The sequence below is a fragment of the Fonsecaea nubica genome (genome assembly GCF_001646965.1).
Source record: "Fonsecaea nubica strain CBS 269.64 chromosome Unknown Scaff54, whole genome shotgun sequence".
Classification (NCBI taxonomy): domain Eukaryota; kingdom Fungi; phylum Ascomycota; class Eurotiomycetes; order Chaetothyriales; family Herpotrichiellaceae; genus Fonsecaea; species Fonsecaea nubica.
The window spans coordinates 1-131,817 of record NW_019173727.1 but is presented as its reverse complement, the minus strand read 5'-3'; the positions used below and the strand labels follow the sequence as shown (position 1 = coordinate 131,817).

Sequence of the window (131,817 nt, the reverse complement as noted above, 5' to 3'; positions counted from 1 at the left end):
TCCTCCTTTTTCCAGTTTCGCGTCTTCATGCAAAGCCAAAAATCGTCCCAATGGTTGGAGCATGAGCGGAAGGAACCATAGCGATAGACGTTGACAAACTGGCCTCCAAAGCTCTGGCAGAACATGGCATAGTCGAAGGCAGATCTGCACGAGAGCTCGGTTGGATAGAGGGAATTGGGAGAGATGTCCGTTTGACTCGGTGCTTGGGGTGACGGAGATGCCAACGGTTTGGATTTCGTTCTCTGAGCTTGTTCTGCATCTGCTTGCGCTTGGATCTCCCTCAAGAACTCCATCAATTCCTGCTCACTTTGCTCATCTCGGGTGAGGGTGCGCTTGACAGGGTCTGGAACTGGAACAGCAGAGACAGGCTTGAGCTCGTCCTGTGTCTCAGGGCTGGACAAAGCACCCTCTCTGCCAGCATCACTGCTTGATGTGGGCTTCTGCCGCCACCACCAGCTCATCCTGACTCGATTGATTCCCGTGGAAAGGAACCAGGTTGGAGACAATCGCGTTGGAGCAGCAAGAAAATTAATGGATAGTACAAGCCACGGACTGGCCAAACAGCCACAGATCAGCCACAAATTTATTCTACCGACGTCATGGCCCCATCCACAACGATGATGCTGGCTGGTCACGCTTGTCAAGCTGCGCCGATGTAATAAGAGAAACTCAAGGTTCTTTGTAGGTGAGGCGTTGTGTATAGATAAGAAAAGGAGACCATGTTTCAAGCTATGCTATCTTATCATGGCAAGATGAGCAGATAGACCACAACCCTCGCTAAATGGTGCTCTGACCATCGGCAGCATGATTCTATCAAGGACTGCTCGAAACTCCTTCGGGCGACCGACAGGGCTGCTCGCGGAGCTCTCGAGAAAAAGGCAGCCGTACGCATGCAAGAATCCTTCTTCGACGCCCAGAGTCTCTCTTACGTCGTCGCGGAAGAGGTGGACTTCTACTGAAGCCGGCGACAATGAATCAGGCCACATACTAACCCAGAAAAATGAGGGAATCTTGTTCTTTGACAGTGAGCGCCGCTACCAGTCTATTACCTTGCCTGCGCAATCTACTGACCTTGACAGATGTTTTTCCTCTAAAGCTTCAATGGCTCAATCGTATCCCCTATCTAAATCCCGACAAGTTCCTTGCGACATCCCTCAGCAAAGTCAATCAACCCAATCTCGCTCTGGCCGATCCCTCCAGCATCATCAAGCGAGCCCTGCCTGAGAACCTCCCCCTCCATGTCAAAACGATTCTACCAAGACTGCGCGAGGGCGGCGCATTTGTCAAGTTCTCTCATGAAGAAGGAATATCTGCCACCGAGCTGGAAAGCACGCTGAAACAATACCTTGAGGAAAAGCCCATTACACCATGGTTCAATCCTTTTCGGAGGGTGCGCGCCTTTCTGGTGCAAGGCAAGCCGTGGATCGAAGATCTGTATCGCGTACCTACTCCCAGAATAAAGGTCGAATTCTTGCCTACTGCTCCTGAGAATGCTGCGGCCGAATTGACCCAAGAGACACTCTATTCGTTGTTCCGGCGATATGGAAAGCTCACCGAGATCATACCGCAACCTTCCGACTCCAAAGTTGTGCCAAAGTATGCCTATATCGACTACACACGAGTCCGATTCGCAACCATGGCCAAGAATTGTATGCATGGTTACATCGTCCCGGCCCAAGATGGCGGAGGAAAGACTGGAACGCTCCTCAAACTGAGTTATGAATCCAAGCGCAAAAGCTATTGGATATGGGACTGGATGACGAACCACCCCAGGATTGTTATTCCTTTCATAGTCGCTCTACTGACAGCGGCGTCTGTCGCCGTGTTCGACCCCATCCGGACATTCTTCATCAGGATGCATATCAGCCACGGTCTGCATCTGGAAGATTATCGTATCTTCAAGTGGGTCAGAAGCCAACTCTTGCGAGGCTACGACATCATCAGATTCCGGAACCAGAATCGTGACGAGGACAACCTAAAGATTGTCTGGGAAGACCGCCAGGACGTCATCAATCAGTTGAAAACGTGGTTGATCGAGACTGCAGACACATTTATAGTGGTGCAAGGACCGCGCGGGGCAGGCAAGAAGGAATTGGTCCTCGACCAGGCACTGAAAGATCGACCACATAAGCTGGTGATTGATTGCAAGAAGATCCAGGAAGCACGCGGAGACAGCAACACCATTGCCGCCGCCGCCGCCGAAGTGGGCTACCGCCCTGTGTTTTCTTGGATGAACAGTATCAGCAGCATGGTCGATCTTGCAGCGACAGCCACCATTGGCACGAAAGCAGGATTCTCCGAGACGCTGGACAACCAACTGGCCAAGATTTGGGGCAACACGACGACAGCGTTGAAGCAGATTGCATTGGCGCCACGCAAAAAGGACGACAAAGATGCGCAGATGGCAGACGACGAGTGGCTCGAAGCTCATCCAGAGTATCGACCAGTGGTGGTGATTGACAATTTCTTGCACAAAAGCAATGAGGGTTCTGCGAGTATGGTCTATGATAAACTGGGAGAGTGGGCAGCTCTTTTGACGACGCAGAACATTGCCCATGTCATCTTCCTGACTACGGACGTGTCTTTCTCCAAGTCCCTCAGTAAAGCCCTACCGGACAGGGTATTCCGGCAAATCACGCTGAGTGATTGCACGCCCGAAGTGGCAAAGAAGTTCGTAATCAAGCACTTGGACGCTGACATTGCGGAAGGCGGCGAACCGGGCGAGGGTAAGATCAGTCCATCACAGCTGAGAAGTGATCTTGATGAGCTGGACGGAGTGATCCAAGTTCTCGGCGGTCGATTGACCGACCTTGAGTTCCTGGCGCGGAGGATCAAGACAGGCGAAACACCAGGAAGTACGTGACTGAACTCTCTCCCGTCATCGATCATTACTGACAAATTGAAAACAGAAGCAGTTCGCCAGATCATTGAGCAATCGGCGTCGGAGATCCTCAAAATGTATCTTCTGGACGTCGACGTTTCGAGCCGCAAGTGGACGCCTCAACAAGCATGGTTGTTGATCAAAGAGCTTGCGGCAAACGAAACTCTCAGATACAATGAGCTTCTCCTCAATGATCTCTTCAAAGATGGCGAGACCGTGCTGCAGGCCCTCGAGCAGGCAGAATTGATCACGATTACATCCAAGAACGGACGGCCATACAGCATCAAGCCTGGGAAACCGGTGTACCAATCTGCATTCGAGTATCTGACCGAGGATGACGTGCTGAGGGCGAGACTGGATTTGGCAATTATGTCTCAATTGATCAGCCTGGAGAACAAGAACGTGGAGAAATACGAGGCGGAGCTGAAGACACTAGCAGAGATGCCTGGCACGCCCAGCGAGTTGAAGCCCCGGATCAAATGGTGCCTGGGGAAAGCGATGGCGAGCCAGGAGAAGATTATGAAGTACGAGGCGCAGAGTGGGAGGTTGAAGAAGGTGCTTGCTGAGCAGTTTTGATGTTGTGCGTCCCAGTCGCACACGAGATATCGACGACTCTCCTCAATTCGTGATTTTTCAATAGCTTTGTCGAGCGAGCAATATACACATGTATTGTACTGTAGCAGCGAATGCACCGAGTCTGTCGTCAGTTATGCTGGTTGTGAAAGTGGCCCCTAACACGTTGCTCGAGATTACTAAGCTCGATCCTTGGAAATGCCGGTCGCTGATTCGACAATGGCCCCAATTGGTCCAGGATGTTTCTGGCCCCCTTTATCAGCACCTTGTTTCCCCTTATTCGCCCATTGTCGTTGGTCAGAAACGTTGCACGCGGATTCTCAGGCATCCAACACTCTCGCTTGGCCTATAACGTACCCTCGTATGCTTACCTCCAACACGAGGCTTTGCACGACCAACTCGAGAATGCACAAACACAGCTGCGCCAGGCGAGGGATAGAGTACGATACACACGCACAGTGTTAAACTTGCTTGTTGTCGCTCGCTCCTTTCTGACCACCTCGAGCTTGGGGTCTCGTGGTTTTCGGTCTCAAAAAAGGAAGAGGCATACCAGCACCGAGTGCGTCAATCGACATTCGAGAAACTTGTTGTGTGTCCAAAACTACAGACGAAACATTGCGGCGCGTGCAACATTCGTGCTACATTTGATTCTGGGATCTGGAGAAAAAGGGATAGATCTTCATACAATCATCCAACCTCTCTCAACAACATCACCAGGCTTGTCGTTGTCGCCGGTCATCTTTGGATTACAAGAAACCCACGGCAAACACGCTGACCGCTTCCCGCGAAGATGAGCGGCTCTGCACAAGTTCGAAGCTCCTCCTTTCTCCAACATATCTTGTCGACAGGTATCCAACATCCCTTTCAGAGCCTCGTCGCCATCTTCTTCGTCGTCTGTGTCGTCACCCGCGTCATCTCAGGTCTCCAGTACCGCTCTACGGTTCTAAAACAAGCTACAGCCGGGTCGAACGGCCCTCGAACCGTGCCTGTCCTGCCATACTGGATTCCATGGGTCGGCCACGCGTTTTCGTTTATTGCGGGCGGATCGGACTTCCTGGGCCGGGCGGCTCGTTCGCTGGGACCCAATGGGTCCATCTACGCCCTGAAGATGGCCAACACCAAGCACAACGTCGTCACGGTGCCCAGCCTGGCCAAGCAGATCTTGATGGACAGGACCAGCCCCATCACGATGAATGACTTTGTGTTACACACGATGAAGAACTTCTGGGACGACCGCGGCACTATCAAGGCCATCGAACCGAGCCACCTCTGGGGAAATATCCATGGTGTCCTGTCGGGCATGCTGCGCGAGAGTTTCGTCAGCGTGGCCATCAGCGGCACGGTCGACATGGTCGCGGAGAGGACGTGGAACCTGGTCTCCGGGCTACAGAGTCCCGTGGATCAAAGCATCTGGGAGCGCTTTGGTGGGGTGCAAATCATCTCAAACGGCGAGGGCGACAAGCCTCTCGTGGCCGAGGCGAGTCTATTTCCTCTCCTGCGGTATTTCGTGGGCGACATTGCCTCCACAGTCCTGTTCGGTAAGGATTTTATGGAGAACTACCCCAACATCATGCCTGACCTGTGGGAGATGGACATGCAATTCAACCTCTTCATGGCCGGCGCTCCTTCCTGGCTACCTGGCTTGAGCGGCCCGGCGCAGGCGAGGGAACGCATCGTCGACGCCATCCAGGAACACCACGAGGCGCTCTTTAAGTACCTCGACGGCCAGGATCCCGGAAGCCGGTGGCCCGACATGTCAGATGTCTCGTCGGTCATTGTTGATCGAGCCAAAGCGTTTCGAGAGGGTGGCTCTGCGCCGCGAGGCTACGCCACGGGCAACGGGGCCATTCTGTGGGCCATGAACATCAACGCCAACCCCATCATCTTCTGGACGATATGGTACATCTTTTCCAACCCCTCTCTAGTTGAGGAACTCCGGGCCGAGGTGGCCCCTTACGTGCGCTTCCGCCGGCCGGCCGCCACGGGACTCCCGATCCAAGAGCCTCCCAAATTGGAGATTGACATCGCCGCGCTGTGGAGCAAGTGCCCGCTCCTCAAGGGATGCTTTTTCGAGGCGATGCGCCTCGAGGTGCCGAGCATGTCGTACAAGATGGTCGAGGAGGACTTTGTGGTGTTTGAGAACGACGAGGACGCGCGGCTGCTGGGCAAGAAGGAGCCGCAGAGCTGGCTGCTCCGCAAGGGCGAGTACCTCTGCCTGCCGCACGGCGTGCACCAGAGCGACGACAAGTACTTTCGCGACCCGGAGCGGTTCGATCCCCGACGGTTCTGGGCCAAGGACAAAGACCACGAAGGGGTGGCAGGCGGGGGCGACGGCGACGTCCGCGTCGAATACGGCACGATGAAGGTCTGGGGCGGCGGCAAGCAGATGTGCAAGGGCAAGACATTTGCCGAGCGTGAAGTCGTCCTCTTCGTCGCCGCGCTGGTCATGCAGTGGGACATGGTCCCCGTCAGTGACGGCGGGAGGTGGGTGCACCCGGGACGCAAGATTGGGGCTGGGGCGGTGAATCCGACCAGGGATGTGCGTGTTCGGCTGACCAGGCGAGAGGGGTGGTGATGAACAGGGGAAGAGGGTTGTCGAGAGACTATCCCGTATTCGTGAGTACCTCCCTGGCTACCTAGTTAGTAAGTAGGAGTTCAGGAAGAAACCGTCCCGTAGATCGAAAAGCAGTGCTTCTTCTTCTTCTTCTTCTTCTTCTTCTTCTTCTTCTGGTATGTGGGAGTCATGTCTGGCTGGCAATAAAACTAGCTACTATGGCTCATCTCCTCGCATTCTCTACCGTCCTCTTGCGTTGCCCAGACCGCAGTGTGAGGTATCTCAGAACGCAATAATTATTACCCTTTGTTGTCAAGTCAGGCACCCAGGCAGCCAACTTCTATTCATGGCCGGTCACCCTGGCAGCTGATACCACATGCAATGTATATACCTCGTACATATGTGTGACTTACTGGGTTTGCACCGCCTGAGAAAGCAATGCTATTGTTTGGACATAGAACGTGGCATTCATTGTCTTGCCTTGCCTTGCGAGCCTTCAGCTTCAGCATCAGCTTCAGCACCAGCCTGTCCATCGACTCCTTGATTGGCCCATTATCCAATCCGGAGGTAATGTGCTTGTGCTTGAACGGTTTCCGCTTTCGGCATTCCGCATTCAGCAGTCAGCCTCTCCTCCGCCTTTCTGCCTTTCTGCCTTTCTGGGGAATGTTTGTTCCGTCTTGACATGGCATTAAATAGTACGATATAGTGGGGTATGGTAGGGTATGCATCCCGTATTGAATCCCAGCTGCACTAATTTAGATAGACACTGACTATTCGAGCGAGCGAGGTCGAACACATTCCGCATTTGGCGTTGGGCGTTGGACATTCCGTATTGGGCACTTGTTATTTTGGGCCAGGCTTCTTCAATTAGAGAGCCAATCATGACAACAGTAATGATATGTATCACCGAGCACGAGCTACATAGGCCACATAGGTTACATGTTCAGCCGTGGCTTGCGCTTCGTCCCTCGCGTCAACTTGACGCTCTCGAAAAAAAAAGAAAAAGAAAAAGAAAGTAATGCCATGGAATGCAAGATAGGGCAGGACGGGACAGCCACCACCATCACAGGGTCAAGGCAGACCACAGACAGCACACAGAGAGAGATACAGTTGACTAAGAGGAATAGAAATGACTGCCTGATCGAGATGTTTCCATGGCTGTTTCCTATGTATGGCCCGAAAACACCTTCCGTTCAGGCCTGATCTGCTCTGCTCTGGTCGACCTCGTATAGTAGAGAGTGAGAGTAAGCACCACCGCCCGCCCTCTCTCCTTTTGCGGGGAGGTGGTGTCGGGAGTACCTGTGTAGAAACACATGCTCGTTTTGGAAGACACATGATGTCTACCCGTTCTCATTCTCGTTCTCGTTCGTGTAGCTGGGCGTGTCATGTCATGTCATGTCATCTCAGGCGTGCGCGGGTGGGTGGGTGGTGAGGCTAAACGAGACATGAGAAACGAGGTCAAATGAGCTATATTATCCAGTTGACGCCCTGCAGGACATGAGACCGCGATGCTGGCTGGCTGCACCTAAACAGACAGACAGACAGGTTGGATACCAGAACCCCGGAGAGGGAGAAGAAGAAAAAAAGATATTTAGGAGACGGCCGGGTCAGAACCTGCGCATTGCATATTGCGTATTCTTCACCCCGACTGCTGATTGTGAAAGGCGCAACAAGACTTGTCCGGCCTGGAACACGGTCCATACCTTTTCGTCCCTTGAAAACAACAACCCCCAGCTCATCCGCATAGAAAATGCGTTTCACCAACTTCCTCCTCGCGGGCCTTGCTCTCATTCTCCCTGTCGCGCTGGCCACTCCGGTCCCCGCCACCGGGCAAGAAATTAGTGCTCATCCACTCAGTGATGAGCAGCTTGTCAAGGTTCGTCCACAGTTCTGTCCTCCCACACTCTTATTCGTGTCAGGAGCTCTTCCTTGGTTGTGCACGGGCAGAGCGACAAGATATCATGAGTTTTCAATATCCAACGCTCTGGTCTTGAAGCCAGCTAACCGACTTTCTCGGGTTGACATAGCGAGGGAATTCCGGGACTTGCGTCAACCAACGTTGCGTGGTGAATCTGAAGACTGGCAAAACTTGCATCACAGCCTACTGCACCCTCGCCGGCAAGGAGGGATTGCAGTGCATCTGTATACCATTGACTGACTAGGTACGAGGCAATGGTATGGGAACCCGAAATTGCCTGTGACCGAGAGGTGGATTTTGTGACTGGTCGTTTGTGATGGGGGAATTGTTGAAGAAGTATCACTTGACATGACCACTTTGCTCAGAGTATTCCTGGGGTCTGTATTCGCAGTCGTTGATGCATGAGAGGGTGTCTTTGGGGTTTCCTGGAGCGCGATCCAGGCCCGTCCGTGTATTTTATTCCCTTTGTCTGGTTGTTCATGCTCCTCTGTACCGAATTGGTCTTGTTGGTTTGAGTGTTCCAAGATATTCAGGCGAGGATTGTTCCGAAAGATGGACCTCGCTCCTGGATGACCGCTCACGTCTCTTTCTGCTCCCCATTCCTCACTGGCGTTTCAGACTTCTCACCACCTTCATCAAGCTCAGGCCCCTGCGTGTTCGCGGCCTCCTCTTTCGCCTCTTCTTCTACCTCCCCACTACCGCTGCCACCCGCTCCAATACTTTCGTCACCGACACCTTTTTCCAGTCCTTCGCAGTGCCTTAACATCCAGTCAGCACACTCCTTTGCGCCGTCCTTTGAACTCATCTCCGCTTCCACCACGGCGTCTCGCCCGGCCTCGTTGACAATCGTAGGATCTGCGCCAGCCTTGACCAACGCCTGGACCACATCCAAGTGTCCGTTCATCGCGGCCCAATGTAACGGCGTGTTGCCAGATATGTTCCGGTGATTCACGAGCAAAGGTGCAGACTTGTCCGCCGTCGTCGCCGAAGGTGAGGTGCCCAGAGACTCAGACGGTGCGAGCAGGGACAGGAGGTGCGTGATGATCTCAAGATTGCCGTTGGCCGCGGGGTAGTGAAGCAGCGAGGACCGCGAACCGAGACCGTCGGCGTCGATATCAATGGACGAGGCGAGCAGGACCGAGGGCGGGCATTTGTGTGTGCCACATAGCGAAGTGACCAGCGACATCAAGCTTGCCAAATCGCCTGTGCGTGTGAAGTAGATGAGGTCGTCAAGTTCATCGGGCGTGGGTGTGGGGAGGGTTGTGGAGGGCATTGTTTCGCAGGTGTTCTTGGAAGTTCTCTATTCAAGAAGAAGGTGTTGAACTCGCCTTGAGCTGCGTTAAATCAATTGATTGATATTGCACGAGAATGATAGCAAAATACCCCAAAGGGGGAAAAAGCGTTGATCGGCAAGGAAGACTGGGTTATCATCGAGATTGAGATTGAAAGACGGAAGGCTGCGTGTTAGGGAGAATAAAAAAATTAGTGGCCCACACCGCAAAAGGCCAATTGTTGTGGGCGGTAGAAGAGTGACGTCAACGGGTCAGTAAGGGTTCACAAGGAAACCTTATTGGCATCTCCTTCTTACAAGGGACGCAAGGCTGTGAAAGGTCGCAACACTTGGTTCACACACACCTGTTAGAGACAGAACACGACGTGATATGGACATTGACAGGAAAAGGAGCAAATATGAGTTCTTTGGAATTGTGGTTTCTTTGCATGATTGTCTAGACTGGTTCAATCTACGGATACTCTTCTCAATGTCTCACCCACGGAGGGCTGCTCATCTGGATTTGTTTCTTCATGGCCACAGATGCTGTTGTACTCGTCAGAGCCATTCACCTAGACAAGACATATCCATCTCAAGAGACGGATTGGCATTGTGGACCACACATAGATGTGAATAGTCGAGCGACCAGTTACTCTGAACAGTCAACCTCGTCTGCTGTTCTGCACCAATGCATGAGTGGTGCGGTCAATGCAGTCGACAAGTTGTTTCTTTTTTTGGTGTGTTTGAATTTGGTGTCTGCAGCTCGTTTGTTTTCGCTCGGTTGTGATTGCATGTTGGACTTGAAAGCCGTTCATCCTCCAACTCGTGGCTTTGTCCAGGGGGGCGACCAAGACTCATGTCGCTTTGTGCAATTCTTTTTCTTTCGCCAAGGTAATATCGTACATGGCAGGTTGAGCGAGTTTGTCACCGACCGCTTGCACCAGGTGTCCGTGAGGCCAGCAAAAATTCCGCTGCTTTACGTTGAGAGTGGTTTCGCCAAGGTTGGGATCACTGCTACAAGAAGAAGCGGGATCATTTGAGGGCTCAACCACCTTGCACATCTGGCAAGCGGACTGCGATATCTCCGGACTGTGTGATGTAGCGCACCCATGGCAGGGATGGATATTGCAGCTGTGTAGCGTTAGAGGCCGTCACTGACAGTAAAGGGAGGGACACAAACCTTTGGCTCGATGATCTTCAAGTATCGCACCTGGATACCACTGGTGGTGAAGTAAGGAATCTCGAACTTGACGTTGATGGGTCTCTTGGCCTTTCCTTCGCCTGTAATGCCACCCATACTGCCGCCGAATCCACCTGTCATGCCGCCACCACGCTCATCGTCTCCCTTGACACTAGGAAGGCCTAGCTCCGCTCGCATGAGGAACTCCTTACCACCACCAAACTGCTTGATCTTCCAGACGATTGCAGACTTCTCCGGCGCGTAGTGCACAGATCCAATGTTGGTGCGGAATCTTGGAGTGTCAGCATCATCAGGAACAGGAATGCTGATCTCAACGTTGTTGGCAGTCGATCGTCGCTTGAATTGAGCCTTCGCCTTCAACATGTATTCGATTCTGGAACCAGAATGGGATTCGACAACACACTCGACCCAGATCAATGGCTTGACCGCGGTATTGAGGCGATAGCTCATCAGCTCGAACTCTCCGTCCGGTGGGATGAAGCTGATGGTACGGTCGTTCTCAAAGCGGGACAATCTAACGCACTGGTGAAACTTGACATCTTCCATTTCGACAGCTTTGCCTCGAGTGGATCTCCCAGTGGTTTCAAACATGACCTTATCATTCAAACCAAGGCGGAGTTCAGGCATGCCAGAGAGGTAGCACTTCATCTTGATTGCACCCAGAATCTCAGATCGCAGGACGTTGCCAGTGGATGACACCAAGAGGTTGAGAGATTCAATCACGTCGAGGAAGACCTCATTCTTGCGATATCTGATGCCTTCACTTCTCCAAGACACCGCATTGGTGACGGCGATGGGAGGGCGCGCCTGCACCTCGAGCTTGTGAGACTCTTGGGTGATGTACTCCTGAAGGATCTTGGACTCGGTGGTTTGAGGGTATCCAAAGTCCATCATTTCATCAAGCAGCTCATAGATGATGACGAAATTGTCTCGGATCGACTCCTCTTCCAACTCTTTGAAGTACTCAGTAAAGACCTCGACGATCTTGTGGAGGAACAACAGAATCTCTGCAGCATTGGTGTTGCGCTTGGTGAGAGCGAGGAGGTAGAGATTGTTGTGGCGGATGTAGAGGTACTGGAGTGTGGTTAGCTGAGATCACATTCATTGAGAAGACCGGCGACGAACATTGATGCCCTCGTCAGAGAAGCATGGAGGGACTGCAGAAGACTCCTCTTCGGCCTCGGAAAGAAGGATTGGGAATTTCTCCACGGCAGACATGGGAATATCACCACGATAGTTGCGAGCAAGAAGAGTCTAGGATGCGTCAGTATCATGTGTCATGTTATCCAGGCTCGCGCGTTCATGTCGCTCACCTTGCCCTTCAAGTCGAGGAAGAACACCGCAGACGCCATGGTGCCTGGAGACTCCGAAGAGAGAGGGGTAGAGTAGGAGAAGCGACCAGATTGCAATGGGATGATGAAGAGGTTAGGTTGACGATTGAGAGAAGTAGTGCATCACGCGAAAGAGAATGGGGTGGAGGGGAAGGTGAGAGGGTGAGAGTGGAACGTGAAATAAATATTTATGGGGATATTGAATTCGTTTACGTTTACGTTTACAAGTCCAACTCCGCATTGTACCAGACCCGCACGTGTCGCAGCCTCGCGAAATATTGAAACCAGTGCAGCCTCGTGCAGCCTTGTTCAGCCTTGTGCCCACCTGAGCGTGGCATTCCTCCCAAGAATCACATCCTGCAACAAGACGTCTCACCCAGTGCCCTGACTCTCTATAAATCTCTGATTCACGAGGATACCCAGCGCTTTGGAATAATGGGAAGGTCTTGGCCTCGACCGCAGCATTACTCTGTGCATCTTTTCACCCCATCTCCCTGCTACATCGACAGCGACTCTAGCGAAGACGAAAGTATCTCACATTGGCGGAGTTCGCTGGCTAATCTCAAGCTTGTCAGGTCGTCCAAATGCTATCTCGGCAGCTCCTGAGATCCCTGAACCGTCCTGCCCTGCGGCGAGTACATACACTACAGAGAAATCGAATCGAGGAAGAGACATTGAAACACTATTCGGAATCGACCTACTATCCTGTCCACTTGAACGAGATCTTCAATGATCGCTATCAAGCAGTCGCGGAGTTAGGGTTCGGAGGCTATTCTACCGTGTAGGTGTCCCGAGATCTGCAGTAAGATACTCGATCTCTTCTCACGAAATTATGTTAAATGACAAAAGGGACAATTCTTTCAAGCTTTTGAAAATAGGGGTTCGCATTCGAGGTGAAGACCGAGAGTTTCTGGTCCAGAAGCATCTGAAGCAACAGAAATCATCGCATGATGGACGTTATTGTGTTAGAAGAACTTCCGACTCGTTTTACATTCAGGCCAGGCAGGGCAGGCACTGTTGTCATGTATATCCGCCTCTTCGACGAAGTCTTCTCGACCATGTCAATCTTCAGCAAGACAAACGGTTTCCTGATGCTGCCGTGTCTTTCATCGCAAGATTCTTGTTGATGGGCCTTGATTACCTGCATAGCTCTGGCGTGACACATACAGGTCAATATGATACAAACCCCATTTGACTTCACTGTCTGACAACCTCCAGACATGAAGCTCGACAACATTCTTCAAACCCTCCCGGATGACGAGGAAAGGATCCTGAAGAATTGCGTACGTGCGGAGAAGCTCAAACCCGGGCCGCGCCGAGTCTCAGGCGACAATAGGATCATCTATACGTCGCAAACCTTGGAGTATGGGAACGAGTTGACGTTCCCAATACTCTGTGACTTTGGAATGGCTGTTTTGGATTCTGGCAACCACAGTGGAATCGCACAGCCAGTCCCAGACAGAGCCCCAGAGGTGGTTTTGAGAAAGGAGTGGAATTCTAGCATCGATATGTGGAATCTTGGTGTTCTGGGTTGCCCTCATCCATCAATTAGAAATGGCTGACCGCTGACAGCAGGATAGGTATGGGAGCTACTATTTGGCGAGAGGCTATTTGGCGATCAAAGTGAACGGGACTGTCTCGCAATGATGGTCTCAACTCTGGGACCTCCTCCTCTGGAACTGCTCGATTCGAGTCCTGTTCGAGGTGAATACTTTGACGAAGCAAGTGAGTAGTCCCGATTCTTGGTTCTTGCAGATTTTCGAAGCTGATCGAGACGGAAATCCTCAGCGGCTCAATGGACGGGAACGGCAGTCTCTCCTTTGGAGCTGGAAGAGCGACTCGAAGGCATAGATGCAGGGCTCTTTGTCGATTTCATGAAGTGTATGATTCGTTGGAATTCTGAAGAGAGGAAACTCCTGCCGAAATGCTGCAGCGCCCTTGGCTTTGCCCTTCTTGACGAGTTGGAAACTTTATGGATCAAGAATTGGTATTCAAGAGTTTTCACAAGTCTTCCGCCGCCAAGCCAAGCCGGTCCACCCAAACAGCCTTGCCTTAATTAAAAATGTTCTGGCCCAATTGTCCTCTTTTTTCTCTTTTTCCATATCCAACGCGCCCGAAAGACAGTGCAATGCAGCATCTTTGCCTGAGACTGTGAACATTCTGTTCGCAGTCTCGTGGTTCTACTCAGTTGCCGACCTTTGCGATTTAGAGACGCGGAGACCGATCGAAGTTTTTTTTTTAACTTTGTGGACGGTGCCATAAGAGCTGGCTGAGCATGAATATTTTATTTCGACGGTTGCTTAGGCGGTGTCAGAGGCCCCAGACATTTTTTCTTCTATCTCCTGTACATACCCCGCGATGGCGGTATATTGCCAATAGCTATTAATACACATGTGCGAGTAATAGATACCCCAACGTTGCGGCTACGGCTGCGCCAGCTCTGCCTTTGGTTTCCAATTTAATTTCAGCCCAAGAGGCACCAGCACCTTCTCCTTTGCTATTTGGTTCGCCACGGCACCGCCTTGTTCCAGGGCTAGAGCGCCGATGATTGCGAGGATCGCTTGTGAGTAGACCAGTTCCGAGCCAGATGCTTGAAGACGTTCGGGCTGTGACGCGGTTAGTGAGGGTGTACGACCAGAGGATTCGGTCAGAGTAACATACATCCCTAGGATGCCACCGTACCACTTCCGGTAGACCGTATTGCTCTGCCAACGTCGAGAGTTGCTTGTGACTTGTAAACCAATGATGAGCCCCCCCCAGGAGGCACTCTACGGACTCGGTTGCAGGGTGTCGAAAAGGTTGCCGTCCATAAGGATCCTGCTCCTGGCTCTTTGGGTAGCGTGAAGCATCCGCGACGCTTATCAGTCCTAGCGAACACTGGAGCTCGAGTATACGCTTGCCTATAACCACCCGTCAGTATTGCACTACGTAGATCGGCAGGGAAAGGAGTATTCCTGTACCGAAAAATGCAAGCCGGTCATTGAACCCTCTCCGTCCAGCATCGAAACTCTTGTTTGTGACAGCTAGCCATTTGGTCTCTTCTGACAGCATTTTGTCCCCATCTCTTCCCAAAAACTTGACGTAGAAATCATCCAGCTTCCGCTGATCTTTGTTGATCTTGAGAGGCGTTTGTATCCGCGGTGGGCGTACGCGCACAGGGGCTTTCAGTGCAGGAGGAGTTTGGGACCAACGCGGAGGCTTCTCTGCGTCGACTTCCATTTCGGAGAATTGAGGAGCTGCGGTAGAAACATGGCGCGAGTGTCGGGGGCTTTTGCAGAATGCTTGTCGAAAGCGAAGATGGTCGCAGGATGGGCCTTGTTTGGAGGTTCGGAGGAGGTCACCGACGATGCGGCCAGACGTAGAGGTTCTTGAAGACATGGAGAATACCGGTGCCTCAAAAGCGTAAGTAATGAGGTGCAAAAATCATGTTACACTGGCAGCACGCGCATTTCATTTCATTGAATCGGAGGTTGCGGTGATATTTGCTGTCGAAAATCCAGTTCAACTGCGGTATGAATAGTCACCCGTAGCAGCGGAGCAGATACCGTCAAAGCGCAGTTTACAAAGTTTACCACAAAATGAGCGTTTGATAACCCTTTTCTTTGCTCAATTTGTGTACTGAGTACATGGATTATGGTTTCAGTCAATGATTCTCCGCTCAGTACGTCCTCTTCTTCGGTGGCACAGTCTGGCATTCCTGCTCATCGAGTGTGGAAAAAATCACATCTCGATAGCCAATGGCAATGGCATGGCCAACGTCCTTCTGCCAACTCAGAGAATGGCGCATGAAGTTCTGGTCATCTCTTTCCGGGAAATCCTCTCGAGCGTGAGAGCCGCGCGACTCCTTTCTCTCAAGAGCACTTCTGGCAGTCTGTGCAGCACATGTCAAAAGGTTCCGCAGCTCCAATGTCTCCACGAGATCGGAATTCCAGATCAGACTTTTGTCTTTGACGCAGACGTCTGTATTGAAGTCGGTTTCCACTTGTTGCAGGTGTTCCAGGCCTGTCTTCAAACTCTCTTCTGTTCGAAAGACCGCTATGTCGTTCTGCATATTCTTCTGCATCTCAGCGCGGAGCTCAGAGGTCAACTTCTTTCCATCTGCATTTCGTAGGTGTTCCAGGTCCACGAATCCCTCCACTCCCATTTGCGGTGAGATGCTGCCCCCATGCCTGAAGACTGGCATGCCTTTCTCGTTATGTTCAGCGATGTGGCCGGCAGCAGCTCGGCCAAAGACGACAATGTCTAACAAGCTGTTTGCTCCCAGACGGTTAGCGCCGTGCACCGAGACGCATGCGACCTCTCCGGCCGCGTATAGACCGTTGACCGGGGTCTCTTCTCCGGTGCTTGGATTCACCTCTAGAACCTGGCCTTTCCAGTTGGTAGGTATGCCCCCCATACAGTAGTGTCTTCAACCGGTCAGTTTGCGTTTCTCGAGCAATTAAGGGAAGACTTACACGGTTGGTAGAACGGGGATCGGCTGTTTCGTAACGTCTACACCCGAGAAAATACTGGCAGTCTCTGCAATTCCCGGCAACCTCTCCATAAGGATGTCTTTCGGCAGATGTGACAGTTGGAGGAAGATGTGATCCTTGTCTGGACCACAACCCCGGCCCTCTCTGATCTCCATGTTCATACTCCGGCTGACGACATCACGACTTGCAAGGTCTTTAGCTGTTGGCGCATAACGCTCCATGAAACGCTCTCCCTCGCCGTTTAGCAGGTATCCGCCTTCGCCTCTAGCGCCCTCTGAAATCAGGACTCCAGCGCCATAAATGCCGCTGGGGTGGAACTGTACAAATTCCATATCCTGAAGGGGAAGACCTGCTCTTGCAGCCATTGCTAAGCCGTCTCCGGTTGAGGTATGTGCCGACGTTGCACTAAAGTAACAGCGGCCATAGCCTCCCGTGGCGAGAATCGTGTTCCTGGCAAAGATGCGATGAAAGGTGCCTGTTTCCATGTCGAGTGCCGTCAGGCCAATACAGTCCTTGCCGTCCATAATCAGGTCCAATGCAAACCACTCGATATGAAATTGACAGTTATGCTTGAGGGCCTGGCCGTATAAGGTATGCAGCATAGAATGGCCAGTTCTATCAGCCACACACGCGGTCCGATGGGCTTGTCCTCCGGTGCCGAAATTCAGACTCTGTCCTCCCAAGGGTCTTTGGTAGATCGTGCCTTGATCGGTACGACTGAAAGGCATTCCGTACTCCTCGAGTTCTCTTACGGCTCTGGGGGCCTCGCGGCACATATAATGGATCGCATCTTGGTCACCCAGCCAATCTGACCCTTTGACCTGGACTGGGTTACTCTGGAAGTCCATTTCGAGGACAGTGACTCGAATATGGTTCGTGCATCACTGGGTAGGGGCCTGGGTGGTCAACTTACTGTATCGTACATGTGCTGGAGTCGATCAACAGAATCAATCAGCATCTGTCTTGGGAACATTGACACAAAGGCACTCTCGCCGTGCTTGTGACTTACCCATCTCCAGTCATCCTCGTGCATACTTTGCAAGCGTTAGTTGGGTGATATTCGACCGATCTGAAGAATGTCACTTACTTGGCCAGCGCGGCATTTATCCCCCCTTGGGCGGCCACAGTATGAGATCGAGTTGGGAACAGTTTGGTCACCACAGCCGTATCAAGTCCGCTCTCGACAAGACCTACAGCAGCTCGAAGTCCCGCACCCTATTTTCCCCTCAATCTCTCATCAGTAGTCAGGTCAAAGAGAAGACAATCCAGCACCCCAGAAGTTGGGGCTCAGAGGCAACGGCAACAGTCCGCGCAAAAAAATTAGAACGACGCCTAGAAGCGACTTCAGAACACTTACTCCTGCACCAACTACCACGGCGTCATATTGGTGATCGATTACTTCGAATTTGTTGTTCATGGCCTTCAGCGATGAGGTGGTCGCCCTCCGGCGCTGGTGGAGGTTGCGTATGTGAACTCGAGACATCCATTGCGGCGGCTGTCTTTCAGGAGGCTGATGGACCCTCAAAAGGGTTCGAGGTGAGAGAGATGGGCTTGAAGCCTGACGCCACGCTCTCGAAATACACTGCATATCATCTATAAGACGACTACCCCGTCTATATCACCCAAAACCGCAGATGCAAGCAGAACAGAGACTCCAGACAGGAACAAACGAGAAGGCAACGTCGAATCTCCGAGACAATCTCGAAACCAGGGTTCGAGAGCGGTGGAGGCAGCCACTTTGCTAATTTGGGGAACTCCGAGATCGCTGCCTCGTCTCGGAGTCTTGCTATTATTAATACCTGCCTCTCCCTTTGGTGCTCCTCGTTCACCCGAAAGACAGCAGCGCTTTGCAAAGTCTGGGGGAGTCTTCGCGGAGGTAGATGTCCCTAGGGAGCCTCACCACTTGCAGGGAGCGCCGATACCGACTCTTCCCTTGGTGCCATTGGGCATTTTCCCTTTCCACGGGCTATTCTCCCCGGACCTCGCTCGTCAAAAGACTCTTCGCCTACAGGTGTCAATACCATCAGTCGTGACCGAGTCATAGCCATGATATGCGGAGTCTAGCATCGAAGCAGAGGCAAACATGAATTGATGGCCGGTTGTGCCGCTTATTTGTGTCTTCCAACAGACCCAAGGCAGCTCATTCACCCGAAGCTTCGACCTCTTGGGGTAGGTTTTGGTGGGTATTCGGCTATCCAGTTAAGCCAGGGTCAAGATTAAGCCTCTGATGGGCTGTGATGGCTCTAGCTTCGTGGGCTTCCGTCTTTTCCGGGCTCTGTTCATTTGGCCATTGATTTTGCTACTCTTACCCGGACTTTTCCCCTCACTCACCTTACGATCAGCGATCTTCTGCTTGTCTGGTCTCTGTTGGGCAGTGATCTAACGACACGGAGGGAGGTTCCTCGTCGTGCTGTGGCTCTTCCTCTTCGTCTATCTTGTCTTTGCCACGCAACCTGCCACCAACCAATACCCTTGTTGCTCAGGGGTACAGCACATCTGCATTGTCAGCCTGGAGCGCCACCAGTGTCTCTTACTTCTAGATATGCCAGCATTCCAGCAGCTCAAGCTTTTCGCATTGGCTTCCAGGGCTAAGCTACCCACTTCGGCTACTCCAGAGTCTTGATGCTCCTCCCTTGAAGAACCTGCGACCTCTCTTCATTGGCACACTCAAGGGTTCTCACGCAGTCCCGCCAAGGTAATGTGTGCCGGCCAGAGATATTTCGGCTGGGCTTTCATTCCCCCATCTCTCGATCACCGATACCCACTTTTGATTTCAACGTCGCATTCCTTGCTAAAAGCAACTAGGAATGAGCCGGCCATGTCCGACTACGAGGTATGATGTCCGCGGGGTAAAACTTTTCCTCTTGTTGCTGTTTCCACATGTGATCGTGCGACCCCTCGCGCGAGTTGCGGAGCGATAAGACAATTCCCCGTCGCCCTCGCTGAACATGTACTTATTACGGTAGGAGAGCCCGACCTGCCCAGAAATTGAAATCCTTCTCCTTCTCCTCAGCCTCGAAGTATACACTTGACGACGCAACACCAAGCTCGTGTCGACCAAAGGTGGTGTTTGCTACTGGCCAAAGGTATAGTTCTGACTTCTTTTCATTATACTGTCGCTGTGCAGATCAGAGGATTTCTAGAGCAGGAATCTGGTGGTGTGACATTCTAGCATTCTGAAAGGATCCCTCGCTCATACCTATTCTTCTACCATCACAACAGCTCTCGTCACCATGCGCAGCTCAGCTCTTCTCCTCGCCTCCGTGGCATGCTCCACTGCGGCCGCCGAGACCGTCCTCGGTGTCTACCTCTTCTCCAGACATGGAGATAGGACTGCAAAGGCGACACCACCAACTGTTCTCACAGACCTTGGCTATGAGGTATGTTGTCGAACCACCGGGCTCTTCTTATCAGCTGCTCTTTTAAGATGGGAGTCGCAATTTGACTAACGGGAATAAATAACAGGAAGTCTTCACCTCGGGCACCTACTATCGCAACCGCTACGTCGCCAGTGATGGCAGCCGTCGGATCTTCGGCCTCCAGCCCGACACGGTCAAGCTGTCTCAGATCACCGCATCAGCGCCTCTCGACAATGTCCTCATGCCATCCGCCATGGGTTTCCTCCAAGGCCTCTACCCACCGGTCGGCGCGACGTTGGGCAGCCAGACACTTCGCAATGGCACTGTCGTGCAGACACCTTTGAACGGCTACCAACTGATTCCCGTGCAGACGGTTGCCAACGGCGCCGGAAGTGAAGACGCTGCCTGGCTGCAAGGGGCGACAAATTGTGCCAAGTGAGTTCCTTTGTCATTTTTTTTCCGGACTAGCATTGCCTGTCCCTTCCTCCGGACAGGGCAGGCTGCTTGACACACTTTAGTGAGAAAGCTCCGAAGTGGAAGCGAACAAGAAAGATCATATACTAATGTGTTTATGTGTCGTGTTTCTATGATCTAGTGCCCAGATCAGCTCCAACAACTACTTCTTGAGCGACGAATACCAGTCCACCCTGAACCGCACAAAGGGCTTCTACGCGGACATGCAACCTTTCGTGAACCGGACCTACACCGAATCCCAGACCAGCTTCAAGAACGCATACACCATCTTCGACCTGCTGAACGTGGCCAGCATCCACAACGCCAGCGTCGCGCTCCCCGACGATGCCGACTTCTTCCAACTCCGCACCCTGGCCGACCAACACGAATGGGGCCTCGCGTACAACGAGAGCGAACCCATCCGTGCCGTTACCGGCTCGATCATAGCCGCTCAGGTGGTCGAGGCCCTCAACGGCACCATCGCGGGCAAGGGCAAGAACGTGTTCAACATCCAGTTCGGCGCCTACGCCGGGATGCTCTCGTACTTTGGCCTCGCCAACCTCACGGCCACCAGCCCGCTCTTCTACGGCGTTCCCGACTACGCGTCCAGCCTCGTGTGGGAGCTCGTGACGAACGCCACGGTGGGGAGCGGCGCCGCCTTCCCTTCGGCCGACGACATCAGCGTCCGCTTCTACTTCCACAACGGCACCACCTCGAATATCAGCGAGCCGGTCGAATTCCCCTTGTTCGGCACCAACCGCTCCCCGATCCCGTGGTCCGAGTTCGTCGAGTTCTCGAACAAATTCGCCATCGGCTCGCAGGCCCAGTGGTGCAGCGCCTGCGGCAACTCCACCGGCGTGTGCAGCCCCAGCGCGCTGGGCGACGACAATTCCACGGCCGTCGGATCCTCCAGCTCCAGCTCGTCTGAGCATCACGGCGGCGGTGGCATCAGCAAGGCCGTGGCCGGCGTCATCGGCGCCATGGTCACCCTGGGGGTCATCCTCGGTGCCGAACTCTTGATCATGTTGGTCGGCGGCCTCAGACTCGTCAGCAAGCGCAGGCTCGCCCGGACGGCGAGCAACGGATCCAGCGGCGTGGCGAGTGCGGATGCCCATGTCAAGGCTTGAGCAGGAAGCAGCAAGCAAGCAAGCTGCGGGATGACAGCCTCTTTCCGTACCCTTTGGATCGCCTCCTAGGTGCCACCGCACGGGGACAACCCTGTAACAGAGACCAGAGAAGGAGAGGAGCTTCGCTATTTTGAGAGTTATGAGTCCGGAAATTAAATTCACATACCTGTACAGAGCCTAATAGGAGAATGGGAGAGGGGATACGAGGGACTTGTACTGGTACGCTCGCACGACTAGCCCTTTGTCTCGTTGACATATCCGTCGAAAGATGCTGCTGTAGATAATAAACACAAGCAACATGAAACCCCTTTTTCTCTCTCTCTTCCTCTTTCCTTGTCATTGGTGTTCCTCGCGCCCCGAGTCCAACTGTAACTGGTGAGGGGCATGGGCAGGCTCAACTGGATGAAAGAATCTCCGATCTCCGCGGAGTACCTGGGCACCTGGGCTGGCACAAGCTGGACGGCAGGGGTGGCTGAGTGGCTGGGCACGTGATAATATGGCATAGAAACAGTCAATCAGCCAGTGGCTCCTACGATCTTCCGTATACAAAACATTTTTACTTGACTTGACTTGATGACCAGCCCGCGAGGACGCGGATGCGGACGCACTTCTCGGGCCGCCCTAGGAAAAGTCACTGTGCGACGTTTTTTTTTTTTTATACAAGGAATTTCTCAAGAACTCTCTCTCTAGAAAAGGGAACAAGACATTCTCTCAATATGTACCGGTCAGGTCAGCCGCTGCGTCCACGGGTTTTCGTCGTCCCTGACTTCCTGACACAAGAGGCCCTGTACGGTAAAGTCGGCCCTGCTGTGAGTCTTGGGGCGGGGTATCTTGTCATTCTTACGTCCAGGCGGGGCCGGAGACGACTTCTTGGGTGTGGTTGGTGAGTGCTGCGGCGGTGGACCATCGTCCATGTCACGCCTGACACAGTCGACCAAGGCGGCCGTCTCCTCCAGACTGGTGGCCGTGGGCGAGTCGTGCTCGGTCTGCAGCAAGAACTGCACGGCGGCCACAAAGGTAACGTCGGTGGGAGGAAGGGGTTTCTGATCTCCCGCCGCGTCCGCGTCCGCGTCGGATGTCAACCTCAAGCGCTGGAGAATGTACGCTGCGTCTCTGGGGGAGGAGTTGCGGAGCAGGTAGATGACGCGCTGGTAGCGAATCAGCCGCGCAGTCAGCGCCTGTATCTCCTCGTTTGATCCGCGATGTTGTCGACGGTCGTGGGCCTGGTCGTATCTGCAGCCCGACGACCGTCTGGTGCACCGCTGGCAGGGCTGCTTGCCGTCGCACTTTGCCCTCGCCCGCTTGCATCCATCGCAGGCGACGGTGACGTTGGTGCGAGCCCGTTTGTCGATTTTCGGGGATTTCATCATGCCCAAGAACGAGGCGGTCGTCAAACTCTGCAGCCGGGGTAGGAGGGGTCGCGGGACACCGTTGGAAGCATCGGGATCGAGGAGGTGTTGCGGAGGCTCTGCTTGACGACCTACAGCGGTCGACATCATAGTAGTCGTGGGCGGTCCTGCGGGCGACACTGACATCTTGACAAACATCTGAGGTCTACGGTCGAGGGAATGAAAAAAAAAAAGAGATACACCCGGGCATATTCTGGGAGGAGGGTTTCTCTGGATACCAAAGTGCCAAGGGGCCGCGCGAGGGTCACCGATGAAGCGCATTTGCCTCTGTAATAGATTTACGGACAGACCCATATTTTCCCCCTTTGCCGGATACTAGATCTAGCGGTCTCTCCGTCTTTCTGTCTGTCTTTCTTTCTGTCTGCTCCGAGGCACAAATATCAGATGAACTCCGTTCATTACTCGCCAATTACGAGGTCCTCGTTCATACTCACTAGTACCCAATCCAGATTAACTCCCCTCCCACTATCCTTATAGTGATATCTCCGTCAGCACCTCCTAAGATGATCCATCCAATCATTTTCCCCCGAATCGTACTTCCGGTCATTGACTCGAACCTATCTCGTCACCATTCAATTTCAAAAGCTTACTTTCGTTTTTAGCGGCTCTTCTTCCAACGGGCACCGAGTCTCTTACCCACAACTTGTTCATCCCCGGAGTTATTTTCCGACGTGGTCGTTGGATGTCGTACGCATCACTGTGATCGACGGACGTGATGAAATGCACGAGGTAATGTTGACGAGACTTGCCAAAACCGAAGATGATCCTGCCAGCCTGCCTATCTTGGGGGACGCACGGACAACGGACAACGGACAACGGACAACGGACAACGGGGTCGCAGGCATCTCTAGGTAGCCAAATTTGTTCGGACTGTATTTCCGGGGTTGTATGTATGCTCTCTGCCCTCTACATACGGACATACGGGTATGGGCAGAGCATCCTGCTAGGTAGGTGCCCCACTGGACCTCCACAGTCGGCCAGTCAGTCAGTCAGTCAGTCAGGTGCATGAATGGATAAACCCTTTTGTTATCTATTGTTCAGGTCCCCGGAAACAGGAGTCGGATCCATAATCCGGGACACCAGGGGGTACGGACCATGTATGGCGCGCTGGGGCAGGTAAGCAAGCATGCCAGCAGGCGGGGCAAGGAAGAAAGAAAGAAAGGATGGTGTGACTCCCAGGAGAAATAACAACATGGCAGACAAGAGGCCAAGCACACTATACCATACCATACCTTGTCGAGCCTGGGGGCGAGATAGAGAGACAGAGAGGGAGAGACTCTCGAATGGTCGGCGTGTTGTCAGAGCATGAGAGCGGGTTGCACATGCATGCCCATCAATCTTTGCTGCCTCGCTGGGCAGGCAGTACTTGTACCGAGTACACACGGCATTTACGGCATTATCCTCGCATTGATCATCGATCAGGAATCCACGACAACGACGAGAGGGTTTATAAGACGTGCCATGGACCGAGAACCTCCCAGAATCTGATGTCGCAGCTCCTGCGGCGTTGATATTGGGACATATCTTCCTCCTCCTGCTCACCCTAGGCGCTCGCAGAAAGCATTCCCACCCTGTCAATGCTCGGGGAGAGAAATCGATTTCATCGCCATGCTAAGTCACATTTCACCATGAGTGAGTGTACCGTGTTACCTCATCCACCCGCTGTGCTGTGCTGTGCTGTGCTGTGCTGTGCTGTTACATACCATATCACTTGTTCTTTTCTCGTTCTATCTGGTCGTCACCATCTCTGGACGCTGTAGTCTGGACAGAAGACGTCCCTGGAACTGAGACGGGGCCTGGAACTGGAATTGGGGAAGTGGGTATTAGTAGGGATTCACAGACCGTGGAAGAGTGAAGATGGACGGCACGATCTCGAGTCCGAGTCTGAGTTTGGACGTGTCGAGACGAACATGAAGGAGCAGCGGAAGAAGGACAAGGGAAAGAGAAGCACACTGTCAAATCTAACGCTATCGACCTGTCGGTGGGAGGTTTTCACATTCAACGCCCCTGATGCATGTATGTATGACCATGGGAGAAAAAGGACACCTCGAACAAGGAGGGGACCCTTGCACTAGAGCCTATACCGAGCCTGTACCGAGTATATCCACCCATGGGCTACGTGGCCAATTCAGGAACATCTAAGAGAACCATGACCCTGCGAGGTACTACACCGCTCGTATGAAGACAGGATCTACCTCGTCACATACAGACCACAGATATAGAGAGAACTGCAATATAGAGTGAGATATCAGTTTGTAAATGCCCAAGCTGCTTCTGTTCATGAACACCACATGGGACCGCTAGATGTAATGCGTCTTCTTCTGGTCCGTCATGGCCACCTCCCCCATCTTTCCAACGGTGTAAGTCGGAAATAACACCCAGACAAAGACAGCTTGCCGTCTAGTCTCCTCCATTCTCATCCAAAACGGTTGATCTGGCTGGTTACCCGCGAGACTGGTTTCATGTGCTTCCACGTGGCGACCTTGATGTAATTCCAGTAGCGCCTCTCTCAGCTTGCTATCTGGAAGAACACTCCGTCGACCCATGCCGGTCTTGGCCCCTGGAACTTCATGTGGCTCCACTAGATGCGCCTGGTCGCTCTTTGTCCGCACCGCTTCCTCGAGAAGATAACGCAAACGAAAAACAAGTGCCAGAGGACACGTATCTTCTTCCAAAGAAATTGAGTCGAAAAGAGTCCAAAGAACAAGACTGGTGCATCAAAGGCCAAAGGCTTAGCGCTGATTTTTTTATTGTGCAATTTCGAAGACGCCCAAACCCGTGTGTCCTGTGTGTCCTGATTACCCGTGTGCATGTGAACCCAAATCACGTCGAAAATGCCACTCCAAGTACATTACGACACAGACAGAAAGAGGCAGGCGTCTGAGACGTATGTGGCAGTCTGCTAGTCTCCATTACCGAAAATAACTGGTTCCTGGACGGTATCTGTAGCTTTTGGTACCGTCCGCCCGCGTGTATATCAATGCATCGGCGAATAACTCCGCCTCTTCATCGTCGTCATCCCCATCGCCACTGACATCCGGTTCGATAATATCGCTACCACTCGGAGGGGGTGGTGGTGGACAATGGGCAGGAGGCATCCCAGGTCGAGCCCCATCTTTCAAGGATGTCTCTTGGATAGAGGATCCGGGGCTGAATGTCCTCTTCATTGCTGTAGGTGCTGGCATATTGTATCTGAGACCCGGTGAATCGGGTTTGGACGTGCTCGCACCGGGAAATCTCAGCGGCGGCAGAGTAAGACTTCTCTCGGTGTCTGGGGTCATGGGTCTTGGAACCGACGACTGGTTGGGCACAGCAGAGGAAGGCTGCGAGGGTCGGGGGATCGGCATAGTGAGCAAGGGCTTGGGCCGATTGTCGAATGATGGCCTTCGTGCAGGAGCGGGATTGTATACAGGAGGTGGAGGCATCGATGTGGTAGGTGAAGGTAGTACAGCACTGGGTGCCGCTATCGACGAGTGGTTGGAAGCCAACAGTCGCGCCCGCATTGCAGCGTCCTGGCGAGCCCAGAGGGCTTCGGCGGGATCGCGATTTTGTAACTCATTCTCGTGCTGAGTGCCAATGCTATTGCGACTGACTGATCTGGAGTGGTCGAGGTTGCGATAGGTGGGTTGGGGGGTGCCCTGGTAGGAGCTCGGAGCGTCATCGCCTTCGCCTCCAGACTTCTGCCGTCGTTTTCTTTGCCGGACGTCTCTCCGAATCCTAACTCTGCAGCCTTGGTCGGCGACCATCATACTTAGAGCCGTGCTCTGATTGAGTCCTGGGAATTTCTTGGCGCTGTAGACCTGGAATGGAGTGGACAGGACTTCCATCCGATTGAAGACGCCTTCGTGACGGACAGGCGCCGTCAAATTATCCCCGTCTCTCTCGGTGCGGTTAAACGGCTTTCCGATATCGGCATCCTGGTCGTGTTTCACCCCCTCGAACAGCGAGAACCTCAGCCGATACCAGCCTTCATGTCTGACGGATAGATCTGGAAAGATGAAGTAGGCGGCTCGTTTCGGCTTTTCCAGATAAGCGGCACTGGCTATTGTGACCCCGGCCAATACGGGAATAGCGGGCGGGACGTGCATTTTACCCCCTGCTATCGGCCGAGCAACTTCCAAACTGGCATAGAGCATGAAGGTGGCATCGTACTGCATCGTGGTGTCGACATCATTGATAAACACCTTCAGTTCGACAACCGGAGGTGGGTCTACTGGTCTCCGGTCATTTGATGCTTTCGTACGTTAGTAGAGATTCTCAAAGGCGGTGCGGTTAACATACATCTGGGTCCAGATCCACATGCTCGAGCTTTTTCTGGCTGTTGCACGACTTCTAGCGAGTATTTGATGCACCTCCTGTCGATGGTGAACCTACTGACGGAGCTCCTCGTCTCGTTAGGAGGTTGCTGCATGTTGTATGATATACCACAAATATTGTAGGTTCGAATGGGTAGCCCGTCAAGATAGAGGACCGAGATGCCCGGTACAAACAGGCCCGGTATGAAAGGACGTGGTTTTTGGGGTAGGATTTGTCGTAGATTGTTGATATCAAACTCGTGGCCCAGGCAGTCTTTGAGCGCTGGGAGGCCTTGATCCGAGTCACGGGTAGTCGTCGACGTATCAACTGGCGACAGTTTCTCCGGCAGTTTCTGGGCACTATCCATGTTGGCGGTGTCAGCGGCATCTCTATCAATGGGAGAAGACATGCTGTATTGGAGACAGGATGAATTCTAAGAAGCAGGATACGAAATACATGTAGACAATACGGAGCGATTCCAACGTCCTGGAGGTTGGGCAATCCATAGAGAGGTATCCTGGAGCCCAGCCCCGCCAAATGGCCAGCGCGAATCCAACCGTCGTCCTCGAGTCTCTCCTTCCTTCTGGTAGCTCGAGACGCATACGGTTGACGCAGAAGGCTGGCAGCGCCAAACGGGCAAGAACACAAAAGAAACACCACTGGGAAAGTGAAAAGTACTGACCAGAATCCAAAGCTCCACCACAATTTAATCAGACCAAAACCTATCACCCGAGTCGTTTCTTCCTTGCTGGTTGTGCAATGGCTGGACCACGACGAGGTCCGGGTCTAGTGGTTGTCGAGATCAACCAAGAGGCCAAGCGGACAATATTTCCGGATCGCATGCGCTCAAAGTCTGGATCCCGACGAATATAGACAACCAGAAGCTTAAGTTCCCTGTTATTTCCTGCGCCGTTGAATCGAAAACGTATTCCGGTTTCTTCACCCAGTGGAAAGGTAGAGGGATGACCGTGTCAGCGTGGACCGTGCCTTGCTGAATGTCCCAACAATGGTCGATCGCAGGATTCGGGTTTGGTGGAGGGAGAGCGGATGCGAGTTTTGCTTCGACACCAAATGCGACTGAGGGATGCAAGGTTTTTGAGGAGCCAGACAACTGGGACTCTTCTCGCTCACTGATTGAGCCGGACTGTCACGACCAATGTTGGGAGCAGGCAACAAAATATCTTTTCCCTTCTAGACCCTCCAATGCCCGGAGACGGACAAAATCTAACGAGAAGAGTTCGAAGGCAGAAGAGATGGAATGCTAGGATCGGAGGAGGGTGGGTTTGGTAACGTTCCCCTGCCGACGAGGCGAGCGACAGCGAGGGTAGGAATGAAGCAGAAGAGCTGCGAGAAGAGTGGGAAAGACTGAGAAGAAGAGGTGCAGATGGGGATGCAACGACGTCGCAGCCGGGGAGCCAGGAAGAACAGCGCCAGCGAAAATATGGAAAAGCGGCACCGACAAGCACCCAGACGCCAGGACCATGCGCCGGCAGCAGCACCAGCATGGTAGGCGAAGCAGCCTAGCGGGCCAGCGGGCCAGCGCTGCCCTCCTGTCTCTGGTCAGTGGTCAATGGTCATTTAGCCCTGGTGGGCCCTTGTCGGTGCCCTGGGATGGTGCTTTTGGCTTTGGGCCTAGCCTGCGAGGAGGCTTTCCCCATGGCTGCGCTCCACTCCTCGTACGCCTAACAGGGTCAGAATCATGGGCCTCCCACTAACTGCCCAGCGGCCCAGTGCTTGCCCCCCCAAGGCCATTCCATTCGGGACTTTGGGGCGGGCCCGATGCCCACTGCGATGCCCACTACGAAGCCTGCTGTTGCTCCTGCTCCTACCAGCTATTGTTATGAATCCTTCCCCGTCGGAGGCCTCCCCTTGTTCCTCTGCTTACTGTTGTCAACCCGGTTGTACTACCAGCAATAAGGCACGGACTTCCACGAGCATGTGCACTGCAGAAAGAGATTCTTTACGAGTACATCCTAGCGAATGCCATTGGCAGACTCCCCGACTCTCAGGGGATGGATGGGTGGACATCTGCTGCTGGCTATCTTATGCCTAGTGTTAGACGATCCTGCTCGTACTCGCTAGCCTGGACTCTTGGTGTGTGGGCTAAATTGCGCACGTTCCCTCGCCCTTCTTCCAGGTGCATGGCCGCCATGAACACTTTGGGGAAAACCGCTCTGCGCTTCACACCCCCTGGTGCATTTCGGTCGGTTATCCCCCCCGCTGTTGTGGGCCTCACCAGTGGGACAAAGATGGTTGATTGGAGAGGTAGGGCAGATCCTGCGCTGAAAAAGCAAGAGGCTTCAGAGTTCAATGTTGGAGCTTCAGCCGCTAGCAACAACTGCCACTGCCAGCCTACCGCTTCGAGGCATTGCATCACTGCCAAAGTAAAAAAGACCCATGTTGTGGTTGTGGTTGTGTGAGGTTGCTTCGCCACCACTGATTGATATACAAGCAGGTGGCATGTACGAGGTACTCGACAATACACTGTTTGTTCACTACAATTACTGACTGTGTTGATAGACAACCAGGACCTTTCCGGCAGCATGACAAGTTTACTCGTCAACCTAGTCTCATCTCGGACAGCTGAAGAATCCGGTCGGTCCACGAGCAACATGGTTCCAAATGGCAGGGGGTGGACTGATGCACAGGCCATGGGCTCGTGTTGGTCCTCGTGCTGGTTAATAGGAGAAGGATGCTCACACGGCTCTAGACTTTGGGCGTGGTTTTGGACAACTTTGATCTCATGATGAATCCTGGTAAAATTGCAACCCAGATTCGTGCGAGGCCGGGTTGTTGATCCCCAGCATGCATATCTTGCTTTGTGCGACCAGATACCCCGTTGATGCCGTAGCACACGTGTTACCCTTACAAGGGGAGGCTTTTGTGCCACCTGAATCTGTCACAGATTCTGCATTACGGACTCAAAAGTCATACAAACACTGCCTGCACCCACCCATTTTGTCTTTCTTGGGCTCTCTGCCTAGAGCCGGCCGAAGCGGTCGCGACTCTGTGCAATAATGAATAATAATGTAGAGGAAATATTAAGGAAGCAGCTGACATATGGGATCATGCATACAGATGACGAGAGGATGTGCATACCTCAGTTACTAGGATCTTTGACAGGTTTCAGCAAGTCCTTTTCAACGTGGTTGACAGGGAGTCCCAAGGACATGGCCATGGGAACGGCGATAGATTGCAGGGACAAACAAACTGGTTACCCGAGGGAGACGGCGAGTATAGAGCAGCCTAGTGAACCAGAAAGAATGGGGAATGAAGCCCACCAGAGGCACTCTCAATGGACAAGAGACACGCCCAGGAATGCCAATCATGGCCAGAGTCTCCGGGCGGTCCAACCCCCCCGGGCGCACGCCTGAACCCGAAACTTGGGCGGCCTCCAAAGCATCGAGTTTCGGACATTGGGCTGGTACTCTACCTAGGAAGAGGGAGGTGGGAAGACGATCAACGACCCTTGGAACGGCAACGACCGGGGAGACGCGGGATCATGACCCTTTCTGTCTTGGTGCCCACAGTGGCTCTCATCCTTCGCCGCAACACCAGCCCGAAAGCCTGGAGACAGAGCTGGGCATGCCCGCACCAAGTGCCAGGTGCCAGTAGTGGCCAGGCTACCAGCGTCCTGGCTCCACCGTTGCTCCGGGGCAGATGCCACCGAGAGACCTGGACTTCGGAACGGCAACCAGCAAGGCGCATTTTAGGCTTAGGCCTCCCCCTTCCTGCCCTTCCTTCCCCAAATCGAGTCTGGTCCTCAAAAACAAAATAACAAGTGGTCAGAGGCTGGAACTTGCCAGGGTGCTTGACTTTTGGTCCTTTAGGTCTCCTTCATGCATCAAAGCGAAGCCCTAGTCTGTCAAAGAAAGGCAACGGTTGGTGATTGTCTTTGTTAGCTGTGCATAAGTGCTTCTTGATCATTACTCGTATGGCACTACTACGAGTCCCCCATCCATACTCTTTACCAGCACCATGATTATCGAAAAGCCCATGCGCCGCGACGCTCTCTTCCAGGCCCCTGAAGCCAATTCCCACACAACCAAGGACACGGGGTCGATAAAATTATTGCGTGCCAAACAGAAGCCTCAGTTGCCTCGCTTACAGAAGTGGTCGCAGATGCAACTCGAACTCGGACTCGCTATCGCGTCTCACTATCGTCTATACCTACCTCGTACCCAAGTGCCATCCCAGAGGTAACGATTTAGAAGAGGTGGGAAGTATTATTACATACATACCGAGTACCTCGTACAAATATCGAAATGTTGGGGAATTGCGGAATTGTGGAAACACACACTTTTCTTCTCTCGTTGGCTTGACATTGCCTTTTGACTGCTCAATCACGGCTCCCGGATAAGACTTTGATTTCCACCTCCCAAAAAAACCTTTTCATTCTCTGTCCCACACCTTCTATCCATCAGAGCCACCAGAGCTGCTCAGTCCGCAGATCATCAGTGAGCTTGACACAAAATTCGGAGCCATTGTAAAAATGGTCTCCTTTCCAATTCCTAAAGCCGAGCAGCGGCACAGGAGATCAACTACGGACCTACGGCTAAGCGATTCGAATGACTGTCCCCCGCTCACTTCTGGTACCTGCATCAGAGGGACGACTTCTCATTTGAAGCACTTTGGCGGTTAATCTTTCCCGACGGACTCTCCGGGGCTTCAGAATTCGTCAGGCACCCGTCCGCATGAGCATCAGCATCCATTCGAATGTCTACGGACACGTCCAACCAGGTCGACAAAGTAAGTTCCCGCTGTTTCCCACGCTTTTGACAGGGCTTCGACCTCCCACTTCGCCGTTACACCCGAGTTGCCCGTCTAGGCCAGTCCAAGGAGTGCCAACCTTGGCCTGAACTGCAATGAGTGGTGCAGAATTTCTCCGCAGACTCAATAGTCTGGACTGACTCTGGACGAATCATAGCCCACGAACATGCTTCTGGAATGACTTTTCAGATTCTGGAATCGGCAGTGACTTGCTGGCCTGAGGGTGTGGGAAGCGTCAGACTCGGTCTCAACCTGCCTATCCCATGGCGCGACAATACTTGATGATTGGTTCATCAACTTGGCCCTCCTTCTCTGGGTCAGGCTGGCTTTAGGTCAGAAGACAATATACTGGACAGTGGCTGACTGGACAAGAGGTGGCGGTCGTCCATGCGTCCTTGTGATGCTTGCTGATCGCAATGTGAGGGTGTCCTGCAACACACAACAGTATTCTCGATGCTGATTAGTGGAAAGTGATCGTGTCTTTGCAGGAGTCACTCTCCACACCGGCAGCATGATGTCTCAACACCAGCATAATTTCATATTCAGCCCGATTTGCCAAATTCGACTGCTGAAAGATCAAGCATGTTGAGGTCATTCGTCGGCCCCGTTGATTCACTGATCCTCGAGCTCCAATTCATTCCGACAACCTTCCCGAAGAACAGGGGGTTCCACGATTCAGAGACTCGCAGCCGCTGCCATGTCATAATCAGCATCCGAATTTGACATATGGCTGGCTGCGTTGCGGAGCGGATACAACCTCACTGCAACCCAGTATGTGTTGCCCTCCGCCCACGGTCCCGGTCTGTGTCACTCAATGAACTTTGAGTCCTCCCACGCTATCAAAAATTGCCTTTTGCGAAATCTGACACGGTGGAGAGAGGGTCTAGAATTCGCTTTGTACATTTGACCAGACCTCAAAGCGATTGTCGTAACCGTCGTTGACGCTCAGACTCCGTGCTGACACATGCGTTGTCGAAGGTCGGTTCTAATATGTCAGTGTTTTGAGCCACCTCCTGTCCCCCAAAGATCCCTGAAATTAACGAGAGCACAGCTGGTCTTCACGTAAACGGGCGACCACACTATACCTTATGCCCAAAGAGGCATATTTCCCCTGAACGGGTTCAAACGTGTCCAAGATTCCAGTCCTGTCTTGGCCTGGGGGCAGCGTCTCCTTGATATGTCTAAGGTGCAGATCAGACAGCGCGTTTTGCAGGTTATGTTGGTTCTGAGCATCAGGTCATTCGGTGGTGTCATGCCGTAAGGCAGCAAAACATTGTGACTGACTCGAACATTGCATTTGACGAAATAGCAAAGTCTTCTAGATATCTTATATGGAGTACTACCACACCGTCCTACACATCAAACTCCTCTGGCAGGTGTCAAGACACCGAAGGGATCAATCAACACTCGCCACCGTGGCGTTCTCAATGCTCTAGTCCAATACCGAAATTCTATTGAAACGATACTTCTACAGTATCCTCCTTCGATACCGCCGTTGGCTCGTGAAGCAAGCATTCTTTTCCTTCAGTGATGGCAGTCTGTCGGCGCGCTACACACATCGCCCGCCATCAACTTCCAAGTTAACACCAGTGATAAATTCAGCCTCGTCGCTAGCGAGATAGCAGCAAGCGTTTGCCACGTCTTTTGGCGTACTTCCTCGTCCGAGCGGAATGGTCGAGACGAAGCCCTTTCTGTTCTCTTCGGTGTCGGGCTTCCCAATAAAAAGATGTGTTCTTAAGGAGGTTCAAAAGTGTCAGCAGTGAGAACAAGGCAACTCCTGTGGTACGCAGAAGTATGAACAAACAACGGAGAGACCCACAACCCGGTACTGCCCACGACAGGGCAAACGGAATTAAAGCGAATCTGTTTGGGCCCATATTCCACCGCCATGGTCTTGGTCGCGTTGCTCACGGCGGCTTTGGAGGCGTTGTACCAAGTCAAGCCGGGGCGCGGCCTGATGCCCGCCGTCGAGGCGATCTGGATAAAACAGCCCGGTCGATTCTGCTCGATGAAATACGGGAGCAGCACGCTGCTCGACAGGTAAATGCTCTTGACGTTGACATTGAAGCACAGATCGAACTCGTCGTCCGTGACGGTCTCTGTCGGCTTGTTCTTGTAAGTGGTGCCGGCGTTGTTGACGATTATGTCCAGACCCCCGTAAGCGTCGACGGCTTTTTTCTGTAGTGCCTCCCAGTCGGCGCGCTTGGTGACGTCGGCAACCAAGAATTCGCAGCCCAGATCTTGCGCGACCTTGGTGCCGTTCTGCTCAGACAGATCACAGATGAGCACCTTTGCGCCCTCTTGGATGAACTTGGTCGCGATACCGGCACCAAAACCCGACCCTCCACCGGTCACTATGGCCACTTTACCTTCCAGACGTCCTACCATCTTGTTACCTGTATTTTGTGGAATCTGTATATAGGAACAGAAAAGAAGATTTTTCGAAATGGGCTTGGAAAAAAAATAAGGGAGGCAACTACTTTGAAGAGAGGGGGGACAAGAAACAGAACAACCTACAGAAGCAAAATTCATATATATACCGAGTACTCGGTACTTTGTGTATGGCCCCCTCGGTGTGTTCCCGGGGAGCACCGCGACGCAGCCTCGTCCCCTCGTCCCCCTCAGTGGGGAGGACGGTGGCACGGTCCGGTCGGTTTCTCCATGTCGATGGACTGACTCATCTTGTGCCTTGTCCATTGGTAGGAGGTAGACAAGTACGAGGTAATACAGTCCTTGTGTATGTGAGAGAAAGAAGGAGATAGAAGAAAGCGGTACTCGTCTGAATCAAGTAGCATCGGAAGCACCAATTGCACCAAGTACTACTGTGACGGGGGGGTTGCTTTCTCATGGCTCATGGCTCTCCCCCGCCTAGCCACTCGCTAGGTATTGTCCGAAATCATTGGTGGGCGAAGTCGAAATGAAACCCCTCGTCGGGAAACACATCCGATGGATTTGGGAGTGGTTTTGTTTTGTGAGGGACCGACCATAACGACCGACCGTCCGTGCGTGGGTGAGTGAGTGTGCCGTCAAGGTATGTAACATATACATGGCCAGGTACTCCCTCTCATCAGCCACGCCTGTGGCCAATATCGGAGGATTAGAGAAGAAAAAGCAAGAACAATGACCGGTTCAAGTGGTGTGGTTGATATGATCGCATCCTTGCCAACAGTGACATCAGTGTCCCAAATAGATAGGTTACCTACGACAGAGTGATGCATGAATATCAATGTCGCCTCTCCCTCGAAGCAGTTTGTGCCTCTCGTCAGTTTGGAACCCTCGGGAGAATCAATCTACTACTAGAAAAAAAAAAGACCAGACCACACCAGACCACACCAGATCATCACATATCTCTAAGAGTAGCGAGCGAGGTGTCGGGTATCGCACACCATGAGTCAAAGCCAAGTCGTCGGTCCCAGTATATCTGGACTGGCCTCATGGGCGCTCCAATTCAGCCCGACCGCGTGGTTCAAGTCGTGGCTCTTGTATTTGGGGATCCAAACGCATGTGCGAGGGACGATTGAGCCGGAGATGAAGCCACTACACAACGTCTGCGAGTACCTGCACGCGCTGCACATCTACACGGACGAGGCTCGACGAGGGGAGGTGAGGACCGTTTCGGCCCATCACTTTTGCTCCCACACCAGTAAAGGTCAGTTACAGCGCCCTTCTCCCCTCCTTCTCTCGATAGATCCAACCATGGCAATTCTCTGACCGCACTCACTGATATCCCTCTCTTCGACAGATCTTCGACAGTGCCTCATCTACGACTCGTGCAAACCCGGAGCGAGACTCATTGGCGTCGAGTTCATGATCCCCAAAGCCCGCTACGAGGCGCTCGACCGGCAAGAACAACGGTACTGGCACTCGCACGAGTTCGAGGTCAAGTCCGGCATGCTCGTCCTCCCGTACCCGGAGTCCCACAGGCGCCGGAAGGACAAGTGGGACGCCCTCGAGACCAAGGCCATGGAGGAGGTCGTCACGCTCTACGGCAAACTGTACCACTTCTGGCAGGTCGACAGGGGCGACGAACTGCCACTGGGTCCGCCGACGCTGATGGGCTCGTTGACCGAGGCGAGACAGCTCGACGTGGACGCGGCCATGAGGGAGAGGAACGAGGACTTGGGCATCGATCAGCCGGGGAAGCGTAAATTGAGAGAGGACATCGAGTTGCCTGGCGTTTCAGAGAATGCGGACAGTTGGTGGAAAGAGGCTCAGCGGGACAAAGTCGGTATCTACGCTGCGTGACGTTGACTGCATCCTCTCTGTTTACAGTACTTTGTGTGGTATTCGAGGTTGGAACATGAATAATGGGTTTTCTAACTGTGACTTTGTTGTTTGAAATGACGTATCCCGTGTCTTCGCCCCTCGTCCAAATTTCACCTCCTCCTGTTCGTTGCCGCTCAGCGCCAATATTATCAAACCACCAAATACCTCGTATCTTTGTCGTGACTCACTTACTATAGGAGTTCTTGTGTGATCTTTTGACTTATCTGGGTTCTCTGCAGGCAGAAACCCCCAAGCAATCCAAGTGTGGTCGAACATTCGCTTTTCCCACACATAAAATCGTTCCACGTTGTTTCACCTCCCCGCACTGAACCTGATCACCCTCTCGTCGAGTCATTCTGAGACTATTCTTTGATTCTGCGTGTCAGCCTAGTGTCTACCTCGTACTCTCAGCATCATGTTCAAGAAGAAGCCCCAGATCAAGAACCTCTCGCCCCTCAGATCCTCCGATCGCCGCAAACTCGCAGACCAAATCATTGCCGACTACAAAGTCCATGTGCCTACTCTGGAAGAGATCGATCCCGACGCGGCGACCGCAGAGAACACTACCCCGGCCTCCTCGATCCATCATCCTACTCCAGCACTCACCTCCGTCCGGACAAGCCTTGTTCCCGAGACATGCCTCTCCGCCCGCTTCACAACCCACGCCGGGGCCAATGCAACGTTAGTCTCGGGAACAGTGTATGTTGGTTCACATCCCGGCCAAGAGGAAAGAATCTTATGGATCCAATATGGAAAAGATGCGAGGCTGTACCCAACCGTGTACACATTGTGGCATAACCCAGGGATCGTGCCCTTGCTCCATACCCAAGATTTCGTCGTCGAGAAACTGCGCACAGGAGCCGATCTGATGACGCCGGGACTTGTTGGTGGACCACCGTGGCCAGACGCTGCAAAACCGGGGTCCGTTGTTGCGGTTGCAGGCTTGAAGAAGCCGACTGTGCCTCTGTGGGTAGGCATATGTAAAATCGACATATCGAGTTTGGGGAGGGTACAGGGAACAAAGGGCGCCGCGGTCGAGGGCGTCCACTGGGAAGGGGACGAGATCTGGAACTGGAGCCAGTTTGGGAGTGGAGGTCGAGCCAGTCCAGAGACAATAGACGGATGGATCTTTCCAGATGGTGACATACAGGATGGAGTCGAAAGGTTGGATCTAGGAGAAAGCGACGAGGATGATGACGTGCAAGAAGAGGGCGGTGTCACCCTCGATGCGTCGAAAGGAGAAGCTGACAACGGGAATCGTGATACCAATGGACCCGGCGAGCTCCAGGACAATGAAGCAGAGGCGGATGCAGAGGCAGACCGGGAACCATCAACCGCCGAAGTCGACGAAGCATTTGTACAAGCCTTTCTGTATGCCCTCTATGACGCTAAAAAGGGCGGCGACCCTCCACACCACGGGCTCGACTTTCCCATACAACCATCTTTTCTGATATCCAACATGGTACAACCACATCTCCGCTATCAGAACCAGCATTACACCATCAAGAAGACGTCTTGGAAGAACACCAAAAAGTTTATCAAATACCTCGAAAAGCAGGTGCTCGTCAAATCCAAAGATCGCAATGGCGGAGAGACGGTGATCCTGGACGTCGATTTCAACGACCACAGAGTCGTCGGCTTTCAGCCGTACAAACTACCCAAGCCCAAAATCCAGACGGTAGCGGGCAGCTCGGACACCGCACAGTCTTCGGCCAGCGGAGGCGATACCTCCCTTGGGCAGAAGCTCACACTCCAGACCGTCTATCGAGCATCCAGTAAGCTGGTGCCAGATCTGATCCCCTCCAAGACGACATATTACACGTCGTCGCAGATCTCTTCGTTCCTCAAAAAGTACATTGAGAATGAACCCAAGCTGAGCGAAAAGACCTCGTCTGCGCGCTTCATCAAACTCGACCCTTTTATCGCGAACAACATCCTCAGCTCGAACCCCAGCGCCGCCGACACCCGCGCGCTGGCCGCAGGGGAGATCGCGCGCGACGCTCTCCTCAAACGCATCCTCGAAGACACCCACCTCTGCATCCCGCACTGGCTCCTGCTGCGCAACACACAGACCTACGACGCCGACTCGCCCGATCCGGGACTGTCGAAGCCCAGACCGGGCCCGCCGCCCCAAGTCAGCATCGTGATCGAGAAACGCTCGGGGACCAAGGTCGTGACCAAGATCTCGGGCCTCGAGGTCTTTGGCATCAACCCGCACATCCTGGGGCCGGAGCTGCAGAAGAAATGCGCCGGTTCCGCCAGCGTCGGCCAGCTCGTCGGCGGCAAGCCGGGCGTCATGGAGATTCTCGTCCAGGGCGACCAGAGGGACGTGGTCGAGAAGGAAATGGCCCGCAGAGGCGTGGATCGGCGCTGGCTCAGCGTCGAGGACAAGACCAAGAAGAAGAAGAAATAAACAAATGCCGAGACTCTTTTGACTCTTTGAATATTTTCCCCCCCCCCAACCGAAGAAAACTCCCTTGTGAATGTAATGCGTCTCTGCGCCTCTTCATCAGGTTACTCACCCGCCCATTCATCTAGAGTCCAAGGATCCACAGGGGGGAGGAAGAAGGAGAAGAGGAAGAGCAAGAAAAACCGGTCCCATAATACCTATCGAGGCGTGGATAGATAGCCAAATGGTTCACAGAGGCTTCTGAGGAGCTCGGAAATCGTCTGGTAGGACATGCTAGTCTTGAGCTATACACGAAAAGGGCATGACCTGGTTAGGACCGGCGTCGACCGTTTCTTCTGGATATTGATATGATGTTGCGGGAACAGCTTCTTTGCAACCATATATGTCAGTGTCAACTTTTGCAGAGGGAGCTGATCAAGGAGCCTTGACGACCTCAAACACACAATGACCAAAGGCACAAACGTCTTGAACATCAGAAAATGATATTAATGTATTCAACCTAATCAACGCCTATCCCATGGGAACCTCCCCAAAGTTCCGTAAACCCCAAACAACACCAACACTGAACACCAGTTCGCCACGTCGTGTAAGTATAGACAAAGGTGTTCTAAACCACCGTAATGGAATACCTCAAAAGGTTTCCCGTGAGAGAAAGCCAAACACTGCAGGTTGGCAAAAAGTTTGCAAATCACAAAATGGCGGCCGCGGGAATTGTACTGCACACTGGCCGGGGTCGAAGAATAGGTCATCACAAAGGAACATCATATTCGTAGCAGAAGGGACCATCCGTGGTGCTGATGAGATCTCGCACCGCAATTGGCGCTTCCTGGAAGTATCCCCAGCTAGGCAGGATAGTGTCGAGCGTAACATTGTCACTCGGTGGAAGATTGACAGCTGTTTCAGTACCAAAGAGGGTATCTGCGATGTCAGGATGGCGGAGCTGCCACGATGTGTATAGATTGTCCAAGAAGGCGTGGAGAGCCCACCAAATGGGATCCATCACCGAGACGTAGATCGACGAGCCAGGAGATCCCACGACGAAATGAGCACCAGAATGTAATCCCAGTGTGCCGCCGCCAATAACGCCATTGATTTGAGTGTCAAAGGACTCCATATCTTCGGCTTCCAAGCACAGTTCGAGGGCAGTGGTGTTTGTATAGGTCTGAGCGGCATAACTGTTGAGATCCCGGGTGAGGCAGCTCTGGTTCAACTGGAAAGCTGTGTCTGGCAGTGGAAGACCCTGGATAATGTAGCTGGTGGGGATGACCTGCATGGTCGTCTGCCAGTCGACAAAAGGACCAGACGTGACACAACCTCCTCCTGATCCATGAGGAAGCGAAAGGGAGGGCGAAAGCACTACGGGGCCACTGTCGACGTATGCACCGTCACCAGACATAGAGTAGTCGGATCCGTCAAAGACTGCGCTGCCATGAAGATTGTCCGCAGTCGCCGGCCAGTTCCAGTAGGGGAATGCACCGACGTAGCCACACTGGTGTTTCAGGTCTTCCTCAAACAGATGGAGGAAATAGCGATGCCAGGTCAGGAAGAAGCCAGATAGATGGACCTCTCTTGTCCGGTTGACGTGAATAACGGCATAGTCCATGTAACGGTTGGTAGCGGCAGGGTAGAGGGTTTGATCGAGTTGCGAAGGCTTGCTCGCCAGGCATTTGATGGCGTCGGTATAGGCTTTGCGTTCTTGAGGAGCCATCGAGTCGAAATCCTTGCGGACCTTGATTCTATCTGGGGTACAACCGGCATTGGGGCGTTTGCCAGGAATGCCGTATCGTCCCCTTCCTGGTCCCCCCCATTCCGGTCCTCGTCCTGGTCCGCCTCTGACTGGCGGCATGGCCATGGTGAGTGAAGATAGTGCCACTAGGGCAACAGTTATGGATGAGAAGAACATGTTGGGCTTGTTGTGGATAATTGGGGGGTTTGGATCAACGAGTGTCTATGGTGGTGGGATGGAATGAAAGATGGTTGGAAGTGAAAACGAGTGGTATCCGTGACTCTGCAGAGCAATTGACTGCAAAACCAGCAGGTCTGGTACGGAAGATGGGAAGGTACCACGGAGGGAGAAGTAAAAGATGAAAGAACGGTGGCAGATGTCCCAGCTCACCAGGTGGGAGGCAACGCCTTCCTTTTCATCTCAAAGGCTGTAATGGATCGACATCCATACCAAGACCTCCGTGATTCCGTGATTCCGGAAGGAACAATCATGTGTGTGGGTGGACCACTGAATACGTTGACGAAGAAGTCGAAATGTCCGATGGTCAGTCAATATTGGAGGTTGTAGAGGTGGATACGATGTTGAGATACAGCATCAGCATCAGCCATGGCCAAGGCATGTCCATGTCCTGCGACGCGGCAAGATGACTTCTTGACTTCTTTGAATGACGAGTGATAGCTGTATCGACAGTGGCTGGCGTAAGGCGACGATGATAACCGGAAAAGGGGTTGTTGTGGTCTTGGTGTTGTTGTCCCTTTTTCTGCGGATTTCCATATTTAGTAAAAAGCTTCATTTTCTTTTTTTCCCCGAGTCGAGGCGTCATACATTTCACTTTCAAACATCGGAAGGCAACGCCATCCGCATGTCGATCGCCGTCTTCCCATAACCTTAGTTTGATTAATATTTTCCCTCTGCATTTGTCCGACCACGGCCTCGCTCTAGAGGGGTGGAGGAGCCAAGAGGCCCCCCGAGCAGGATCCAGAATACATCTACTTTATAAAGGGTATTGGTGCATGCTCTTTCAGCAGTATCCATCTTACGTCGGACTTGTTGCCGCAAGCATCCCCACAAACGCCCATGATGATGTCTTTGATTTTGATGCCTTCTACGAGTACTTTCGAGTCTGAAGTCGAAGCCGCAGTAGAGGTTCTCGGCGCCTAATGGCCGATGGCTGGGAGAACGCGTCAACATCGACGTCCTCACTCAGCCGCTTCGGGATAAATCCGTGTCCAGACTACCTGTCCGTACAGGGGATCCATGATCGTGGCGAAATGAGTCTGTTCGTTGGTCGTTGGATATGCCGACACCCATTGAATCACCTCGTCTGTGGTAATTGCCACCTCTCTTTCTGCTTGGCTGGAATTCTTGCCCTTTTTCTTGGACGTTCTTTTTGCTTTTCGCAGACATGCTCTCCATCTTGAGGAGATTGCGTCAAGTCTGTCCTTGCTTTCTTCAATGATTTCTTCCATTCCAGCCCTCACAGCAAAAGACTTGGCCGGGACTTGAGATGCCAAAGGAGTTGCCTCCTTTGATAACCCAATCTCTTCTTCGTCATTGTTAGTAACGCCGATGAAGGCGTTGGATTGTCGGATCACACCGCTGGCATAATCCTTCTCAATGACCATGGCCGACACGCCATCACAAAGGAGCAGGTAAGCCGCAGTGGTATGTCGCGGGACGAGCTCCTCCGAGATTTCTTGCAAAGTCTTGCACTGGTCACCTTCTGCCTCCTCTGATATGATGTATCCTCTCAGTATGCTCGATATCGATGGGCGGCAACCCGTGAGAACTAGCAGATGATGCAGGTAGAATCTCGCATGGTCGCGTCTGCGTACAGCGTTGTGTACACCACGGAAATTGAGAGATAGACTCAAGTCTTGACGCACGCCGGTCAATATCCCCGTAAAGCCGACGTATGTAACGCTTCGAGCGATGATCTGCCCAGGTGTCGCCGATCTACTTCGAACAAATTCCAGTTGAACGATGATCGACCGGAGCGGATCCATTGACCAGTCTAGGGTGCGGAAATGAAGCATCCGCCTGTGTCCTGTGGGCCGATTCGCGTCCACGACATTGACCGCTCCAGAGGTACACCCCATGAGACAATCCAAAATCACATTGAAGCTGACAAGCAGGTGCATAGGGAGCCCGCTTACCTTTGCTATCCCACGGAGCTCAGCAGTTTCGACGGGAGTGTTCAGGCCTCGGAGGAGTAATCGAGCCAGTAGCCCTACCGGGCCATGGTAGAATGTGGAGAGGCCGATATCAGTGAGCAGGCTGTTGAATAAAGTCGTGAGGCTTCGAAGTTGGCTCTGGTAAGCCTTTGCTAAGGCCTGGTAGCGCTCCTCTGGCTCGAGGGAGAGATCGATAGTGTAGATAGGGGGAACCAAGTTCTTGTCCTCGCTCTTGGAAGTCATGGCGATCTCTGGGCATTCGATCTTCTGCGTCGAAAACGATGTTTACAACGGACTAGCAGACAGAGATCAAGCCAGGTGCCACACCTTTATTTTATGAAGTTTCGTCGTAAGGCTGGTAAGGCTGGCAGTGGTCAGGCTGACAAGGCTGCCTGCGCTATTGAGACGCAGGCAGCCGTCGCCGCCAACCTGTGATAGGTTGATTGACTCGGGAGATGTGATTTGGCACGAGAGAGATATAATTGTGTATTATCTGGCAAGATCTTAGAGAATGGACCTGTCGAGTTACCAGAAGAGTCCGATTCTCTCCCCAACTTCCCAACACCGTCTGATTGCTCTCGTCCTGTGGTACTACACAAGATTAAATGACGTTGATCGCCCAAGTGCAACTCATTGGTTCGATGAGCGTGTCCTTAGCGTGTCAAGCCGTTCAGAGGCGCGTCTTGTCGCGTCTGGCACATTGAACTTTGTTCTTGGTGTCCCGTTAACCTCCAATATAATTTGGATGGCTTTTCGATGTGCTGATGATGGACAACTTGTGGTGGCTTGTCGATGAAGAAGACAATGGAAGAGGCGGATCCATTCAGGGTGAGCTACAGAGAAAGAGAGAAAAATGCAGGCTACGGGCGAGCTGCGCACCATCACCTTGTCAACATGTCGGTTGTCACTGGACAGAGAGTGCACCAGAAGAGAGAGGGTGAAGAGTCCTGATGCAGACATATTCAGCTGGTGACCCTCAATGGGATGAGAATTGCACAAATGGGTAGGGGTGTCTCGGTGTCAACGACTACAGCCAGACAAGACAACTTGAGCTGCAGCTATTGATGAGAGAATACAATTGTGTTCGATGAAGTGAAGGAAGACATATTGATCTGCTGCTTCACACAATCTTCAAATCGACCGTTGTGCGCATTGCGCATTACCCATTGCCCATTGCCAGATCCGCCTGCCAGTTCTTCATCACCACCTCCTCCCCCTTCGTCCTTCTCAACCCCAGATTGCTAGACGCAGTCAACGCAGTCTTCGCATCCTTCCATATCGTTCCAGATCCTTGCATTCATCACCACCCTTCCATCATCTCCTTTGTCATCATGTGTTTTTCATGTGGAGGCTGGCCATGGGCTCACAATGTCCAGCTTGCCGCTGAACCCGTCAAGCAAGAGTACATTTTCCTCGACGAGAACCATGGTTTCTATCCCGATAACCGGCAGGTGCGTTACAAAGTGAATTCAAAGTGAAAGTTTCTGCTCAATCCGCGACGTTGGAATTTTTCTCTTTCATCCTTCGCGCATCTTTCCTGAACTCATTTATCAGACAATCGGCAACTGACGTTCTTCTCATTTGCTTGTCTTCCTCTTCGCTTCATGCTCGCACCAGACGCCGCAGACAAACCATGCCCCATTTCTACACATACCAAACTCCCAACCCCTCCGCTGTCAACACACAAGGGTCGACTGGCTACTGGGAGAACCCGGCAGATTGGCCCAGAACCTATCTCTACGTCTCTAACCAAGAAGGTTTACAGGGGATTCATCCACCGGCGCCCGTGTATCAGTCCAATCAACCAGCTCAGCCAGCCATGTATTATTTCCAAGTAAGCCCCTCAGTCTTTGTGCCTGAAATCAGCCTGACCTCACTGACACCTCTTCCTAGGGGAGCTCGAGTGCCCCGGCGGGTTACTACGTGAATGGCCTCTACTACGGCATGAGCCCTCCGTCTGCAACAACTGGTTGGCCTTACACCTCCTCTGCCTACACTTGCTACACCTTGCCTGCCACTTCTACACCAAGCACCCCGTTCTATCCGTACACCTACTCACCATACCATACAGCCCCGAATCCGATTCAATTCCCCGTCACTTCGCCATGGTCTCAGCCTCCGGGTCCGGCACAGGCCGCGGCTGCAGTAGCTGCCAATGCTGCCCTTGCTGCAATGCCAAACGCACCAGCTTACTTCGTCGGCGCCACAGCAGCAGAGATTCAAGCCCAGAACGCCATTTTGCTTGCCAATTTGCAAGCTAGCCAGCAGCAACCCAGCCAACTGGCACCGTACAAACCTGGTGCAAGTCCACAATTCTGGTGCAAGGAACTTGATGGAAGCTGGACCTTGAGGGAGTACAACGACGCGTTGAAGGGTGATTTTCCGGTGGGCCATTGGGAGAAGCATGTGACCAGTGGCTATTACTATTATGTTCGTCACACTGGTTGAACCTCTAGGGAAGGTCGACAACCAACACCAGGATAGCCACACACAGCATGGATTGGCAGGATACCAAACACAGAGCTACGCCGGCATCATTGGATGAAAGCCAGACGGTAATGGTTGTCATCTTTCGTGACGCCGGATTCAACTCAAAAAGCCGTTGGGAGTGTGCATCAGGGACATGATAAGTGGCCAAAATGCCACTGTGAGCAAGGAAAGGGAGCTGGACAGTGTAGGAGAGCTAACGTCAACCAACTATGGCTTGGAGAATCCCACATCAAGTGATAGGTGGAAGCCTGAGAGAACACAGACAGTAGAGCAGTCGGAGTTTTGATTCATCACGATAGCCCTATTCCTTTCGACTCAATGAGAGATACTACAGAGTGACTTTGAGGAAATGACCTCGTTTCCGCGCGCCTATTCACTGCTTGACTCTTCTGAGGGCACTCTCCATCCATAGCTTGGTGTACAACTTGTGCGCGTAGAGCATGTAACCCTGCATGGGGCCCCGATTCTCCCACTTATTCGGGGTTCCTTGGCCGTCTTTCGTTTCGGCCGTGGTCTCCGACGCGGACGCCCAACTCCCCTCCCCGACGTAGAAGATGCTCTTGAGGCGAAACTCGGCGATGCCCTGGTCGACGTCGACGGTGGCGCACATCTCGAACAGGCCGTCCGAGGGCCGCGGCCCGTCCGGGTTGTGCAGCGGCGAGTCGCCGCACCGGATGAGGATGCGCGTCGGCGTCTTGTCCAGCACGACGAAGTGGTCGGTGATTTCGGTGCCCGGGTCGTAGGTCGAGGTGAGGAGCTGCGCGGGCGTCCACAGCTGGTGCGCCGTCGTCGTGACGTTGCGGTATTTGCGCTGTAAGTACAGGCGTTGGATCGTGTAGCCTTTCAAGTATTGGTCAGTCGTTCAAGTCATGCCATGGAAACATAAATGGACAAGTGAGGCAGATGGTGGGTTTGTGTTCAGTTCCCGTGGCCTCGTTCCATCACCCAACCCCCTTGTGGAGAAGAGTAGTCCAAAAATGCAAGAGGGCACATCAACACAGAGAACCCAACTCATCTCTCAAACCGAATCGAATCGAGACGAGTCAACCCGCCCACATCAACACCGCTAAAAAAGATAGGAAAGAAAGCAACAACGGGAGAAAAACATACCCGGCCCGCCCCAAACGCCTCGACAAAACTCCTCGACGAGCTTCGTCCCGCCCCTGCGCGCGTCCTCGACCAACTCGGGCTTAATCTTCTGCAGCCCGATGCGCCGCACGCACTCGTCGTACGTGGCCTCGTGGTTCTGCGGGTTGAACCTGCGGAACCAGGCGCTCTGGAACAGCGGCTCCGTCGCCGGGTTGAACTGCGTCACGGGCGTGAAGCGGCAGTGCTTGGTCCACACGGCGAAGGCGCACACGCCGGCGAAGGTGCTGATGCCGGCCGCTTGGAGGGACTTGGAGAGGAGGGAGGGGCCCATTCTTTCTTTCTTGTCGCTTTTCTCTCTCTCTCTTGTACCTTTTCGTTTCGTTTGTTGACTTCTCTTGCGAGAGGGACTCGGGGTTGCGGAATACCCTGGTTGGGTCGTGTGACTCTGTCTATCTATTTATCTCTCTCCCACTCACTCACTCGAAAGACGAAGGAGGGCGATGTGACGGAGAAAGCGATAGAGGCCGCTGTGCTCGGTTGTTGTCCAATGCTTAATCAAATGCTCTGGTCGTGTTTCCACAAAATTGTACTCTTTTCCTCCGTCCGTATTGATTGTCGATTGTACCCGATCTGCCGTGATTGGTCGTTGGTCGTGTCTCTTCTGAACAGCTCCAAGCTTTCTAACAGCCAAAACTTCTAGCGATGCTGCTTCGACGAGGATATATCCGGCGGCTGGTTTCAGGAAGTGTCTGAATGATTAGCTTCCTGGGTTTTTCTGCTATTGTCTCCCGATTCAAACCAGCTATTGAGATGGCTGGATGGAGAGATAGTAGTTGTTGTCGGAGTTGACCCGTTGGAGATGGACATGATTCGGGGAAAAATCTCCGCTTTTCAATTGCCGAGTTTAGACGAAGAAGCGGAACCGTCTACGAACCTCGCACGCTCGTTATCCAGGCACTTCTTACAGGTAGATCGTGATATCATGCGATACGATACCGCGATGTACTCGTGTCTACATGCCTAGGTAAGTGTGTATGTCGACACCGAGTACAGATCAGAGCGTGCAGAGCATACGGCGTACCGCCCAAGTACCTGGTATTCGTTCATCCATGACGACTATTCAGATAGATGCCCAGCGCCCAGTATCAATACATCAATACAGCAGCAACGACAAGGGGAACTTCTCCAGCCTTCCCAACTTCTCGCGTTGATATTGCTTCACTTTTAATCATCTTCTTCCACCAAAGGCCTTCAGTGTCGCAATTGCATCCCTCACAAGTCCAGCTTCTTGACCAAAATCATCTCTTGCGCTTCCGCGCTCCCTTGTCCTCGTCTTCCACCCCGCCTCTCCTATCCTCCTTCTTGGCCTTCTTCTCCATCTCATCCCAGTCCTCTCCTTCGTCAGACAACCCACTCTCCGCCTCTCCTTCATCATCACTTGCGCTCGCGTCGTCGTCAAACTCGCTATCCTCTTCACTTTCCGATTCACTGGCCGCCAATTCGGAATCGCTCATCTCAAAGGCGCTTTCTTCCTCGGACTCATCCTCGTCTTCGGCGTCGGACTCCGTAGCCAAGAAGCTCCAGCCACCGTCTTTGAAGAAAGCATGTGGGTCAGTGGTCACCGTCTTCATGATCGTGCTCCAGTTCAGGTTAAGTGGGCCTTCAGTATATGCAATATCCACGCTGTCCAACCATTCCTTGACTCTATCAAGCGACTCGACTGGAATCGTGTTGATGTGCGTCGGAGGGCGATGAAAGTCCTTGTAGACAAAGACAAGATCGAAGTTTTTGAGTCCGAACTGCCCGATGAATTAGCACTGGCCCAAATCTTCAGAACACGGATCCAACTTACCTGTATTCTCTCCAGATGAGCAACCTCGATCTCATCCAGCGTAATCACAGTGAACGGTGGCTCCGTCAATTGAACCAACGCATCGGTTGTTGGTGCCATTAGCACATTGCTGCGATTCGGAACACCATTGAAACTGAGCTCGCGGAATGGAATGTCGACCGTGACATTATAGTCTCTGGCTTGATCCGAGATCTTTTCCGCGAAACTCTTGAACAGGCGATCGAGCTCGGCTCGGCGTCTTCGCTCTTCTTGCTCCTGTTCGAACTCCTCCTCATCGCCATACCGATGCTTCCGCTTTCGGTTGCCCGTCTCGTCAAATGCCATATCAGTGGCTTCGCGGTAAAACTGGACATCTCTCGTCTTGCGTTTACCGATGATGATGGGGTTTTTGAGATGCACGTGGATAAGCACAATCAGTTCACCCACACAAGGCTGGAAGAACAAGTGCTTGACGTTGGAGAAGACCACGTCGACATGTTCTTGACGCAAGGGGGATTGGTACCGCAAACCGTTCTGGTGGATTTCAACCTCACCAGGAACTCGCTTGCCATCTTGCGCAGGTCGAAGGTAGACATCTGTCAGCTTGATCGGCCGACGATTGCGGATTTCAATCAACTTGTCCTGCTCCACAACATCTTCCATTTCCTTCTTTTCTTGCTCTCGACGAACAGCCGACCTCCGCAGTTCTGTGATTTGAGCAGAAATTTCCGAGAGGCGGTCTTGATCCTTGGACCGTATAGTCAAAGATCTGACAAAGTGGGCTTGAGGGTCCTCGAAAGGTTGGTCGTCTTTACGCCCAACACCTTGTCCAGGAGACAAGAAATTGAACCGCAGATGCGTGTACTCGCCTTCGTCGGATTTGCTGACGTTCTTGATCGAGTTGATATGGAACGGCACTGGTCGCCCCATAATGGGAATAATGACAGTCGAAGCCTTGAGGTCCACGCAGACGATCAAGTCCTTTGCTCGTGGTGGAAGTTGACCTTCGCGCTTGTACGACTCGAACTTCTTGAACTTCTTTTCGTTCTCACCGTTCATGTCGCCCGTTGCCTCAGCATATTTTTCTAGACCTTCGCGCTGTTTCTTGGCCGCCAATTCCTTCTGATGCTCTCTTCGTCGAGCCTCTTCCTCTTCTTTGGCATTGTCCTGCCGATTGGCGCCTCGCAGACGGGTGGCCTTGATATTTGATGTGACAATGGCACTCACACCGGGCTTCTTCGCCTTCTCCTGCTTTGGCTTGGTCTCTTCCTCGTCATCCTTAAAGTAGAACTCGATTGAATCCAGTTCGGTGTGTGCCTCCTTGGTGAAAACAACTGGCTCTCCTCTGGTTACACGGACGGTATCCGTCAGCACAAGAGTGTAGTTAGTGCCCTTCTTGTCTTGAGGTTTGTCATTGGTGAGATCCGACAGGCTGGTGGTGACGCTGAAAGTCATGCCGTCCTTGAGTGGTCTGGTGTTTTTACCGTTCAGGACAAATTTCGGATCCCTAACCTCAATACCGATGGCCGATCCAACGTCTTTCCCAAAGCTCTTCTCGAGTTCAGGTTTGCGAGCCTTGACGACGCCTAGGGCCTTGTTGTAGACATCTTTGGGCAGTGCCCCCTCTTTGATTTCTTTCAGTGCTGCATCGTGCGCAGCAAGTAAAAGCTTGTAGTTGGACGTCTGCGACTTGCTCGGGTCGATCAAGTAAGTACGCGCGAGCAACGAACAGTAGGTCTTGTACCGGAAACCTACCCCGGCAATGATGCAACCGGAGTGAAGGTTGTCGTTGGTCGGCTGCGCGTTCAGTCGAAGATCATACTGCCCGCCACTCTGAACGATAGGGCCGTACGCCCAGTCGAGCTGCTGGTTGTCAAAATCGCTGGGCAGCTTGGAGATTTTGTTGAAGAACTTGTTGTCGTCGATCTTCTTCGACATGTTGTCACAAAGCTGTTGATGGGTAATCTCCTTCTCTTCATCAAGCACAGCGGACATTGCATCAACCCAGTAGTCTGAGATCATGCCACTGGCTGCCCGAGCCGCGGTCCGCATATTCCTCAGCTCGTTCTCGTCCTTGACAGCAAACGCCATCGAGAAGGCGCCAGAGATGTCCACCTCCTCGACTTCTTTGGATAGATCGCCATACATTTTGACCCATTCATCGACGAAAGGCCCATGCGCTTCGGACTTTGGGATAGTCCCGACCTTCTTTCCGGCATTCTTGATGATTTCGATGCATTTCTCAAACGCTTGGGTTCGGGTCTCGGGTTGTTTCATGTGGACCGTCAGGATCTCGACGGGTATCTTCCCATTCTTAAGGGATTGAAGGTGCTTAGCTGAGAAGAGCGAGTTAGAGTCCTGGAAGTACACTGTCTCCTTGGATGCCAAACTTACCCTTTTTCTCTGTCGTAACCACATAAAAAGTGGCAGTGGTCAAGATTAACAGCGTCGCAGGGAACTCATAACCCAGGAGCCAGAACTGTAGCATATCACAAATCCGTCAGTCGGCCACTCGAGTTCATAGCAACCAGCGGGGTAGCGCAACGGCATAGCCGGGGCTGATGGGACTGCTCACATGAACTGCGTTGTTCTTAGCATATATAGTGTCCTCGGCAGCCTTCCCAGTCAAGACGATGATGCTGTCCGCGCCGCCAAAAACTTCATTTCCCGATCTCTTGTCTGCTTTCCAGGCGTTGTAAAGGGTTTGGAGACGTTCGAAGAAAGTGTCGGAGTTGATGAGAATGTCGCTCATCTTGTGCTGCCTGCCTCAACGGAGGCGATGGTCGTATTGTGAAAGGGATTCTCAATCACGATGTGATGTAATGGGCGCGCGATTCTTTAGGAAGAGGACAAGACCCAGAAATCAGGCAGACAAGAATGACGCCGTGGTCGAGGGAGATGATGAAGAGAGAGTGAAGAGGTTAAGGGCGAAATGTTGGAAACGGACGTCGTGGTCCTACCCTCGCCGAGTCAAAAGGATCAGAGATTCAAGTCAGGCCAAAATCCATGATTGAGGGCGACATTTCCCCAAAACGCCGCGCTAAACTTGCCCAACTCGCGCGCCGCAACGCGAAGCCGATTCTACCAAACGCGTCACCAGTAATATCACCTCCCCATGATATATTCGTAACCAGTTGATATACCAGAGTGCCTCAAGCTAATTTGGCAAGTGAATGTTACAAAATTCTGAGTTGATTTCCCAAGCCTCTGACTCGCACTACACTGTATTACTTTCATCACATTCCTGCTTTAAAGGCCCTGCCTTGAGGGAGGATACCTTCTCATTTGCGACAGTGCTTTCTTGATACCGGAGATATCGCCTTGGAACTTTACTGTACATATTCTATTGTCGATAGGCATAGTAAGGGTTGCGTTATAGAGGATATTACTGGTTGAAGAAGAGGCAAAGACGAGAGAGATTCAGTGATAAAACTACATCTATATCTACACCAGCCTTGGACGATCAGGCTGCTGATACTAATCTGAACCCGTGTGGCTGTATCAACCCTCTACACTCTGCGAATGAACCCAGAACGCCAGAGCTGAATGCATCACCTGTAAAAAGCCTTGGACTGGACTTCATACAAGAAGGATATCATACTTTCCTTTGCTCGATATCCTGACTTCATCACCCAAGCCCTCCTGGCCATATTTCCTCCTTACCAATTCGAAGATGATCAATCCCGCACTCGTACTCGGAACCTGTCTGATAGTGAACCACCAGAAGCCTTTGAACAGCCATCGCCTCATTCCCCGTTCAGTCACTGCTTGCAGGCGAGCCTGTTTCCAAGTCTCTTGATAGGCGTGATAGTATGCCTTCAACATTCGTCCACGCTTTGCCAGTGGAACGTTGTCATTGGTAATTTTCATTGCCTTTTGGTCGAGCTCTTCTAGCCGCTCGTAGTGAAGAGTCTGGATTGTCGAAAGAGGGTAAAGAACGACCTGTTGAGCGATCGACGCAGTAATCCCCGCCAGCATGAGAAAAGCCGGTTCAAGTGCGTAATGTGGCCGAACCAGCAATGCCTCAGGGTCGCTCTTCGACTCTAATCGCTCGTCTACCGTCGCCTGGATTGGCTTCTTCTCCCTCATCCCAAGCTCTTCTCCGTTCCAACCTTCTGCGAGCTTGTGGCCGTAGTACCACTGCACATATCCATGGTAACCCTGCGCCTTGACCCATTCAAAGGCACAAAAGAACACACCACTCCCAAAGCTATCCTTCAAGAAGCTCAGCCCAAAACCCGCAAATATTCCTCTGGCTCCGATCTCTCTTAATTTCCCTTTCCCATATTCCCACATGGTCTTATCCTCGTATCTTGGCCCGCGCCGTTCGAATCGCACTTGAAGGGCATCCAAGGGAGCTGCCAGCACGCTTTGGATGGTGCCCGCTGCAAATCCCGCAAGAAAAGTACTCTGCGGCGACGGAGGCGGATATACCGTTTTCCTGGCATGTGCCGAGGGCTCGTGCAACAGGCCCAAAATCTGCAGGTAACTCGTATACAATGCTGCCCCAACAGCCACATTCGCGAACAAGGGCAGGGCCAATTGCTCAGGCACAAAGCGCCAACCGTAGTGTTTGATCGCCGTCGCCAGCAGACCTGGTGTGGTGGACCGCCATGACCAACGACCATTCTGTATATCTGGGTTGATGCTTTTGGCGTACGCGAGGTAATCCACTCTTGTTCGAAAGAAAGCTTTCACCGGGGCACGGAAATAGAATGCCACTGCCTGCGCCGTGAAGGCTCGAACCCCGGCGGCGGAGGCACCAGTTGCGGCATTGCTTTTTGTGTCTTTGTACACTGGAGGGGAGTCGGGTGGAATCACAGGCAAAACGCCTTCGAAGCTGGTCGGGTCGTCATCGAGTGAGTCCATGCTTCTCCGTCTCGCTCCGAAGTGAGGTGGCCATTATTGACAGCGACTCATTGGCTTCGACCGGGGACGGAGGAGGGTGTGGAAGGGTTCAGGGGTGCGAAGAGCCGTTGAATTCTGCCAACGTTGAAACGGGCGCAGACAAAATGTACCACCGAGACACGGCCCAAGAGCAAGAACTCGGGTGGAACGTTTCCGCACAAGGCTGTTGACTTCGACGTCATACAAGATACTATACAAAATACCTCCCTACTTGTACATGTACACCTCTTATTGTACACTGCTCACAAGGGAGCAGATAGATAGGGACTTCTCTTCTACCAAGTCTTACGCAGGCACAACATAGCACCCCTAACGTATACTCAATATGCATCTCAGGCAAGTTCAAATCGGCTCTTTTCATCGCTCATGTGGTATCTTCTAAAAATATCAAAACAGCAACACATGCTGACCGCCAGCTATCCCATTGTATATTCAACCCCTCCAGCCAAGAATAGCTGAAATCATATCCGGTCGTAACGTCTTATCGGCTGCGACATTAGATGCACAGCCATTATCATAGATCGATCCTTGTCTTCCAATCAACCTTTTCCTTCTCCGCCCATTCCTGGAGAAAAGACACGCCGAATCTGGCTGCCTCAAAAGCGGTAGTGTTTGCATCCATTGGCAGGTAGAAGTCTTCAGGAATCTTCGATGGCGTCAATTTCTCTTGCAGTCTCGCACTCGGGTCCTTGGCCCGCTTCGACCAAGTAATGGGATACTCGCGTTTCAGCAGGTCGAGCGAGAGTTGTCGGGATCCATCCAGCCATGCCGTCTGCAGTTCACGGGCGTTCTGGATCAACTCATCCCTGAACTCAACGTATCGTTTCTTGTATTTTTCCCCGTCCTCATTCGTCTTGGTGTTACCATCACTACCAGGCGTGGGAGCAGAATTGCAGTAGTCGTCAGGTAGAGGATCCCGCGCCAGTCTGTCCATGTCATATTTGTGTACAAGTTGCCGACATACGGCCCCAAGTTGCACGACCAGTCCGTGAAGGTGTGGAAACTTCCTCGATGCACGGAACACGAAGATGTGGTACAAAATGATTGACCTCCAGCCCGGGTCGACACTTGGACGGGCATGGGACAGCGCGGATATGTTGATCATGAAGCACAATAGCGCTTCAATCAGTGTCAGTACCGCTTTCGCAGACTGAGAGGCCTTCGCATCATTATCGGGAGGTGGTAGAAGAGCCGATCCTTCATGCTTGAGAGTACGGCCCAATGCAAAGAACTTGTAGTTGATGCTGGTCCACTGTTGCCGCTCCTCCCCTCGAGAAGATGCAGAGCCCGTTGGTGGCTGTGGAGATGGCTTGGGCATGGCTTGCGGTGTCGAAACCCTCACTTTGTCCCCGGTAGGAGTCGGGGCGTCGACCCCCTCCGACGACTCGACACGTCTCATCAGAGTAGGTTTGAGATCCTTCTTCGGCGTGGAAAATGTTGATTTCGACTGAGATGACGCCGATGTCTTACCAGCCGAGGGGCCTGGTGTGACCGGCCGGGTCTCCCTATCGACGGCCTTGATCTTCTTGAGAGATGGTGCAGGACTACTGTCTTCGGCCTTCCTCTTCTTTTCCATCTTGATTTCATCGATGACCGGCGCTCTCGACTTAGTTTCAGTAGTAGGTTGAGTTTCTGGGGTGACCTGCTTCGATATCTCCTTCATTGCAGGTATGTCAGAGCTATTGTGAGAACCTGGCGCATCTTGCTTTAGGAGGTCTTTCTTCGGCCGTGACGCGAATTTGAGAAGCGCTTCGACCCTCTTCCTGTTCTTTTTGCCGTACTTCAGAATGATTGTATGCCTTTGTCGAGGGCCAGGACTGGCTCGAACGCCATTGTGCAGGGGTGTTCCACCTCTAATGCCACCCTTCGCCAGAATCTTCGCTCCAAGAGCCCCTTTGGCAGCATTAGGAGTCCCCGGGGCGCTGCTCCGGGCCGAATGCTGGCTATCTGAGCGCACCCTACTCCCAGCTGGGGCCAGTCCACTTCGATCGCCTGGAGGTTCGTTGTCGAGGTCTGCGCCGGCGAGGATCAAGCGGACGGGTTCTGATCGCTTGCTCGCGCCACTGACAGGGCTTCCAAGTGACGTGGTATTCGGGGGTGTTGACAAAGCCTTTGTAAGTGATGGAGGGAGGACAGGCGACAAAAGTTGTGGTAGGCCGATCTCCTTCTCGGGTGAAGGTAGGGTAGGAGAGAGCAACCGGGGCATTTTCATGGTGGAAGACTGTGATTCGATTTTCGACGTCTTTATGCCGACTTTGGGGTCCTCAGCACCTGGAGAGAGCTTCCTTCGCTTGGCAGGATTCGGGGAGTTTGTCTTCTGCATCTTGGAAGGTACTTTGGGGGAATTATTGCCATCCATTCGTGAGACGTGCAGCTGATGATCTTTGACTCCGTTGCGCCCCTCGCCACGCAAATGTTTTTCTTGCTCCTTGTCCGGCAAAGGTTGCGTAGTGTGCGTTTCCTTTTCTACGCCTAAGACTGGGATGGCAGAAGTCGCGGATTTCTTTGGGTCTTGAGACTCTATAGCACTCTGAGGTGGACTTCTGGCCTTTGTCTTATAGTCCTTCAGGCTGATCTTCTTGCGATTGACTGTGTCTGCTGGGGTATGGCGACCACTCGCTGGCAAAGCCTTGGGAGAAAGTTCTTCTTCAACAACGGGATTCCCGTGGTCGTCTGCCCACCCGCCCTCGACTTTCAACAAAGCCTCGTGTTCACCCGAATGCGGAAGGAAGCTGAGATATTGGAGCTGTTCTTCTTTACGGTCGAACGGGGTGCCCTCGTACCACGTATTGACGAAGCGCGAGCTGTGACGGTAGGGCACGTCGGAGGGAACAGAAAGTAGGTAGGGATGTGGAGGGAGAATGGTGTCGGTGAGGTACTTGAAACGCTCATCCAATTGAGCAAGGATATGTGAAGGGACCTGCTTGCCTCTAGGCAACAAGTCTGTCGATTCCGGAGGTCTCTTGGCCGTGCCTTGGGACATTTTGTCGCAAAAGGCAAGGAGCAACGGTTATCTTTCCATCACAGTTTGTGATGAGTTCGTCAAGGTGACCAGCTCTGACGAACAAAAGCTGGACACATCGACGGCTCATAAAACTGTAGCATCACATATCCGAAATTGAGTAGCGACCAGGTCTCTTGGTTTGTATCGCGGGCACGGCGCCTGTTTGCGGTGATTTAACTTTCATAGAATGAAATCGGAGGGGAGCTGACCGATCTGGCGGAGGGACGCGAATGAGGGCAGCGAGGGCTGAGTTGGCGCAACCTGGATTTAATCTGCGCGGGTTGGTGTTTTCGGCGGGTCAAGTGGTCAACACTTATTGCGACGGAGGGCTGTTCAGGACGTATTCGAACAAGGGAGCAGGCGGGAAGAAAAGTAGGATGAGAAGGCTGAGCGATGGTCGCAGTTGGCCAGTTCGATTTCGCAAGCGCAGGTTGGGCGAATGCGAACCAGTGAATAATCACTGAATCGGGAATGTGAGGATAGAGGGGCACAACACGGTAAGTGAGTGTTGGAATGTCTCTGCGAAAGGAGCAGCAGGACTGTGATCTCTTGAAGTGCCAAATGCTGCGACAGTTTGGTTGTCTATATTCGTGGTGGACAATTTCCTTGAGAAACGGTCATGTAGCAGTTGGGTCAGAGGCACGAGTTGATGGAGGTGGTCAATGGGGGGAATGATTGACGCCAAAAGGCCGTAAGGCATCATGGACAATGGACGGCGCGAGGCGAAGTCGGGGAGCCAGAACAAAGCCTTGGTTGATCCTGCCGGTTCTGGTTTTGGCTCGTAGGCTCACCTGGGCGTGCGCCACAGCGACCACCAGCGGCCACACAGGGCAGATCGGGGCATCCCGTACTTGCTAGGCTTGCTCCTTTCTTGCCTCATCCACGCGACCCTGTCAGGTCCTATTGACGCAGCCTGATGACCCTCTCCCTGCATCCGCTTGGGGTTTTGTTCATGCGTAATGTATCTCATCTTAGTCATCCTCCTCCATTCCGACTTCACACAGTTTCCGCTTATAACAATGGCACGACGTACAATGCCGCTGGCCGGGAAATTATTAATGCAGCATTCATTTCCAGCGCGATCCAGTGGACCAAGTACATAACCAGTACATGTCCATAACAGCTCGATATGATTTCTCCCAGCCTTCAGTGCAGAGTTCCAGACCCAAGCAGACGGCTTTTGAACACCCCAGATGCAGTGGCGTACAACCCCATTTCGTTCATCCGCGACAGTGGTGGCGCGTTGCAGTTCTATATCTATACAGCCAATAAGTGTAAGTCGAGAAAATATAACACTTGAAATCCATCGATTGTGACTTCAGTCCTCGTCTTGGCCGATCTTCCCGTATTGTCCGCGGCCACCGTTGTCTTGTCGTGTCCTGGACACCATTCGACCAATCCAACCGCCCAACCCTTCTTGGTTGCTCTGGCTTCGACCTCGTGGCCGTCCGTTTGCGTCTAGTTGGATATCGGGGGGGTCTATGTCAAGACCAGGAATTGCAGCATCTGCGGAAAAGACACCTGGTTGCGGACCACCGTGTCTGATGTCGATAGAGGATGGGGATCCCACGCCCATCAGAGAACCGCGTTCTGCTTGGGTCGAGGGAGTTGGCATGGCCGTTGTGGCATCCCCAAACAATGCGTTCATGTCTTCAAGGCGAACATTGGCCGTTTCAGGGTACACAAAATAGACTGCGTTTGTGGTTAGTAACTACAACATACCTACCAGGACAGATAGACTCACCGAGAACGAAACTGAGTGCGCAGAAGAAGGCGTGGACGAGATATAACCTCCACTTGATTGATTTCTGCAGGATAGGTGTAAGTTCGCCCACCAGAAAGTTGAATGCCCAGTTGCTGGCCGTACTCAAGCTGGCGCCTTTTGCCCGGATGCTGAGTGGCAGGATTTCAGGAGGATATAGCCACGGTATAGGGCCCCAACTGGCTCCAAATGCTGCGTTGTAAATCATGACAAATACCACTACCAGTGTTGGGGTCCACCGTATGTCGATGAAGATGAAGTAGGAGATGAGCGACAACGAGATGATCATAGCCACCGCTCCAGACAAGAGGATAGGCCGCCGGCCCCATTTATCAACCAGATACCATGGTGGAATCGTTGATCCTAGGTAGGTGAACGCGTTGATGCCAGTCATGAGGATGGCGTCTCGTCCCACCCAGCCTGCCGACTCAAAGACTAGAGGGGCGTAGTATGAGATGACATTGATCCCGTTCAGTTGCGCAAACGCCTGGGCCGACATCGCAATAAAAACACGCTTATAGTAGCGCTTAAACATGTCCGAGTATGATCGTTCTCCTTCTTGACGTTGCAACAGAACGTTCATTTTGATTTCGCGATATTCTTGTCGAGCCTTTGCATTATGAATGTCGCCTTTGCCATAGAGATTGGCGATGACAATGATCCCCTCCTCGTCGTGGTCGTTGTCCAGTAGCCATCTGCAAATATAGAGGTTAGCGTCAAACATGATGCCTCTTGTGCGGATTTACGTACCTAGGGGATTCGCAGATAATCAGGCTACCGAATCCGAGAAGTGCCCCCATGACGCATTGCATCAATAAAGGTATCCTCCATGAGAGGTCGCTCTGGATAAAGCTGCAGAAGTAGTCGACCCAAACACTTGCCGCGTAACCCGTAATATTACCCGTGAACTCTATACAGGCCAACTTGCCTCTATTGTGTGGAGGACTGATCTCGGATTGATAAACAGGTACAATGGTCGAGAGTGCACCAACGCCGAAGCCCGCGATCAGTCTCCCTACCATCATCATGGGCATACCATTTGCGAAGGTTTGGAGCATTCCGCCGACAAAGAAAATCATGGACCCATAAAGAATTGTCCTCCGACGACCAACGATGTCGCCAATGCGTCCAACGCACAAAGATGATATAAGAGCACCAACCTCGAGAATGGCCACCATAGTGCCAACCTCGGCTGGGCCAGGCTGATTGAATGCGTCTCTGAAAAAGGGACCACTTATCCCGGTCAGCAATTGTGGTTGGGACGCTCCGAATAGACGTACGTGATAATGCCAGACATAACGCCTTGGTCGTAGCCAAAAAGAAAGACACCCAGTGATACGAAAACGCTTGTGAAGTACCTGCATTCAGCTGTCAGCCACCTGTAGACGCTCCTGAGAAACGGGCTCGGCCATACAATAACGGCTTTCCCACGAGGCCCTTTGCTCGGGCGGTCTGGGTATCTGTGGGAGCCATGATGAGAGCTAATATTCTTTCTGCCTTGGAGATCTGCCTCGGTGGAGGCTCCGGGATGAAGATAGCCTCTTTATCTATACCGAGAGGGGGGTGATCCCGCTCAAGGTGATCTTGTTCTCGAAATCCGACTCTCTTCTTCCGTCCTCCACCGTGACCACGACCCGAGTCTCTGAGCCTCTGGCCTTGCCGGGTCAGAGGATCTAGTTCGATCTGATAGGGGTCCTCGCTGTTGGTAAGCTGCTCTGCGAGATCTCCAGTGTCACTCCAAAGGGAGAAATCGTCCGAGTCAGACCCCGAGTACGATGGTCGCCGAATGCTTTCGTCTTTTTCGTTCCCTGTGGAAGTTCGCAATGTGGACGAGGGGTCTTCCAGGTCTGCTTTGGAGCGAGACGAATGCGATCGGTGGTGGAGGAAAGATTCGGTAGATGGGCGAGGAGAAGGAATGGTGTCGGCGGGAAAAGGGCAGTCTGAACGACTTGCCCCAACCTTTCAAAGGGGATATTGGTGGAGCTTGAGATACCTCGTGTCCAACTGAGAAAGACCTCGAGGTTTTTCGGTATGTGGGTCAGGTGCGCAGTCGAGAGACGGGTATGAATCGAGGTGTCGGGCTCAACGATCAGACGGCAAGCCGACAGACTCGGTCACTGGTCAACTAATGGCGATGATGACAGTGGCATTGAACCGGAGAACCGATCACGAGAAAAGCGGATCAGGAAAAACTGTCCCATGTGAGGGCAGCCGACGGCGGGGATGACCTAAATGGACTTTGTCAAATGATGCAGTAGCTTTGGGAAAAGATAGCGAAGGGAAAAGCTCAAGTTGGCGGCCTACAAATTGGAGTAGTTGGGTGTGAGTGAGAAGGGTGGATGACGGATAATACCAGATTTGATCTGGCGACGTAGTTGGCAAGCCAATATTGGACCAAGATTGACAAGCGAGGTATTACCACCGAGGAGGACCGCAGGAGAGAGGAGCATAAAGGGGGAGGCTGATTTCTGGGGAAGCCACAAGCCTCGAGGCAGTCCGATAGGCACCAGCTAGGGGTGCCACTACTCCAGGAGAAACCCCCAGTGCCGCCCGAGCCGCGTTGCGTCTTAACCACAACCACCTACGTACTCCCTCCGCTGAGCCGGGAACCAACGTCGTTGACGCCAAGCCGCCGCGACCGCAGAGTTTTCAAACTTCCTCAGAACCACACATCAGCCACAATGGATAATCACGAGTTGGACGAGAGCTGTATGATCAGGCCGTGAACATGGAGCCCTGACGATTGTTTCGTGATTGATCGATTCTACCTTTTGCTTTCGGCTGGCCTCGGATGACCGTCTGATCCTTCTCTCAACCAACCTGCATACAAGACTCGACATCTTTCTTCTATTGCGTGGGATCATCGTATCCTTTTACATTTATCGGGCCTTAACGGTGGTATTGCGATCCTCCTTGTGACAGTGATCATGCTACATATTAGGATCGTCTAGCCTCTGAGTGTCACTTGTCAACCATGGATCATTCACAAGTCTGTGTCATCCCTGGAGCGTCAGCCTTTTCCGAATTTCGACGTCAGGCTCTGGCCGCCAACGTGGGAGCCCGTGATGTTCAAGGACAGTACATGCACTATGTGGAACTTGTGGAATCACTTGATTCTGAGAGCCATGCTCTACTGGAAAAATTGTTGACTCATGGCAACTATGTAGAAGCCCAAGAAAAGGAAGACGAACCGTCAACTGTTCTCTATGTCCTACCTCGACCAGGCACTATCTCTCCATGGAGTTCAAAGGCCACCAATATCGCTCATGTTTGTGGACTTCAAAAAGTAGTTCGTCGAATCGAACGAGGTGTCAAGATTACGGTATACCTTGAAAATGGACAGTCTCTGGGCCGATCAAGCCTTGACTTCCTGCATGACCGGATGACAGAGACCATTTCAGAAAATGAGCCAGATCTCAATCTCTTGTTCATGCACCATCAACCTGGCCTGTTGGGTACATACGACCTATACAGTGGGGGACGAAGTCCCTCAGAAATGCTTCAAGATTTGAATCGCAAGCTAGGCCTTGCTCTTGACGCTTCAGAAATCCAGTATCTCGTCGAAGCCTACTCGAAACACGGGCCCGTCCCGAGAAAGCCTACAGACGTTGAGCTCTTCATGTTTGCTCAGGTGAACTCGGAGCACTGCAGACACAAGATTTTCAATGCAAGCTGGACCATTGATGGAAAACCCAAGACTAACACGCTGTTTGGCATGATCAGAAATACGCACAAACACACTCCGGAAGGCACCATCAGTGCATACAGCGACAATGCAGCTGTGCTCAAAGGCAGCAATGGGAGTCAATGGGCCCCTGACGACCTCAACGGCCAATGGAAAGCGACGAAAGAGCCCGTGCAGTTCCTCATCAAGGTCGAGACTCATAACCATCCTACCGCTGTCTCTCCCTTTCCGGGAGCGGCAACTGGCTCAGGGGGCGAGATCCGGGATGAAGGAGCAACAGGAAGAGGAGCAAAACCCAAAGCGGGTCTCGCGGGATTCTGTGTGTCTGATCTGCTGATACCGGATCACCGCCAGCCGTGGGAACTCGACTATGGCAGACCCAGTCATATCGCTAGCAGTCTCGACATAATGCTCGAAGCACCCATTGGAAGTGCTGCCTTCAACAATGAATTCGGTCGACCATGCACTGCTGGATATTTTAGGACGTTGCTGGTGGAAATGAGAACGGGCAAAGACTCCACAGAAATCAGAGGCTATCATAAGCCCATCATGATTGCAGGAGGCGTCGGGACTGTTCGACCTCAGCATGCTCTCAAGGACCCCGACATTGTCAAAGACGGAGCATTCCTGATTGTCATGGGCGGGCCAGCCATGCTCATCGGCCTGGGAGGAGGGGCCGCATCGAGTGTCAGCTCTGGAGAAGGGTCTGCCGAGCTGGATTTTGCTAGTGTTCAGCGAGGCAACCCCGAAATGCAACGACGGGCGCAAGAAGTCATCAATGCATGTACTGCGCTCGGTTCACACAACCCTATACTCTTCATTCACGATGTCGGTGCCGGAGGTCTGTCCAATGCGTTACCAGAACTCGCCAAAGATTCTGGTCTCGGTGCAGAATTTGAGCTTCGAGACATTGACTGTGCAGACAAGAGTATGAGCCCTCTCCAGATATGGTGCAATGAAGCCCAAGAACGGTATGTTCTTGCGGTAGCACAGGAGGGTATGAACAAATTCAGGGCCATTGCGAAACGAGAACGGTGTGGGATCTCTGTTGTGGGAAGAGCCACGAGGCGGCAAGTGTTGAAGCTCACAGACCGCGATCACCCCGCAGATGGCGATGGCCAACAAGATCCTATCGACCTCCCAATGGAGGTTCTTTTCGGAAAACCGCCCAAGATGACCCGTGATGCCAATTCACGCAAAGCCGACTTACCAGGCTTTGATACCAGCTTGAGCCTGTATGTCCCGCAGGCGTCAATGAACGGTTTGCTCCAGGAGGCAATTGATCGAGTGCTCCAAATGCCAGCTGTCGGATCTAAATCCTTCTTGATTACGATAGGAGACAGAACAGTTGGTGGGCTCATAGCCAGGGATCAAATGGTCGGCCCCTGGCAGGTTCCTGTGGCAGACGTGTCTGTTACAGCAACATCACTTACCGTCGGTATTAAGAGTGGAGAGGCAATGGCAATGGGCGAGAAACCAACCATTGCACTAATCTCACCAGCAGCATCTGCACGTATGGCAGTGGCTGAATCACTGATGAACTTGACTGCTGCAGATCTACCCGATCGCCTTCATCAGGTCAAGCTGTCCGCCAACTGGATGTCCGCGTCCACTCATCCGGGCGAAGGTGCAGGGATTTATGAAGCTGTGGAGGCCTTGGGCATGGATTTGTGCCCCAAACTCGGCGTCTCAATTCCGGTTGGGAAAGATTCCATGTCCATGAAGATGAAATGGACAGATTCTCAAACCAAGGAGGCAAAGGAAGTCACAAGTCCCTTATCGGTTGTTATATCTGCCTTCGCCCCCGTTCTGGACATCAGGAAGACGTGGACCCCGCAGCTAAAAAGATACAACGAAGTGGGCGAAACGACTCTGTTTTTCGTGGATCTGGGTCTCGCACATCGCGCATTGGGAGGGTCCGCTCTCACACAATCTTTCAAACAAATTGGCGATGAAGCGCCCGACATTCGCTCCGTCTCCTTGTTCAAAGACTTTTTCGACGCAACGCAACAACTGCATGAACAAGGGTTTGTGCTGGCATATCACGACCGTTCCGACGGCGGCCTCTTCGTGACACTGGCAGAAATGTCATTTACTGGTCGCTGCGGTATAGAAATCATGATCAACGACATATGTCCCACACCGAACACACCGGATGTAATATCTACGTTATTCAACGAAGAATTGGGGGCGGTGTTCCAGGTCCGTAAATCTGACGAGAATCACTTCAAGGCCTGTTTCGCAACGTGTGGTCCTCCTCCCGGCCTTATCCACAAGATCGGTCGTGTTTCCACAAAGTCTTCCTCTCAGAATATGGCGATCTATCACGGTGGGAAACTGATCTACCGTGCAACTCGTGGAGAGTTGCAACAAAAATGGTCAAACACATCGTATTGGCTTCAACGACTTCGGGACAATCCTTCATGTGCGGACTCGGAATACAAGGCGATCCTCGATGATGCTGAACCAGGATTAAGCTATAATCTTAGCTTCGACCCCAAGGAGAATATCAACACCTACAAAGCGTCGTTACTCAATTACGTGCGTCCCACCGCTCGACCACGAGTTGCCATTTTGCGAGATCAGGGCACCAACGGCCACGCGGAAATGGCATTCGCTTTCGAAGCCGCCGGCTTTACTGCGATAGACGTCCACATGTCCGACATTCTGGACCCCAAACCACACCAGTCACACCTTGGTATCGACCATGATCTCTCTTCCTTCGTGGGTCTTGCTCTCTGCGGCGGTTTCAGCTTTGGCGACTGCCTCGGTGCAGGCCAGGGTTGGGCAAAATCCATCCTCTTCCACCCCACAACACGCCAGAAATTCCAGACCTTCTTCGAAAGGAAGGACACATTCGCGCTGGGCGTCTGCAACGGATGTCAGGTCCTCTCCAAACTCAAAGAGCTGATTCCCGGCGCAGACAAATGGCCTTCCTTTGAGCGGAACGAATCCGAACAGTACGAGGCCCGAGTCTGCATGGTCAAAGTGTCGGACCCCCCAGCGGAATCCGGCATGGCTCCCAGCGTCTTCTTCCACGGCATGAGCGGGTCTTCATTCCCCATCGCCGTCGCACACGGTGAAGGGCGCGCGTCGTTCACCACCGATCTCCCACCGCCGCACACGGGCAACAAGACCTGGGACGCCTCTCTCGCTCACGACTTCGCGTACGCCAACCTCGCACCCATCCAGTACGTCGACAACAAATCCCTGCAGCCCACGACGGCGTACCCGGCCAACCCGAACGGGAGTCCCGCGGGCATTGCTGGCGTGCGGAGCCAGGATGGACGTGTCCTGGCGCTGATGCCTCATCCCGAACGTACTATCTTGGCCGGCGTGGGCAGCTACATCCCCGACCACGCGGTCAAGGGAGAGAAGGACGCGTGGGGCGACTGGGGCGAGTACGGGCCGTGGTTGAGATTGTTCCAGAGTGCGAGGAGATGGGTTGGATAGATAGGAGGCCTTTGACACGGGGTCCTTGACCGCTTTGAACGCAGATAGGCATGGCGTTGAAGAGGCAAAGAAAGAAGGAAGGGCATTGTTGTAACCAAGAATACCCGACACCAGGAGATCAGGGCTCGCTTTCGAGAGACGCACGATACACTACCAGCACTGTTCGATTCCAGGATTGAGGGTCGTATCTGAATTTCACGCTTCATTCCTTGTTGTACATTGACGTTGCCGTGCTCATGGGAAAAGGGGTAATTGACTGAGATAAATGCACCTCTCTGCTATGCATGGCTCAATTGAAGCCTGAAATTCCGCCGCTTGTGAAACAATAGACATCCTCAGATACATAGATAGATACATAAATTGAGACTTTTACATGCTCGCGTTTCAAAGCAAGACTGTTCCGAGACAGCTAGAGTGAGGGCTGCAGCATGTCAATCTCGAGTTTTCAAATTTTTATTCCTTTCTTGCAAACTACATCAACTCTACTAACGAGCCCCTTTGTCGTCCGCATTAGAATTCGTGCATTAATAGCGAGTACCATCTAATTACACAATGCAAAAAGAAAAAGGAGAAACGGTGGTCCTACCCTTCTGGCATCCACCAAGTCTTGAACAGGAAAATCCCGAGACCCCTTCTCTCCGTCATCAACGAGGCAGCAAACGGCAAACTTTTGTACACTGTCCTCTGCCAGGTTTCCAGCAGATCCCCTCGATCTGCTCGGCTCCGAGTCGTCCCTGGCATACCCCCCAACCAGACTCGAGTCATGCTTGACGTCAATATGTAATAGGCGGCACCCCTTTGCCGCCAGGTTCAGTTGTCCAGTAAGACAAAAACCAGCTGTTGGCTGATTTCCTGCAACTCAATTGAATTTCTTCGTTGTCTTCTCTCGGACACTGCTCCCGCATTAGACAATGAAGGTCTATCCTTCGGAAAGGATTGTACGCTTCGACTGTCTAAGCCTTTCGCGATCGGGTGGTTGGACCATTCGATCGGCCGGTGGTAATGGCACCATTGCTCTTCTTCTCATCTCCAAGCGCCGATGGAACCTTGTGTGGGTCAGGAAGGGGAAGATCCCTCATAGCGATCAAAGCTTCTCTGCCAGTGTTCCTTCTCGGTCGTCCTTGAATGGCTTGCTTTCGGTAGGTTGCGAAGTAGAATGAGATGAAGAGCAACAAGTAAGAGCTCAGAATGACAAGGCCGGCGATGGCTGCAAATTCCTCGCCTGCGCAGGTGCCTGCATTCGGCAGCCAGGAGAAGTAGGAGTTGGCGAAGTAGGTGTACGACGCGAAGTAAACAAAACCAAGATCAATGACGAACTGGATGATTTGCATGATGGTGATGTACTTCTTCCACCAGATTCTGATACCGCGAGCTGATTGGAAATAGTACCTAGAAAATTGTCAGCCGCGTACACAATTTTGCGCGCAAATTTCCCTGACCAGTACATGACCACGTGCACCATCAAGTTCAGCGTAATAGGGACCCATGAGACCGCAGTATGCCCAATAAGCTGAGTGTAGCAGAGAAGCGCAGTTGCACCGTGGTGATAGGTGTGGAGGAAGGTCAGAGGCTTCTTCTTGAGGACCAAAAACAACGTGTCAATGAGTTCGAGATATTTGGTGAGGTAGTTCAACTGCGTAAATTAGAAAGTGTCGCCAGCTTAATAGTCAGACATGCAGACTCACATAGTAGAGCACAACCAATTCTTGCGTCCAACCTCCATTGTAGCTGCAAATGGCGTGGAAGACACCACCCCGCACAAGGGTAGGGAGCAGCTGTTCAACGAACAGCACCAACAGACAACCGCTGATGATGGTGAGATAGAGGTTATGGACCATAAAAGCACCGTTGAGCGTGAATGGCTGGCGGTGCTTCATCAATTCTCTTCCGCCAAAAATAATAACATAGTACGAGATCAAGGCGACCACAGTCTCCGGCAATGTCGACATGGGTGTCTTGCCGGATTCAAACTTGAAGTCCATCGGCGAATAACCAAGGACTGCGGAATAGGCCTTTTCGAAGATAGGCCATAGCTCGATGCCGAAGGGGCGATCGAGCGTAGGAAGGGGAATAGACTTGAGAATATCGTCCGACATATTGAAAGAATTCGTCAATTTCGCAGTCGCAGGTGAAGGACGGACCGAGAGGGCGTAAACGCGAGCGCCGAATCGAAAGGGAAGGAGTGACTGAAAAACAATCAACTAGAGAGGGTGTGAAGGAGAAGAAAAGGACAAAAAGCAGAGGCGAACGCGAAGAGATGAAGTAGTGGTCAATCGGAAGGAGGTGGAAGGGAGTGAGATATATTTTTTCAAGCCGGCAGCGCGGACAGTGGCGGCGGTTGCAATGGGAAAATTGCAGGACGAAGAAGAGGGATGAGTGAAAATGGAAATGTCCCAACAGAGAGTGCCCAATGGTGCCAATGGGTGCCAGAAGGAAGCCAACTATGGGATAATCAAAAAAATCAGGGGAAACTCGTTTGTTGAGATGCGCGCAGCCTCTGTCGTAATAGCCAAGGCCCGCTGCAGCCGCACCTTCCCATTGGTTGTGTACCTGGTTTCAATTTCCGCCGAGGGAGAAACTTTTGCGATTGTCGCGCGTCTGCCGTGTTGAAAACGGGAGCCGCAGAAAAGACCTGATTGGAGGAAAAATTGATACCGTGTCCCTTTACCCGTCTATGCGCCAAACTCGAGAGAGAGAAGAAGTAAAGGGTTGAGCACGGGAGAGAGTGGATGCTATGTACTTAATATCATTGCCAGCTACCATAAGTATCAATTGAGGCAACTGGCGAATATAGATGGTCCTTTTGGGACTGGTAGAGGCCTCACAACCAATCAGATACCTGTGATTTACAATACAGCCCTTGTCAGTCACATTACAGCTCAAATACCACCCACAAATACGTGTCCGACTTGGCTGACGTTCGTCATTTCAACCACTCAGGAGCTCTCCGATTATCCTGCCTGGGCAAGCAAATCTCAGGTGACCGAAGAACCTCAATCGACATCCGCCCAGACTTTGAACACAACATCTGGTCCACCTTCTCTCACTCTACCACTCTACGCAACCGCCCTGTGCTCTACTTTGCCCACTGCACAATGGCTTCTCTCGCCATGTTTCGTCTCACAGCTCGTCCCGCCACTTCCGCCTTCCTCAGACCCTGCACCCGGTCGTTCAAGAGAGCTCCAGCTGTCACTCAATCGTTTTCCGCAAGGTCCCCATTCAGCTCTTCGGCCATCCAAAGAAGTGCCGGCCACGAAGACGAAACGTTCGAGGAATTCTCTGCGAGGTACGGTCCCGATGGAGCTTGGTCTGGGGTATACTGGTCGTCGAAGCACTATTTGGCGCTGCTGCAAAACACATTGGCTGTAAGAGCTTGGCTGACGAGTTCTGTTACAGATATGAGAAGGAATTCGATGCTGTGCAGGATGTCTTTGAGCTTCAGGTAAGAATGGCAAGCCCCAATTATATTGTCTGGTCTAATCTAGATAAACAGCGAAACCTCAACAATGCCTTTGCCTACGATCTCGTCCCTTCTCCCGGGGTTGTGACAGCTGCTTTGAAAGCTGCCAGACGTGTCAACGATTTCCCTACAGCTGTGAGAATATTTGAAGGTCCGTTGCGGAGAATTTCTTTCAGGAAGGCAGTCGGGTCTAATATTCGCAATAACAGGCATCAAAGCAAAGGTCGAGAACATTCAACAATATCAGGAATACCTAGAGGAGCTGAAACCTCTGCGCGAAGAGCTCGGGATTAACCTGAAAGAAGACCTCTATCCCGAAAACAGTGACAGCCCATACCACAACCCATAGGCGATGTTGTGAAAGATGGAGAGAAAAGAGGAAGAGCTGGTCATAAAGCTTGTGCATTGGTGGTTGGGAAAATGGAATAGGAGAGTCGCAGGGTGTGTTTCGGACCAGAGGAAGCCAGAATGAGGGGACTCGCACATGTATCCCTTCATTAGCTTCGCGCGCAACATCTTCAGAGACTACCTACGATGTAGTAAAACTTGTACAGTTTCAAAGACGATCACGTCCGGGTTGAGTGAGAGACTCATTACGTCTTTTTCGGTTTTACTTTTCTCCTCAAGTTTGAAATTGGTTTCCACAACAGAAGAGGAGGTTGTCCGAGTGTTTTCTACGCCGATGGACCGTCACCGTCATTGAGCAAGGGGCCTCGTTTCCTTTGGTTGAAGCTACTAACGACAGCATCTAGAGCCATTTCCGTCGTTTTGAGATGCCCTTGCTCCCCAATTTGAGGAGAATTCGACAACAAAACTTCCACTGACACCCGCCGCCAGCTTCCAGACCAGTTGCTCTGCCCCCACCCCCCCTTCGATCACCAAGGAGGCCACAACGACGCTGACGGATAATCCCTCTAAATCCTCCACGTTGACGACTTGTCCAGCTCAACGCGGACTCTGGCCAATACGGAGGAAAGAAAACTGTAAGTCCACGGTGGCGACGGTCTCCAAAATGGTGATATCTATCAGGATCTATTCGGCGACGCACACCCATGCCACCATGCGGCTGAGGTGCAAGGTTCAAGGTTGAGGGTCGAAGGGTGGAACCTGGAACCCGATAAGATTGAACGTCCTCTTTACAAGGACTCGTGGATACTATGTATTTCAAAACGCGCACCACACGGGCTTTGAGAATGGCGATCCGTCGTCTGTCTATCTATCTGTTCGAGCCTTTGCTTCATGGACCACTACGGGGAGGATCTTGTTCTCACACAATACCCGGGCCTTGATCCCCCCCCCCCCCCCTGAAGCTTCTGTCACGACATTAGACAATATGGTTTATTCTTCGGGTTTCTCACCTTTTGATTCGTGAATGTCGGCTGATCACCGGGAGGTTGGAAGATGTTTGAAGCCCATGAAGCGACTCTCGACCCCTTAAAGTAGTGGTCTGGCCACGGGGTTGCTAACAACCAAGGCCAACGATTTTCGAAAATTCTTCTTCATCAGCCATAGTGGCAGCTTGTTTTGCCAGTGCATCAGCTGTGGTGTTCCATTCTCTTGGAATTTTCCAGAAGAGAACCTGTAATCCTAAGTCGCTAACGCGCCGTAGTTCTGTCAGGTACAACTCCCAAAGATCTCGGTTCTTGACTGGTTCACGCCCCGATGTCCTCCACCCGTTAGTCTGCCAAGTATGAATTCTATGCGTAGCGCAGTCAACCACGTATGAAGAGTCGGTCGCAATGACAAGTCTTTGGATGCCCTCGCCAACCCAGGCACGAAACTGGAGAATTCCAATAGTGGCTCGTAGCTCGGCACGATTGCTTGTTTGCGGCTCACGCGTCCCTTGTGGGCCATTGAGATCTAGTCTGAACGACGTATACCCGGCGGGAGAGTTCGTGGTAGTAGGGTGGAAGACGAACGCACAGCCAGCCCTTGCTTGGTCGGTGCCATTCCCAAGGCAAGCGCCGTCAGCAAAAATAAGGCACTCGCGGTTATTTGTGCGGCGAAGCCAACGGAGCCACGGTATGGTAGCAGCGAACGGATACCCCGTTGTGAAGAGGGAGTCGGGGGTCTCAAGCTCATTTGGAGGATGAAACCGTGTGCCGTTGGAATCTATTTCAATAGGGGCAAATCGATAATCAAAGGACTGAGAACCTAGTGTCATTTTGTTTCCGAACAGATACCGATACCGCTAGAACGCATGGCCAACCGTGAGTGACCCGGCCTACGGAAATCTGAGGGACACGGCGACGTTGTCGAAGCGTCACGGAGCAGATGAAGAATAGCAGGTATGAGACCTCTTATCGGCCGTTGAAAGTGATAGCGGCGTGCAGACTAGGACCATTCCCGAAGCGGCTAGCCCACCTTGCCGCCTGAACCACAGGTTGAGCAACAATTTTACGTACACGGTACTGAGTACGAGGTACGTACCTCGTTTATCAGTATGGGCAGGCACGGCTGGCGAGTACTGTAGGCTACTTGTACAAGCGACAATGAGGCATGTATGCTTATTCTCATTATTGGGATCGCAACATTTGCAAGGCCCCCGTGAATATCATAGTTCTTGCGGACCTTGTTGTCATGACTGTTCAGATCAATCACTGTTTAAAACCTAGTGTTTTGGGGGTTTCAGCCTCATTGAATCCCTCAAGTGGCACACCACAGTCACGTCTCAAGCGTGACCGGTGACGATGACTTGCCTTTACCCTCCCCATCTTCACCTGTTCCCTCCTGAGAACTCTTGAATGCTCCGTGGTCAAGTTCATTCTTACAAATGACCATCTCTCAAACCACGTATCTAAACTGCTTATCGTCACCAAACTCACCGGGCTCCTCGAGGTGCACAGTCTCCCTATCGCGGCCGTACTTCTTGTCCCGCTTCCGGTTGGCTTGGTACAGCAGTCCCATCTGCATCACGCTTGTGACTACCACGATCAGGCACGCACCACACGAGATCCACATGCCCTTGCGGTAATAAGGGGCGTCGCTCTTGGGGAAGATGTTTGTGCCCAACACGGGACCACACTGACCACCCGTCGCCAGGATAGCTAACGCTACAGCGCGCTTACTGTCCGTGGCGTGGGTGTTGCCAACCCATGTCAACGTCATTGCCACCGAGACAAAGATGAGGACGGCCAGGAAAAGGCCGAAATACCTCGGTGCCACCCCGGAGGTAGTGCCCAGAATGATGTACCCGACCGCAGCAATCAATGCAGGGATGGCGACGAAAATGCCACGCATGTTCAGGCGGTCAGAGATGAAGGCTGTGCCGCAGATTGCGAGGAAGCAGAATACATATGGTGGAGCCGAGAGGCCGTTGGATTGGATGGTGGAGAAGGCACCCATTTCGCTGATGATGGTTGGGACGAAGAGCGGTAGAGAGGCGAAGCAGACATTGCAGCCGAAGTACATCAGAGGGGGAAGGTAGGCTGTGAGTAAGTATGTCAGTCTTGTCCCTTTTTCTTCCTGAAATCATGGTCTGCAAAATGAAGGAACGTGTTTTGTTTTAATCGAGCAACACCATGAGACCGGGCCGGGGGGGGGGGGTCATGTCTCTTGTGTAGCTTCCCAGAGAGTTGAGGGATGAACATGTGGAGGGACATCAAATACTCTTAGTGGGCAACAGAAACCTCACGAAAGGAGAAAACTCACATCGATAATCCATCAATCCGCCCAATACCTGTTTCCACTGCAGACCTTTCTTCCCTGTCCTGTCTCCAGGCTGTCTCAAGGATAAATCTATTGCAATCGCCTTGTCTCTCTCCGACAGGAACTTGCAGTGGGCGGGCGAGTCTGGAAGCCAGAACCACGCCACGATGGCCAGCAGACATGTAGGAGCACCCTCAACAATGAACAGGATGCGCCAGGGCCCGATGGATGCCTTGGCTTGAGAAATGCCGTACGCGAGTGCACTTCCGTAGGCGTTGGCGGCGGCAGAGCCACTCAAGAAGATTCCGGTTCGCAGACCGAGCTTTTCGCGCGGGTAGAAAAACGAGAGATACAACGGGACGCCAGGGCCATAGGCAGCTTCAAAGATGGCGAGAATGACTCGACAAACCATCACACCAGCCCAGGATGAACACGCTGCTTGCATAGTGGAAACCACTCCCCACCCGAAAACGACGAAGGCGACCCAGGCATGAGGTGGAAAGGCTTTCCAGCCCATTTGCGTCCATTGTGAGAGGATATCTGTGTAATAGCATGTTAGTCAATGGCTTCAAGCGGTGGACCTGATCCGCAGGGTCGTCGTTGTGGTTGCCCAAACACAAGAAGAAGAAGAAGCGGGAAAACTCACAGCTGATGTAAAATGCAGTTCCCAACCAGTCATACCGCTTTCCACTGAGATCAATGTCGTCCTCCATTCCAGAAATTCTGGCATTGCCCAGATTGGAGCGGTCCAGGACGGACAGGGAGTACAGGACAAAAATCAGTGGCATCAGATGCCAGTCCAGCTTGCGGATGACAGCATCTTCCTCTTCCTTGGTATAGCGAGGGGCGGCAGAAGGGTCATAGTGGGCATTGATGTCGTTGTGCTTCTCAGAGGAGATCTCTTCAGCGGTGGTGACGGTGGGCTTCTCATCGCTAGTTGATGTTTTGGAGGAGGCTGAGTGTACAGCGTCCGGAGGGGTGACACCTGCGATAGGCTTCTCGGTGATCTCTTTGGAATCCATGCTTGCAAGGCTGGGACGGAGCCCTAAAGGTATTATTGCACAGCAGTTCAAATACTCAGCAGGGAGATCGGAGAGGAAGAGGAGCTGGGAAGTAAAATCCAGCGGGCTCACATCTGGGGAACCCTGCCCTTTTTATTGGGATGTCTCGACGCTACCCTGACCCAGGCGCATGGTAGTTGATCTGCCAGATGAGCTGGGTCCCTGGATGCATTACGGCAGTGATCAACGGTGTGAGCGAGCACGAGCTTTTCGCACTCGTGGCAGCTGATGTTCCCCGCAAAAAACGAGGTCGCAGTGGAATTTTGGACATGATCGCTTCCGTCGTCACGAGTAGGAGCCGGTATGGAGCACCGTTGTACACCGTTCGGAGCAGCTGTGAGAGTTATCGGTGGCCAGGGACAGGGATAGACGTGGTCTGTGACAAGGTGCATGATGGCCACAAATGTGACTGCCGAACCGGACCTTGAGCGGTGATCAGTGCATCTTTGACGGAATAGCGGGACTTCCGTCGGCAGATACAACCACCACGCCGCAAGTATTGGAGAAGGCGAGGGTCTGTGAAGCCCTCTTTGATATCATACACCGTATTCTTTCTGGTCCTCGACGCCACCCTGGGGAAGAGAGGGAGAGATTAGTGAGGAGGAAGAAGGTGTGGATGCTAGGGATTGGGGAGACTCTTCCCCACGGAGTCTTCCCGTACATGGCCGCACCGACATTGACTGTATTGGGTGCTTCGTGGCGTTCTAGGCACTGCCAAGCTCGCCTCGGCGTTCAAGTAAGCACCCCCAATCGCCCTTGGTGGCACCTAGAGAAACGCCCGAGTCGGACGCCCCCCCTCCAAGCTTCAACGCCACGGTTCTTAACTATTCCTATCGCAATGCTTATCTCCGCCACAATAACTTCAAGGCCACCACCGCCGGTGCGGAGGTTAGGGTCCTCCGTCCGCACGTTTATGCACAGCTCTCAAGGACAGGAACAATGTGACAAGCGAAGGATCTCACCATGCATGCAAAAATGGTTGGGGAATCTAGACCAGCTAATACGTTCTTCCAGGGTACAGTACATGTTGCAGATCACCAGACCTAATATGCCTAGTACAAAAAGTGAAACCCAGGCCTCGGCACGTCTACGGCAAGGTGTCCCATATACAAATAGGTATGGAATGCCCCAGTTATCTGGTTGCGTGATCCAAAATGACCCGACCTCTCATTCACCCCATACCAACATATTTGAACCATAGCGGTCGACAGTCTTCTCGTTGCAGCCAAGGTTCCCCGCCGTAAAACTGGCCGGGTGTGCACCCACTGCACTTAGGTGAGTTGGGGCAATTGTAGAATGGGATATGGTTGTATCCGATATCCTTGAACCTGTTGTCTGTCAGTCTCCATTTCAGGTCTCGTCTCGTGGAAGTTGGATCTGCCTCACCAGTGGATCTTGCTGGCGTCCTCAAAAAGGCCCAGTGCAATGCTGTGGACAGGTGCATCGCCCCATCTTTCATAAAAGAACCCACCCGTCCGGTCCAGGTGAGTAAAATAGTCTTCGTAGATTTGACTCCTCCAGAACGACAGGTCGGCGATTTCGAAATTGGACCAGAAGTGGCAGGTGCTGTATCCATGTGCCTTGATGTTGTTTTCTGGTCGGCGAGTATTGTCCACCAGCCATGCCATGGCGTTGTTCTTGTGGAGGTACTCTGGGTGGGCTGCCAGAAATTTGATGGTCTCTGGCCATAAGGATGGGATAGATTCCGGCGAGTCAAACAGATTGATATTAAACCCATAGGTCTTATTATGGTCTTGCATATAGCGGAAGACATCGTAGTCGACCTGGCAGAAGAACTTGACTTTTGGCTCCACGCGCCAATAGTATTGGGTATGTTCGAGGGCTGGATGGCGGTAGAACATGCCGCTGTTCCATCGACACATCTTGTGATATGAGATCATCCCCGCGTACTGGACGTCGTTCTCTTTCAGAATCTCGGCCGACTCTTCATATAGTTCCTGGCTGACCCAGGAAGGCATTTCCCAGTGCTCTTTCGGAATGACATGGTAGGCACACTTGGCCTTTGTGACAGCCTGTGTGGCTTCTTTGAATTCTTCGGTAAAAGGGACATCGTTGAAGAATGTCCACGGATAGTTGAACTTGGAGTTCCAGGTCTCTTCGAGCTGCCTCATGGTCGGGAGAAGTTCATTGAGTTCTTCATTGCGGACGAGAGATAGGAGTGTGGCATTGATGCGCGCTGAGTTGAGGCTGTCGGGGGTATAGTCGTGTTCGGTGTGTCGCCAGAGTGGTTCGGGAGGCTCGCCGATTGCTGAGATGGATGTTAGCGTCGTCGCATTGATTCCAAGAGAGAATACACACGCTCTAGCAGAGGATCCTGCTCCCAGTTCTCGATCTTGTCGCCATTGCCAACCACGGTACCGGGCGGTTGAATAGTTTGGACTGGGCGCAGGTACTGATAAATGACGAAGAAGACCAGAACCACGGACAGCGCCCCTAGGAACCGCACGGGCTTTGCGACGGCCATGTTGAACAAAGGCTGTTAGCCATCAGCCATGATACAGAACTCGTCTATGTACCGGACAAGCTGGAAAATGGCAGATAACAATCCTAAAGGGGAAAAAAAAAGAAACAAATGTGATGGATGGGATGGATTGGATCGAATCTTTGAGTTGGTCTGTTTGCGCGGCCAGGGTGGATCCACATCTAGGCGAGGCTTTTTACCCCGGCCTTGCCGCAGGCACAATGTCATTATTGAATTCAGGCGCGGCGAGACGGCAGGGAAAAAGATCCCCGCCAACGGCCAGAAAATTTCCCATTTCCAAAGTGCTACAGTCGAGACAGAACACCAGCATAACTTTTCCTTTGCCCAACAGCGCACCATGGAGATCCTTCGTGAGCCACCGAAGGCCTCATCATTCGTGCCTCTCATAGAGCATCAGTCTGCGACGCCCGCTTCTTTCTACAATGGGCCGCCCGTCCTACACTACTACAGCGACCGCAGCAAACTGATCGTCCTAGAACACGAAGCCCGCTCCGTCCCAGCATTCGCGCCTCTGCTGCAACACCTAGGCTCCCAAGAGCAACCTCAGCAAACAGGAGCCAATGGCGCCGAGCCAAATGGGGATTCTGAAGCGAGGGGAAAGAAAAAAGTCGTCGAGAATGTGGATGTTTGGGTGACTTCAGAGTGAGTTGGACAATTGAGATCCTTGTACAACATCAAATTGACGTTGACAGTAAACTTTTCCTCTACTCCAACGATGCAAATGCAGGCCTCTCCATCCCATACCCCTCTATTTCCCTCCACGCAATCCAATCTCTGCCGCAACCCTCGCCCAGCGAACAGCAAGGTCTCTACATGCAGGTAGTTTCGTTCCCCTCGTCAGAGATGGCTGCGCAAGACGAAGACGCAGAGCCCGACTCTGTATCTGTCACGGTGATCCCGACCGCCTCTGCTCCACCACAAGTCGCCTCAACAGGCTCAGGAACGGCCGCGGATGGTCTTGAGGGAGAAGACAAGCCTGAACAGACGCCTGTTGTGGCCATGTTCAACGCCCTCTCCACTTGCTCTAATCTGCATCCTGACCCTGTGGAAGACGAGGAAGAGGGTGATGAAGGTGGAAGCCGTTTGTTTCGCGCGGGGCTGGCTTTCCCAGGCAGTACAGACGGCGGACTGCCACCAGCGATGCCGGGAAGCGGGGGGTGGATCACGGCAGAGAACATGCACGAATACTTCGACGAAGAGGGCAACTGGATTGGCGGTGACGATCAAGAGGAGGCAGACGAGGAACGCGGTGACCAAGACGGACCAGGCGCCGACGAACCTTTGGGCCCTGGAGCTGGCACTGTTCGGCCGAGGCAAGATACCGAGCAAGGCAATGGTGATGCATCCGGCACAACAGATGCAGAAGAAACGAAGTGGCGAAGAACATCATGAACCCCATTCCCGGCTGTGGCCGCTAAGGGGAATGAGGGACGGACAATGAGCAAGAATTCGTATGGACACGAAAGCGGTTGTAAGAATAAGAGCAAGAAAGGGAAAAAAGTAATATGAAGAGCAGTCCTGGATAGCAGAGCCGATGAAATACCCCTGGGGCTCCTGTGGGTGCTGGACGGTTCAAATTCGACCAATCTAGGATCAGATGCTCATTCAAAAGCCGAAACTTCTGCTGACAGGAAAGACGCCTTCCAACGAGTCGGCCAACAGTTCAAAATTCTCGCCCACTTCCCATCCCTGCTGTACGTGTTCGTATTTGTGTCCCTGCGCTGAAGTCGACGTCGAACTCCTAGCCACAGCTCTCAAGCCCGCGATCAAGAACTTGGCTTGTTTCTTGAACGTGTCTCTCACCTTGATGATCTCTTGGATGAGAGAAGTGTCTTGTTCAAGGACGAACGTCGAGTAACCCTCTCCCATGCTAGCATCGTCGTCCTCTGAAGAGGAATACTCCTCGTCATGTCTTTTTCCTCGACGTCTTCTCTGACTGCGTGCAGAGATAAAGCTGCTCGCTTCAAAATCCCCATGCACGTCTCCGGAAGCCGGTCGCACCTCAGCATTGGTTAACGGCGAGGTCACAAGATCTATGAATCGTATGCATAGGTCGAGGATTATAACAAGGGCGTCACGTAGAGGTTTGATTCGTTTGCTACTCAAGCATGCATGTTCCAACGCGGTGATATAGTGGGCATGTATCGCGATCATATCGTCAAGACTCCTGGTCGAAGAGCAATACAGGCGTTGGCGCATAGTCATGGTAAATGGCTGGACTGTGCAGCTTGTAAGATGGCTATAGAGGGTGGTGGTAAAATGAGACAGTTGCCAGCACACCAGTCGCGCAAGCCTGTGTTCGCTGATGTCCTCAAAGGGTAAAGGCATGTGTTGAACGTGAAAGTACGCTCGACTCTCAAGCAAGGATTTGGCGCGTCGGACTTGATTCAAGATCAGAGCCACACGTTGATAGGAGACTGTGGAAGTCTGGGGGATGATATTAGCAATTGGCCAGCTGACGTGATATGAAACGGACACAGCAGCTAGGATCTTGACAGAGCGGCGTCGATTTTCCATGCTTCGAGAAGAGGTATATTGAGCCTGGATTGTGATTGCATCGACGTCGACACATTCAGAGGACTGAAATGCTTCCGCCAGGAGATCTGAGAGAAGAAAGCGGTCGTTCCACATTTCTAAGCAACGATCTATCTGGTCGAACATCTTGCTTTCGATGCTATCAAGGAGGACACCGTCTTTCGCAAGATAGAGACAGTCAAGTGCGTCGAGAAACCTGGTTAGGCCACAGCTGGTCTCTAGGCTGTTCCTGAGGGCGGTTGTGAAAGTGTCGAGTAGGGCACTGAGATGACGCCCGAGGATCATTTCGAACGTTGCCGAAAAGGGCAATGGTGATCTTGTTACTAGATGTGCTGTCTCCATTGCCGCAGCCGCGATTCCGAAAGGACCGTTGCCGTTGTTTGGGGCGGCTCGTCCAAGATGGTCTAGGAAGGCAGCAGTTTTGCCGATTGTGAAGATCTTTTCAGCAAACTTCTGCAGGAATATTGGGATCAACCGGTCTTCCGTAGCAGCCAGGGTGAACCAATCGTGCCACAAGGTGCTCGACATTCGCGGTTTCCTCTTGTTCTCGGAGACAAAGAATGGGTCTGTGGACTCGATCTTGCCGGTGAGCAGCCATAAATCGATAGGTTTCGAGTAGAGCGCGAGGGAAGACAGGAAAAGATGGAGGTAGGTCTCCACTTCGACAGCGTTCGAGCAGCTGTGTGCTGTGTCCAAATGACTATAGATGGTGTTGAGCGCGGCTATCTGGTCATTCGAAGTGAAATAAGGCACGATGGTGCTCACAGCCTTCAACGGTTGACTTGTCTCCTCGGCTTTCTGTAACGTCTGAAGCAGGGTGATCACACCTGATGGCGAAGATTGGTGTAGGATGGCACCTTGTTGCTTGGATATGGCAAATTCGAAAGTGGTCATGATCCTGCTGATTGCGCTCTGGATAAATTGCATGACGACCGAATCCTGCGGTATGCGCAGCCATTGGCGAACAAAATCAATCTTGGAGCCGAGCCGAGCTGCCTCCTCCAGCAAGGACCTCGAAGTTGTCCTTCCCAGATGACCCAAACAGTATCGTGCATTGGGCCGAACACCGTGATCGGTAATTGTGAAAATGGAGGTCGGGATTCCTGTGAGCATAAAAAGAACTTCCCGCACAGCTTGGGTCTCTGTCACTGTCACAACAGGTCCAGATCTGCGCCAAAATTGTGCAGCTTCTAATTTCGCTGGCTCTTCACCCACAGACGTTTCCAACACTCTCTCGCCAATCTTGTAGTCTGTGGGCTCGTGCTTGGACTTGACTGATGAAGCTGGTGAGCTCGGAAGGGGAGCTTCATCCTCATCAGAGCTGGAATCAGAATACTTCGGGACCCTCCATATCTCATCCCGGCGATCGATCGGATCTTCCGGGTCAATCTCCTCCCACGTCAATGGGAGAGGGATCTCTGAACGAGACCTCAACTTCTCAAGGTTGTCGACCCGACTATGGTGGACAGGGTCGTGAGAAAGATGGAGCAGAAAATCTAGAACATCGGGCAACCACTTTTTGTCATTGTGGTCTTTCTTCAGCTCCTCACGTCGTGCGAAAAGCTCTGCAGCCACATCATCGAGGTTGTAGACTTGGAGCTTTTCTTCTAATCCGGTAAGCTTCTCATCGACTGCAAATTGATTCGTCCGGCCATAGTTGTGGTGCTTGATGGTGCGGATGAAATTGTCTTTGTATATGTGCACATCGTTTGTTGAGGATGGTAGAGGGAAGGAGAACAAAAGCTCTTCCATGCAGGTGTTTATGGTGGTCGTAGAAGCCATGTTCGCTCCTTTGGTGTATGCAGATGGGTTAGCATCATATGCTTGACATCAACAAGACAGAATTGTGGGCTGGCAATGAGGATCGAGGAGTGTTTAAAGAGGGACACGGTAAGAAGTCAACGAAGCGCGTCTTGGGCGGTCGTTTCGTGGATTGTATATGCGGCAAAACTTCGGGCCGCACGTCGCAGTTTGGAGACGCAGCTGCTAATACGTTGCGATTCCAATTGAACTTACACCATTGCATGCTCAGAGACAAAGACTGCTCAAATAACTGAGCACACCATGAAAGGGACCCGTGGGGTCTATGCTGGTCAGCAGATTGAGGCCTTCCTGGACAACTTCTTCTTCTGCCCATCTTGCACAACCTGGCGGACAACCAGGCCTTCACGATGGACAGCTCCCTCAGCCAGCGCCGGGAGCAGAAACAGCAGGCGTCGGCTTGCTTCAACATCCACCACCACCACCCTGGTCTCTACTACTGCCGTGAACGCGACAAAGCCCGTCCCCGCGCGGTATAAACCTCTCTACGAGTCCCTCCTCAATGTACGAAAAAAAGCATCCGCCCAGATCAACCTCAGTCGACTACAGCTTGCCCTTCAAGGACTCGAGTCCGAAACTCCAGTGACCAGGGTGGCTATTTTGGGACTGAACGTACAAGATACCGCAAGCAAGGTGGTCCGATTACTGCTTGCGGACGCATTGGAAGACGAAGCGAGCTGGGAGAGGGAGTTGATCAAAAGCGCCAATAACCCAGACTTCAGTCGAGGTGTGTTGATACGTTATGGGCGAGTACCGAATCCAAGTCTTCCTCGGCCGAAGACGAGCATTCCAGTACTGCACGTCCCATCGAACGTACTCGAGAGAAACAATATGGAGATACTGTTGTCAAGCATCAGTGGACCCCGCAATGGTGAGCTGTTGCAAGGAGCGCAAACAGTAACCTCAGATGCATTCCTGTCACCTTCGATTGGAACTCCCACCGCCGCGACTGGAAGACAGACGACTATCAGCCAACCAGTACATAGCTCTCTGCTGGTTACGAAAGACCTGGATGGGCTCATGTTGGCGGCAGAGTTATTGGCGTCGACCAATTTCACGGCTCGAGAAGACCGGGAATCTGTGAGTTTGGTAGTTGACCTGAAAGGATTCCAAGCAAAAAGCCAATCCCAGGTCTTGGTCGTGGACGCAGCAAAAGCAGAGGATGGCCTGGCAGCAATCCGAAGATCTGTAGGGGAAGCTACAGAATACGAACACAAATGGGTCGACTCAGGCATGCCCACATTGTCCAATTGGCTTTCACTGACTTCAGCTGCAAGATCCGACAGACCCATTCCGGCACCTGTGAAGGCCTTGATTTCTTCTCTACTGACAACTGCCATGACCAACTTGCAAGTTCAAGCTTCATTAGAAGCTCAATCGAACGCAGCTCGGCGATTGAGCCCAGCAACAAAAGCCAACCTCGAGGAAGCCATCGAGGGATTTTCTCGTAACGCCCACCAGGAGCTCCAATCTGGGCTCGCATCAGCTTGGAGTTCCCACAACTGGCGCAAGTTGGCTTGGTACAAGCTGTTCTGGCGTGTGGATGATGTTGGTCTGATCATCACTGACCTTGTCTCAAATGCCTGGCTTCCTCGCACTGAGCGCGCAGTCTATGAACTATCTGGTAGGCTGTCTCAGGCAGGTATCTCGCCAACAGACGCCTTGCCTCCACTGCCACAGGAAGGAAATTCGACAATGGAGGCGGACCAAAATAAACAGACGGAGCCCAACCCCGTCCTGCAGGCGCAAGCCAGCATTGCGACTGACCCTCCTATGCGGACAGTCCTGATAAATCCCAGGGGAACCGCTGAAGTCGAGATGGTCCCTGCCCCCCAACCTATCCCTTTGTCTTCGTCGATCTCCAGTACCCGTTCTGAGCAAATGCAACGGGCAATTGCGGATCTCACCAGCACCGCTCAACAGATTGTGCTCAAAACCCTTTCAATCACAGGTCTGACCGGCGGGCTCTCGGCTCTGACCTACCTTTCCATCACACCTGGCAGCATGTACGAAGCTGGTACGATAGCAGCGCTGGGTACTGCTTACGCATTGTGGCGTATGCAAGGAGACTGGTTCAAGGCTACAAAGGCATTGGAGCATAACTTGTACGACGAAGGCAGGACTGTTATTCAGAGGATTGTGGGCAGGATGGAGGAGCTGGTTGATGCTGCCAGTCGAGTCGTGGAGGATGAGGTCGAACTGCAGAGTCGGAAAGAGGTTGAAGATGCTGTGACAAGAGCCAAGGAAGAATTAGATCGACTTGAAAAATGATCGGTCAAGTTGCAACTGGCGATACTGTTGCACTAAGTTTGATAAGTAATCGAAAGCTCATGTATCACCAAGTTAGGTTATCTCGATCGCACCATCCGGGACACCTCGTCGGCTTCTTAACCGTCGTGCCCAGAACTGCATCATGGGTAAAGCCTCGTCTCGATTTCTAGGCAGCGAATCGTCTGCCTTCTTCCACTGATTATAAGTGACAAACTCATAGGTGGACTTGATGCGGTTTAGTGGGCTGGAGCCAACCGATGCAAGTGGTGATTTGGAACCTGAAAGGATTAAAACCGGTGTTTTGTTCTGAGACTTGCTGCCTGTGAGAGGTGCAGATAGCGGCAGAGCTCCCCCAACTGATATAACCCCTCCCAATGAGGGTAGAGAGGATAGCGATGGGTGTAGAGGGACCGTTAGACCGACTGAACCTCCCTGTCCAAAGCCAAAGAGGTGGATGTGATCCGGTCGGTACTTGAACTTGTTGATCAGGACTTTCGAAATCACTTCTTCAGCCACTAGATCCACGGACTTGGTCAAAGTTGAGTCCGGATCAAGTTCACCCGTAGCGGTGTCGATGTGAAGGTCCTCAGACCACTGATCCCCAGGTCCCAGGGGGAATGGTAATGGAAAAGGTGGGTTGAGCGTGATGGCCAAAGCGTCAGGGAGTTGCAGCGCACGAGAGAAGGACGAGAAGTTGGCTGAGGTGTCACCTAAGCCTGGAAGGAAGATGACCACATTCGTTGGCTTGTTGTCTGGTGGAAGATGGAGGATCGGTTTGAGAACGTTTGGCAAGTCGCTGGCGGTTGGAACGGCCCCCAGATGCTGGTGAGGCATTGTGGCGCAGGGATCGAGGGATGGTTTGGACAGAAACAAGGTTTCTTGCGATGTATACACGTGTTTTTGCTGATCCTCCAACCCTTCTATTTGTGCTGGAATAGGGGTAGGTCTGGTACTGGACAAATTGACCGGTACGTTTTGCGGTTGATCCAGCTTGCTAGGAACCGTCGAGCATGACGTTCTGCGTCTGGGCGCATGCTGGGTTGAAGGTTGTCAGGGTCCGAGACAAGCTTTGGCGTTAGACTTGGCTCCAGCAGTCAAGCAATGCTCGCGAGCTCTTTTTTGTGCTTGGCGCTCGGCTCCCAGGTTTCCCTGGCCCTGAATCGGGTTTACGCCCCTCAGTGAAAACTTGAAGCAGCCCGCATCCTTCCGCGATCCAAGGGAGCTGAGATGGCTGACATGCGAAACCCGTCACTGCACAGAGCGCGCCTAATAGTAACATATTTGACCCGAGAACATTAGTGAAAGAATTGCCTGGTGAAGTGAACAAGGCCCTGAAAATGGCGGGAACAAGCGAGCTGAACAGATGTGGGGTGGCGGACCTGCATTGGCTCCAGCATCACTGATGCATGGCTCGGATCAGTGATGGAACGGTGAAGAGAGACACTGTGATGCACAGCCACTGTTGGCCAGCTGAAATCTTGTTTCGGGAACCCAGCACCGGCTCGAGCAGTGTTTGCAGGGGACATTAGGAGGGGCTTTGAGCTGCTGAGCAAAGCTCACATGTTGACGCAATGCTCGTAGAAGGTGAAACAGAAGAAACATCAAGCTAAATGGCTGGCCGCTGCTGTGACCGAGGTGGGGTCATATCTACGCAATCCCAATGGCGAACTACCAGCGAGAGGGATGCATCGAGGGGCAAGTGCGTGTTCTGATTTCACTCAAGCCCCTGGGGCGGTGACAAGACAACCGCCTCTGAAAACCTATATATCTCCCCTCCTGTCCTCCGCTTCTTCTTTGATTGTTGACATACTCAAGACTCTCAAGCTTATCCGACCTTTTTCATTCGACTGTTAAACCACAAGCAACTCTATCAGAATCAGCACTTCGAATCAAGATGTTTGGTTGGGGTAAGTAGACCTGACCGTCTCTTCATTGCCCCTCCATCCCATGCTGACCGGACTTATTCTAGACGAAAGCCGTGACGCTCATCAGCAAGTCTGTAAGTAATCTCGAACGCCTGCACCAGTAGCGATGGGTCAGTGTTACCTACATGAGTCTAACAAGAAGTCAGACAACGGGGACGAAAGACATGAGGGCAAATTCTCTCATGAACTCATTGGTGGCGCAGCCGCCTTTGAGGGCATGAAGCTCTACGAGGACCGCCAACGCAGAGAAGGTATGAGAGTCTTTCAACACTCGCAACATAAGTGCATCGCTGACACCTTTTAGGCAAGACGGTCAACCACGGCTTTGCCAAAGAACTCCTTGCCGGCTTCGTTGGAGCCGAAGTCGACAAACTCGCTGAGACGAAGGGCTTGGACGAATATGACAAGATCAGAGCAAGAGAACATGCTAAGAAGAGTGCCGAGCACATGTATGACAAGCACTATGGGGACATGGATCAATATGACCCCAATCAACGTGACCAGCCAAACTTCAACTACTGAAGCCGTCAAGACATATGACGGGATCCTGTCACGGGGACACGCGAGAATATAGCCCAAGCTCTCCGAATATAGTGACAGATGGTTGAAATGGTTGACCATTCAATGAAAGAGAATAAAATGATCCCATATCAAGACCTGGTCTGGTTCCGAGCAGAATGGGTATCCAATTTGGTTTTGTTGCGTAACTCATCAAGAAGACCACTCTAGGTCCTTGCGTGCTCATAGTTCGTCATCCTCGCTCGCTGTTTCCTCGTCATTGTCGTTGTCATCGTTGCCGTCACCACTGTCGCTCTGTTCTGCAGCCTGGGTGGTTTGAGCCAGAGCCTGAGCCTTAGTCTGCCCGTTACCTTGCGTCATGCTTTGTCCTTGGTCATGGTCTGGACCCATTGCTCGAGTTCTTGGTTGATCCGAATATGTTGCCGGGGCATCCAAGTTGTCCTCATCGGTATCCTCGTCACTCTCTGAGGGTGTTGGGGTCGAATCACTAGAAGTTGGTGATCCGGCTTCTTTCTCGATATTAGTGGCAGGTTCCGCGCCTGTGGTCTCGAAGCCATCACTCTCATCATCGTCGTCCACGACGTCCTCAGCTGGTCTCTTACGACGTCGAGTTGCACCGACTGCTTCGTCCCCAATGACAGCTTGCAGCTCCTTCAATTTTTTCTTGTCCGTCTTTGCAGTGGACAGGATCCGTTGCATATTCCTGATTTTGAGCTTCTTTTCGTTGAGGAGCAGTGCAAATTTAGATAGCATCTGCTGTTCGTGCTCAGCTTTGGCTTCGACCAATTCGTCAATTTGTCTCTGGAGGCTTGCCACCACCTCATCTTTTGTCTTGACCTGCGCTTTCAGACTTGTGACATCTTCTTGCAACTCATCCCGCTTCTCAGCCGCCTGCGATGCCCAGCCAAAGAGGTCCACATCGTCGGTGTCCTCCGTTTGAGGTAGTTCAATAGCCCCAAGGCGCTGTGTGATCTCTTCGATTCTATTGTTGATGGTGATTGATAAGAGGGTTTTAGGATCCTTGCCCGATACTGAACACGTCACCTCGAGATTGCTCTTACGCTGTATGTTGGCTGAGGTTTTCGTGTCTGTGCCGAGAATGGAAGAAATGATGCTTGCCCAGTCCTCGTCATTCCCCTCATAATTCTTCGCGCGCAATTTCTTGAGGCTGCGCTGCCTGACTGCATGAATTTCAGCACAAGAGCAGTTTCGCTGAAACTTGTTACCTCACCTTTACCGGCGTAGGCTGCTTCGCCGTCGGTTGCGAGGAGGTCGAGATCCAGAACATGCCCGCCTTCTTTTTGTGACACGTTGATCAATATTGGACTGCTGCTTTTGTCGGCTTGAGTGAGCCGAATAACCCACGTCGACGCCATGACCGTATGAAAGTTAGCCGCTGCATTACTTTGGACGATCAGCCCACCGCCATGCAAGGCTGCAGATTCCAGACCCCAGAGTAGCACTCAAGCAGCGTAGTCCAGCTTGTCCAACTAGCTTTGGTGCTGAGCAATGACCAGTCCGGGGCGGAATCACGTAACGCCATCTGAGTGGGGCACAGCACGGAACGCGTCAAGCGCGACTCTGATTGGCCGGTTTCGTGTCCCTGCCTTCGCATTTCCCAGCTTTTCTGGCTGCTACTGCTTGTCCGCGCCGAAACTCCACCTTTGCCCATCAGTAAGAAGCCAAATCCTCCGACAACCAACCTTCCAGCCTCCCCTACCGGCAGACCTCAGCCCGACCTCGAAAAAGTCCTCAACTTACAGACCTCGAATCTCTCTCCATTCCTCGGACCACACAAAGGTCGCTCCTCCCTCGACTGCCCCCGATCGGTGGTGTATTCCCTCGACGGGGAGCGATAAACACGCTTCAGAGCTCGATCAACCACGCAGTTTGAACATCTTTTCTTCACGACGTTACGATTTCTCACGAATACCACGACCCCCGTTTCATGCTATTACTGGCACCAGATTTTCTCTACGTATTTTTACGATCTTAATACTTCCTCCTAAACACTTTACACTACGTTCAAGAACAAAGCGAGAGCCATGGAACCACTTACTTTGAAGCAACGTACTCCGGTCGAGAGCCCTGATGTGGAAAACTGGGACGATGACGACTTTGAAAACCTGGAAGATGTCCACTTCCGTACTGCCTCAACCGCAACGTCGGTCGTATCCCATCCTCAAACACACCGTCGAGATTCGGTGTCGTCGCGCCTGTCTATGCGATCCGAGTCGAATCAGGGAGACGAAAACTGGGACGTATTGGTTGATGAACAGGCCTCGATCAAGGACGCTGTAGCACTTGCGAAGAGCAAAGGAATACCATTACCCGCCAATATACCGCGCTCTGCACTGGAGGGTGGCACTATACGACGACTGAAGGGCAAAGAGATCAAGAAGGCAATTGCGGATGACTGGTCGGAGGACCTTGACCTACCTGGCACCGACATTCCTCTGAAGCTCGCCAAACACGATGATCGTGATTTGTCCGAGAGTCTACGACAGATTAGTGCGGCTTTTAGAACTTCACCTAAAACCCCGGAAGCGAAAGACATATTTGATCAAACCATCCGATCACCAAAGTCTCGCTCTGCAGCAATGCCTATCACTCTGGACGCCTTTCGAGACACGGACGAGGATGCTGGTTTTGGGGATGTTCCCACCATCAAGGTCGCAAAGCATAGATCACCGCAGAAGCCTCTTCTCTTCCGGCAGCCTCCTACACCAGTGAAGCCAGAAACCGAAAACATCGAAGACGACCTCGAATTGCCCTCTGATGGGCAGCTGCGCCTGTCAACGAGGAAACCTCCCCCATCAACCCCACAACAGAGTGATGATTTCGACCTGGAATGGGCTGAGGGGAGCTTGGGTACAAGGAACGCTGGCACCAGAAGAGGAGGCCGATCAGCACGTAGCTCGTCTGCGTCAGCTCTGAGCCCCAGTGTCTCAAGTGCCTTCACCGCAGAAAGCGAAGATGAGGGCCTTGAGGGTCTCGTTTTGCCCGACGGCCCCATCCAATTCGAGGACAAGCTCAAACGGCGCCAGCATGACCATCCACATGAGCCGCCTCGAAGTGTCCCAGACCACAAAGACAATTCCAAGACGACTGCCGCAAAGGACGACTTCTTCTCAGGTCTCGAAATTGGAGACGGAGAGGTTTTTGACGCGGCAAAGTTGACACTAAATCGCAATGTCAAGCACAAGAGTGCGCGGCCTGCCAGTCCTTCTAAGAGGACGACAACCACGCTCAATTTCACCAGTACTAAAAGTCAGGGAACCATCTCGCGGCTCCCTAGATTTCAACCAACTCACGACAGACATGAACGTGCTCGGTCCAATTTGGAACCTGTCTCGGAAACTGGCGTCGCGATATCATCATATCAACGGGCAAATTCACGACTTGGAAATCATGCAAGCCATTCATCTGTTTCATCCATACCTGCCCCTGCTCCGCCTTCTACGCCTTCCACTCCAAGTCGACGGCTTCTCCGCGGAACGGAATCTCGTCCTGACCTGCGCTACGAACCGCCGACAACCACAAACGCACAGCTCCTCCGTGCAAAAAGGTCTATGCCTGTTATGCGAGGCTTAACGTCGCCGACCAAGTCTTCACCCTACGTCAGGCCTCCTTCAAGACAGGAAACCGGAAGTCGTTTGAACATAGCATCACGTCCCAAGACTCCCACGGATCGAGCAGAGTCTCGTGCTGGAGAATCTAGGAAAGGCGCGGTACCTTTTCTCCCTGCAGGAGCATCCGCCGGACAGTCTCAGCATGTTAGTATCAAAAGCCATTACCGTGGCCAAGGGTCCGATGGCTCTGGCGACAGTATGACTGCTGCTCAAAGGTCTTTGTCACGACTAGCTGGACTCGGCAGACCCGAGACGCCTGGCCGAGGTTTAGACTCTGCGCGTGGGCGAAGCAATCTCACGCCTGTCGAGTTGGCCGCACAGGCAAAGAAATCAATCACCAAACCTACAAGGCGTCGCAATTATGGTGATGGGACGGAATTGGAAATCTTTGATGATCTACCTACCTCGGCTACCATTGAATCAAAATTTACAAAGGCGCCCGTGGGCCGTGGTGCTCCGCGAAGCCTTCGAAGCAAACTGGGATTGTCACATCTCAACCCCTCTACATCCTCCCTCACCAGCACCAGACGCGGCAGTGACACGCCGGTGCCTGCAACACCGCTCTCACCTGCACCTAGGAGTGATTTTCCAACTACCGCGCTCAATACGACCAATGTTCCTCGCTTCGCCCGCGATACGGCCGCTTCGCGCAATGCCCGCGAACAGCGCCAGATCTCCAACACTTTTCAAAATATGCGAGGTGAACCATTGCAACCAATATCGACGAATTGGAAGTCAAACACATCAACCATCCGTTCTAGCAATCAAGGAAGTTTGAGGAAGAAGAGAGGCGAAAAGGTCCAACTGAAGCCACACCTCATCAAGCCCATGGGCAGTGACCTGAATCGAGCAAAGACAGAGAAAGGCATGAACTATAACCCGTTGTTGTTTAGGTGGGAAGGTAACGAAAATGACCTGGCGCCTTTCGACGTCCCAGACTTCCACCCTCGGGGCGGCAGCCCTAATATTCAAGGTCGCGGAAGCCCAAGTACGAAAGCCCAAGTTGCCCTGATCTCAAATGTGGGGTCTGGTGTCACGGGCGTCCAAGTTGTGGGAGGCATGGTGTTTGACCCATCACAAATGCGGTGGCTCAAGATCGCCGAGAATCCAGACGGAAGCGTGTCGAGTCTTCGAGGCGGTAGTGTGCAGGTCGAAGAGGAAGAAGATGTCTTCGCCGGACTGGAAGACCTGAAAGAAGAGGATGAGATACGGAGTCGAAGCGGCACACTCCAAAACATGTCAAACATCGAGCATTCCAGGGATTCGTTCGGTGACGGAGAAGCCGGCCACAGCAGCGGTGACGAATGGGGAATTGGTGTCAGCGAGGAGTTTGACGTGGGTCCTGAGTTTGTGAGACGACAGAGAAGCGAAGAGGAGAGATGGCGGCGGAAAGTGGAAAAGTGGCTAAGAAAGGGATTGGAAGAGGAAGAGGAAGAAGGACCCGACGGAAGAGGAGGATGGAGGTGGGCTATTCGTGATCTGGTGATGGAGCAAGGTGAAGCTTAGGAGAGGTGTGTGTGGTACGGAGTCGTCAACTGCGGACAAGTTGTACAGTATATGGGGAAAAGTACTAACGATACGTGGCGGGTGAGGCTGCCGTGCATTCTTCGAGAGTGAGGGCACAAAAAGTCACAGTCAAAGTATACCTTTTATCAATCTGTCCTTTTTGGATTTGGTACTGCGTATACCCGGCGGCTTGAGCGTGGTCTTGCAAGTTTTCGCTGAAGAGCACTGAACACCACTCGTGTCATGACCTCAGACGATGGAGGCACCTTTACTAGGTATGTGGCCAACATGGTCGACTCTAAGGATGGTATTCACATCGTAGTGGCCCACGCAGGTAGGAGCTTGTGTTGGCTGGTTACAGTCAGTAGTGAGTGGTGTCGTCGTAAAACTCACCAAGGTAAGGAAGGTACACAAGGGTATCTTCAGAAGGTATGTATGTATGTAGAAGGGAAGCACCTCGTAGAAGACAAGACCTATTTAGGCACGTAGGCTTTTTGACGTTGTTGGGTTGGCGGATGGGACGGTGGTCGGTACAGTTGGCCGGCACCAGCACCAGCATTAACGTTGCAGTATGGTACGGTGAGTCGCCATTTCCATATCCGCTTCTGCCTGCGAGTGAAGAAGGCTAGGGAAGACTGGACCGGGGAATGAAGGCGGGACAGGGGCGAAGGGAAAAGGGAAAAAGAGTCTCGTTATCATGCATGATAAGTACTCCGTACTCGTTAGGTCCATATTTCGTGTGTTAAAAATCCCAGTAGAAACTACAGCTAGGACCAGGCTGTGCCTCCTTTTGTTGCTCTGCTTGGCTCGGCCCCCAAACTCAGCTCAACTCAACTCACCTCAAGCCCGTTTTCTGACGAATCCTTCCTAGCGAGCGTCATAACTATCCCCCCTCTCCATGTGTGTCCGTGTCCATGTGAGTGCGCGTCTGTGTGCGTGCGTCTTCAAGAATCAAGTAAAAGGAAATTCTATATAAAGCGCTCAAAAATCAAGCTCCGAAGCGAATGTCTGTTGTACAAATGTTGCCAGAATGACCTCGTTCATGTCGTAACAATCTTTGGATCTCTGAACCACAGCCAGCGGACTGATAAGTCAAATACGAATTGGATAGTGCTTCCTCAGTATAGTGTGCCCGGACTGACGACACCGTTTCCGATCGAAAGCTCAACGGCGTACATGGCTCGCACACGTGCTGTCCCGTCGCCGGCGAACCATCCCATATTCACGTCACCGTGGAAGACGGCCAGTTTGCCATCCTTGGTGATGTCAATGCCCCCAGGGATGTAGACGTTCGCGGCCGTGCCTCCAGTCGCCAGGAATGGGTTTGACTGCTTTGTGTAAGGCCCGTAGACACTGTTGCTGGTCGCGTATCTGATGTTGTAGGGAGCAGTCGTGAAACATCTGGAGCTGTACAGGAGAATATAGGTCCCGGACGAAGCATCATAGGTCAACGAGGGCGCTTCGATATTAGGCCCATCATCAGGATCGTTCAGTAAAACAGTGGTGGCGCCACCAATGAAAGTATACCCGTCATCCGGGTTGACCTCTTGTAGATTCAGAGGTGTGGGCGCGATTGGATTGACAGAGTTTGAACACGCGCCACCGTTGCCGATCGAGTTGCCGTCCACCTTATAGATGACATATTGCCGGTGAGTCGTAGGGTCGTTGAAACCGTCAGCGTCGATGGCCCCGCCGGCTGTCAGATCACAGAATAGTGGCGTCTGGACAGGCGTGAACGGTCCTTCTGGGTTTGGAGCTGTTGCTGCTGCAACACAGTGCTTTGCCGGAGACTCGGCCATTGTTACTGAATAGTAGAGCACAAAGTTCCCATTGTCCTGTAAGCGCGTGTCAGAAGGCTTTGATCCCCCACAGCAGCAGATCACATCCTCACCAACTGAGTCACGTCAGGAGCCCAGACATGCGGCGGCGAGGCTGCCCATGAAGGGAGATTTGGCAAGGCATCGTAACCTGAATGAACGGTCCAGCTAGAGAAGTCTGGAGAGGTAGCGATCAAGACATTAACCCCGGCAGGATTCCCATTGACTCCAGCATAGGCAATATAGCTTCCATCGTCCAATCGAACCACCGAAGGGTCTTGAAAGTTTGTGCCAATGACGGGACCGCTTGCTTGACGCTTATGCTGTGGAGTGGCCAGAGACCACGCCAGGCACGCAAAGAAAATGAACGACGTGAGCAACATTATAAACCAACCCAAGAAACGACGGCGGACAACAGTAACAAGAGCTTGAGGAGCAGAAAAGTCGGACTCGTCGAGCCATTTGTTCTTTCTAGGGCCGGACAACAGTGAGCTGCGCTCAGCAGGGCTGGGATCCGCCATGTTTCTCGGCTCACTGGCAGCTCCCGTTCAGTCGCTCTGACTAGTGTTAGAGGAGGGTGCATGCTGCAGGCAAGTGGCGCGCTTTTTGAAGTCAGCTCCAGGAATGTGCGCCATTCAGAATGCAAAGCATGCCATACAAGCTATGTCGGATTGGAGCCATGGCGCATTCGACGCCGCCTCTGTCGCCATCCACAACAAAAGGTTTGAAACAAACAGAGAGTAGCGCGAAGAAACAAGCATCTGAATGCTGCATGCCATTGCCAGGACGATCGAAGGAGCAAGTGCCAATTGCGGCTGGATGGTCCGGTGGTCCAGGCCCTAGGCATGAGAGTCAGACGAATTGGGAGTGTTGGCCATGGTGTATGTGGACGACCGTGGACAGGATCGGCGTGGTGTTGCTGTTTGGGGCTAAATGGGTCCAGGTACAGGTTTGTCGACTCTCGGGAACATCCAGAACATGACATGTGGTTGAAAAAGAATCGATTGCAGAAATTCTGAGTACAAGTGAGAGAGGGGCGCAGGCAAAGGGTGGGAGAGAGGGGTCGGCAGTCGGTGCAGGCTCCCCTTTTCTCGTGTTCGTATAACCTCAACTCACTCACTGAATGCGAACTTTATTGGCCACCACTTCGCTGTCTCACCTCACAAACACAATTCTTCTCTGGCTTCTGGCCTTGTCTGCTCGTACCCATACGGTTGATCCTCCTCGTATCTGACCTAGGCTATCTAATCTTGTCCACGGCACTTGCAGCGCATTGCCCGTCTTACTCAACTAAGCTGAAGCATGGAACGAAATATTCTTCGCTTGGATCTGACTGCTCGCATCTGAGGTTTGGCCCTGTTCCTACAGAATCCCGCTAATTAGGTAACTGCCACCAATAGGAGACGAACCAGCCCTCAGTACTCCGCACTCCTAGCATCCCATATCTCTTTTCGCCTCGCTGCACCATCAGCTCCGAAGCCAATCTTAGTCACCGCTCGCTTCATGGCCTTTCCATCGGACTTTGCTACCACGGACTTTTTATCTCCAATCGCTGGTGTTGGAGGGAAGAGACCGTGATCTCAGATACCAGCTCAAGACTATCGACACGCTTTGTGGTGCTTCATGACCCGGGATGTAGTCAACTTCCTCATCAGGCAAGATTGGTGGCAAAAGGAAAACCACCTGGGCAAAACGTGGGCAGTGGAGTAACGTGACAAGCATGTCAGCACTCTCGAGATAGACAATCCAGAGGGTGTCGACGTGGGTGTACAATATGAACGCCCAGATTTCTGGTTGTGCCGTGTGCGTGTCCGACGATTTCATATGCACCCCTTCCCGCAAACGTGGCACAAACTTCTGAAGGGCAGAATTCTGGCTTGCTTCTCGAAGCAGACTTGGCCAGCCTTGCAGATCGAAGATACCCCCTGTCCAATGCTATTTGTTGGTGAACATTGAATACGGGAGCCAAGGGTCGCTTGTGTGACGTGCTGGTATTGCGGGATGATGGCACCAGGAACCCAGATATCAGTCTGACCCGTCGAGCCGGATACATGTGTGGGTCGCTTTCAAACACCGCCGGTCCTGCCAACATTCAAAAGCTCGGTCTGTTCGCTACAACCCAGTAGAAAGATCTGCCATCACCGTGCGAGTATGTAAGTACAGCTTCCTGCATACTTTGGGTCGCATGCCAGGAAGGTGCTCTTGTGTATAGCTGGCAACCGGCCCGACCTTTCGAGAAACTGGCATCTCGCTTTTGCTCGTTTCGAGCCTTTACCCGAGAACTTGCATAATCGATCGCATTGTCGACCGAAAAACGAGCTATGCCACGTGGTGGAGAGCTATGTTGAGAACGCGACACTACTTGAAAAGGTTTGTGCTATTGATGTTCCTGGGAGGATATCTGTGGGCTTCGAGGTACCAGACGAGCATCGCTCAGAGTTGACTACTCCCAGATTGCAACCCTTGTTCCTCTAGCTTGGACCTGGCTATGAGTGCCTTCACAGACAAATGCCTTCGGAGCTGGAACTTCCTTTTCTGCAGCTCCGCTTTGACCTTTTCACCACGAGATGTCCAGGTCCGGGCACCCCGTTCCTGTACTTTCCTTCTTCCATGTATCATCAGCTTCAATGGACCTGACCCTCCGCTACCGCTCTTGGCGACGAGTTTGCTGCGACGTTGACCAGCACGCTCTCCAATGGCAAAGGTACGTCTAACCACGCATTCACTAAATAGCGGACAGAACGGGGATGTCCTGGAGCGCTTGATCTTGGCACCCTTCGTGTGCAACCTTAGGCCTCAGCAAAGCTTTTTCTTGGCCCGCCGAGCAACCAAACACGTGGGGAGTTTCAGTGGTTAATATCTTCTCCTTCTCTCTTTCCGTGGCTTGGCATCCCTCCCGTTGTCTTGGCATCGATTCCGCCTACCCAAAGCAGTTGAAATCGAAGCAAGTTACACTATACCATGCGGCCAGTGCGAAACCAACGGATCCCACGAGACAGAAGCTCTGCACGGCAATGGATTCTCTGAGTTCTTGCGGGCTATGTAACGCACGCAATAGAGCTTGCTTTCCGTTGAAGGCTGGGAGGAGCTTTAGACTAGACTGAAAGGTACAAAAGGTGCAAGCTCCTACAGCTGGGTCGAAATTCTGAACCCTCTCAAGAGCTTTCCCCAACCATTTGGTCCAGGACATCTTCCAGGTATCAAAGATGAGATTCCAGCTCGGTTTAGAGAGTGTCTTGGCAGTTGCCACCTTCTGCAGCCACTGTGCAGCTCAAACCTTCCAGAGGCTCGGAACATGTCCAACTTTGGGCTGTATCATTCCACCTGACCAAGCCGACTTCCTCCCAGGCCAACGATTCGATATCCGAGCTGAGGTCCACGCTCCCTTGAATGGAAGCGAGGCTATTCGTGGCTACACCACCCCTGATCCTAATGTGAGTTACCCTTGTCTAAAGAATGCTTCGTTTGGGTTTGTGGGACAGGCATCACTATCATTGGCACTGGCTAATGCATCCGCTCAGTTCACTTTGACAATCGAACGGGAGGGCGGGGCTGCTCGACCAATCTCAGAGTTCTTCAGCCTCTCGGAACCAAAGCTTGAGACCTGGAACTTCACCTGGTACGAAGATCTGTTTGCTCAGGTGGCCAAGACTCCGTCGCAGGTCAAGGTTGCGTCCAAGGCATGGCGAAATGTTGCCCTGTATGAGCCAGGGCAGTATATTGCGACCCTAAAGTATCGGAATGGCTCACAGACGACGATCGCCAACTGGACCGTCCGGGACATTTCTCCCCAACAGCGGGCAAAGAACGTTGTCATGTTCATCGGAGACGGCATGACCACGAACATGATCACTGGTGAGGACAAATGTCTTTTTGGTATAGATTTGATGCTAAATCGAAGATGCAGCTGCGCGCCTGATTGGTCACCAATCCATCAACGGAAAGTACCAGACCAAGATGGCCATGGACCAGTTTCCGATGCTGGGTCACCAGATGACGCACTCGATCGACAGCTTCATTACGGATAGCGCCAACTCTGCGACTGCTCTCTACTCTGGCCACAAATCTACCGTCAATGCTTTGGGCGTCTATGCTGACTCCTCCCCGAACAAATTCGACGACCCAAAGATTGAGAGTATCGCTGAGATCTTCCACCGGCTCAGAGGTGGCGGTGTTGGCATTGTCTCTACCGCTTTTATCGCCGACGCGACCCCTGCCGCACTGACCGCCCATACACGGGATCGAGGCCAATACGGAGCCGTCGTTGACTCTTTCCTCCGAGGCATCACCAACTATACCTGGACCAACTGGACCGGCCCTGATGTGCTCTTTGGCGGTGGTGCCGAACAGTTCTATCCAGGAAAGGGCTCCTTCCAGGGTAAGGACTACTACCAGGAGTTTGCCAAGCAGAACTATACCGTCGTTTTGAACAACACTGCTCTCCAGGCGTCTGGTAACTCGAGCAAGCATCTTGGTATTTTCTCGGTCAACAACATGGCCAAGTGGCTCGATCGAAATGTTTACCCACAGAACCTGAACAAGTCTAGCACTGCCCCTGATGGTTCCAAAGCAGCTGCCACCGATCAACCAGGTCTCAAGGAAATGACTCTCAAGGCTCTCGAAGTTCTCCAGACCCGCCACGGAGATGAGGGTTTCTTCCTTATGTCTGAAGCTGCCAGTATCGACAAGATGATGCACGTGCTCGACTATGACCGTGCCCTAGGTGAGCTCCTCGAAATGGACGATACGATCAAGGCCACGATTGCCTGGCTTGAGGAAGTGGGCGAGCTGGAAAACACGCTCATCCTCGTGACCGCTGATCACGGCCATGGCTTCGACGTTATGGGCTCTGTCGACACAAAATTCCTCAACTCGCAAAAAGCCCCCCGTGACAAGCGTGACGCTATCGGCACCTACCAGAACTCTGGGCTCAGTCAGTATGTTCTCGCCAACCGCTCTGCTCCTATCGGCAGCGACCAGAATTTGGTTTACGGCCCTGGCGTCAACTTCCCGGCCAACTGGGATCCTCGCTACACGCTGTACTCTGGGCTGGCTGCTTTCCCTGACCACCGAGAGGACTACCGGGTCAACAAGAACGGACCTCGCGTGCCGGCCATCAACATCACTGGTTTCTCTGACGAGGACTTTTACGTCAACTATGTTGATGCTGTTACTGGGTTCATCATCAACGGCTCACTCCCAGTTTCTGTAAGTCTTGATTTATTTTGCTTTGGCACGATTTCTTACTAATCTTTGGCTATAGGCGGACCAAGGTGTGCACTCTCTGACCGACGTGCCCGTCTTCACACGCGGGCCTTGCACGGAGCTGTTCTCTGGTGTCTTTAACAGCATCGACATCTTTTACGGTATGGCCGAGTGTCTTGGCCTGAGCCGCACCAGTCCGTGAGAGTGTGCTCTCCCGTAAGGCTGAGAGAAAAGGGGTGTCTCGTCATTCGTGGATGGGTCGGATGTACGAAGATGTAAATAGGATGTAAATGAAAGAAATGAGCTAATCAAGTAATTAAGAGAGTATAGATATCTTCAGAGTGGAGATTGGTTCTGGATGGTCGAAGTAGACAAAGTAGACAAAGCAGCGAACAATCTCATTAACAGTCATGCCAATGATTGTCAACCTGGTCACCACCACCACCTCCTCCACCACCGTCACTATCCATATTACAAACAGCCTCTTCGGTAGAAATAAGATACGCTTGTCTCCCCTCCTTCTCTTCTCCTCCTCACTCTTTTCTAGGCATTGCGGCGCCCACGCTAGGAAACCACTCAACATGCACGTCCCCGTCGCAGCCGTAGTACAGGACCCGCTTCCCGGCCAAAAACGCCATGTACCCCACGACGCCGGCGGCGCTGCATTCGCGCGAAAATTCCATGTAGGTCGTTTTGTTGGCTTGGATGCGCGCTATAGCGAGGGAGAGGGCGGGGGCGTTCCACGCCACTGTCATGGATGGGGTGGTATGGAGGGGTGTGGGTGTGGGGATGACTTCTGACTCGATCACAACTGCATTCGCAATTGCATTCTCGAGTTGGCTCGACCCGGTCGCCCTCTTGGGTGCGGATGTCGGTGCATACGTCGTCGTCGTCCCCGCGATATAATCGACATGGTACCGCGTGACGCCCAGTGCGAGCAACGCCGCGACCGTCTCGGGAAATTTCAGGCCCGTCGCGGAGTGGACTTGGGCAAAGACCCGTTGGACGGGCGTGAATGTCGATGACGGGGACATCTTTTGTACTGTTTACTGTTTATCGTCCGCCCTCTATAGCTGTGGATCGTGGAGATGTGGAGACGTGGGCACGTGGTTAGTCCTGAGGAGACGGATGGTGGAGGAAAAATAGTACGAGAATGAATAGAGTATGAATATGAATATGGGCATGAGTATGAGCTTCGAGAACGGTTGGTGGTACATCTATATTCACATACTCTTCTAGTATCTTATATAGACAACAGACAAGTTACAAGTAGAAGGAAGGGTTAGTCTTGGTCTGGCTGGTGGCTTATGGACTGGCTTATTCGTGCTCGCCGTGGCAGCGATTCAGCCTCGCAAAGGCTGGCGGGGGCCGGCACCAATCAGACTTGCGTCTCGCTTCCAAGTGCCTTTCTTCAGGGTTCGAGGCTTGGGTGTCTTTTCGAGACGTCAACGGGTACGGGCCAAGAGCCTTTATACGAGGTGGCGCATGGCCGGGGCGATCACAGACCAACGCAACGGCAATCCTCTCTTGAACAACTCACCACGTAAAGACGTTGGCTTGTCTTTCCCCGATCACAGATGGGCGCTCACTAGACGTTGTTGTGTCCAAGAGAAGGAATGGCTAGACAATGAACACTTTCTCCCGTTCCTTCCTCTTCTTTGGCAGAGGCGGACAAGTCAGGTCCCATTCAAAAGTCCCGAGCCAGTGCCACGTCCGCCGATCCTCATCATGGGAACCCACCACGGCAAATAGCAGGCCATTCGACCGGCCGCGGTACGCGTTGAATGGGGCACTGCGTGACGAGTTCGCAACGACGGGAAGAAGAAGTAGCGAGTGCTTATACCTCTCCAGATGGAAGTGGTCACGTAGGATTTGTATTTGGCTGGGCTGACGACGTTGTGAGCCCGGCCAGGGAAACTTCTGGGCTAGGTTGGTGACGACATGCTGAAGCGGGGACGACGACGACGACGATTCTTGCTCGAGTTCAGGTATTTCGAACGTGGCAAACGTCGCGTCGAGACCGTCTGGGGTAATTATCGCTGGCCACGACTGTGAACCGTCAAACAGGTACTCTTGAGAGTGTGGAGAATCACCACTCAAAACAGCTAGGGGTAATTCTGGCTGAGAAGGTGCCCATCCAAACCCCTTACATTGGAGCCTGGGCTGGGATGAAAATAGCACGCCCGAGTACAAGGACTGGCCGATCTTTGACTTCCAGAATGCCTCTGCAGTATACACGGGTTTATCGTCAATGAGCAGGCTCAAGATGACGACGCTGTCTCCTGGTCTAGACGCGTGTCGACGAGCCAGCAGGTGCAGAGCTTCCTCGACAGGGACGTAACCCTTCATTTGTCTCTGTAGTTCGTCATCGGGTTCTTCACCGTCGTATTGTATCGCGGGCAGAAGTTGTTGGCTGGTGAGCAATAATGTCGCAATGTCGATGGCACCGGCGTGATGGACATTGAGAAGACAGTCTCTCAGCGCGACAGTCTTGTTGTCTTTGCACAAGAGATGAATGTTGTGGCGGGCACGCATCGACTCTAGCAGAGTCCAAGACCTCAAGGTCCAGTCACAGACCAAGAGAGTGCACAGGATCGCCTCTTGGACCTCCATCGACGGACGAGATATGTCGATCGACATGAGATCCCGGTCCCACACCAGCGTGATGCTGCTTGTGTTGAAGACTTCGTTGATATACGAGATCGCTTCAGCTCGAAGTTGATGATCTTCCGGTATACAAGGCGTGTCCATCCAGTAGGAGTCGCAGTCGTTTTCTCGAGCAATTCGAACGAGCCGCTGATGTAGACAGGCGTTGAAGCCGGTGTGCGGTCGACCACCCGCACCATGAGCCCACACATGCGACACAGCTATCGTCTTGCGAGAAGCCTGGCAGTATCGAATAAACTCTTCATTCGTATCAACAATTGACACTGCTCTGGCTCCGGCGACACTGCGGTAGCTCGCCTCGTCCCAGAATAAACTCTGACATTGACCATCGCAGGATCCGTCGTGAGCAGACTGGTCAACGATCTTCAGACCCGTAAAGCGTTGGCAATGTGTTGGACCTTGTCCGTTACAGGGGCGGCATGGACCACCTATGCACCGAGCTTTCTTCTGGGAGTGGAGCGTCGAAAACCGCTGATGGAAACGACGGAAATCTTGACTCACAGATGCTCTATCGGATCGTAACAGCTCGAACGCCCAGGGGCACAAGTATGCTGACGGTTCTGAAGGTGATGAGAGTACGCCCATCTGCGGCAACGGCTGCCTCATGTCAAGTCGGTTCAAAGCCCCGACGTTGTAGCCGAATCGAAGATGGAAATGGAGAGCACTGTGGAGATGAAGCATGAGTCCACGATACCAGCACGTCCAGAGAAAACTTGAAGCCAGCAACCAGGACTGTTGTTCCACCACATCGTTGCAGCGGCAGAGCAAAGAGAACGTCGCCTCTGAGATCTCAGCTAGGGTGTTGAGGTACTGTCGAAAATGATCCACCATGTTGCTACTCGTCCCATCACGCACTTGGACAATGGTCAAAGCAATTCTCACGGTGTTTGAGTCAATCCATTTAGTTACGAGGAGCTTTTCCCAGGTATTTTCATTCAACAGAACATGACTGTGGTGGACACCTTCGAAGTAACCCCAATTAAACTTGTGGCCTGAAAACATTGAACTCAATGCCCGGTGCAGAGGAGGAGTGCCAGGCACGCGAGATAATAATGCGCAAGTCTGCGAGACCATATAGTCCTCGTCCAGGACGCCATCGTAGCAGCAAGACATCAGGGATGCAATCTTGTCATCTAGCCGAGCGATATGATCCTGGGATTCCTGGACGGCGCGGAAATAAGATCTGCCCATTTCTTGTAATCGTTCCTTTTGCTGAGCCGCCGAAAAGATGTAAAACAGCTCGCTTGTTGTATCGTGTTCTATCGAACGCGCCTCGAAGGTTCTTGGTTGACCGATAGCGTTGCTGTTTTTCCATTTCCGCCCGTCCTGATATATTGATCTCACACGCTCTTTAGTGTACGCTGTGAGCGATTCATGAGGGCCATCTGACATGGCACCAGTGGGTATCGCAATAAAGGTTGTCCAATGTATGCAGCACGCACACTAGACGGCAGCGGGTTCGAAGCAGTAGTGGTCGTCATGAGAAGAAGACGAGCGCTGTAGAGTGGTAGAAGTGCAGTCAAGTCAACCGCCCGGATTTCGCTGGATGCTTAGGATTGACATGGCGAGTGGAATGGACGAAGAGAAGCCTTGTAGTTGTTACTGAAGTTGTACCGCAATCCGCAATGAGGCTCTGGGTAGAGATGTGTATGTGAGTAAAGCACGAGATGTACGGGTGCCGAACACCATCTGACCTAAGCATGCCAGCATGTAAGCTTGCTTTGTACCTAGTTAGCGAGTAGGTAGTGTTGGTGGCGTGGTAGCCTATTATTACCTAGCTAGGGCTCACTAGGCCACCGAGGCTAAAGGCCCAGGCGGAAGTCTGCTCTGTTTGGCGGTGCGTCTTACCTGTACCCTGCCTATTCGTACTCGGAGACAGATAATGATAGGTTCATCTCACTACCACCTTGGACTCCGTCAAGCCTACTACTCACTGACTGCTCACCATCAATAACAGCACACCCGGTCCTTGGCCCTCATGTGAACTTCTTGCATCATCATAGGCCTGTGGTTGAACATAGGACTCGATCCTCTATGCCTGTTGTCATCTAGTGCAGCCAGCCACTTCTCCACAGGCGGGACTTACGAGCATTGTGCGAATCTCGAGGGCCCGAGGCCGTCTCGCGCTCATCGTGAGGAAATCGCAAAGTAGCTGAACACAAGGATATGTCGAGCTCATCCTCCGCTGCCGCGGGCTCGGAATCCAAGCTCTCAGAGAGGTACAAGCGAAAACTGACTGAGGCAAGGAGAGAGCAAAACCGACGATCGCAGCGCGTCTGGCGCGAAAAGCAGAAGCATCGTCGAGACGAAGAGATCCGAGAGAAGGTCACGCAGGAGTTGGCAAAGCGGGCGAGGGAACATGCGCCGCAGCTTTCCGCAGTCGAGGGCCAGGTGCCTTTGACGGAATCATTGGAGACTGGCAGAGAATCGTCTATTGCCTTGGGAGAGCCACTTCATGACGAGATATTGACAGAAACAGATATCCACAAGGCGGCAAGCAATACGACACCCCTGCCAGAGCCGGTTCTTCCATTGAGAGTTGCTGTGTATTACTATGTACCGCCAATCCCGGATGCTCTTGATATGCGACACTTATGGCCCATCCCTGACGATATCGACTCCAAGACATATACGCTTCCACCGGGTGTCGTTTCAGGGACGAGCCCGCTGAGTAGCCTGTCTCCTTCATTGTCTCCTTTGCGACAGGCGTCGCCACTCCAGTGCTCCCCTCAGGTCGCGCCACGTTCTTCCTCTTCAGCGTCTCGGAGCATCTCACGAACGCGGCCATCCCTCCCATCACCCTATAAGAACAATCTGAAGCTGGTTGGAGAGTCGTGTTTCGCAGCAACAATGTCGATCGCTCAAAGCCTAGGCATTTCAATCGTCTCCTATGTCAACGACCATCCTTCTCCGTTCTCAACCAGTTCCAACGCCAATATCCACACTATCCCAGTTGATCTCCGACCCACGGCCCACCAGCTCATCATTCCTCATCCATCGTACCTGGATTGCATCCCCTTCCCACACTTTCGGAGTATGGCCATCTACCTCTCGAGTGTCAAGAAACTTGATCATATGAGCCTCTTCCTTGACTTGATTCACGACGGCTTGGTCTGTTGGGGACGCGAGCGCGCCAACGGAGACTACGGAAGGAGTATGCGAGACGGCGTGGCTTGGAACAAGCGGAGTTGGGAAGTCAGGCGGTGGTTCTGGCGCAAATGGGGCTGGATCGCTCGGATGACTGTTGAGGACATTGACCGTGGCATAACCACGCAACAGACCGAGGAGGAATTTGACGACGAGGACGGAATGCTGAGTGGCAGCCAATGGTGGTGGTCTCTGCATGACGACGAAGAAGGTATTTTACCTGCCGGAGACGCGGGGACAAGCTCGTCAGGGGGCTTTGTCCCAGGTTCGGAGGAGCTGGGCAGCCTTCTCAGTCGCCACGTTGTCTGTAATGCTGGAGTACGCCAGACAAACGAGAACCACCTGGTTATGAACTGGGACTGATGGAATTTGGAGGGCAGGGCTTTTGTGCCTTCTTTTCACCATGCGACGTCTTAAGCACGACGGGATCAAAAGGAGATATCGTGAGAAGCCCAAGAGTCGATTTGCTGACTCCATCGAGCCAGCTTGCCAGGAGCAGAGGTCGGTCGCTGGCTAGAACCTCGTTCTGTACGGGTTCTGTCGCGGTACGGTCAATCGCCATTTCTCAGTCGCGCCTATATCCAACAGTCGAGCCTATATCCAACCACCGAGCGAGCCACTCGTCTTCGAATTGGCCACGATGCCACCTGGCAGCGGTCTGACGACACTGGACGGCCCTGTAGTCGGGCCCGACTTCTCCAGATCCATCGCCCGTCGTTTCCCCCACCACGAGCGGCTCTCCTCCCTCTCAGAGTCCCACGTGTCCGCCGTCGCGACGCGGCCTCGCCCAATTCCCCGGCCCACGATATCCTCGCGACCGATCCACATATACGCATCAGCGACTCTTTTTGGCAAGGGCTGCGCTCCGCTGCGGTCGTGGTCATCGCGAATCACGGTGTCGAGACGGGGTTGATTCCGGCTGACGCGGACGACTGTGGAGAAGCTGTTCGAATACACGGCGTCCATTTTAGAGATGGCCAGCATGGCAACGAGCATACATATGGCGCTACCGCCTATCGCAAGCGTGTACGCAACAACAAGGTCTCGGCTATTGTAGGAGTACACGTTGCGGGAGAACGTGGATGTTGCGTTGACGTTGACAAACGTCCAGGTTGAGGCGTCGCCCCGGAGATCCTGTCGAGGCAGCATAGCATACCGGGCCGAGAGAGTCATGTTCTGAAACAGTGTCTGCAGGGTCCGTTGGAGCTGAACCATGGCAGCGTCGTTGAAAGGGTCGGGAAACGCGTCGTTGAACAAGACCGGGCTGGTTTCCAACGCTAGGCTAGTCTGTTCGAAAGGCAAGGTAGGATCGTTGGGATAGTCTAGATGACCGCTGGTGATGGCTCCAAAGGTCTCCATGAGACCTGCATAGTCGAGGATCACGTTGGTTTCGGTGCTGGCCGTCAGCGCTGGTTGGATGCTGCTCCACCCAGGCATCCAGTTCTCAAATTGTAGGGTCGGTGTGAGAACCTGCTCGCCAGTGTTGCGGACGTCGAAGTCTAGGTGCCACGACGCGTTGTACAGGGCACACTCGATGACATGGATGGGGGCTGTCATCGTCGCCTGCCTCATCACGTCCGGGGCAATGCTGTAAAAGATCCTTGCTGCGTCGGGCGAAATCTGGTCCAGGATCCGGAGGTTGCTGTTCCTGTCGGGATCAACAACGAGCATGCCGTCGACGAGAAGAGTGTCGTTGGGCGATGTCGCCGTCGCCGGTCTCGGGACCCAGGCGTCGTACATCAACGACACTTGCTTTTGTTGTTGATACGGGAGGATCAAGTCCGTCAACCGCGTCGTGACTTCCACGCCAGCGGCCGAGCAAGATATGGCCGGGCCAAAGAACCCCATCGACCAAGTCAAGTTTGAGTTGGTGGGAAATGCGTCCCCACCCACTGATACTGACAAGATCTCCGTCTCGGTTAGCGTCGTGAGCGTCGGTCCCTTGAGATAGGACCGTGCACCACCGTAAAACACGGTGTCATTGGTCGTCGCGGTCACGGCGGCGCCGTACGAGGTCTTGCCGTATTCTCGCTGCGGGACGGAGATGGTCTTGGGCTCGCTTGTCGACGCGGACACGACGGAGATGGTGCCGGGCGTGATGATGGCGACTAATGGTATGAGCCTGTCTCGGGACTTGGTCAGTTTTTGGCAGGCCACGGGGTCAAAGGGTCAATAAGTGATAGGGCTGTGGGCACTACTGTGGTATGTACACGTGAATTCTGAATGCTAGTTTGGGAAGTTTGAGATAACAGATCTTGAAAGAGAAAAGGGGGGGAAGATTCTGGGTACTGAAGGGCAATGGTGATATATCGGTGACAGACGTACCACAGAACCACGACGACCACCAACAAAACCGGCCGTCTCATCCAAAAACCCAGATGGTGGAATTCAAAGACATTGTCCAGCACGCCGAACATGGCATCGAATTGACTGAGCCGAGTCGGTCGCCCCCGTGCGTGGTGCCATACACACTGGACGTACGCGGTGCCCGTCGCCAGCACCAGGAGGACCTTGACGAGGTACGCCAGCGCGTTTGCCGCTCGGGAAACCCATTGTTGCTCCACGGGGACGGCGGACACGGGTCTGCCGTCAAGTGTGAGGCTGAGGATGTGGTGGCCAACGGCGAGGGCGATGGCGCCGATGAAGCAGAGGAACATGACGATCGGGCCGTGCCAGTGGATTGCACGAGGCGGTGGTGTCTCGCCTTTCGTTTTTCGAGAGATTGATGCCACCCATCGCTGCTGCTGCATGGTCTGGTTTTCTCGTACTCCAGTGGTCGAGAACGAACCCGGTAACCAATTCAATACATGTTATTGATAAGTCGGAAACCACATTTGCTGTTGCTTGGACTCTTGCTGGCTAGCCAGCTTGACAGCTTGACAGCTTGACAACCGGCGAGAAGGAAGGAGGATAGATCAATCACACGGCCACCGGGCGTATCGTAGTCTGTCTCATGAAAACGTCAACCCGTGTTGTTGGGATGTCTTTTTCCGGCAGAGTTGCGATTCCTTAAGATTTAATCTCAAGGTTCAGACAAGGGTTCATAGAATATGGTATAAATATAATATAATATAATGTCAATGACCACAGCACAGGTCAGGTCAGGTCAGCACCGGACAGCAAAGCACAGCACAGCACAGCACAGCACAGCACATGTGATGTAGAATGTAATATTTATGTAATATGATATATGTGATATGAATATGAAGACGTTAAAACTCAATTCCTGAAGAAAACAGTGGTAAATCACAGTACAGTAGACTGGTTTTGTTTCATTGCATCGCACACGCAGAGGAGAAGAAAATGACCCGAGCCGCTTTGCCCGGCCTGACAAGACCTCTCGGGGCGTCTGTTGAACCTGGCCTGACCCGACAGGACTTGAGTTGACCCTGAGTTGACCTGGCCTGACCAGTATGCCCGCGCGTTTCACGGTCAACAAAATAAACATCAAGGCGCTTAGATGTTAAGCTATCGAGGAATTGGTTTGCCGCCGGACAAGGGCCGTAGAAATGCGACAGGGGGGCAGTGGGATAATTAGTTGTGGACAGCGCTGGGAAGGAGACTGAGTTAGGCGCTGGGACTGGCGCGTCGAGTTCACATGCCTCGTACTCCGTATGTATCGCCGGTCGGTCGACCTCACCATGTTTCAGGACTTGGGGTGCCTGGGTGCCTGGGAAAGGGAAAGGGAAAAAACAAAACAAAACAAAGTCTAAATAAATCTAGGATTTCAAGTGGCTTGCCGACTTAGTGCTACTCGTCTCTGAGAGGGACAGTAGAAACTGGGTTGAGATTGTCAGAGTGACAGCTACCAAACCGATCTACATCTACATCTACATACATACATTACCGCTTTACCCCCGCCACCGCGCCTTTGATACTCGTCTTGATTATACAATTCGGATGACTTCCCCCATGGTGGCCCCACGTATAGCCATTCCCTGATCGTTCTCTCAAAATCCATGTCTATCAGCCCAGTCGAGAATGACATTGTACGCGCCCGTGGCATTGTAGTGCAGATTCAGGCCGTGACCCACATCCGGCTGGAGATACGTCTCGACGCTGCTGCTGCCGCTGAACGACTGCACCGCGGCGCTGTCGGGACCAAACAGGCCCGTGCAGTTTGAGGCGCAAAAGATCAAGTCGGCCTCGGAGCCGAGATAGAGCACGGGGCCCGTAAAGTTGGGGGCGGCGAGGGGCAGGGCCGTCATGGTGAGGAACTCGCCAAAGGTGAAGGGGAACTTTGTCGCTTCGGCCTGGTCGAGCACGGCGGGGTCGAAGAACGGGTACTGGAAGAAGGAGTATTGGTTGCCGTATTTGTCTGGCCAGGTCAGGAATCCATTCGAGTAAGTGCTGTTGGGGAATCGTTTAGGTTGGTTCGTGCTGGCGAGGTGCAGCGCCGTGTTGGCCACAAAAAAGGTCGAGTAGTTGCCAATGGCGGAGTAGCCGGTCAGCACCACGCCATCGGTCAGGTCGGGGGCGACTGAGGCGAGCGACGCGCTCAGCTCGCTGCCGTAGCTGTGGCCGACATGGACGACTTTGTCCGGGACGGGGACTTGAGAGATGTTCCCTGCTCGGACGAGCGTGGTAAGACTGACGAGCACTGCAAGCTCAACGAGACTCTGAATCTCCGTATAGGGGTCGGCAAGGGTCGAGGGCACAATGCCCAGCCGGTTCCAAGAGAGAGTGCTGTATCCCGCACCTGTGGCGCTGTTGATGTAGGAATACTGAGCGTCATTGGGCTTCGAGGGCAGATAGAAGTCCCAGTAGCTCCGGTTGAATCCGATTCCATGAGTAAGGAGATGCAAGGTCGATGCCTTCGGACCTGGCTTGGCTGGAATACAGTATTCTGCACTGATGTTGAACGTCTTTGTGAGAGTGGTCAAGTTAGGTGCGGCAGTAGAGGGCGTGCGAAGGGTGATTTGATTCGCAAATGCCGTGGCAGCATATTGATCTGGGAATTCAGGTATCGGAGGGACCACCACAGTCGCATTGTTGACCGGCACTTTGACCATGAAGCTTGTGCATGTATAATTTTGCTTCGCAACAGGTTGAGCGGTGGCCTCCAAAGCTGGAAGCAGCAGCGACAGCCAGACAGATGTAGAGAAATGCATGATTGCGTGATACCGTGAGAGCCTTGTATTTGAGAAATTGCAAATGGAACAACACGATGCTCAACTCCTGGCAGACTCACCTCGTAATCGGCAGAACCATGACTTTATATAGTTTGAAAGTTGGCAATGCATTCCTTCACGGAGGAGAAACTCCTGCGCCAGATCCTCCGGTGTATTGCTCCATCGTCGTCATCGTTCTGTGCATATCAGCTTGATGCCACTATGCAGGCGGCGAGCGAGCACTAGTAATCACTGAGGGGCGATGGATGCTGTTCCATGCACGGTTGACGAGTGCCAGCCTCTCAGGGTTGGTGTTACAATGGCTTAGAAGCTCTCCGCAATCGAGCCATTGTTCATCAAGGTCGGGATGCCTTAGTTGGGCAAGGTGTCCAATCCCAAGGGATTTGTCGTAAAGGCTGGGCGCATTATCAAACCTTCTTACTCACTCGGCAACCGTTAGAAAGAGTCCGGTCACTCCAATCGTGGTTGGATCTAATGACAAATTGGGCCTGTGCACATGGCACCCGCATGTATCGTCCCTAAAAGGGATTTCCGAGTCCTGAGGCTCGGCGTGCAAAGGCCAATCAAGCATCTGGTGTCTTTCTCATCCGGTAGGTAGAAAAGGCAAGTTGAAGTGACTAATGGCAAAACACCGGCAGAACAGAGCCGAGCAGAAGATTGGCGTGGCAAAAACAAGGCTGGGACGTTGCAACGGGCCGGTCTAATTTGTATATCAAATTATAAAGTCTATTGTCGTGCGCGGGTTCGTCATCAGGTCGTCTAGGTCCGTCTTGTTTTGTTATTTCTTGTAGAGCATTCCTAGAACGGAATGCGCCATTTCATGCTGTCATGCTGTTAGCCAGAGATCGTCCGTGGGAAAATTGGAAATGCTCACGTCTTCGTCCGTTTCGCAGACCAACGTGCGCATGGTTTCACTGGTGCCGATATCCACCACGTCCTTTCCGTCCGGGCCTTTCTTGTTCTTCTCTTCGTCAATGGTGAAGCCGAGGCATGAGACTTTGTCAATCACGACTTGTCGCAAGTAGGGGCTCTTTTCGCCAATGCCACCGGCAAAGACCAAGGCGTCGACCTTGCCGCCTAATTTGACAAAGTAGTTGCCCACGAAGCCGACGACCCGGTCGGTAAAGATGTTGAACGCGAGCTTGTGGGTGTTTGGAGCATTCGGATCGGCAATCTTTGCAAAGTCTGACGTCCCCGTCAACGCCTTCCAACCAGATTGTTTATTCAGAATCTCTTCAGCAGTGGAGATATGAAGATCCTTGGTGCTGTTTGGGCTCAATGCACTAGCATCGGACGTGTAGTGAAAGACGAGACTCGGGTCGATGTCACCACTCCGCGAGCCGCCGGGTAAACCTGACACGGGTGTCAAGCCCATGGTCGTGTCTATTGAGCGTCCATTCTGTATGGCGCACATGGAAGCACCACTCCCCAGATGCAGAGCAATGATGTTGGTCTCGGATTCCGGCTTCCCCAAAAACGCAGCGGTGGTTCTTGTGATGTATTGGTAGCTCAGACCATGAAACCCATATTTGCGCAGACCCTTGTCCTTGGCAATCTTCTGATCAATGGCATAGCTCTTGACGTAGTCAGGCATGGTTTGGTGGAAACCGGAATCGAAACATGCCACGTTGATGACATTGGGGAGGTGTTCGTGGCAGGCCAGCATGAGACCGACCGCGGAAGCATTGTGCCTGAATGGCAATCAGCAGTTCGCCAGGGTCAAGGGCTCAGGATCCTCGAGTACATACAGGGGAGCAAGATCTGAGAGCTTGTTGATCTTATTCAAGGTCTTCTTGGTGATGAACTGGCTGATGAGCAGTTAGCCACGCGTCCAAATCTATCGCGACTTCGGTATGGGTGTAGTGGGGTGTCTCTCTGCGCACTTTTCCTCAAAGTTCCCTCCCTGAACAACTCGATGGGCTGTGTAGTCGATGTCATCCTTGTTAGAGACCTCTGGGATCTCCGCATCAGCCAGAAAGGCGTTCAGGATATGCTCAAAGGCATGATTGTGGTCGTTGATGTCGCCGAGTTCGCGGGTGTCTTTGTAGGAGCCACGCAGGTATTTTAGGCGCGCAGGAGGGGCATTGATGGAAGATATTTCCGCGCTCCCCAGGCGCCGGAGGCCCTTGACCTTGCCCTCGTCGCTCTCTTCCTCCACAAACAGCGTCGTCTTCAGCGAGGAGCTTCCGGCATTGATGGAGAGGATAACGTTGGCCATCTTTTGCAGCAGGTCGGAGGATTTCAAGGCGGTTGGGACGAGATTGGGCATTGGCATAGCTTGTTATTTATCCTGGAGATGCATTGGAACTGTATGAGATCACACCACATGGTATTTTGGGGGGCGCGTTTTTGCTCACTTATCTTTGACTGGGTGATTGCGCAGATGGTGGATGGTGTAGTCTAGATCCCCATGTCAAGTCAGATTCGCACCCGCAATTCTCTGTAATTTTCTTGCTGCCTTTCAGTGACGTCGCCCAATTTCAGCTTGATCGAGAGGAGGACTGCGCAAACTGTCTCTTCCTCCCGCTGAGGTGATGATGAGAGCATGAACCGGTTCTCGACCTGAACCCTTTGCTTGCTTCTCTCGTGAAGCTTTCTCTCCCTGCTGGCTGACTGTGCAGGAACTTCCTAAACACGTATCCCGCAAAACCACCCAGTTCCGTTTTCATCCAGCGAGCCTCTTTTACAACTACGCACCAAAACCCCGTTTTCCACAATGCTGAGTTGAGAGACTGATCCTCCTGCAAAGTACATCGACCCAGCTGGCTCTCGAGAAATCTTGCCCATCGTGCACATCGACGGTTTTAAGCAGCGACAGAACCATTTACAGGGGAACGCCCTCGTTCTAACAGACAGCACAGTCCCATTCTAGAGGGCAAGAGGCTCACTACATTCTCTTGTGTCGGTTCTGTGCCAACGCTCACTTCAAGTATATTGATGCAGAACCCTCAAACTCCACGGACTATGCTCTCGCCGAAGTCAGACGAATACAAGCTGGGCCCACCTTACTCCTCCATGACGACGAACAATCCAAACAGCTCTTGCGTCACCGTGGACAAATCAACATCATGCTTCCTCAGACCCTGCTTGATATCGTCGCTCTGGGGTCCATAGGACGCAAAGGGGCTTCCAAGAGGGTCCGTGAACTCGAGCAGCACCATCCACTTGAGCACGGCGCTTTCGGGACCCCTTTTGAAGTCGACTTCGTCGTACGACTTGGTCGAGCTGCCCGAGCGGGTGGCGGCTTCATCGTGCTCGAGCAAGTGCATGGCGAGCAGGCTGGAGTGCTTTGCGCAGAGGCTCCGCCAGCCATCACCCGAGAGCCAGTCCTGTAACTTGGCGCGTGAGTCCGCCGCCGCCGGGGCTTCAAAGACGATGTGCCCAAGCGTCCCGCCGCCGCCGCCGACCTTACAGGGCGCGAACTCGTGACGCGACACCGACGCCAGCACGCGGCACGCCGACCGGCTCATGCCCGACAGCACGCGCATGTACTTCTTCGTGCCCGGCGTCGGGTTGTTGAGTGCGTGCATGTACTCGGGCGACGTGAGCGCCGCCAGCGACGACACCTCGTACAGCACCAGGTAGTTCGAGTAGCCGCTCGCTGTCGTGACTTTGTCGCCACCGTCGTCCTTCACCCCCTCCTCCCTCGGTAACGAGCTGTAGTAGTACCGTCGCGTGCGGTGGAAACCCGGCAGCGCCAGCCGCTCCGGCAAATGTTCATATGTCCACCAGTCGTTCAGCAGGCGTTCCACGTTCGGATCCTCGTAGCCATGCACGCGGCCCCAGATGATCAGGACCGCCGAACCGCGGAGCAGAGATGGAGCAGCCGAGGAGGAGGAGGAGGAGGAGGACATTGCTTGATTGCTTACTTGCTTGGGGTCGGACGCTTCGATCGATCGAGTCACAAGGAAATCCGGGCGAGCCACGAGACGGTCAGGGACGCGGAGCGCGGAGCGGGCTGCACTTTGATAGATACCTCAAAATCACCTTGCCCGAGGCGTTTGCACTCGGCATTTAACACCGACAGGCTGACAGGGAATGCATACATGCCTCTAAGTATAGTAAGTAGACGGCCATGTCCGTCAGCAACGTCATCAACGAATTGTATCATGTGTATACCTCGTACCTAGTACACGATGGCACTACGTGGAGGGATTGGGGCACATCATCACCGGCGGCATGTGGCCGGGGAAACACTTGGGGCTTGAGTGTAGATAGATATAATATTGGAGTGGAAAGTTTTAATGAGAGTGGTCCGCGCGCGCATCCATGGCTCTAGAAACCCAATCAATGTCCTCATTCTGGAAGAAGCTGACTCGGCCCTGGTCCTGACTACCAGGCCAGTTCAACTGTCTTCTCTTCTCGGCCCTGTCTTTCCTCACACGCGCCAGCCGAAGAGAACCTTCACTTACCGCCATCTACCTCGTCCACAACAGCGACAACGCAACAGCGATGACCGGAAAAACACTTACAATTTCCCCGAGTCCAGCGTAGGCGGGCGGGATGCGGACGCGGACAAAGGCCCCTCCTGCGAGCAAGATGGCGAAAAGATTGTAGAGCGCAGACCAGAAAAAGTTGAACATGATTCGGTGGAAGCATCGTCTGGAGGTGTCGAGTAATGCGGGCACACCCTCTAGGCCATTGAACAAAACCACGTCGGCTGTGGCTCTGGTGACATCTGAAGTAGTGCCAATCTGGACACCCACATCGGCTTGCGCAACAGCCACCGCATCATTCGTTCCGTCACCACAGAAGAGCACGACCCTACCGGAAGACATCAAAGCTTTAACATATTCCTGTTTGTCGCCAGGAGAACGGCGAGCTGCCGTGTTGGTTAGCGGGATCCCCAGAGTGCTCGCAACGTCCTCGACCATTTTGGTGTTGTCGCCGCTGACAATATGACATTTGATGTTACGACGATGAAGATTTGCAATGACGGCACAGGCTTCGTCCCGGAGGCTGCTTCTCAGGCCAAAGGCAGCCAAGAATTTGTTGTCAAGCGTGACACAAAAAAGGGTCATGCCTCTGTCGATGAGCGCTGCAATTTCCGGCCGATCCTCAATATTCAACCAATACGGGTTACCAGCTTGGACAAGGGAGTCCTTCCACCTTGCACGAATCCCTGAGCCGGGAATGGATTCGACTTGTTTGATGTCGGTCGGGGTGGTGCTCGTTCCCTTTATGTGGTTGACAACCGCCAAAGACACTGGATGTTGAATGTCCTTGGTTAGTGCTTTGGTCACTGCGAATACCTCATCTTGAGATGCATCTGGGTTCGGAAAAACCTGCTCGTGGATAACGGCCAGGTCCCCCTCGGTGAGGGTACCGGTTTTATCGAACACAACATCGGTGACCTTGTAGCTTTTTTCGATGGCATTGGCTTGCTTGATGATAACTCCACTTCTAGCAGCAACACCACCAGCAATGACCAGAACCATGGGGACAGCAAGACCCAAAGCACAAGGACATGAGACGGCCAACACGGCAATCCCGTAAGTGATGGCAAGACCGAGGGCTCCGCCTGTGTCTTTCCCACGAACCTTCACAGCTATCGCCATCCAAATCGCAAAGGTAACAAGAGCGATCGAGATGACAACTGGGATGAAGTATCCCGCCACCTTGTCGGCAAGATCCTGGATGCGTGGCTTGCTCGCCAGAGCGTTTTCAACCAAGTTGACGATATCTGTGATGCTATTCTTGCCGGGCAGACGCGTTAAGCGAATGGTAAGCGGACTAGGGCCGTTGACAGTACCTGCTATGACATTATCACCGCTTGCTTTTGGTATTGGGACGCTCTCGCCAGTGATCATAGACTCATCGACGGAAGATTGACCGTGGATCACATACCCGTCTGTCACGACACGGCCATGGGCAGGTACCACAAAGTCGTCACCGAGCTGCAACAGTCTTGAGTCAATTTCAATAGTTTCTTGCGGAGATTCAACGAGCAGCGCCTTTTCTGCCTGCAGTGAGCGCAGAGAAACAGCAGAGACAGCCTTTACTTTTGCCAGGGCAGCCACCAGCCTCCCAAGAAGGACGAAAGTGATGAGCAGGGAGCTGGTTTCGAAAACCTCGCCAATTTCCAAGGTGAATCCGGCGTGCGTGAGGGAGAAAGCCACCACCGAATAGATGTAGGCAGCGGTTATACTGATGACGATCAGCATATCCATCTCCAGGACTCGACTGTATATGAGCGATTTCATCGCCCCTGCATAAAATTCGGGGACTGCGAGACCCTGAACGAGTGAGGCAAGAACCAGTGAGATGATCGATCGGGTTGTATAGGGCACAGGAGTGTGAGCCCATGCCAATACGACAACAGGAATCGTCAATACCGCAGCCAGTGCCGTGAACCAAGCCATCTTGACAAGACGCCGCCTGCCATCAGCTGTTTTGGCGTCATTCTGTGGTGGAACAAGACTTGCTCCCCTGATAGACGATAGGAGTGTTCGTGCACCAATGATAGTCGGATCGTAGTTGACACGAAAAGTAAAGTTGTCGAGCTGTTCAACGGATTCGGACAAGGCTTCAAGATCCTCTTTGGCATGTGTAGCAGTAGTGCGATCGATTCTCAAGTCCAAGGACTGGAAATTGCTTATGATCCTGGAAAACTTGAACCCGGTCTCTTTCTCCATGCGTGGAATCAATTGTTCCAAGTTGGTGATGGACGTGTTGAGATCAAATTCAACCATAGCAGTCACAAAAGTGACTTTGATCGAGGATAGGCCATCTATGTTCTTGAGAACGTTGGACACCTTTCTGCTGCAGCCTGTGCACGTCATGCCAGCAACACTGAGAAGGACATGTTCGCGAGCAGCAGCATCTTCGATATCAACCTCCTTGGTTCTGACATTTATCGATTTTCTAGACCAATCACTTGATATCTCGACCTTGTCGAGCGAACAGGACTGCACCTCGGCCTTATTGCGAGGAGCCGTCTTATCGCAACAACTTTTCCCGCATGCCCGTGGCGCTTGACGGCGAACAGGAAGCTGTTGGGTGCTTGCAAGTGCAGTGGACTTTCCGAACGAGGAAGTCTGGTCGTCAGTGATGGCCTTCTTAGGAACAACTTCTCCGCAGCAGGTGTCGAGGCGATCGAGAACACTGCGGCAAATGCACCGGCCTTTCTCGATATAACTGGAATATTCAGCAAAGGCTTTTTGAAGATGGTGAATGCAAGTATCGACTGTCGTCTGCTGCCGCTTTCCTTCACAAGCAGCTGGCGAGAGGACCTTCGCTTTGCTTGAAGTGCTGATATCACAACATGAGGAGCCCTGCTTGCAATCATCGATTGGCACCTGAGAAATCAGAGGGCCCTTTTTGCTAGTACAGCAGGTGTCCTCTTCCTCAGCACAACAGGCGTCTCCCTTCTCGGCGTCGCAGGAGTCTTCTTTCTTAGCGCAGCAGGTATCTTCCTGGGCACAGCAGGAGTCTGCTTCCTTAGCACAGCAGGCGTCTTCCTTCTCGGCACAGCAAGTATCTTGCTTCTCGGTATAGCAGGTGTCATCCTTCTCGGCGCAACAGGCGTCGGCTTCCTTAGCACAACAGGGGTCTTCCTTCTCAGAACAGCCGATGGCTGGTTTCGAAGCACAGCAGCTGTCGTCTTCTTGAGCGGAGTTGTGAAGTGCCGGCTTATTGGCACAGCATGTGTCTTTCTCAGGAGCAGTGTCGACCTGGCAGCCACTTCCACAGCTCTCGCCGTCCCTTGTGTTTATAGACTTTGTCTTTCTCCCACCAGAGCAAGGAGCGCCGCGGGTAGGCTTACCACCACCACACGCTGTAATGCTCCCTGTGCTACCACACGGCTCTTTCTTCTTGGCAGTGATATCGCTGGATCCTTGAATGTTCGTGCGGCGGCTGTGACAGGCGTCTTCTCGGTTGCATGAGGTAGACTCGGGTACGGGTTTCTTGTTGACAGTGGTGCTGCTCCCAGCATCCCGGCAGCATTTTTCGGGACACTCATCAAGGTCAATGGAAGCAGTGTTTTCGAGTTGGTTTCCGCAAGTGGCACGACACTCGATTGCAGCGATCTTACGGATGCAACCATCTGTGTATGTCTGTTAAGGTGAGCCAGGAAACAAACGGAGGAGGCACCTACCGTCACATGCAGTTCGACCGCTGCCACAGTCGACGCAACAACCGCCGATGGGAGGGTTCGGGGCAGAATCAGAAACGCGGTGAGTTTGAACCTCGGAGGTTGAGCAAGAGGGTCGATCGCCGGCAGCAGTACCCATGCAGGCCATGTTGTCCGACTGGTGGCCACGGCTTCACGCAAGAATATGTCGTCGAGCGTAGGAATATCGAATTACAGGAACATAGAAGATGGTGCACACCTCCGACATCTCACCGTCTCTGGTGCTGCCCCTCCCGAAACTCGCTCGATAAGCTTATCTTGGTTTTGGCCAATCGATCTTCCAGCGCAGGGGGATTCGACCCTTGCACCCGAGGTTTCACAGTTCTGGCAACTCGGTAATATACGAGGCACACATCTAGCTCTATAGCCACGGTTGAAAACTCGGGAGCGACTCCGGAACTTGCTCTGCTGGGCTATTTACATCTAAAGTACCAGCTTCTCACCAGGTCCCCATCAGTTCTACCGGCTACTCACTCATATGTGGCTTGAGACATGAACGGGCTCCATTTCCTGATGGTCTCACCGTAGAAAATGAGCACTATAGGCGCGAAGCTCAAGGCGAGTGCAATAAACGCCAGAACACTGCTCGCCCAGTGAAAACCGAGGTTGGTGTACATTGCCTGAGCCGCCAGAGGCAAGAATGCGGCAAAGACGTTTTCTCCCGCGCAGGCGGCGGCGCTTGCACTCGCAGCATACTTTGCATAAGCATCCGTCAGATACATCATGACGGCCTGCATGACCACCATGCTGCCAATGCCGGTAAGGGCCAGGCCGATGGCGGGCAGGATCCAATGCAACGAGCTGTAGCTTGTCCAGCCGTACCAGAAGAGTCCGCCGCTCAGTCCGATGAAAGAGCCGGGGATGCTCATGTACAGGCGGACTTCTGGAAGTCGAGACTTGGGCGTGCGACTTTCGGGTCGGAACGCCTTCTCGAACAGGTGGTTCTGATAGAGGCATACGAGGAGGCCGAGGAATTCGCCGACCACGACCGCCGATTGCATGTAGGCGGTCTGGTGCTCCTCCCAGCCATACAGCGTCATGAAGACTTGGGCCACGCTCTGCGACGAGACAAAGACGATGCCGTAGGACAGTGCTGTCAGGAGGGTGAAGAAGAAGACAACCGGCTCCGTGACAAGCATATAGGCAGGCCGTACAACGTTGTCCTTCACGAACTGCAGAATATTGACGTGATGCTGTTGTTTTTCCAGCTCAGAGATATTGGATTGCTCTTGATTAGCTGCATTTTTGACCCGCTTCAACAGGATGACAGGACCCCGAGTTTCTTTCATGAAGAAAAATATAAACGGGAGTGAGCCAAAGTAGATGCACAGTTGGCTGTAGAATATCCTGATTCGGTCAGCAGAAGATTTCACCCTTCGTCCACCGGACAGTCTCGTACCATCGCCAATTCAAGTGGGCGTTGATAGCACCGCCAATGACCGGACCGACTGTAACCCCGGCGAGTAGTGAAAACACGTAACAGCTGATCGGTAGGCTTCGCTTCACAGGGTTGGGGAACAAGTCGGCGACAATGCCGTCGGTTCCATCCTGTAGGATTCCAGCGCAACAGCCAGCGAAGAAGCGAGTGGCAATCAGTGTCGCGAAATTCTTGGCCACAGCTTGCGGGATGACGAAGATTGAAAACGTGAAATAAGAGATCTAACCTCCCGATATCTGTTAGTATAGACTAGCGGTCATTACCGTGCAGCCCGTGCAGATGACACTCACCAAGTAACCTGGACGAACGCCAAAATCCTCCATAATGGGCAGCACAATCATAGGGGCAATGGCAGCGCCGGTTGCCCAAGACGTGACGGGCCAGAATGAGTTGGGGAAGTGCTCATCACTGACGCCGAAGTATTCGCCGATTTCCAGCGCTGCGCCCGAGATGGTGGTGGCATTCCATCCGACAATAAAAGTTCTAAAAGTTTATCAGTTCGACGATACCTCGACGCAGCTTGTTGTCAAGACCTACACGTAACATGCCAGACCTACCACTCTCCATCGCGTTGTCGCCGGCCAGTTGAATCTAGCATACCAATAAGAACTCGTCAGAGGTCGGAGATGGCTCGCTCCACTTACGGGTTCTCTGGATCATGCTCGTCCGTCCATCGCAAAGCGCTTGGGGGTGCCGATTGGATCGAGCCTTCTGGATGGTCGGGCGCAGCTTCTATGCCCATCAGGTCTTTGAACAGGATACTAGAACCTCAGAAAATGACGAGACTTCACAGCGCGTCCAAGGCGAAAATGACTCCTCGGCTCACATTGACCAATCCTTATACTTCGGCTTTATCAGAGGCTTATCATCCTGTTGCTTTCAAACTCGGCTTGGCGGACCTATTTTCTCCGATAGTGACAGAGGAGTTTGGGTAAAACTGTGTGGAATTCAGCTGAGATGGGTATATTCAGTGGTCGAACATCGCCCATGAGCGAAAACTTGTATAGACATGGGTCTTTACCATGTCATATTGCGAGTTAGGTAGGAGTTCAGAAAAGTCTCGACCAAAACTTAACTTGCCGGATAATCTAAATTCCGAGGCAAGGTCTACAACGGTGAATCATATGTTGGCATGATTGGAAAAAAGGAGACTTTCACGTGATGGCTTAGTCTTGCACCCAGGCACCTTCATCGTCGACCATTTCCCCACCCGACTATGGTGCTTTGGGACTAGTGCAAATGTAAGGATGCTCTTTTGGCTAGACTGCTTCTTACCCTCGATCGAGATGGGCCTCCAGTCAAAACCACTCATCCCCGGTATTGGGCTGTGAAGTCCTTTGTGATGCTCACGTGGAACTGACCCTTGACTCTCAGGCATCTTTGATAGTGGTCTCTTGTGAATGTAGTGCAATTAAACCTCCTTGGCGCCCCTCTCGCTTCCTTTCGTGGTACGGAATTGCGAGTCCGCGGACGCGGGCCATGCCGAAAGGGATTCATTCTCTGAAGATCACGATTGGGTGTGATATTTGGAGCCTCCTACGGAGTTGGCTGCGATTTGCTCGTTCAACGATGGCCTGGACTTCCTCCACAGAGGCGGGATAGACAACCGCCGAGGAAACCAATTCCTCATGGTTCAGAATCATGAAGGCATCATGCGTGTTAGGATCTAGTTCAATCTTTTGTAACTCTTAGTTCATGCCTTCAGCTTTGTTTGAGCGCCAACATAAGTTCCATGTACCTGGATAGACCGCAGATCAGCAACTCGCACTTCATATCCAGTCCCTCGTATCCACTTACCAGCCATCCCAGAGGGGTTTGTCGTTCAATTCGACATTTTGCTCGCCTATTTTCTTTTCCAGCTCTTTAAGAGCCTGATTAAAGGTTTATTTGCTGACACCTGGCGGTATCGCTACATCTCTTTTCCGTTGAGTTATTTCATTCTTGGTTAAGTTGGACAGTAGTCGAAATTTCTCCTTTACAGCTTTGGGCAGCAATGGCGCTGGGATACCTTCACATTTCTCAGGATACAACGGGACAGTATCGGCTTTGTTCTCGGGGTTAGACATGACGCCGAAGTGCAGAATGGAAGATCAGGGGTGGGGGGGAGAGGGGGGGGGCTGAATGCTGCGTTAATAATTGGCAGTGTTGCCTTCAATCCCAGAGCGTGCTGGTCGGAACAACCTGCACACCCCTCTCAAACAAGCTGGTGAGATGGTGGTCACCCAAAAGATATATGTGGGGTCACTATTGGTGGAACAGCTCCTAATCCCAACTGGAACTTACCCTTTGTGGGGTTCGTGCAAACCCTCTGGAGGCTTCCTCCCCACGAGCTAGGATGTAGATTGCCCATGCCATATCAACCAACATGGCGATGCGGGAAAGAGCTAATACAAAGGAGAACGCAAATGGTGTGCGCAAGTCAGTGACTTTGCACATTCAGCGATACAATCAACAAGATGTCATCAACTTCTTTGAGCGACGAGCACATTGGCCGTGATCATAGCCAATATGAGGAACTTCGAACGAGGTCTTTCAACGCTCGCGTACCGGCAGCTATGCCAGCTGCAATATCCTGTCCGTCAACGACTGCAGATGTCGTCAAAGCAGTGAAACAGGCTACTGCTCCCGGGCAACCCATCGGTGTCCGCGCAGGTGGCCACTTGTTCCCATGCTGCTCCCTTCTGGAAGGCGGTCTGCTTATCGATGTCAAGCATCTGAACTCCTCGATCGATTATGATGCAAGTACGAAAAACATCTCTTTTGGTCCTGGCCGTATCTCCAAGGAGCTCGCGGAGGCGTGCACTGAGCTAAATTGGTTCTTCCCCTTTGGACACTCGCCGACCGTCGCCGCCGGCGGCTTCTTGCTTTGTGGGGGACAAGGATGGTTTTGCCGAGGCTGGGGCCTGACTTCTGACTCTTGGATCCTCGGGATGGAGATTGTTACGGCGGAAGGGCAGGTCGTGATTGCTAGCCGAGAAAAAAACACGGATCTCTTCTGGGCTGCACGAGGAAGTGGCCGAGGGTTCTTTGGCATTGTAACTAGATTTTGGGCCCGAACAATGCCCGCCCGTCAGTTTTACACTACGACATTGATCTTCAACGCTTCTAACAACTGGAGGAAGATCTGCTCGTGGATGCTGGACACCAACGACCGCACCCCGAGATATGGCGTCGAGACAGCCGCCGCAACTATCTATGCCAACAAGAATTCGCTCCCTCTTGGCGACGAAATCACCGACAAAACACTGCTTATGGCCATCGAGGTGATAGCGTACGCTGATTCAGAAGGAGAAGCAAGAACTATGCTCAGCGAGTATAACAAGATTCCGGAGGATCTGAAGAAATTACTCGTAGCAAAACAAGATCTCCAGCATAAGACCTGAAAACGACTCTTTGATGACCAAGATGCTCTGAACCCTTAGGGCCAGGGCGAGCGCTGGCAATGTGATAGCATCCTCAGCAGCCCGAAGGTCTCTCGAGAAGAGGTAGACTACTTCACTACTTCCCAATCTTTTGAGCGCGTCACTGACTTGGTCGTTTCTAGCTGGTTCGGACCATGGAGGGGCCCATGTGCGACTTGCCGTCACGGCGGTCAGTGAGTTGTATATACATCGCCGAGTGCTACCCCGATGCTGCCGACATGGCCGGGAGCCTACCGCAGCAGTACTACATGTCGACGATGAATTACTGGACCGATCCAACGGACGACACACGCATGAGGGAGTGGATGTATGATCGATACTCCAAAGCCTCTGCTGTTGGCGTTGGCCAATATATTGCAGACTACGACGTAACTCATCGGAAAGAAAAGGTAAGCAAGTCTACGGAGTTCCACGTTGCGCGAACGCTGCTAATCAAGACTTCGTTTATCCAGGTGATGAGCGAGGCAAACCTTCAGAAATGGCTGAAGGTTCGAGCGCAATGGGATCCAGAGGAGAGGTTCCCAGCATACAAGAACTTCGCCTTTACCGGCATAGAGTCCAAGTTCTAGGACACCGAACAGGTCGATCGTGTCAATGGGTGTGATGGTGTAATGATGGAGCACAGCATCACTGCAAGTGTCTCGTAAGCAAGTCTGGCATAGAGGTAGCATGTTGCAATTCAAGTTCCCACAACAGTACTTCTTTGGCCATATGTGAACCACTAATCCAAATGTATAACCCCGACACCGATGTTCTGGGATAGCTTCGGACATGACGGCAGTCGCAGCTGTTGGAAAATAGAAGATGCTTGTCTTGCGGGATATGGAGTGTTCTGCTTCAAACTCCACAGTTCCTGGTCACGAGGTTCATAGCTTCTTTGCAGAGATAGCAATTCCACCAACCCCTCGTTGTTACGAAATGGGCCAGCCCGTCCCCAGTAACGCGGCCGCGGTGCCTTCGCCGTCTCAGTTTCTCGTATTATTTAAGGTTTTAATCACAACATTTGTGTTACCATCGTACTGCCTCCTTCCCCAGCCGAATGCATTGTGTCCCTTCTTACTCGGATACGGCGGGCGATAATCTAGAAAACGCTCAGGTCGAAGAAGTACTGTTTTCCAATCTTGGCAGCGGCACGCATAATTGAGGGTTAACTCCAGATGATCATGGGCAGACGGATCAAGGCTGGGATGACACAACATATGAATATTCGTAATCACGGGTTTCTTTTCAGCTAGCCTGCCTGCCTGCCACCCAAAATGGTCGATGGTCAGCCTTTAGGCCGTTTCGTCACACACTCGAATGTTCCTAACATTTAATTTTCCTCTTACATAACGTATAGACTATTAGTCCCTTTCCCCTAATGGTTTGGGCGCTATACCGAGTACTAAAGGAGGGGTCATCCGTCATATCCCTGGGCTTGTTCCTGTCCGCGGTATACCTTCCTTATCGGGTCAGGCTGGTATGGCCATCAGGTCATTTTGATTGTGGTCCCTGCTCTAATCTCCATCCGTAGCCACGCTAACATATTAACCCCTCGGTCAACCCTTCCCTTTCGATCTTTAGGGGTTTTCTCCAAAGGAAGGCCCTAAGAGGTATAACCCTTCGCGGTACTATAATAATATCTTGGCGACATGTGGAGCTGAGCTCCCATGTGGTGTAGGTCTTCTCCAACGAGTAGGTGATAGTGGATCGGTATTGGCCAGCTGGAATGGGTAATTGGGGGGTTACCTACTGACTGTCGTCGTTGACTTCTATGACCACAGAATGATATATAGGACTCCGACAGCGACACTGGATCTCCCAGCCAAACAAAGATCGCCTACGAAGGATAGCCCGTCATGACGTCCAAATTACCTGTGAATACCTATGCAGACCCTGAATATGACCGTGCGCACCAAAAAACGTTCGCCCCCCCAAAAATTGCGCCTATCAAATCGGTGCTACCGCCAAATGTTACCCGAGCCGACTTCGAGACAGCGTTGCGTGATCTCATCGCCATAGTCGGTCGGACCCAAGTGTTCATCGGGGACGCACTGGCGCACTATATCGATCCGTACGAGCTTTATGAAAATGACGAGTCGAAGCGCAAGATGCCCAGCGCTGCTGTCTGGTAAGTATGCATGCCGTGATGAACCTGATACATTCTGTCGATACTAATGTAATAATGATTTTCGTAGCCCTGAATCGACCGGAGAGCTCAGTCAAGTGCTTCAAGTGGCCAAGAAGTTCAACATCCCGTTGTGGACATTCTCAAGGGGGAAGAACCTCGGGTAGGTGCTTACTCTACAACACAGCCTGCCTATATTACGTACTAACGAAATTGGACCTGGCAAGTTACGGAGGTCCAGCACCTCGCTTGAACGGCTCTGTCGCTCTTGATCTACATCGTATGAATCGTGTCCTTGAGGTGAACGACGAGCAGGGTTATGCTGTGGTAGAACCTGGTGTCACCTTTCAGGACCTCTACAACTATTGTATCGAACATGGGAAAAAAGTCTGGCCAAGCATTCCATCTCTCGGCTGGGGAAGTATCATCGGCAATGTGAATGAGTATCCCCCAATGATTCTGGCGCAGTGGGGCTAATTCTTCTTGTAGACCTTAGACCGGGGCGTTGGCTATGGAGCCTATGCGAATCACCACCAATATACAGCTGGTCTCGAAGTCATGCTTGGAGATGGTGACCTGGTACGTACAGGGCAGTGGGGTATCACAAATTCGCCAACGGCGTTCGTATCCAAGTTCTCATACGGTCCATCTGTCGAAGGTTTATTTCTGCAAAGCAACCTTGGTGTGGTTACAAAGCTCAGCATGTGGGTTGCGCCCCGACCACCTGCCTTTATGTCATGTTCATTCAGTGTGCCTGAGGACGAAGACATAGAGGTGTTGGTGGATGCACTGGCAGAGATGCGACGAACCTCCCTGATTCCAAACATGATTTGGGTTCAAAACTTCGGAGAGATACTATGTATTCGTGGTAAGCGGAATACGTTCTGGAAAGGCGAAGGTGCCATCCCGAAGTGGCGCCTGAAGGAGCTGCAGAGGGAGCTCAAAGTGGGCTCTTGGGTCGCCCGCTGGGGTCTTTATGGTCCGGAACGGGTTCTCAGTGCACAGTTAGCCGAAATTAAAGAACAGCTCTCTCGAAAAGCACCCACAGGCACCATGGAAGGCTTCCTGTACACGGAAGAAAATGGAAAGCCTCTAGACGCGAAGTCTATCCCCCCGGAGCATGGCCTTATGCTGGCGGGAGTTCCGTCCTTGTTCAGCCTGCCTCTCATGGACTGGCCTCTTGGAGAATCGGGGAAAGCAGCTCACGGTGACTACGCTCCTGTTCTCCCTTCTACAGGCAAACATATCCAGGGATGGGTACGTGCTTGTCAAGACATCTATGCCGCCGCTGATCTCGACTTCATGGTGGATTTTTTCATGCACGAACGTCATTCAGTTTGCACGAGCATGTATGCATACGACCAATTGAGTTCCGAGCAGTGCAAGAACGTGGAAAAGGCCTACAATGAGATGCATAAAGTCGCGAAAGACAAGGGATACGGCATGTACCGTGGTCATGTCAATCACATGGGTAAGTGGATGCCACGCAGACCGCCTTGAGATTCGCTCACATGAGATTTCAGATGAGATTGCAGATCTCAACGAGTTCAACAATCACGCATACAACAGATTTGTCGAAAAGATTAAGGTTAGTCATTATTTATGTCACTATGGGTCGTTATCGGCAAGATCGTCATGCTGACAGTTCTGATGCAGGATGCTGTTGACCCAGATGGCATACTTTCTCCTGGGAAACAAGGGATCTGGCCGAAGAAATACAGACAGTTTCGCGAGGTTTCAGAATCTTCCCGTTCAACTCGCGGCAAATTGTAACTGGGCTAACGACATATGGCACTCTGCGGTAAGACCTTTTGGGGGGGCCTATGCTTGGACTCGGTTGATCTTAAGAGTCACCAAGACGACATCATCGTCCAATACATAGCCACTGACTAAACGCCACATCTTCTTTGAACGTTGGACGAGTCCGCCAGTAAAACAGACATTTCTCCCCTGAATGTGATCATGTAACCTACCTTGATGTTGCAGAGGATATAGACTTCCCCAGATCTGCGCCTTTTTCGTGCTCCACTGACTCTCCTGGGATTTCTGCGAAGCTTCATGGATATCATGTTAGGGAAGTCTAGTTTAATGCAAAAGATCGCCCATGGTTTGGACTGGATAGGAATGCCTACCTTGCATGCGTATGCAACCCAGGTCTACACTGATTTCGGAATCAACAATTTCAATCTCTGTTCTCCAAACGGCATTATCACGCTGGTGGTGCAGCTCTCAACGCAAACTCGACGTGGCTTTTGGTTAGGCATAAGCTCCCTGTCCAGCAGCCTGCTGAGGTCTCTATGAGTTCTACATTTGCGGTAATTGAGGTTTCATAGTCCATGGTGGAAAGCGAATGCAAGTGAATCACAGTGTTCTAGATGAACGGTTGATATATAGTTTGTCTGATCTCTCTCATCGAGAATACATATCCTCGGACAGCGCAATTCTTTGCCACCATCAAACCGACAGGGACCGGAAATTCACTAGGCCACGCTCTCCCTCTTCTGCGCGTAGCTCTGTTCTCGCACCGGGCTAAAAGAAAACCCTGGCCAGGTCGATATATCCCGTTACCATTAAGCAATGTGCTCAACATCCTAACCCACGAGCTCCGACTTTGCTCACATATTTCACTACATCGATAGAGAGAGAATCTTATCCAGAGGGCCTCTGATGCTGATGTTTGATCTTCTGGAAAGAAAGCTCGTTGTGCCTCTCGTGACACACAAGAGCTCCTTCATTTCTGTTCAAGATTAAGTAGTAGATAAGTAGTAGCTGAACTATGCGCGACAGACGGCCTATGACGATTTTCGAACACGCCTTTAGCGTAAGACCTCTCAATCATCAAATGAAGCCAGATTTTCTGGGTACTGAAGAGATCCTCTCTCTTCACGGCCAGATTACGTCCTGTTCAGGTCCGGCTATATAAACAAGCATGTTGCCCGAGAAAAGTCAAGAACACCAATTACTTGGCATTTGCAGAGAATGAACGTAAATTGCCAGCTAGCCAACACATGTATTCTCTCGAGAGATCATCGCCTTCCAGAGACGACGATGAATCAATGCAGGCGTGAGGATATAGATTGTCCCAGAGCACACCGCTCTAGAGATGCTGCCGAAAAACAGATCTTACAATCCATGACTCTTTCAGTCCCTTGTGTGTGATTCAAAAACGCTCTCCGTGCCATGCTTCAAGCACTACTTATTCTTTCGGTTGGAAGTAGCTCTGGACGTACGCACTGTCTGTGAACTCAACGACCTCCTCCAGAAGCGATCCGTCCTCGGACATGAGAAGCAGGAATATATATTCGTTGCTGTAAATTCCATTCTTCCCATTGGCGCGGGAATGGGGGTGCAGAGCCACTCGTCTGGACGTCTCGTCGACAATCGGCTTTGTATCGGGTGCGAGCCAGACTTGAAAATCGGAGAGGTCGCCTGATACGGACGAGTAAAAAGCCGCAAACTCTTTGTTATTCATGGACGGTGCTTTAAGCGACGATGGTAAGGTACGCTGGACACAGTTGGCGCTTCGAATCGACACGACCTCGTCGACTGTACCGCCGCTCATGACACGGATGAACCGGTCGGTCGTGGCTAATAATTTGTCGCGGAAAGAACTCATCATACACGATTGTCCGTCGCGAGGACTACGACGTCTGTAGTGTGGAAGTGTTTCGGGTCGACGATCTCTGGAGCGAAAGGCAGGGCAACGTCAGGACAGGAAGGGGCTGAATGTTATTACGTCCAGAGTAGGTTGCCATATGATGAATGATGCCCCAACATGTGGGGTCAGTTGCCATTCCCTATCCTGCCAAATTGCGGGAGCGTTCTTCTGTTAGCAGCAGACGCGACAGTCTATTACGCACCAGGTTCCGAGAGAGAACATATTCCCAGGTGTTGGCAGCGTCCGTCTGCGGCTTCGTCTCGACCACTTTCCCATCCCATGTCTTGGGGACGAGACCCACTCAAGGGCCAGCATGGCACTTCAGGTCACGTGGCTGCAGAGATTGAGTGCTTCAGCTCCAATTCCCCGCTTCATCACTTTTCACATTGTTCCCTTCCCAGCTACATCCAGCATAGTGCCTCGTGGAGTGCCCAATCTATTTGTCTGCGCCTGGATAACGCTGCTATCGATGCACAAGCAGAGCTCTAATCTACTATGGCCACAAAATACTGACGCCACTGTGATCGCACCTTCACCAAGACCGAGCACTTGCGCCGTCACGAACGAGCTCGTAAGTCATTGCTGCTGCTGTCAGTTCCGTTCGGAAAAAACAATGGCGTTAACAGGACGCATGAAATGCGATATAGACACCAAAGAAAAACCGTACAAATGTTCAATCTGTGGTAAACATTTTGGCCGGAGGTTGGTTCACCCTAATGTCCTACCCGCGGACGACTATTTCCTGCCACAACCCACAAGAACCTCGCAAATAGGTTCGCCAGTGATGTATTGACCCGACACCTCAAGGGTCACACGAAGACGGCTTCGGTTCTCTCCCCCGGACCCGGCAACGCCATCGATCTGAGACAAGATCCATCTCCTGACATTGGGACCATGCCATCATCAATGCCTCATCAAGGTCAGGTGGAGATCTTGGCAGGGGGCACGACGATGGCAGGGCTATCGCCAGTCTCCAAGACATGCGATACAGCTATACAATTTCCCTTGGGTGTCAATCTTCCCCGATAGTCAGGCCTGTTACCGCAGCTTCGACGACGGACGGTACACAAAAAACGACAAACACAACATCTCCACCAACGTACTCTTCTGCAGCGCCCATACCTCAAGCACGCCATGCTACCCTCAGTGGTCTTGTTCCCATCGGTGAGAACGATTAGCAACAAAATATCCCTGATCTATTGGGATATCCCTTCGCCAACGTAGACTTCGATCTGGATGCGGACTTTCTGCTTCACAACTACGATATCTCTTCCTGTCCACTACTGCCAGATACATCTTATGCACCAAGTGCTTCGACATGTCGCGCCACCACCACGGACCCTCTCACATGTTCAATCCATCCAGGGGACGATCAAAACAGCTACTCCGCTGTTCAGAGTCTGATGTATCAGGATGGCATGCCTGACTCAAGTAGTACTGCACGGTATCCAGTGAAACCACTATTTTCCGCTGATCTCCGACCTATTCCCTTCGGACCAACCCATGCTGCTGATGGGGGCGCTGATCCGAGGATGGCCAGAGCTTGGGCAAGCCGGCCAAGAAATTTTCGGCAGTTGATGCCCGGCCTCTGGACGGAGCTTCTAAACTATGAACAAGAGAACCTTTTTTGCAAGCTGGCCATCTCCCACGCGTCGTCCGACAATCCTGGGGGTAATGAAAGCCGGTGGAATTTTGACGAGGGCTGCCGCCTGCGAATTATGAAGGCTCTTGATGATGAAAATCAGTACATTATCACATCCCCGATCCGAATCTCGCAGAAGAGCTTTGTCGAAAACACCGCCAGTTCTGCACCGAAACTACGGTCGCGTCGTAAGAGTGGCCCCGAATGAGCTTTCTATTGTCGATGAAAACCCTATGAAGCTTCTCTACGGCCATGGCCACAATTCTACCAAGACGGCATGGTACAAGGTGTGGGACATGCCGGATGTTGCCCCCGGGCTCTTCGCGACCCAAGACAAAAACATACATTCCTTCCTGAGGAAGCGGGTTTCGTCGGCGTACTCTATGACCAGCATCCTGAGATACGAGCCATACATCCAGGGCATGCTGGACCTCCTCTTCTCCAAGCTCGCAGCACACTCGCGGGCTGGGCGAAGTGTAAACATGTCCGACTTCACCAACGCGTTGGCAATCTAGTGTACATGCAAGATTTACATAGTAATTACGCGTTCTTCATCTGTTACGAAACTCCTTTTGAAATACATTTTCTTACTATGAGATAATGAGTGTTTTTCGCCTGACCTCAATGATTAAGATGAGTGTTCGACTGCTTTGCGGAATTTCACTCCAAAGGGCCCATGTCTCTTTCCGTTCAGTTGCGACGTAGCTGTGAAGCCCTTCAAAGCTCGATTCATTTAAGCTCCCACGTGCCTGACGATAAGCTTCAGCATATCACGTGCCCTGGGACATGGGCAGTTGTTCCAATCAAGGCTAGCAAAGTACTTTGATTGGACCACAGGCGAACCGTGGTTATAACCCGCCAGGATCATTATCTGCTCTGTAGATACAATGATGGCGTTGTATGGCGTGAAACACATTCAGATCGGAGTACAGCTCGGAGGACCTCACGCTCTCGCTGGATTAGCCACCGCATCCTCCATTCTGACCTTTGTTTCGCCATCATCGATCCTCAACGCTTCCCTGGCCTCAGTAGCTTCTGACAGGATGAGCTCCCGAATTTTCTCAGACCGGGAGGTAAATCGAGCTTTGAAGGCCTCAGGCCGCGTATTCTCGCTCTCGGTGTAGTTGAAGATGTCGAGCTTAACTTCTCGACCCTGTAAACGGTTGTATCGTGCGTTAGCTTAGTTTTTCTCTGTTAAACCCGGAAAAAAAAAAAAAAAAAAGAATTACCAGGGAACTTGTACTAGGAGAAGTATTTCTTACCTCTTCATCAAGGCCTGGTTGAATCTTGAAGGCCCAGATCATGCGGCCCAGGGATTAGAGCAATCCTTGCTCCGCCATGGGCTGTCCGCTGCACTGCCGCCTGCCCCAGCCGAATGGGTTGCTACCTCTGGCGTTTGGGTACGGCCTCTCTTGTCCCTTGAGAAATCGCTCAGGTCGAAATTCATCTGGCTCAGGGAAGTCGCGCGGGTTACGATGAATGGCCCACATATTGCCAGTGAAGTTTGTGCCGGCGGGGAAGTGGTAGCCTTGATAGTCCACCGGCTTAGTATTGGCGTGGGGAATTCCTGCAAGGACGGTCACAGTACGCCAGCGAAGAACTTCTTTGACGATGGCGGCGAGGTACGGAAGCTTGCCTTGGTCAATATCAGCCCAGTCTGGTGAGCGCTCTTGTCCAATCACTTCATCCATTTCCTTGTGCGATTTAGCCTGGACGTCTTGAAAACATGCCATAGCCAGAATACAGCCAATCATAGTGCTTGAAGTTGTGTCGACACCTCCTCCGATTAGATTGCCCATCAGGCCGGCCACTTCGACGTCAGTCATTTCGTACTTCTGTTGTGACTTGAGCATGAACTTTCCGAAATTGCCCGCCTTGGTAGTTGATCCTTCCTTGGGTCAGTAGATAGAAGTAGCGCGCACCGATCGAGGACCCCATCAGAAGCTGTCACGGAGACTTGTATAGCCAAGATGGTAGCTTTAACATTGCAGGGGTCGCCTCCATTAAGTACAAGCCGGGAATGACTAGGTTCACCGACTCCATCATCTTTAATGCTTGCTGTGCGACATAGTCATTCTTCTTGTCGATACGACGACCCCAGCCGACGATAGAAGCAGTGGAGACCGAGTATCGTTCGATGGACAGTTCAAAATCGTCGGGATCAAGTAAGAGGTCTCGGATCAAGACCTTGGACTCATCCGCCTGGAATGGACGGTAATTGCGTACCGCCTGAGACCCAACAGCCATATGCTATACTTAATCAATAACGGCAGATGACAGGAAACAGGGCTTAAATACCATTAGCTTACGATGCAACCTCCAGCGGTCGCCATACTTCAATGTCGTCTGATTAGTATTTGTGCAATTAATCGCGTCTCCCATCACCACGAGGTGAGGGCGTGAAGAAAAGATGTCCGATTGCTTCTCGAGTAGCTCGGAAGCGACCCAGGCATCGCTGGGGATAATTCGAGGGTGGCGACGGATCCAGATTGTCAGCATCGTAGTGTCGTAATACTTGGCCCATTTCTCCCATGTGATCCATGGCTTGTAGATGGGCGTTTGGAAATGGTTGCCAACAAGGGGAAATGGAAACGGGCCGGGGGGTAGTTTTCGTCGCATCCAGAGCATTCTTGCCCAGTCGGCAAGGAGCAGGAGTACCAGAAGAGCTCCGGCCGCGACCAACAAGCCCTGTGTGGACATGTTGTTTGACAACGCAAAGAAAGCCATGATGAGCTTTTCGAGTGCCTACTCCAGATGTTGTTCTTGTCGCCCGCTCAACTATCTGCCTAGAAAATTCGGTTCGATATATCCTCTGGTCCGCTCAGCATGAATTAGAACCTCCTTCACTTTTCGATGTGGGACATGTCTTTCCCCGCAACTCGACTCCAGTCAGATGCTACAACCATCACCCGGGCATGTTTTTAACTGCCCAGCAATTGAGGCTGTCGCTGACCCCACAAGAGGCTTTTGTGATGGAATGGAGGGAAGGCAAGCACGAGCCTCCCACAAGGACAATGGCGTCACTCCTGACCGCTTGGGACTGTGGGAATGGAGCAGAGCACTTGGCCCATGTGGGTTCAATTTCTCTAAGTCTCCCACATCTTCGTTGAACGGCCATGAGTCGCAATGAAGATAGGGACCTGGGAAGGATCGGAATGAAGGCTGATCCTGCAGAAGAGGGCGTGGTGTAGGAGACAGAAGACCGATGAAGTAGGCAAGGTTTCGGTATATTGCTTAGATCCGTTATAGTCCATCGAAAACCCTGCAGGCTCTACCAGGTCAGAATAGGCTACTGGATGTTGTGCCTCAGCGGCACGAGGTACCGCGGGAGATCACGAGGAAGTATGGAAGAGCAATAGAGTACACACTATATCGATGCGTTTACGAGCGTTGCTAGATTACAGCTCGAAATGTAGAGGTATGATCAAGGTTGAAGCTGACTAGGTATGAAAAGTACGCAGTGAGTGTGTTTTGCCTATGGGACCTCCCATTGTTGCGGCCCAGTGCATAGCCCTTCCCGTCACTTTTCATTGCCAGACCCCGACCGTGCATTCGGTACTTCTTGAGAGGTACCTGTCTTCCGCCGCGCCGTGGCTATAGGGCGAAGGGGGGGGGGGGGGGGCGGGTGTCGCAACCGCCTTTACACAAATGTTTTGACGAACATACTGGCCAGCTCCGTGAGTTCTTTGCGCTTTTGCGGGTTTGTACATGAGTAGCGTCACGCCACGAACGGGTCAGATTCTACGTGCACCTGCCAAAATCTGTAAACAAGGTACAAGAAACACAGCGTTCTCTGCATTTGTTGAGCAATGATTGTATCACCTCGAGGAGGTTCTACGCAGACCTTGGCATAGGCAATTGCTCGGCACCGGAATCATGATACGTCACTTCGGCCAGACTGCATAATTATTGAGCCACACCTAGGGCACCCTTGGGGTGAGTGCATACTGGTGTACGTGATTTTGGGGATGGTGCTTCTGGTTGGGGGGGGGGGGGGGGGTATTTGCTTCCTTGACCTGAGGTGGAGTTGGATGTAGAGCCAATGTCGTCCCTGGTTGTGGCACTCCATATCCCCTTTGCTCATTCAAGGGCGGCACCGGTCGATGGACAGTAGTCGGTACTGGACGGTGCAAGGGTTGACGGCCAAAACGCGTG

The 131,817-nt window shown here is 52.5% G+C and overlaps 50 protein-coding genes across 50 annotated transcripts in view; 17 read left to right on the top strand and 33 right to left on the bottom strand.

Moving 5' to 3' along the window:
* The window catches only part of AYO20_07614 (hypothetical protein), a gene marked incomplete at both ends in the record, with an annotated part of 663 nt that extends 202 nt beyond the window's left edge, over positions 1-461 (bottom strand). The window contains one exon of the mRNA XM_022645899.1: positions 1-461. This exon is cut by the window's left edge and continues 202 nt beyond it. Coding sequence (XP_022498144.1) covers positions 1-461 — 461 coding nt within the window.
* Positions 462-804: 343 nt separating this feature from the next.
* On the top strand, positions 805-3,457 carry AYO20_07613 (hypothetical protein; the record flags this gene model as incomplete). The annotated part of the gene is made up of 3 exons (XM_022645898.1): positions 805-1,024; positions 1,080-2,855; positions 2,910-3,457. 3 exons carry the CDS (start codon positions 805-807, stop codon positions 3,455-3,457), a joined length of 2,544 nt encoding a protein of 847 aa, XP_022498143.1.
* Positions 3,458-4,244: 787 nt separating this feature from the next.
* Positions 4,245-6,029, top strand: AYO20_07612 (hypothetical protein; the record flags this gene model as incomplete). Its single annotated transcript, XM_022645897.1, has 1 exon — positions 4,245-6,029. The coding sequence occupies one exon, from the start codon at positions 4,245-4,247 to the stop codon at positions 6,027-6,029; it is 1,785 nt and encodes a 594-aa protein (XP_022498142.1).
* Positions 6,030-8,503: 2,474 nt separating this feature from the next.
* Positions 8,504-9,199, bottom strand: AYO20_07611 (hypothetical protein; the record flags this gene model as incomplete). The annotated part of the gene is made up of 1 exon (XM_022645896.1): positions 8,504-9,199. One exon carries the CDS (start codon positions 9,197-9,199, stop codon positions 8,504-8,506), a length of 696 nt encoding a protein of 231 aa, XP_022498141.1.
* A 1,138-nt stretch (positions 9,200-10,337) lies between these two features.
* On the bottom strand, positions 10,338-11,749 carry AYO20_07610 (hypothetical protein; the record flags this gene model as incomplete). Its single annotated transcript, XM_022645895.1, has 3 exons — positions 10,338-11,471; positions 11,523-11,651; positions 11,711-11,749. 3 exons carry the CDS (start codon positions 11,747-11,749, stop codon positions 10,338-10,340), a joined length of 1,302 nt encoding a protein of 433 aa, XP_022498140.1.
* Positions 11,750-14,151: 2,402 nt separating this feature from the next.
* On the bottom strand, positions 14,152-15,106 carry AYO20_07609 (hypothetical protein; the record flags this gene model as incomplete). The annotated part of the gene is made up of 3 exons (XM_022645894.1): positions 14,152-14,334; positions 14,390-14,628; positions 14,689-15,106. The coding sequence occupies 3 exons, from the start codon at positions 15,104-15,106 to the stop codon at positions 14,152-14,154; spliced, it is 840 nt and encodes a 279-aa protein (XP_022498139.1).
* Positions 15,107-15,386: 280 nt separating this feature from the next.
* AYO20_07608 (succinate dehydrogenase, flavoprotein subunit) lies at positions 15,387-17,683 on the bottom strand (the record flags this gene model as incomplete). The annotated part of the gene is made up of 5 exons (XM_022645893.1): positions 15,387-16,134; positions 16,183-17,036; positions 17,114-17,234; positions 17,288-17,415; positions 17,558-17,683. 5 exons carry the CDS (start codon positions 17,681-17,683, stop codon positions 15,387-15,389), a joined length of 1,977 nt encoding a protein of 658 aa, XP_022498138.1.
* A 1,750-nt stretch (positions 17,684-19,433) lies between these two features.
* Positions 19,434-21,139, top strand: AYO20_07607 (hypothetical protein; the record flags this gene model as incomplete). Its single annotated transcript, XM_022645892.1, has 3 exons — positions 19,434-19,580; positions 19,666-19,994; positions 20,155-21,139. The coding sequence occupies 3 exons, from the start codon at positions 19,434-19,436 to the stop codon at positions 21,137-21,139; spliced, it is 1,461 nt and encodes a 486-aa protein (XP_022498137.1).
* A 725-nt stretch (positions 21,140-21,864) lies between these two features.
* Positions 21,865-22,674, bottom strand: AYO20_07606 (hypothetical protein; the record flags this gene model as incomplete). Its single annotated transcript, XM_022645891.1, has 1 exon — positions 21,865-22,674. The coding sequence occupies one exon, from the start codon at positions 22,672-22,674 to the stop codon at positions 21,865-21,867; it is 810 nt and encodes a 269-aa protein (XP_022498136.1).
* Positions 22,675-25,460: 2,786 nt separating this feature from the next.
* AYO20_07605 (hypothetical protein) lies at positions 25,461-27,253 on the bottom strand (the record flags this gene model as incomplete). Its single annotated transcript, XM_022645890.1, has 2 exons — positions 25,461-26,782; positions 26,830-27,253. The coding sequence occupies 2 exons, from the start codon at positions 27,251-27,253 to the stop codon at positions 25,461-25,463; spliced, it is 1,746 nt and encodes a 581-aa protein (XP_022498135.1).
* A 6,095-nt stretch (positions 27,254-33,348) lies between these two features.
* Positions 33,349-34,002, bottom strand: AYO20_07604 (hypothetical protein; the record flags this gene model as incomplete). Its single annotated transcript, XM_022645889.1, has 1 exon — positions 33,349-34,002. One exon carries the CDS (start codon positions 34,000-34,002, stop codon positions 33,349-33,351), a length of 654 nt encoding a protein of 217 aa, XP_022498134.1.
* Positions 34,003-35,001: 999 nt separating this feature from the next.
* Positions 35,002-35,859, top strand: AYO20_07603 (hypothetical protein; the record flags this gene model as incomplete). The annotated part of the gene is made up of 2 exons (XM_022645888.1): positions 35,002-35,217; positions 35,368-35,859. The coding sequence occupies 2 exons, from the start codon at positions 35,002-35,004 to the stop codon at positions 35,857-35,859; spliced, it is 708 nt and encodes a 235-aa protein (XP_022498133.1).
* Positions 35,860-36,295: 436 nt separating this feature from the next.
* On the top strand, positions 36,296-38,293 carry AYO20_07602 (hypothetical protein; the record flags this gene model as incomplete). The annotated part of the gene is made up of 1 exon (XM_022645887.1): positions 36,296-38,293. One exon carries the CDS (start codon positions 36,296-36,298, stop codon positions 38,291-38,293), a length of 1,998 nt encoding a protein of 665 aa, XP_022498132.1.
* A 745-nt stretch (positions 38,294-39,038) lies between these two features.
* On the bottom strand, positions 39,039-40,142 carry AYO20_07601 (hypothetical protein; the record flags this gene model as incomplete). The annotated part of the gene is made up of 1 exon (XM_022645886.1): positions 39,039-40,142. One exon carries the CDS (start codon positions 40,140-40,142, stop codon positions 39,039-39,041), a length of 1,104 nt encoding a protein of 367 aa, XP_022498131.1.
* Positions 40,143-41,215: 1,073 nt separating this feature from the next.
* Positions 41,216-42,433, bottom strand: AYO20_07600 (hypothetical protein; the record flags this gene model as incomplete). The annotated part of the gene is made up of 1 exon (XM_022645885.1): positions 41,216-42,433. One exon carries the CDS (start codon positions 42,431-42,433, stop codon positions 41,216-41,218), a length of 1,218 nt encoding a protein of 405 aa, XP_022498130.1.
* A 1,390-nt stretch (positions 42,434-43,823) lies between these two features.
* On the top strand, positions 43,824-44,638 carry AYO20_07599 (hypothetical protein; the record flags this gene model as incomplete). Its single annotated transcript, XM_022645884.1, has 2 exons — positions 43,824-44,024; positions 44,084-44,638. 2 exons carry the CDS (start codon positions 43,824-43,826, stop codon positions 44,636-44,638), a joined length of 756 nt encoding a protein of 251 aa, XP_022498129.1.
* Positions 44,639-45,053: 415 nt separating this feature from the next.
* Positions 45,054-46,100, bottom strand: AYO20_07598 (hypothetical protein; the record flags this gene model as incomplete). Its single annotated transcript, XM_022645883.1, has 2 exons — positions 45,054-45,520; positions 45,791-46,100. 2 exons carry the CDS (start codon positions 46,098-46,100, stop codon positions 45,054-45,056), a joined length of 777 nt encoding a protein of 258 aa, XP_022498128.1.
* Positions 46,101-47,067: 967 nt separating this feature from the next.
* On the bottom strand, positions 47,068-50,352 carry AYO20_07597 (hypothetical protein; the record flags this gene model as incomplete). Its single annotated transcript, XM_022645882.1, has 4 exons — positions 47,068-47,568; positions 47,622-49,936; positions 49,995-50,079; positions 50,176-50,352. The coding sequence occupies 4 exons, from the start codon at positions 50,350-50,352 to the stop codon at positions 47,068-47,070; spliced, it is 3,078 nt and encodes a 1,025-aa protein (XP_022498127.1).
* An 827-nt stretch (positions 50,353-51,179) lies between these two features.
* AYO20_07596 (hypothetical protein) lies at positions 51,180-52,469 on the bottom strand (the record flags this gene model as incomplete). The annotated part of the gene is made up of 1 exon (XM_022645881.1): positions 51,180-52,469. One exon carries the CDS (start codon positions 52,467-52,469, stop codon positions 51,180-51,182), a length of 1,290 nt encoding a protein of 429 aa, XP_022498126.1.
* A 553-nt stretch (positions 52,470-53,022) lies between these two features.
* AYO20_07595 (hypothetical protein) lies at positions 53,023-55,491 on the bottom strand (the record flags this gene model as incomplete). Its single annotated transcript, XM_022645880.1, has 1 exon — positions 53,023-55,491. The coding sequence occupies one exon, from the start codon at positions 55,489-55,491 to the stop codon at positions 53,023-53,025; it is 2,469 nt and encodes an 822-aa protein (XP_022498125.1).
* Positions 55,492-56,830: 1,339 nt separating this feature from the next.
* AYO20_07594 (hypothetical protein) lies at positions 56,831-58,747 on the bottom strand (the record flags this gene model as incomplete). The annotated part of the gene is made up of 5 exons (XM_022645879.1): positions 56,831-57,204; positions 57,257-57,969; positions 58,025-58,507; positions 58,555-58,632; positions 58,689-58,747. The coding sequence occupies 5 exons, from the start codon at positions 58,745-58,747 to the stop codon at positions 56,831-56,833; spliced, it is 1,707 nt and encodes a 568-aa protein (XP_022498124.1).
* A 1,501-nt stretch (positions 58,748-60,248) lies between these two features.
* Positions 60,249-64,412, top strand: AYO20_07593 (phosphoribosylformylglycinamidine synthase; the record flags this gene model as incomplete). The annotated part of the gene is made up of 1 exon (XM_022645878.1): positions 60,249-64,412. One exon carries the CDS (start codon positions 60,249-60,251, stop codon positions 64,410-64,412), a length of 4,164 nt encoding a protein of 1,387 aa, XP_022498123.1.
* A 953-nt stretch (positions 64,413-65,365) lies between these two features.
* AYO20_07592 (hypothetical protein) lies at positions 65,366-66,508 on the bottom strand (the record flags this gene model as incomplete). Its single annotated transcript, XM_022645877.1, has 3 exons — positions 65,366-65,801; positions 65,852-66,045; positions 66,098-66,508. The coding sequence occupies 3 exons, from the start codon at positions 66,506-66,508 to the stop codon at positions 65,366-65,368; spliced, it is 1,041 nt and encodes a 346-aa protein (XP_022498122.1).
* A 999-nt stretch (positions 66,509-67,507) lies between these two features.
* On the top strand, positions 67,508-68,221 carry AYO20_07591 (cytochrome c oxidase subunit 6, mitochondrial; the record flags this gene model as incomplete). Its single annotated transcript, XM_022645876.1, has 4 exons — positions 67,508-67,777; positions 67,837-67,854; positions 67,906-68,023; positions 68,082-68,221. The coding sequence occupies 4 exons, from the start codon at positions 67,508-67,510 to the stop codon at positions 68,219-68,221; spliced, it is 546 nt and encodes a 181-aa protein (XP_022498121.1).
* Positions 68,222-69,334: 1,113 nt separating this feature from the next.
* AYO20_07590 (hypothetical protein) lies at positions 69,335-70,036 on the bottom strand (the record flags this gene model as incomplete). The annotated part of the gene is made up of 1 exon (XM_022645875.1): positions 69,335-70,036. One exon carries the CDS (start codon positions 70,034-70,036, stop codon positions 69,335-69,337), a length of 702 nt encoding a protein of 233 aa, XP_022498120.1.
* A 620-nt stretch (positions 70,037-70,656) lies between these two features.
* Positions 70,657-72,542, bottom strand: AYO20_07589 (hypothetical protein; the record flags this gene model as incomplete). Its single annotated transcript, XM_022645874.1, has 3 exons — positions 70,657-71,300; positions 71,524-72,060; positions 72,167-72,542. 3 exons carry the CDS (start codon positions 72,540-72,542, stop codon positions 70,657-70,659), a joined length of 1,557 nt encoding a protein of 518 aa, XP_022498119.1.
* Positions 72,543-73,752: 1,210 nt separating this feature from the next.
* On the bottom strand, positions 73,753-75,066 carry AYO20_07588 (hypothetical protein; the record flags this gene model as incomplete). The annotated part of the gene is made up of 3 exons (XM_022645873.1): positions 73,753-73,909; positions 73,968-74,850; positions 74,901-75,066. 3 exons carry the CDS (start codon positions 75,064-75,066, stop codon positions 73,753-73,755), a joined length of 1,206 nt encoding a protein of 401 aa, XP_022498118.1.
* Positions 75,067-75,421: 355 nt separating this feature from the next.
* On the top strand, positions 75,422-76,476 carry AYO20_07587 (hypothetical protein; the record flags this gene model as incomplete). Its single annotated transcript, XM_022645872.1, has 2 exons — positions 75,422-75,726; positions 75,777-76,476. The coding sequence occupies 2 exons, from the start codon at positions 75,422-75,424 to the stop codon at positions 76,474-76,476; spliced, it is 1,005 nt and encodes a 334-aa protein (XP_022498117.1).
* Positions 76,477-76,689: 213 nt separating this feature from the next.
* AYO20_07586 (hypothetical protein) lies at positions 76,690-79,401 on the bottom strand (the record flags this gene model as incomplete). Its single annotated transcript, XM_022645871.1, has 1 exon — positions 76,690-79,401. One exon carries the CDS (start codon positions 79,399-79,401, stop codon positions 76,690-76,692), a length of 2,712 nt encoding a protein of 903 aa, XP_022498116.1.
* A 282-nt stretch (positions 79,402-79,683) lies between these two features.
* AYO20_07585 (hypothetical protein) lies at positions 79,684-81,711 on the top strand (the record flags this gene model as incomplete). Its single annotated transcript, XM_022645870.1, has 1 exon — positions 79,684-81,711. One exon carries the CDS (start codon positions 79,684-79,686, stop codon positions 81,709-81,711), a length of 2,028 nt encoding a protein of 675 aa, XP_022498115.1.
* A 72-nt stretch (positions 81,712-81,783) lies between these two features.
* AYO20_07584 (hypothetical protein) lies at positions 81,784-82,545 on the bottom strand (the record flags this gene model as incomplete). The annotated part of the gene is made up of 1 exon (XM_022645869.1): positions 81,784-82,545. One exon carries the CDS (start codon positions 82,543-82,545, stop codon positions 81,784-81,786), a length of 762 nt encoding a protein of 253 aa, XP_022498114.1.
* A 1,060-nt stretch (positions 82,546-83,605) lies between these two features.
* Positions 83,606-84,158, top strand: AYO20_07583 (hypothetical protein; the record flags this gene model as incomplete). Its single annotated transcript, XM_022645868.1, has 4 exons — positions 83,606-83,618; positions 83,681-83,710; positions 83,783-83,887; positions 83,941-84,158. 4 exons carry the CDS (start codon positions 83,606-83,608, stop codon positions 84,156-84,158), a joined length of 366 nt encoding a protein of 121 aa, XP_022498113.1.
* Positions 84,159-84,377: 219 nt separating this feature from the next.
* On the bottom strand, positions 84,378-85,531 carry AYO20_07582 (hypothetical protein; the record flags this gene model as incomplete). The annotated part of the gene is made up of 2 exons (XM_022645867.1): positions 84,378-85,336; positions 85,387-85,531. The coding sequence occupies 2 exons, from the start codon at positions 85,529-85,531 to the stop codon at positions 84,378-84,380; spliced, it is 1,104 nt and encodes a 367-aa protein (XP_022498112.1).
* Positions 85,532-86,200: 669 nt separating this feature from the next.
* On the top strand, positions 86,201-89,293 carry AYO20_07581 (hypothetical protein; the record flags this gene model as incomplete). Its single annotated transcript, XM_022645866.1, has 1 exon — positions 86,201-89,293. One exon carries the CDS (start codon positions 86,201-86,203, stop codon positions 89,291-89,293), a length of 3,093 nt encoding a protein of 1,030 aa, XP_022498111.1.
* A 1,118-nt stretch (positions 89,294-90,411) lies between these two features.
* AYO20_07580 (hypothetical protein) lies at positions 90,412-91,631 on the bottom strand (the record flags this gene model as incomplete). The annotated part of the gene is made up of 2 exons (XM_022645865.1): positions 90,412-91,128; positions 91,185-91,631. The coding sequence occupies 2 exons, from the start codon at positions 91,629-91,631 to the stop codon at positions 90,412-90,414; spliced, it is 1,164 nt and encodes a 387-aa protein (XP_022498110.1).
* A 2,685-nt stretch (positions 91,632-94,316) lies between these two features.
* Positions 94,317-96,517, top strand: AYO20_07579 (hypothetical protein; the record flags this gene model as incomplete). The annotated part of the gene is made up of 4 exons (XM_022645864.1): positions 94,317-94,544; positions 94,632-94,965; positions 95,018-96,318; positions 96,374-96,517. 4 exons carry the CDS (start codon positions 94,317-94,319, stop codon positions 96,515-96,517), a joined length of 2,007 nt encoding a protein of 668 aa, XP_022498109.1.
* Positions 96,518-96,848: 331 nt separating this feature from the next.
* On the bottom strand, positions 96,849-97,349 carry AYO20_07578 (hypothetical protein; the record flags this gene model as incomplete). The annotated part of the gene is made up of 1 exon (XM_022645863.1): positions 96,849-97,349. One exon carries the CDS (start codon positions 97,347-97,349, stop codon positions 96,849-96,851), a length of 501 nt encoding a protein of 166 aa, XP_022498108.1.
* Positions 97,350-97,935: 586 nt separating this feature from the next.
* AYO20_07577 (hypothetical protein) lies at positions 97,936-100,374 on the bottom strand (the record flags this gene model as incomplete). The annotated part of the gene is made up of 1 exon (XM_022645862.1): positions 97,936-100,374. One exon carries the CDS (start codon positions 100,372-100,374, stop codon positions 97,936-97,938), a length of 2,439 nt encoding a protein of 812 aa, XP_022498107.1.
* Positions 100,375-101,148: 774 nt separating this feature from the next.
* AYO20_07576 (hypothetical protein) lies at positions 101,149-102,492 on the top strand (the record flags this gene model as incomplete). Its single annotated transcript, XM_022645861.1, has 1 exon — positions 101,149-102,492. The coding sequence occupies one exon, from the start codon at positions 101,149-101,151 to the stop codon at positions 102,490-102,492; it is 1,344 nt and encodes a 447-aa protein (XP_022498106.1).
* Positions 102,493-102,723: 231 nt separating this feature from the next.
* On the bottom strand, positions 102,724-104,879 carry AYO20_07575 (hypothetical protein; the record flags this gene model as incomplete). Its single annotated transcript, XM_022645860.1, has 3 exons — positions 102,724-104,251; positions 104,455-104,559; positions 104,611-104,879. 3 exons carry the CDS (start codon positions 104,877-104,879, stop codon positions 102,724-102,726), a joined length of 1,902 nt encoding a protein of 633 aa, XP_022498105.1.
* Positions 104,880-106,079: 1,200 nt separating this feature from the next.
* AYO20_07574 (hypothetical protein) lies at positions 106,080-107,240 on the bottom strand (the record flags this gene model as incomplete). The annotated part of the gene is made up of 1 exon (XM_022645859.1): positions 106,080-107,240. The coding sequence occupies one exon, from the start codon at positions 107,238-107,240 to the stop codon at positions 106,080-106,082; it is 1,161 nt and encodes a 386-aa protein (XP_022498104.1).
* Positions 107,241-108,087: 847 nt separating this feature from the next.
* AYO20_07573 (acetate kinase) lies at positions 108,088-109,536 on the bottom strand (the record flags this gene model as incomplete). Its single annotated transcript, XM_022645858.1, has 3 exons — positions 108,088-108,952; positions 109,010-109,069; positions 109,145-109,536. The coding sequence occupies 3 exons, from the start codon at positions 109,534-109,536 to the stop codon at positions 108,088-108,090; spliced, it is 1,317 nt and encodes a 438-aa protein (XP_022498103.1).
* Positions 109,537-110,266: 730 nt separating this feature from the next.
* On the bottom strand, positions 110,267-111,115 carry AYO20_07572 (hypothetical protein; the record flags this gene model as incomplete). The annotated part of the gene is made up of 1 exon (XM_022645857.1): positions 110,267-111,115. The coding sequence occupies one exon, from the start codon at positions 111,113-111,115 to the stop codon at positions 110,267-110,269; it is 849 nt and encodes a 282-aa protein (XP_022498102.1).
* Positions 111,116-111,502: 387 nt separating this feature from the next.
* On the bottom strand, positions 111,503-115,504 carry AYO20_07571 (copper-translocating P-type ATPase; the record flags this gene model as incomplete). The annotated part of the gene is made up of 3 exons (XM_022645856.1): positions 111,503-111,679; positions 111,734-115,308; positions 115,360-115,504. 3 exons carry the CDS (start codon positions 115,502-115,504, stop codon positions 111,503-111,505), a joined length of 3,897 nt encoding a protein of 1,298 aa, XP_022498101.1.
* A 361-nt stretch (positions 115,505-115,865) lies between these two features.
* Positions 115,866-117,575, bottom strand: AYO20_07570 (hypothetical protein; the record flags this gene model as incomplete). Its single annotated transcript, XM_022645855.1, has 5 exons — positions 115,866-116,742; positions 116,795-117,054; positions 117,124-117,316; positions 117,371-117,424; positions 117,478-117,575. The coding sequence occupies 5 exons, from the start codon at positions 117,573-117,575 to the stop codon at positions 115,866-115,868; spliced, it is 1,482 nt and encodes a 493-aa protein (XP_022498100.1).
* A 1,714-nt stretch (positions 117,576-119,289) lies between these two features.
* On the top strand, positions 119,290-120,824 carry AYO20_07569 (hypothetical protein; the record flags this gene model as incomplete). The annotated part of the gene is made up of 4 exons (XM_022645854.1): positions 119,290-120,183; positions 120,256-120,318; positions 120,378-120,644; positions 120,708-120,824. 4 exons carry the CDS (start codon positions 119,290-119,292, stop codon positions 120,822-120,824), a joined length of 1,341 nt encoding a protein of 446 aa, XP_022498099.1.
* A 1,269-nt stretch (positions 120,825-122,093) lies between these two features.
* On the top strand, positions 122,094-124,135 carry AYO20_07568 (hypothetical protein; the record flags this gene model as incomplete). Its single annotated transcript, XM_022645853.1, has 6 exons — positions 122,094-122,365; positions 122,433-122,525; positions 122,590-122,797; positions 122,852-123,833; positions 123,886-123,950; positions 124,019-124,135. 6 exons carry the CDS (start codon positions 122,094-122,096, stop codon positions 124,133-124,135), a joined length of 1,737 nt encoding a protein of 578 aa, XP_022498098.1.
* A 1,423-nt stretch (positions 124,136-125,558) lies between these two features.
* Positions 125,559-125,978, bottom strand: AYO20_07567 (hypothetical protein; the record flags this gene model as incomplete). Its single annotated transcript, XM_022645852.1, has 1 exon — positions 125,559-125,978. The coding sequence occupies one exon, from the start codon at positions 125,976-125,978 to the stop codon at positions 125,559-125,561; it is 420 nt and encodes a 139-aa protein (XP_022498097.1).
* A 1,776-nt stretch (positions 125,979-127,754) lies between these two features.
* AYO20_07566 (hypothetical protein) lies at positions 127,755-128,177 on the top strand (the record flags this gene model as incomplete). Its single annotated transcript, XM_022645851.1, has 1 exon — positions 127,755-128,177. One exon carries the CDS (start codon positions 127,755-127,757, stop codon positions 128,175-128,177), a length of 423 nt encoding a protein of 140 aa, XP_022498096.1.
* Positions 128,178-128,605: 428 nt separating this feature from the next.
* On the bottom strand, positions 128,606-130,389 carry AYO20_07565 (Fumitremorgin C synthase; the record flags this gene model as incomplete). Its single annotated transcript, XM_022645850.1, has 5 exons — positions 128,606-128,815; positions 128,925-128,938; positions 129,050-129,554; positions 129,697-129,891; positions 129,961-130,389. The coding sequence occupies 5 exons, from the start codon at positions 130,387-130,389 to the stop codon at positions 128,606-128,608; spliced, it is 1,353 nt and encodes a 450-aa protein (XP_022498095.1).
* Between the last annotated feature and the right edge of the window lie 1,428 nt (positions 130,390-131,817).